This window comes from Aulonocara sp. 'chitande type north' Nkhata Bay, linkage group LG3 (genome assembly GCF_057382095.1).
Source record: "Aulonocara sp. 'chitande type north' Nkhata Bay isolate Kocher_YH1m ecotype deep benthic linkage group LG3, A_spYH_male_GT1.1, whole genome shotgun sequence".
NCBI lineage: Eukaryota > Metazoa > Chordata > Actinopteri > Cichliformes > Cichlidae > Aulonocara > Aulonocara sp. 'chitande type north' Nkhata Bay.
Genome location: NC_141346.1, coordinates 5,465,323 through 5,588,314, shown reverse-complemented (window position 1 = coordinate 5,588,314; position 122,992 = coordinate 5,465,323). Strand labels below are relative to the sequence as shown.

Here is a 122,992-nt window from a genome sequence, read left to right as displayed (position 1 = left end):
GAAGTCTGCAGTGTAGATGGTGAAGAGGAACGGAGCCAGAACCGTTCCCTGTGGGGCCCCCGTACTGCAGACGACCCTGTCCGACACACAGCCCTGAGTCCTCACATACTGTGGTCGGTCGGTGAGGTAGTCCAGGATCCAGGTAGTGAGGTGATGGTCCACTCCAGAGTTCACCAGCTAACAACACAAATGCCATATTAAACGCAGACTACTTTAGACCCGGAAGTAGGATTCGTCGCGTCATCACTGAACAACCGGATTGCAGTCTATTTCTCATAATGACGACTCCCCTCAAACAAATGACCATAATTTCCTAACAGTAGGGGCTAGAGCGGTCATTCTTACACCGTTTTGTTCAGAAGAGATGGGGGAATCTTCAAGTGTTGACAATTTATCATTAAAATATGAATTTTTAGAGATACATGACATGGATGACTTGTTGACTTAGAAGCCACGAATTCCCCAATATGCAAATTTGAATGCCTCAGACCACATATATGATTGGCTGGCTGGGAAGCCGTGCAGGCCCTGATTTGTGGATTTGAATTCCTCAGCCCTCAGATATGATTGGCTGGCTTAGAAGCCATGAAGGCCCCAATATGCAAATTTGAATGCCTCAGGACACATATATGATTGGCTGGGAAGCCGTGCAGGCCCTGATTTGAAAATTTGAATGTCTCAGTCCTCACAGAGGATTGGCTGCCTGGGGACCTGGCAGAAATATATAGAAATACTATGATTAAGCATAAATACTATATTTAGTAGAAATACTATGTTTTAGCACAAATACTATAAAAAGCAGAAATACTATAATTTAGCAGAAATACTATATTAAGCACAAATCCTATAAAAAGCAGAAATAGTATGATTAAGCATAAACACTACATTTAGTAGAAATACTATGTTTTAGCACAAATACTATAAAAAGCAGAAATACTATAATTTAGCAGAAATACTATATTAAGCACAAATCCTATAAAAAGCAGAAATAGTATGATTAAGCATAAATACTACATTTAGTAGAAATACTATGTTTTAGCACAAATAGTATAAAAAGCATAAATACTGTAATTTAGCAGAAATACTATATTAGGCACAAATTCTATGAAAAGCAGAAATAGTATGATTAAGCATAAATACTACATTTAGTAGAAATACTATGTTTTAGCACAAATCCTATAAAAAGCAGAAATACTGTACTATGATTTAGTAGAAAAACTATAAATAATCAGAAATACTATATTTTGCACAAATCTTATAAAATAGCAGAAATAGTATGATTTAGCACAATAGTAATAAGTTAAACAGAAAAATTGGAAAAGCAAAATGGACAGCTGAAAAAATGCTGAACATGCTGAGGGTCCCTCAAATATACTTGTTAAATGAAAAAATCAGCAAAAAAATGCACAGGGAGAGAGAAGTAAGTTTCTAGGTCAGCCTGGGAGCTGCTGAATTTGAATCCACCAATCAGAGAGCCTGTGTACTTTTTCCCGCCAAAACAGGTGCATCTATTTACACACGCAGCACAGAGAGGCACAGGATTATTGCAGCCTATTTCTCATAGTGACGACTCCCCTCAAACAAATGACCATAATTTCCTAACCGTAGGGGCTAGAACGGTCATTCTTACACCGTTTTGTTCAGAAGAGATGGGGGAATCTTCCAGTGTTGACAATTTATCATTAAAATGTGAATTATTAAAGATATTTGACTTCTAATGCACCATAACTGAGTAGAGCGAAGCAAAAACTGGCTTGACTTGCCCTCAAACAACGCTTTGTAACTCGAAATCTATTTGGAGTATCGATATCATTCTTTCACCGTAAGAGACAGCAGGCTTTGGTGAACAGTCATGGAAATTTTCAGGTCTCTGTGGAAATCCAACAAAAAGTTATGACGAGAGAAAAAAGTGGTTCATTTCCAGGGTTTGAAATCTGAAGAAATCTGAGCGACGGACGAATTTTCTACCCTCAAACAAGTCCAACTCATTTCAGAACGGTAATACGTGAGAAAGAAATTCTTGAATTGTGAGCGTCACGAGTGTCTGAAGATATACCGGGACAAGCCTCATGTCTTAACTTTGCTTCGTTGAGGAGATATGACGATTCGAATATGCCTCTCATTACAGAAATGCAGCGGTGATTTTGAACAAACTCTCCATTGACTTTATATGGAGAGTTTTCCGACATTGTGTTGGTCTGAGGAGATTTGCGAACGTTCTATGAATACCGCAACAATGATAGTGACATTTTCGGAAACCCAGCAAAAATACCTATGTTTTGATGTATAATTTGTGGAAGTTGAGTGAAGATTGAGCAAGTAGCAAGAAGTTGTTCGGACATGAAGAGAAGACTGCAAAACCTTCAGTGGCACACTGGAAGCCAAGTGCATAGCAACCATAACAACGCATGTATTTTGTGAAAAATCACAATTTTGCAACTGAAAACTTTAAGAGGCATAAAAGTAAAACGGTAAAAGATTTGAAAAAGCTGAATCATACCTGAATAGCCCAATAATTTGAGAACATTTTAAAGTTTGAATGGTTGTTCTACGTGAAAATATGAGGAAGTAGTTAAGTTTCAGAAACAAGCAAATTTTAGCAGAATTGCAGAAGTTTCCCATTCATTTCAATGGGACAAATTAAGCTTAATATTTTAAAAAGTATAATAGTGAAAAATACCAAAAGACATAGCAGGAATTAGCAGAAATAGCAGAATATTTTAAAATTTGAACGGTGAAAATCGGCTGAAAATTGTGGAAGTAGTTAAGTGCCAAAAAGTGTACGGGAGTCCCAAGAGGAACTCAAGAGTGTGGATGCTTAAAGCATCCACACAACAAAGCAGCACTCGAGCTATGCTACAAAGAAATATCAGGCTCACTGCTGCTGAGTCAGCGTTGAAGCTGCCTGCTCTGGATCAGCTCTAATGGCACTTTGTTTCAGAGTCAGCATGTGGCCTGTTGGTTCATATTCTACATCATTGAGTCGCTGTGATTGTAAAGTGCATATGATACAACTCTCACAGATACTGTGCAAACCAAGCGAGCTGTTCAATTCTAAAGCTTTATTTGTCTTCATTGGGGGACAGCACCTCCACCTCCTGCTGACTGTTACAGCCACGGAGCAGCTCCTTCATCCCCACAGTCACTCTGTGCAGTGCACACACACACATCGCTGCTCCCACCACACCAGTGCTCTCTACAGTCTCAGCTGACTGCAGAGACCCTGTAAATACAACATTTGCATAACGACTGAACGTCTTTCTGTGAAATAATGTGAATAATGTTGAGAGTGAAATCGCCGTCACTCCCAGACTGCACGTGAGACGTTATCATCTGTGCAGCAAAAGGATTTAAGCAGCTGCTTTTCTATTGTTCATGTCGACAGAATCATCAAATAAATCAAATGTAAACTCTGACGATCATGAGTGGGTTTGTTTTCTTTCTTTTTTTTACAGAGAGTAGTGAGAAACAAGTCTGAGCATGATTCTTTTTGTGCTCGTTCAGCCGTGACTCAGCAGCTAAAGCAGGGGTGTCCAACATACGGCCAGCGGGCCACATCAGGCCCTGATACACGTTCATATGTCAGTTATTATTAATGATTAATGTGGAGCTGAATCTTCAGCCCTGCTGGTCCCCATGCAGACAGAGGTGGGACCATGCAGCCAATCACATGCTAAGACAGACTGGGTCACACCATTATGCTAAAGAAGGACAGCAAGTTTAAAAAAATAGCCTCTGTTAAAAAGACTAAAGTTAGAGTTCAGAGTTGAATATTAGATTAAATAAAGTTAATACAAAGTGTCTTTGAAATACAGAGATGCAGAAATGTGAGCATGTAGCACACCCATATGGAAAAACATTAGAAAAACTTATAAAAGACTTGCATCAGATTTGGCCTACTTCATATCTATAAGGCACATTTCATTTATATAATTTTTCAAGGGATCTTATATCTGTTTTCACTCTTATATGCTTTTCATACAAGTTTCACACAAGACAGATACAAACTTTATGAGATTTATATAGATCTTTTCCATATGGGCAGAGCCACGGCTCAGAGTCTGACTGAGTATCAATGAGTCTCACAGGCTGAATGTGCGTTTAAAGCCATTTATAAATGTAATTACTGCATGTGGTCTGACATGTAAAGTCAGTGTGACACCCCTGCTCTAAATCATGGACTAAAGGAACCATTAACGCTCTAGCATAGCATCAGTTTATAGCATAGCAAGCATGCCCAGTGACGACACACGCTAGCCATGCTTTCATTGTGTGGATGCTTTAAGCATCCACACTATTGAGTTCCTCTTGGGACTTCCGTACACTTTTTGGCACTTAACTACTTCCACAATTTTCAGCCGATTTTCACCGTTCAAATTTTAAAATATTCTGCTATTTCTGCTAATTCCTGCTATGTCTTTTGGTATTTTTCACTATTATACTTTTTAAAATATTAAGCTTAATTTGTCCCATTGAAATGAATGGGAAACTTCTGCAATTCTGCTAAAATTTGCTTGTTTCTGAAACTTAACTACTTCCTCATATTTTCACGTAGAACAACCATTCAAACTTTAAAATGTTCTCAAATTATTGGGCTATTCAGGTACGATTCAGCTTTTTCAAATCTTTTACCGTTTTACTTTTATGCCTCTTAAAGTTTTCAGTTGCAAAATTGTGATTTTTCACAAAATACATGCGTTGTTATGGTTGCTATGCACTTGGCTTCCAGTGTGCCACTGAAGGTTTTGCAGTCTTCTCTTCATGTCCGAACAACTTCTTGCTACTTGCTCAATCTTCACTCAACTTCCACAAATTATACATCAAAACGTAGGTATTTTTGCTGGGTTTCCGAAAATGTCACTATCATTGTTGTGGGATTTATAGAATTTTGGCAAATCTCCTCAGACCAACACAAAGTCGCAAAACTCTCCATAGAAAGTCAATGGAGAGCTTGTTCAAAATCACCGCTTGATTTCTGTAATGAGAGGCATATTCGAATCGTCATATCTCCTCAACGAAGCAAAGTTAAGACATAAGGCTTGTCCCAGTATATCTTCAGACACTCTTGACGCTCACAATTCAAGAATTATTTTCTCACCTATTACCGTTCTGAAATGAGTTAGACTTGTTTGAGGGTAGGAAATTCGTCCTTCGCTCAGATTTCTTCAGATTTCAAACTCTGGAAATGAACCACTTTTTTCTCTCGTCATATCTTTTTAATGGATTTCCACAGAGACCTGAAAATTTCCATGATTGTTCACCAAAGCCTGCTGTCTCTTACGGTGAAAGAATGATATTGATACTCCAAATAGATTTAGAGTTAGAAAGCGTTGTTTGAGGGCAAGTCAAGGCAGTTTTTGCTTTGCTCTACTCAGTTATGGTGCATTAGAAGTCAATTATCTTTAATAATTCATATTTTAATGATAAATTGTCAACACTTTAAGATTCCCCCATCTCTTCTGAACAAAACGGTGTAAGAATGACCGTTCTAGCCCCTACGGTTAGGAAATTATGGTCATTTGTTTGAGGGGAGTCGTCATTATGAGAAATAGACTGCAAAAATCCTGTGTCTCTCTGTGCTGCATGCACCTGTTTTGGCGGGAAAAAGTGCACAGGCTCTCTGATTGGTGGATTCAAATTCAGCAGCTCCAAGGCTGCTTGACTGAGCTAGAAACTTACTTCTCTGTGTGTGTGTGTGTGTGTGTGTGTGTGTGTGTGTGTGTGTGTGTGTGTGTGTGTGTGTGAGTGTGTGTGTGTGAGAGAGAGAGAGAGAGAGAGAGAGAGAGAGAGAGAGAGAGGAAGACTTTTTATGGGATGATCTCATTGTAAGATTCAAATTCAATATATTTAGACTGGTTGACTGAATTGGATCTTGTGTGTGTCTCTCTCTGTGCATGTGTGTTTCCATATGTGCAAAAATCCTGTGTCTCTCTGTGCTGCATGCACCTGTTTTGGCGGGAAACTTACTTCTCTGTGTGTGTGTGTGTGTGTGTGTGTGTGTGTGTGTGTGTGTGTGTGTGTGTGTGTGTGTGTGTGTGAGAGAGAGAGAGAGAGAGAGAGAGAGAGAGAGAGAGAGAGAGAGAGAGAGAGAGCCTTTTTATGGGATGATCTCATTGTAAGATTCAAATTCAATATATTTAGACTGGTTGACTGAATTGGATCTTGTGTGTGTCTCTCTCTGTGCATGTGTGTTTCCATATGTGCAAAAATCCTGTGTCTCTCTGTGCTGCATGCACCTGTTTTGGCGGGAAAAAGTGCACAGGCTCTCTGATTGGTGGATTCAAATTCAGCAGCTCCAAGGCTGCTTGACTGAGCTAGAAACTTACTTCTCTGTGTGTGTGTGTGTGTGTGTGTGTGTGTGTGTGTGTGTGTGTGTGTGTGTGTGTGTGTGAGAGAGAGAGAGAGAGAGAGAGAGAGAGAGAGAGAGGAAGCCTTTTTATGGGATGATCTCATTGTAAGATTCAAATTCAATATATTTAGACTGGTTGACTGAATTGGATCTTGTGTGTGTCTCTCTCTGTGCATGTGTGTTTCCATATGTGTCCATATTTGTGATTGTGTGGCTGTTATATTTTTTTTTGCCAATTTTTTTCATTTAACAAGTATATTTGAGGGACCCTCAGCATGTTCAGCATTTTTTCAGCTGTCCATTTTGCTTTTCCAATTTTTCTGTTTAAGTTATTACTATTGTGCTAAATCATACTATTTCTGCTATTTTATAAGATTTGTGCTAAATATAGTATTTCTGTCAAATTATAGTATTTGTGCTAAAACATAGTATTGATTTAAAATTACAATATTCATAGTTCATCACAGTGTCTCTGGTAAATCACAGTATTTCTGCTCTGTTGTACTATTTTTCTAAATCATAGTGTTTCTGTAATGCTTAAGTATTTTTGGCTAAATATATTCTTTCTGTTATCTTATACTATTTCTCCTAAATTCTTGTATTTTTGAGAAGTTATCATGTTTCTGGTAAGTTACAATATTTCTGCTAAGTTCTGCTCTGCTATTGTATTTCTGCCAAGTATTATGTTTCCTCTAAGATATTGCAGTTCTGCTAAGTTATTCCATTTTAGCAAAGTTCCTTTGCTTCTGCAAAGTTTTTACAATTTCTGCAACTTTTCAGCTTTTTCAGCTAGTTTTTGCATACAGCTTCAGCTTTAAAGCATCCACACTGCATTTTCGCAGGAAATGCAAATCTTTCTAGTTAGCATTAATGTTAGCCATGCTAGTTGCCTGTTACTGACTGTGTTCATGTGCAACACGCTAGTTGCTGCAGTGATATTTGATGCTCCACAAACACTGATTTGATTGGCTAACATTGGTCTGTACTGTTAGTGGAGTAAATTCAGTCTGTTCGTGAACGTGTGCAGAGTCTTTTGACAACAGTGTCATTTAGTTTTGGTGATAGTGGATGAGAAACAGTTTCACTGTTTGCTAAAAGAGCTGCACCGTTTGGTGGGGGCAGATCACATGTGTACTTTAAACTTACTGCACTTCTGATTGGATCTTGTTTACTGACAGAGGTGTTTAGTTATCGTCCTGTTTTCATCATAAAAGTCAGTGAAACTACTGTGAGTCCTGCCTGTGAGTACAAACATGCTAAACAAGTACCTCCCTTAAAACATGACCCATGAAAACTGTCGATATAAGAGGAAAACTGCAGTGAATCAAGCACTGTGATTATCTTTAAAGACAAACCACAAAAACAAAACAGTTTCCACCCTTTACATGTAATCTCAGCATAATCACTTATCCTCACAGCCACAGTGAGTGTTTGTGTATTTAGCTGTAAGTGAAAAATGTCACATCACACATTAAATGAAAGCTGTTATATGAAAAAAAAAATCCCAAAGCAAAATAAAAACCAAATGAATGAAAACATCAAATAAGTTTCTGTTTAAACTCAGAGGCAGGAGTTTCAGGTCAGAGGTCAGTGTTTACAGCATCATCAAGATTAAACAGAGAAACAGAAATATGAGAGAAGACCCAAAATCAAAAATACCAGAAGAGACGTAGGTGGAGCAAACCGCCTCTCGCCAGCATTGAGTGGTGGAGCTGCAGGTGAGAAACAGGAGACAGGTGTGAGACATGATCTACTCCCTGCTTTCTACAAAGTCTCATCACCAATATCTTCATAAAAGAAAATGTCAGAGGAAGGTTTCCAGCACCATGTTGCATTTATGCCTTGAAGGATTAAGACAGTTCTGAAGTTAAAAGTGGGCCAACCCAGTGCTAACAAGGTGTACCTAACAACACGAGCAGTGAGTGTAGATTGTTGAGAACAATCTACACTCACTTATATTGTCATTATTACACTAATTGTCCTATAACTCCTAGTACCTCAGCCTCATGTGTGCAGACGTTTTATCCAAGGGCCTTCATACTGCTTTAAATTCTCTTTAATATTAATTTCTTTCTTGATCAAATTAAATAATCAAGGGGCTGTAACTGAAAGAACAATGCTCCAAGTGTCCTGCAGTGCACCCCCTACCCCCCTTAAGCAAGCAGTTTGGTGACAGGAAAAGAACCACGCGCAGCCATCTGAGAGGCCGGCTGAGGTGAGGGGACGTGGACAGGACAAAAGACACGCTGGGGAAGAGAGCCAGGGAATAATAATTACTAATGATTCAATGCAGAGAGGTGTCTAAACACAGAGTGAGTGACGAAGAAACATTCAGTGCATCATGGGAATCCCCCAGTACACTGTTAAAAAAAACATCCTAAAACAACAGTAATATTCCGGCAGCTGGGGCGCCAAAATACGACCGTGAAATAACAGAAAATAACTCCCGCATAAAAATACGGTTATTTCCAGTAATGAAAATACAATTAGTTGCGCTAATTTGACATGGGATCTCGCCTTTTTCAAGTGCCGCTAAACATTAAATCAGGAACATGTTAATGTGATTAAACAATGAAATCATCTATAAATAGGGGAAAAAACATCTTAAAAAAACGGTAATATTCCGGCTGCTGGGGCGCCAAAATGCGACCGTAAAATAACAGAAAATAACTGTCCCATAAAAATACGGTTATTTTCAGTAATGAAAATACAGTTTGTTGCGCTAATTTGACATGGGATTCTGCCTTTTCCAAGTGCTTTTAGACATTAAATTAGGAACATTTTTACGTGATCAAACTATGAAATTACCTATAAACAACAATCATAATACGTAAATGTACAGAAATATACAGTTAACAGTTGGTTTGAATAATAATTGATTGCATGCCCTGGGACAGACTGACAGAGGCGAGGCTGCCATATCGCACCATCGGCCCCTTTGGCCATCACTAGTAGGCGGTAGGTGAAGAGTCTTGACCACGGACACAACGACGGAGGGTGTCCGAGCCGGGTCGCGAACCAGCAATCTTCTGATCACAAGGCAAATTGCCAACTCTTGAGCCACGAACGGCCTAACCAGCAATGATAATAATACTTATGTGATGTAACACAAGCTTATAGGAATCATGTTATACACTTTCCCATAGCATTACATTTGAATTCAACAGTTCAATCTTTCAAATAACGGACAGATATTTGTGAGATCATGATACATTTGTGAATGTATTTTAACAATCTAAATATGCATATGTACAGACAGATACATTTAATACTCATGACAATTATGTTGTATTACATTACAGTGATTTAACGTTAATTTACATTCAAAATGTGAAGTCAAAGTCTATTTACGTAACTTTAATGATATTCTACAAGAACAGAACATTACTGTAAAATGCACAGTAAAGTACCTTCATATTAGGGTTTTTTCCTATGGTCGCAGCCATACCCGCGACCTTGTTGTTAGTTCACATTCATTGGCCGGTGCTTAGCATCATGTTATTTATATTTATTGCAATTCCTACCTCTACATTTCTTTTTCAAAATATGTAATTAGCACAGCGCGTCCGTGCAATGTTTTACATTGTGGCATGCAGAGAAAACTTAACAAGGAAGCTCACAGAGAGAGATTGAGCTTGTTATTTAACTCCAAGCTGGTAGGGGAGCTCTTCATTAAAACACTTGCCGGTGCTACTATGTGCCTCAAGGTTCAACAACAGAAATCACTCATGGTACAGCACTCTCTCTACGAAACAACAACTGTCAGTGACGCTGCACCACGGCGTAAACACAACATTCAAGATAACAGTTAAAAGTAACGTAACCATAAACAATAAAACAAGAACATCTAAACAGCACCACATGTCCCAAGGCATGCTTTTTTCAGTTGAGGCAGCTCTCTAAAGTAAAACCTTTTATTTCTTTTTGTGACTTGGAGAGAGTGTTGCATGCATTTGTGACCACTCGCCTTGATTATTGTAATGGACTTTATATTGGCATTGATCAGGCTTCACTATCACGCTTGCAAATGGTCCAGAATGCTGCTGCTCGCCTGTTGACAGGGACACGCAAACATGAGCACATTACCCCTGTTCTTGCCTCCTTACACTGGTTGCCTGTCCATTTTAGAATTCATTTTAAAATTTTATTGCTTGCTTTTAAAGTCTTAAATGGCCTGGCTCCTTCTTACCTGTCAGACCTTTTACACCAATACACTCCACAAAGGTCTCTCAGATCATCTGACCAGTCACTCCTTGCTGTCCCCATGTCGAGACTGAAACACCGAGGGGACCGAGCTTTCGCTGTTGTGGCGCCCAAACTATGGAACAAACTGCCCCTCCATATTAGGCTGGCCCCAACACTTGAAATGTTTAAATCACTTTTAAAAACACACTTTTTTTCAAAGGCTTTCTAGGAGTATTATCAGAGTCAGTTTGTAGTCAGTTTTTAGTCAGCTCATTCTTAATCTTTTTACTTTGTTAATCTTATACATTGTATATCTTATTGTTTATTCTACTCATGTTGATTTATTTTTATCTTCTTTTTCAATTATATATTTATTTTGTTTATTGATTTCATTGTATGCTTAATGTATGGTTTTTAACTGCTACCTCTGTTTTATTATTGGAAAGCACTTTGGTCAACTTTGTTGTTTTTAAAAGTGCTATATAAATAAAGTTGGATTGGATTGGATGATGGGAGACATTTCTGGACGTATTTTTATGATCTAAATATGCATATGTACAACAAAATATATTTAACAAACAAGTAAATTGTGTTTTATTACATTTACAGTGATGTTATGTTATTTTACATTTGACGTGTCAGATCACAGTCTACTTATGTAAATGTAATGATATTCTAGAAAAACAGTACGCAACTGTAAAATACACAGTAAAATAATTTGACATTGCTATTTTTTGGAACAGTGTAGCCTAGACTGCAGCGTAACCAAGGTAACTGTAGTTGTGATTTGGCGCTGTATAAGGATCAGAGAGAAAGGATTGTGGACGACTCTACAAACTCACCCTCTGGATCAATTATCAGCTGGATGATGATGATGGTGTCAGCGTTCTCAATGGGAGTCTTCGACTGGTGCATTTCTGTATCGATGGCCAGATACTCATATATTCCACTCTCAGTCACATTCTGCAGAGCCGAGGACAAATTTCCATTGTTCATCCTTCTATCCATCAGATGCATGCGGCTCCTTGAAGGTGGATACTTGTTGGCTTGATGAGACGTCTTGCTCTGGTACAAAAGCACTTCTACTGGCTTCACGTCAATTCTCCTCCACACCACAGCCGCGATGGGATAATCTTTATGAACTTGACACGGCAGAACGACATCCTGTCCACGCACAGCTCTGATGATTGCCAGGTCTGCAGGAGAGGAGACAAAACAGGACAGAGAGTGTTGGTATCACTGAGACTGGGAATCATTGTTTCAAGTACCTGACAAACAGTCCCACACACACACACACACACACACACGCACAAACAAGCATTTATGTTCTGTTGTGAATAAAATATTGGCTCATGTGATTTGAAAGTCTTTCAGTTTTCATCTGCTGGGCCTTGGATTGTAAACTGCAGAGTGGATTGATCACTGATCAGTGTTTGTGCGTCTAAAGGTTGATACATAAATAGTGCAGTCAGTGTTTGACTGTCCACAGAGTCTCCAGTTCAGGTAATTTAAATAGCAGATGGAATCTGAAGTGGATTACTCATCCGCCCGGCGATGCATCAAGTAGGGTCTAAAAGCTCCTTTTGCTGCTGAGTGATGTCTCCCAGGAAAAAAGTTATATGTAGACCTTGTTGTTCGAGAAGATAAAAGGAAAAAAAAAGTTTTTTTTAAAAAATTATAGTTATTATTATTATCATTTAAATCTTGTGTGACTGTTGTAGCAAGCACACTCATGGTCTGAATGCTTTGCTGTGCCAAACACAGGAGCCTTCAGCAGAGGAGACCTGCTCTACGCTCCTCTTGTGAAACTTTTTATTGTATTTTATGATTCACATCACTGTCACAGTGGGTAAAGGCCAAGTTAGTGAAAGACAGGAGGATGTCACATGATTAAATGTCAACAACTTGATTGGATCGCCAAGGGTGAGCAGGTATAAAAGTGAGGTGTAGAAGAGATTCGGGGTTCTTACATTTTGTCTTCTGACTTCCGGTGTTGCTGTCACTTGGTGTTTGCTCTCTTTGTGGTGGAGCATCACATTCTGTTCCTGTTACAACACACACAGTGGTAGTGAGGGCCAAATGAAACTTTCTGAAGCTCAAGTTGAAAAAGGGTTCATTACTCGAGGCTTTCCAACACCTTTTTGGTGACATCTGGTGGCCAAACTTATGAAAGGAGGATTGAATCTACAACTTCTTCATTATGACTGTACACTTAACAGAGCCGAGCTGACAGCTTCTGTTTAACGTTATGTTAAAGTTCTGTCACTGTACATTTCAGACCCGGGGGCAGAATTGCTGATGGCCTGGTTGTTATTTAGCAACAAGCAGAGCGTCCTCTTTTCCTCGCTGGCTCCATGACGACTCTCATTACCACACACACTGGTTCACTATCGCTCGCACAGAGACACCAAAGCTGAAGCAGAACTTGATGACTGATCACTAACTCTGTTCAGATGAACCAAGCCTCGGCACAGTGTTCCTGAAGCATTGCATGAATTATTTTGACACGTGCTCGAGCTTCAGTGGTGCTTTTGTGTAGCTTGCCTGCGTAGCCAATTCAGTAAAAAACTTATAGAAAAACGTCTTATTTCATAGTGTAATCTTGACGTGCTTCATCTGGAGCACACTCTCTGTGTATTCACTTGCTAATTATTGTCAGTAATCACTTATTGTGTCTTGAGGGTTTTGCTAGCTTGGCTCTTAGCCGACTCGCTAGCAGCATGGCCTCTTCACCTGTCCCTCCTGCACTGTCCTGCTCATTGTGTCAGATGTTTAGTTACTCCTCAGCCTTCTTAAGCAGTAATGACACTTGAAATAAATGTAGCCTGTTTGCAGCTCACTGAATTGGAGACTCGGCTTCACACCATTGAAAAACCTGCAGCTAGACAGCCGGGCAAACAGGGTGACTGTGTGATGGTGAGGAAGAAGCATAGTCATAAACAGATGCCTCAGAACACCACCAACCTGTTCATGTGTCTGACCATTCCCCCCCTCTGCGACACCCCCTGGGGATCAAACTCTGGTAATTGGCAATTCTTTTCTGAGACATGTAAATGGAGTCGTTCTTATATGCTGTTTTTCTGCTCTGAGCACATTTAAGTTAGAAGTCAATTGTCTTCCAGGGGCCAGAGCAGGTGCCATTGTGCGTGGAACTTTGCCGAAACAATGTTGGACTCGTCGTTTTCTCTGGTCCCCTCCCCAATCGTCCAGGAGTGACCCAAAAAGCCCTGCAATGTCTCCAGAATTATGTAGTGGATTGAGGTGAAACACGTGTAGTGTGGATGTCAAAGAAGAGGAGTCTGTTGAGAAATTCACCTCAGCTATCACAGATTATTTTTCTTAAATGTTTAACATGACATTATCACATTCCTTTAAAGTTTTCAAGTTGATTTTAAGTTTAAGTGTAAAGTTTGTCTTTAATTTCTCGAGAGTATGAAAGCTGGTTGAGATGACACTCAGCACAGGTGTAGAGCAGGTGGAGCAGAGGAAGAAAGTGTCACGTCGACTCTCAGGGATGATTTTTAATGATTTTTTTAATATGATCCAATCAGGCTGCTTGTATGTGTGCGCGCGCCCGTATGTTTGGTATGTGAACGCGCGTCCACGTTTGTGATCAGCGCAGGAGAAAAGACTTGTGCGGCGGACGAGAGGCGGGTGTCTCCACCGCGGCTCACAATCACGGCTCACTGTCCCGCGGTCCCGTGAAGCCTGAAGAGACGAATTAATTTAGCGCTGGGACTGGAACTAGTGTTCTAGTTTGTGTTTATCACGGACTCTTTAGGGCGCTGCACACTCGCTCTCTCAGCACATTCGCGCTCAGAAAGAAGCGCGAATCGTTAAAGCAGACTAACGTGGAAACAGGTGAAGAGACGAAGGTAAGCGATACGGTTCGTCACTGTGAAATCCAGCTTCATGGCTTTAACACTGAACAAATCCGGTCCGCGCAGGCTCAGAGACAGACTTCATCCTTTTACTTTAACCGTACATGAAAAATGAAGCTGAGACAGGAGCTCAGTGTCACAGCTGGAACAACATCAGCTGACATTAAAGAAAAGCAGACATTTGTTCCCTGATAGCAAAGATGGAGATGGAGAGCGTGAGGGAACTACAGAGAGGAGGACACAGGCTGCCCTGTGATTACACTCCACACAGTATCATTAACACTAATGAAAAGATAAAGTAATAAGTTACTGTAGCTCTCAGTTACAGCCTCATGTTTACTCCACATCCGTCTCTTTTCAGACATCAGCAGGAGGGAGGACGACCCCCCAGTGTGAGGACGACCCCCACCACATGAATGGGGGACAGGAGGCGCAGCTTCCAGCCCAGCCGGTAGGAAAGTCCTCCTCAACTTCTCTGTAACTATGGACTCTGCCTGTTGCCATGCGTGCAAGCGTTTCGGTCCACAGTGATGTCAGTCAGTGCTTTTTAAAGATGTGCAGGGTGTGAAATCTCCTGTTTGATTGTTAAATGTTCGTTCACTTTGTTTGTGCTCCAAATAAATTCACTTCATAGATGAAACAGTTCAATGTTGCCTCTGGTTTTGGTTCTGTGCCCCCATGAAAAAACACCCAGAGCCCACCCTGGTAAATCTGGCGTGGAAACGCCACTGCTGTCAAAATGTGTCTTCATGTATCAAATATATTATATAAAAATGCTCTTTCCACTCATGTTCATGTCCTTTTTCTGCACACTGAAATCTCAGGCAATGCTTAAACAAGAATATATCCAAAACCATAAAGATGAGAGCCTCAAATCACTGCTTTTACTTCTCGCGCTTGAATCAGGATCTGTCATTTAGCACAGAGACTTCAAACAATCAAGCGGTCCTTCCAAATCTGATATTCGAGCACACGGTAATAAAAACACTTGACATGTGGAAGATAATTAGCGCCGATGTCTGAATCTTCACAGAAATGCAAAAATAAACACGTAGAATAGAAAAGAAAACAGCAGATTTTTGGTCACATAAGAGAAGAAAACGCTGTTTTCATTTTCTTTCCAACATCAGAAGAGTCTAAATGATGCACGCGTGTAGAAACAGACACATATACCTGTGCATGAACACTGCTGTGCAGACAAAACACAGGATTTCCATCTTTCTCATGCAAACACTCACCTACAGAAGTTGTAAACAGGCAGAGAAGAATCAAAGCCAGCAAAGCTTTAGTGGACATGTTTGTGTTCTCAGCAGTGGAGGTGACGCTGCTCAGAGCTCCTTCTTGCTCTTGGGAGCAGGACACAGGGGTACAGACCTTTATACACTTGTGCATGTGTGTGTGTTGACAGCAGTCACATGCTCATGATGCATCTATCCATCACTGTCACACTCACTGTTTCCACCAGCGCATCCACCCAGCTGAGCAGCTGCGTACCTGTGTGTACATTCATACATGCAGCTGCTCAGAGTGACGTCAGGCTGCAGGTCAGTAACCATGGTTACAGGCGACGCTCTGAAACTTATGATCAAAGATGTCAGGTTATTGTTTCCATGCAGAATCAAGACTGAAGTCAAACAAATCCACTGTATGTCTAGATAGTGTGTTAGTGTCATTTCCATGGTAACACTGACTATAAAAACAAAGGCGATCCATCAGTCCAGATCAATAATGTGAGCTCATTTAAGCGCACATGTATGTATTCAGAGAGGTTGATGTACTCGGTCCACCGATGGCTACTGACATCTAGTGGACATTTGATGACATTACATCAACAGTTTGTGTGAAATGAATAAAATGCAGATGTACTCTAGAAATAAAATACTGCAGAACTAAATAGAACACATTAATTCACACAAGGGGAAGTCATGTGACTGTGATGACAGATCAGCGCCATCAGAACACTGACTGATCTGCAGTCTGTGGCATGAAACAGTCATTCATCACTTAGCTCTCTGTAACCTGATGGAGTCAGTGTGTAAAACAAGGTGATGCAAAGATCTGGATGGAGCAGAAGAAGAGCAGACGCAGAGTTTCAAAGGCGCCATCATGGCTCAATAATATCAAAATAATACAAATAATAACAAGTGGCAGGTTAGCCTTCTTAGACTGTGAGATTTCCATCAGTAATGGGGGACGTCTACAACCTGACGTGTACCGTAAACCTACGCATATGGATCAGTATTTAAGGTTTGACTCTCATCATCCACTGGAGCACAAACGGGGTGTCATCAGGATGCTACAACACAGAGAAGAAGAACAGCACATCATAAATCTGATTATGGAAATTTTGTGTGAAAACTCCAAGAAGTTTGAACTTTTCCATAGAAACGTTAGTAAATGAGGCCCACACAGGTGATGACTTCATGCCTGCTGATCGCTAATCTGGAAATAAAGAGGAAGAGTTAGACGGAGCCGTGTGTGCAGCAGGGAGATGAGCGCTGTCATGAAGTGTGACTGCTTCCAGCCTGCAGTCAAACTCCACCTTCAGGATGTTTCAACAGACCCACACCTGTTGACCATCGCACCATGAAGCTGCCTCCATTTAGAGCAGTCACGTACTCTGAGCGCCTTCTCGTCGGGTCTCCTTCGCCTCATCGTGTTTCCCATAAAGGAGGAGGAGGCCTCTTTGTTGTTCTGGTTCTCTCCTTACATTTAACCTTGCACCATCCTCAGCGTCCTTGTCTCCTCCCTCCTCGTGTCTCAGGTGAAGCTGCCACAGAAACTTGCCGAGCTTGTGGGATTCATCTGAGCAGAGCCTTGAACTCAGACTCTCCTGTCTTCTTGTCACACAAGCCTAGTTAAATAAAGTTTTTTTGTCCTCATGTGAACAAACTGAGTGTGTGTGTTGAAAGCAGCTGCTGTGTGTGTGTGTTTCACTTCTTGTTGCATACTAAAACACACACACTCTCTTTCAGTTCAGTTTAGTGTGTGCAGCCAAACATCACGGCAGACTGCCACAGAGTTCAGCTTCCTCATAGTTTCACACGTCATAAGCCTTCGCATCACTTCCTGTCCTCACAGGAAGCTAAACACAGACGGAGGAGACACTCTGTCTCTCACAGCAAGGAACGCAGCGTTTGTCAGAGCAACACATGCTCTTAAAAAAACAAAATCAGTGTTTCCAACTGTTTCTCAGTGTTTCACAATAAAAGCCTTGTTAGTACAAAACTGTCCAGCAGCTATTAGGAGGGCCTTTAATTTGAAATGGATGGAAGAGGAAGCAGAAAAGGTCAGCCAGCTTCAGCGGTCCGAGGTCAAAGGTCATGTGAATGAAGAAATGTTGTTCATACTTATTTATATACTTATAGGTTATTTTTTTCTGTCTGAACTGGCAGGAAGTCCTCTGTGAGAAGCAGGAAGTCCCACTTTTGTTGTTTTTGGTGACTTTCAGAAATCTTCCAGCCGCTATAAAGTAAAGTGATGCAGGTAACATCGCTGTGGCAGATGGAGGGCTCCGCTTTCAAATTAACATGACATCAAATATGAAAAGACATCTGTGTAAAGAAGGATGTAAAACATGGACAAAGATCTGCAGGCACCTACTGTTATGTGATTATTATTAAGAGGAGCTAATATGGGATAAAGGTCCTCTTTCCTTATAGTCCCTGTTAAAAATCTGTTGATAAAAATTAATAATCTTTTAAATGGTTGAATGTTTTCAATAAAATAAAAACTATGAATCAGTTAAACAGCTAAGAGAGGTGGGTGAAATAAAGGCTTTTAGTCTGAGGCAGCATGAAAGTGATTTATTAGAGAAAGTTTTAAATCATGATTAAAGCACTGATGGACGGGGAGCTTTGTGTGAGCACACCTGCAGGGACGAGGCTGCTGGCTGGAAGTTATTACTGAGGCTGGTCATAGAGATCAATCAGAGAGACGATCTGGATAAATATCAGCACTTATTCATTCAGTTTTATTAACATAGCATCAAATCACAGCAACAGTTGCCTTCATGCACTTTACATTGTAAAGACTCTACAATTACACTGTTACAGTTAAAGCTGCTGTATCTAATGATCTGTCTGAGTTGTTGCTTTTTTGTGATCAGCATGGAAACACGTCTATGGAGAGGAAATCCAGCTGCTGACGGTCACATCTGCATCATTTTAGCTACAGTGTATGTTTCAGTGTCAGAACTGAAGGTGGAGCTTTGTGTGCGTCAGGGTGAGGCTGCAGCAGCCGCCTCCAACCGAGTAAAGAGGTTCAGACTCAGCAGCTCTGATCATTCATTGGAGTCAGCACAGAGTGTGGAGACATCTAGTGGTGGTGGAGAGAAGTGCAATCAAAGCTCTGCTTGCGAATGTAGTTACTGTAAGATCACTGATGGAGCTCTGTGATTGGTGGATTGTCCAAACTGAACTCAGTGGTAACGTTTCCTCGTCCTCTGATGAACAATGGAAGGACGGATCAGCTGATCAGCAGTCAGGATGTCGTGACACGAGTACTGGATCCAAATTTGATGTTCTTTTCTCTGACCAATGAAATCTGACCTGGAATTTGGGAAAAGTCTTGGAAAGTTGTTTTCTTGCATTAAGGATTCTGCTCACAGACTGGGTGACCTTTGACCTTTAACCCCTGAGCTTTGTATTGAGCTACAAAGTTCATACCCTGCTTCTTTTTCCAGTTGAAAATATTGCAAAAGTTAATTTCCACAGCAGAGCCTGACACAGCGCTCCACACCTTCACCTTCATCACATTTGTGCTTCCTGAAGTCCAGCTGCTTCCTAAACTTCCAGACTTCTAACTCAAAGAGAGGAGATCACTCCACTGCACTGCAGACAGATTTCAGACCTTCATGAATTCCTTCTAAAGCCTGATGTGGCTTTGCTTCCTGCTACATGACACATTTATTCACACCTTATGAACCAATCAGGAGCCTCCTACCTGTTCCCACAGACGCCTCATTAATAAAAGGAAATCAGTGTTTCTATGAGCCGAGGAGCTGAACTCAGACTTTTCACTCATACCACGTCTTATTTCTTCCTTTTGTAACAAGTGTCACCTGGCAGTTTGTTGCTCTCTGCCAGGTGATTGGCTGAAGAGCTTCGAAAAGGTAGTAGGTGTGTGGGGTGAGGTCTGTGGAAAAAACCAGAGGCGATGAATTCACTCGAGTGCGAGTGGGTATATTGTGGTGTGACCACGAGTTTTAATAGAAGAATTGATCAAATCCTAGATCGACTGCAAATTGATCAGTATTGTAGGTATATTGACGGCTTGTTTTAGTTTTGTGATTTTGAATGGTTTAATAAAACTGATATTTTATTGGGTAACATTTCAATCGATAATGTTGTTTGTGTTTTTCAGCTGTCCTGTCTCTGCCTCTCAGTTTTCCGTTCTTTTGATTGATTTGTAACTTTGTGTTGGTTAGTCCGTCCAGCCGTAAGGGCGGTTGATGATTGAGTGAGTTGTGTAAGGGCGGACTAACCTCCCTTTTTGTTTTTTGCTTATTTGTTTGTGCCACTTCCCTTTATCTCCCAGATTGCAGGTCATGCATAGCGCTGATTCCCAGCTGTGCTGAGACTCAAATTGTTTGCAGTGCATACCCGCAGGTAAATCGATTGCAGTGTCTCTAAACAGGGTGTGACGGTTTGCAGTGTTGTGTTATTTTTCACCGTTTGTGTGGTAAGTGTCATGTGCAGCTGGGATATCAGCAGGATGTGTTGCAAGGCCTGTCTGGAAATAACTGGGAAATTGTATGTTTTACTAATGTAATAAATAAATGATCAATTTATTTCCTTGCCCCTCCTACCTCCTACCTTGTCCTCGGTTACACTTTATTGTATTTATTTATTTTACCTTCACACAGTTTATTCAGGTGTAACAGTGATTTTATTTCTTTATGTAGATATTTTATATTCTGTAACTGAAATTGTCCACGTTTGATCTTTACCTCAAAGTGACACATGGACTCTGTCTGTGTCCTCAGTTTCCCAGCATGCCTCAGCTGTGGAGCTGTATGAGGGAGAGTTGTTTGTCCTGCTGCCCTGTGAGTTTCCCACTTTTGAACTGGACAGCCCCACAGTGGTGTGGAGTCGCTCCGACCTCAGTCCTCCAACCGTCCACCAGCTTCAAGGAGACAAACTGAAAGATCCAAACCAGCGTTACAGCGGCCGAACATCCATGAAGACTGACGCTCTGGAAACTGGAGAGCTCAGCCTGAACCTGACCAACCTCCAACTGTCTGACAGCGCCACCTACACCTGCTCTGTCAGATCATTTAGACTGAGAATGGAGACTGAGAGATGTCCCACTGCAGGTCAAAGGTCAACATCAAACCAAAACTCTGCTGTAGACAATCACAAATTGAGAAATTGATCTATAATGTTGATGTAATGTTGGATCTAAGCTGGGTTTTCTGAGCTTTGGTTCCACAATGGGATGTTTAAAAACACTGGGAACACTCCAGTCTGAAGAAAAGCACTGAAAAGATTTACAACCCAAGGACCAATAGTGTCAAAGACTTTGCTACAAAGCTTTGAGGGGAGAATATCTGAGGGAACTGAAGACGGCTTCTTTTTATCTACCAGGGTCACCATATCATCAAATGTCACAGGTGTAAAAGTAGACCAGGAGTGAGATGCCAGAACAAGAAAGCTTTGGGGAGATTTGTCATTGATTGTTTTGATCTTATCAACAGAAAATCAGACTTTTGTTGCTGTCTGCTTTATAGGTGAGGCAGCTCGAGACACAACAGTCAAACAAAACTTTTCTGATATGAACTGTTAAATGGGTTCAAATATTGAGGGTGAGCACAAAAACAACAATTGGTCCAGAAGAGTTGGTCAAACAATGATTTAATGAATACACGCAGTGTGGGAGATGAACACTGTAAAACATTCAGCATCGATCTCGCCCCAAAATTACACATGCAACTGTCTTATAGCATCAGGGAATATTTTCTGACGCCTCCTCTTACGTCAAACAGATACAATACAGACGTAAGTTTCAAACCACAAATGTTCTGTTGACTTTTGACACATGGGAAAAGAACATTTTCTCCGTCTGTAGGCCAGGTGCATTCTGTTGACGTCTAACTTTTCGCTTATCTCCTGAAAACATGAAAAATTGTGTCTGCCACTCTTACCCAAAACATGAACTTAACTACTGTGTGTGTGTGTGTGTGTGTGTGTGTGTGTGTGTGTGTGTGTGTGTGTGTGTATCGACCTCACTCGAACTCTGACTTATGAAAAGAGAGGCCAATTCTCATGTGGATAATAACCGAACTGAAAGTATGTATGTAATAGGTTGACTGCACCTGTAATACAAGTTTTAACGTAAGGCCAACAGCTTCAATAAATGCTTTGATGAAATGATAATTAATGTAATGGTAATGATGATGGTTATGAAATCATCAGTAAAATATTTCCCTGATCTCCACACTCCCGCTTTTGACCTCTTGACCACAAGAGGTCACCATACGTTGCGCTGTGTCACTCCTCGACCCACTCAGCTGCCTCCATGTCCATCAATGGCATCATGGGCCCGGGTCACCGTTCCCAGGTCCACTGCCCTCGCTCTGACCCTCTCTACCCGTCCTCTGGCCGAGGGACTGAGACAACACCCTCTGAGACATGAGGCAAAAACAAACACCTTTCCCTACTACGCCTCCCTCACTTATTATGTTCCTCAATTGGTCTCTTAATTATTCAAACTTGGTTCAAGCTATCATGTTTGGGACTCTCTAATCAAAAGCGAGCCTGACTTATGGCCTTGGCTCCCTATTTCGTCTGCCTTCAACAACGGTGGGAGTGAAGCTCCCGTGGAATGTGCTCTCTGTCTCCTCTACTATCAGACAACAAGGTCCTGACTCTCTGAAAACAGCATTTCTTATAACTCAGCAGTATAATGCATCATAAACAATATCATTCATACACAATAAATCAGCAGTCTAATGTAATGCAAATCAGTTTAACAAATGTAATCGTTATCACCTTCTTCTAAGTCAGGAGAATAATGCAAACTAAGACTACATAATAATTTCACAATCATTAATCAGGGGTATAACGTGGCATAAGATAATATAATAATCTCACAGAACCTAGAAAAATCAGAGCAGCCATTTTCACCATTTCATTTAAGGAGAGCATGAGATCTCTGAGAGAGCCTGTGCACTTCCACTTTAGTTTTCTTCCATAGTCATTCAGCTTTGTGACACATTCTCCTTAAGTTTAAAATAGACGCGTTTATCCAACGGCGTGTCCTCAAGTGAATTTCAAAAAAGGCGCAGTTATGGTCTCTCAAACGGACATCCTCCTCAGACACGTTGCTAATGCTGAAGCCCAAAGTAAAGAGCCGTGTGAGGCATGGCCGACTGTGGAGGCTCAGTCTGTCTGTTCTTCTGCTCTTCATCCAACATGTCTGCAGCACTTTACAGGACGCTGCAGACTAGTTACCAAAGAACGAGTCAGGAACACATCAGGAACAAACTGAGACACAATCTGACTGAGACTAGAAGACAAGGAGGGACAGGGAGGTCATGTGACCACCACAGCTGATGGATCATGGTGTCTTTTGTTGTCCTCTCAGTTTACAAGGTGGAGGTGGATTCAGGGGTGGAGTCTGTCCTGCTGCCTTGTAAAGCCACACTTCAGCTGCTTAAAGACGTTAGAGTGGAGTGGAAGGACATGAAAGACAGGAAGGTCCACGTGTATGAGAACAGCTCTGACAAGAATAAAGAACAGGATGAAGTTTACAGAAATCGAACGAAGATGAATGAAGACCTGCTGACAACTGGAGACCTCAGTCTGAGCCTGAGAGAGAGAGAGACACAAACACCTACACCTGCACCATTAGCAGGGAGGGAAACATCCTGCTGAAGAAACAAGTGCTGCTTACTGTCAGAGGTCAGTGCTGTAGATACAGGTTAAAGGTCAAACTCATTGTGACGGTAGGATCATTATCTCCATCCATTTAATCCATAGATCCTGTTTGATGTCTGTTTGTAATAATGACAAACTGGAAACAGAACTTTACAATTGTTTCTTTAACCGCCATGGACCTGGCGTCCACATGTTTGGACATCACATTTTGGGACGTCTAGACCAAAATACAAAAATTTGCTCCACGAGGGCCTGATATCCACTAACGAGGACATTATACTGCTGCTGTTCTATCAAAAATTTAAACGAATGTCCTCTCATGTGGATCTCATTTTTCTCAGAGACAAAAATCGGGTAAAAAAAAATCTGGAAATTCTCTGTTTTTGCATTCTTCAGGTCCCAATCAGCCCAAATAGCAAAGAGAATTTAAAAATGCATGCCATGTAGGAGTTCGGGTCTTAGGAGGTTAAATATAATATTTATTGGAGCATTAAGACAGTTATTTGGAGCACCTTTGGCTGAATGATCATTTTTACATCCACGCAGCAGCTGACAGGAGAAACAATCCCATCAGACTGTGATCAGCTCAGCAGCTGCTTCTAATGTGCTGTGCTTTGTTACCTTCTGCTCTGCATCAGCTTTCTCCGCAACTGTGACACCTGCTGCTGTTTGTACACCTCATGCTGTGTTTGCTGTTCTCTCAGAGTGTCGGGTGGAGGTGGAGGAGGGGGCGGAGTCTGTCCGGCTGCACTTCAGAACCACAGCTCAGCTGCCTGAAGACACTCGGGTGGAGTGGTGGCACCGTCCTGAGAAGCCTGACAAACAGGAGCGGCATCACAGAGACCGAGTGAAAGAAAGACGAGCGTGTGAAAAGCGGACGGTTCAGCCTGACCCTTAAACGCCCCACAGAGAGCCAGATACAGCTGTGTGGCCTGGAGCCAGGAAACATCATCAGAGTCGTGCTGTTCACAGTTACAGGTGTTTGTTCACTGTCACTTGGTTCTCTCTGCTTTCACTTATTATTTTATGGTGTTTGTGTGAAGCTGCCTGCAGGGAGAGATCAGCACATCAGGAACAGAAGCAGCTCCGTTGACTCCTCTGATGGCTGAAGTTTGATCTGTGTGTTCTTTGGTTATTGATCAGTGATGTCAGAGTGGAGCCGGTGTGATGGTATCAATTATACTGGAAACGCTTCATTTTCTCCTACTGATCAGTTTGTGTCGTTACTCTGTACTCATGTCCTGTTTAAAGCTTTGTGAGTGTCAGGTGAGCAGTGAGCATGAGTGGGAGCCGTGGACGCTGCTGCAGGAAGGCTGCGTGTCATTTATTTGTGTGAGTTTAATCCAGTAAAGCTAATAAAGAGCTACTCAGACGTTGTTTGTGAGTCTTTCAGGTGATTCAGTTTTCACCTGCAGCTCAGCTGTTATTACGGCAACAGCATGACGATGATGAAAGGAGGATTAGACATCAGTCTGTAGTTAGCTAACACAGCTAACACACAAACTCCTGCAGCTTCCTCACCGGCTGGTACCAACGAGTCTCACCTGTGAGGTGGACCGTTACCTCCTCCTGGACCTCAGGGACACAGCAGGACTCCCCTCAGTTACTACATTCACTCATGAAAACGTCTTTAGCTGATTCTACATTAGAAAATGATTTTAAGAATAAATGCAGTCGTGAGTATGTGTTTAAACCAGCTGGTAGACAAACAGCTTTTTGCAGCTACAGTATAATTACCTGTGTGGGTCCAGTGACAGGACATCCTCACCTGGAGGTGCGTGACAGAAACCACAGCAGAGACCTCTGTGTTTAAGAAGTGGACGGTTGGATATTTTGTGGCTTCCTCTCACTGAATGTGCCAAAAACTAAAGACAGGATTATGGATTTTAGGAAGTCTTCTTATAAGTCATCACCTACAATTATTAAAGCTGCTGGTCTCCAGTTGAAAGTTGAATGTGTTGTGTCTTTCTGCATCGCTGCCTTGTTTGGCAACACGACTGAAGAACAGCTTTTGGATTGCCAGCAAACTCTCAGGGTGATGGCAAGACAGACTTTTAGCCATTTATACCAAACATGCTGAGGAAGGCTCGTGTTAATTTCTTTAACCATCTACTTCACAGTCAGTTTGACTGAAACCTTTACACGTGCCTGCACAGCACACCTAAATATAGGAGGTCATTAGCCAGACTGACGGCATGCTTAGGTGCAAACCCCGGAGTCAAACACATGTAATTAAATGTAAGTGTTCAGAATACTGCTCTTCTATTGCACCATGTTCATTCACTCATCAGCTGTTAAATCATGACTCTAATGGCTGAACTACCACTTCAGCATGCAGTCAGTCCTTCTAATGACCTCATTTCAGGACACCGACCCTCGAGTGCTGGAGTGACGAGTGGACACAGCAGAGTGAGACGTTCACGCTGAGGCTGTCAGCAGTCTAACACGGTGCACTACTTCCCTCTTGTGGCAAAGTTGCACAATTACACCTCCATTAAATATCTAAAAGCACCACTCTGTGTGGTGACTGAAAATCTTCTCATGAATGGATCTGTCTTTTGTTCAGAACTACAGCTCCCAGCATGCTTTTCTGCCCCTGTCATCTTAGTGTAACAGCTAACAATCCCAAAACTGACTGAATTTAAAGAGAAGCTGCTGAGATCCTGAAGCTGTTTCAGGCTGTGAGCGGCGCGTGAAGCAGGTTGAGGAGGAGCTCCCACAGGAACATCAAGTCTGCTGTGTTTGTAGTCCTGGTTCACGTCTGATCACCCGACCATCACTGGACACCTCATGTCTTCTTTGTGCACTGATTAGATCCGAGTTTCCTGATGTCTTCTTTAGATAAACCTGCTTGCTGCAGACCTCACATGGTGTCATGTTGGACTCTACACTGATTCTGTTCCTCTTCCTCTGAAGGATGTGTGCCATCCTTCTTAGAGTTGGAATGGGGAGCTTGATCCTTCAGGAAGGACCTGGAGTAGAGATGGTACTCCTCCTTGTTATGTTGTTGCAGCTTTCCACAGATCCTCTGAATTTCCAGGTCTCCATCTAACTGCTTATTAGCAGAGAGCATGAGAGAGACAATCTGAGGCAGGTTTAACAAATTTAATGCCAATTCAGGTCATACTGTGAGGAGTTCACAATATGTTGTACTTTTACACAGAAAACCTGAAAGACAAATGAGCAGCCTTAATTCAGGGATTTGGAGTCAGTAGCTTTATTTTGACAGGAAAAAAAAGCAGTGGAAGAAATATGAAAAACCACTTCCTGTTGGTATCCAGCGGCCAATAGAAACGCAGTTATTTCTTTGTGCTTTACTGTCTTATTGATCTGATCAACAACCAGTATAATCCCAGCATCAGACACATGATATCACGTCTGTGTGGGGAAATCTCATTGAATGGAAAAATCATGTTACTGGTTTAGGTGGACATGGACACCTGTACTCAACCAATCACATCCACAGGAGTACTGCCATCCAATCAGGTTCCAGTTCTCTCTCTTCTGCTGTGCGACATCAGCAGTTTGTTCAGTCACAGTTTTAATGCTGTTTCCATAGAAACAGAAGGACGCCGAAGGCGTGAGCTCACTTCTTCTGCGCAGAGCCTTTATGGAACAGGTAGATGGGCCGCTGGTTACCTGGAAACACAAGCAGACAGCTCAGATCACACACACCTGTGCAGTCTAACAGTCTTCAGGTAAACGTCTGCAGTTATTCACCTGGCCTGCTGCTGTTAACTAACAAGGCATCACCGAGGTGTGAGCGGCAGGTGTGCTCAGTGAAACTGCAGGATTTTACTGGGATATCAATCATTAGCAGTAATGCTAACATACAGTCTATGGATACAGCTAGGCTGGGTAGCATTAGCTGGCTCACATACTTCAGCATCTGTGTCACTGTATTTACAGGTGTGGTCATCCATCCACTCACACAGGCACAAGTGTCCGGCTAATGTTTAACTTTTCTTTTTTCTGGGTTAGTGTACGGCAAACATGTTTAATGGTTTATTGTTTAACAGCAAGATGATTAAACTTTGAACACAACTCAGTGTTCCAACAAGACAATGATCACAAACACATCAGACCTGGTTTTGGGAGGGATAAAGCAGGCTAAAATTAAACGCCTGGAACGGCATTCCCAAAGCTCAGACCAACTTTATGAAAATTTTTTGGAGAAGTCCATTCCCGGAAACTAACAAATTTAACTAACTCTACCGATCCTGCCAAGACGAGTGGTCAAATATGAGCCAGAATACACCGGAGCCCTGATGTATGTGCATGCTGTCACCTGCGTGTGTGATGAGTCTGTAGGAGCTGAAGCCCACGCTGTCCGTCAGGTAGGAGGTGAACTGTTCAGGCCTGAGCCTCAAACTCCTGCAGTGACTGAACGTTGTTTTCTGGAAAACCACAGAAATGAACTTTTTACTGGATACACGTGCTGCTGAATGTTCTTAGATGTATATACACAGAAGCACAGATATTTACAGACGCTCCCTGCATGCGTGTTTAGTGAACCAGTACCCATGAATAAATTCATTCTTCTGCCAAAATGCTCAAAGTGTTGCAAAAGAATACACAAGAACACTTTTACTAACAAAGTTAATGCAAAATATCAGATCATAGTTACTCCATAGTTACTCATACCCTTTGATCTTTTAGGAAACCATTACGACTCTAAAGGACCGGACTGTGATAGACACACAGTGTTGAGCACCGTCACTTCCTGTTGCTGTTATCTCTACATGTAAAATCTGATCTTTATACGTGTGAATACTTCCTGCTGTCATCGATCACACTGTGTCAGAAGGATGAGCAAAGGACAGATGCTGTTTCTCTCTCACACTGCATATGATTATATTCATGTTGCTAGGCGTTACCGAGGCTCTCTTGCTGTGGCAGTAGCTGCTCCATGGTTGTGGCTCCAGGATAAATATTCCACCTGGCGACAGGCTCTGATAGGCTCGTTTGAATAGTCTACCCACACCTGCGTCACCCGACTGCAGCTGCACCCACTTGGTTACGTTGAGACACATGATGACATCATAATGGCCCCGCCCAGGCCAAGCTTCACGGTCTGAGACGTAGTCACCCTGTGGGAGGAGTCACAGTGGTGAGCGGTGGCTGGACACCAGCGAGGGGTCTGATGGAGAGTGAGACTCACCTGGATGAAGGTGATGTTACTGGGGAACCTGGAGGAGGAAGAGGATGAAGGAGAGAGAAGGGGAGGAGCTGAGAGAGGGCCCCGACTCACCCTGAAGGACAGAGGGAAGGAGAGGAGGGAGAGAGCCTGTTGGAACTCCTTCATCAACTCCTCCTGCCCCTCCTCCCCTTCCTGTTCGGGAGGAGGCGGGGCTACCGTGTCTTTCCTCTTCCCTCTGTCCTCCACCACCAGGTCATGTGACAGGAAGTGTCTAATGTTCTGTATGGCAGCACGGACGAGCTGCTTGTCTAGCTCCACCCCCAAGATGTGGGTGGGGTTAAATCTTCGGGCAACAGCCAGTGTCATGTGACCAGTGCCGCAGCCTACGTCCAGAACCGTCTTGTCTCTGAACCAATCAGCTTCAAAGACCCGGAGCCTTGGGTCTTCCTCTGGCCCAACCCGCCCCTCCCACTTGTCTCCATAAAAACCTTGGTAGCCATAGCAACGGCTGTGGTTCCCGTACTGGTAGCGGTGTTTGTCCTTCTTCTTCTCTCTGGGGTTAGTGGAACCAGTCTGAGGTCCTCCACACCTGCAGGAGGTGGTACAGATGTCATGTGATAAAGACACCCAATCAGATCACAGTGATTACTCAGTTTAGATGACACACTCACCTGGCAGCTTTAGCCCCTCCCACTAACGGTGTCTGGAATTTGCTTGGCTGAGCTACAGTCGTTGTGACAATGGTGCTTCCAGCACCATCTGCCAACCTTGTCGAGGTGGTGCGTCGCCGCTTTCGTTGCCGCCCGTCACCCTGGCTCCCAGGCTTGTGGGGGGGGCCAGGTGGAGGGTGGGTGTGCCTCCTGGGCAGGATGGGGGACGGGGCCACGTCGTCTCGGCAGGTGATGGCAGTGTTGAGCTCACAGGGGAGAGGAGATGGAGGAACGCTGCCCCCTTTGTTCAACAACGGTACTGCAGGCGACAAAACAGACGTCCATGCACAGACTTCACTCAGGTGGACTCTGCAGGTAGAACAGCTGCAGCCAGGTACGAGCGAGTGTAAGGACACAGGCCCACCGGTTGTTTTCTCAGTTTATGTGTACACACATGTGTAAGTTCAGAGCCGTTGTTACGGTTCATGTCTGATTTAAAGCTACAGACTCAAATCAGACATTCACAGGAAGGAGTACAAAAACGATCAGTGCGCCATGCAGATCAATTATTACAGTTATACAGAGGAGCCTCGGACTGCGAGGGACTACAGACGGGGCACATAACCCGCAAAACGAGCAAAAAACTGAAAAAAAAAAGGTAACTATTAACCTGCTGCATCGCATTAAATATGAGAGCGCCTCCCTGATATCTTGATGAATATCTGAAAAACACCTGTAGATTTACTGTGTGAGCTGCTGCAGTTTCCTGCTCGTCCACCGGGTGTCAGTAAAGCTGCAGGTGTCTCACCTCTGAATCCACCTGTGTGGGGAAACAGCGGCGCTGCTGCCACCTCCTTGTCTCCTTCGCCGTCCCCTCCTCCTACTTTGTGGTGTCGGGTCCTGTGCTTCCTCTTGGACTTCAGTGGGGACAGCAGGACCCCTCGTCCATCCTCACCCCCCTTTCCCCCTCCCTTCAGGTTCAGAGGATCAGTGATGTCACGAGGCACCAGGATCTCTACGGGATCTTCGCCCCGTGACGGCAGGGGTGAGCACTTTGGCGTCTCCTGATTGGTTGTTCTGAAGAAAAGGGGAAGAGCATAAAGGTGGTGTCAGTGTTAAATCCTGCAGCAGTGACGTTATATTGATCTCTGAATGAATCCACCAATAACCTCCTCACCTGTTTACTTCCTCGTCCAACAGCGAGTTCAGGTTCAGCGGGTCAAAGATGTTCCCGCCCAACAGGAAGTGACTCGGTAACACAGACTCTGACAGACTGTCGCTGTTGGCGCGGCGTCGGCGCTTGGTCAGCCCCTTGAAGCCCACGCCCATGGAGTAACGCCTATTCCCGATTCGCTGAGTCGATGGAGGAGGAGGTGGCGCCGGAAGGGCCGGCTGGCTGTCATCAGGCGGCTGGAGGCCATTTTTAGCCCGGATGATGGGGAGGGGTTTAGCCAGCTGCGGCTGCTCTGATAGGCTGATGGCAGCGGGGAAGACGGGGCTGAGTCTGATGGGCGCCTCATGGGTGAGGACCGCCTCTTTGTCCACTGACATCATCTTCTGCCGTCTAGCCAATCACAATGACCTGCAAAAGAAGAAGGGGGTGGAGTCAGATTCAGCTACTTAAGATAAACCATGAGACATAAATGTATAATAATTACTGAATTATTGATCGTAACCTCATTAATGAAGCTCTATTAGAAGAGTGAATACAAACAGAAAAAACCCAGCTGAACCTGAACTCAGCACCAAAAGTTTTATTATCCGTTAATTGTGTTTTCATCCTCACTCAGGGTTTTATTTCTTTATCCGTTTCGTTTTTTGCTTTTCCCATTTTCAGATTCTTCTTTATTATTGAGGAAAAATTTTCATGTAAAGCTAAAAGAAAATTTAAAATGTACCCTTCTCAGATAGACTTCGCAGGGGAAACCCGACAACCATTGAGTTTAAAAACAGCAGCTGAGCAGATTATTGCAAAAACGTAAAAATCTAAATAAATTATGTTCTTGTGTAAAAGTGATGAATGTTATCAGTTACTATGAACACGCTGCACTGTAACAGAGAGTGTTTGATAGCTCAGCAAACTAACCACTCTGCTGCCCGCTTAGCTAACAGTGTTTGTCCCAGGTTTGCTCCTGTCAAACAAAGCGAACTTGTCTCTCTCCCTCCTAAAGTGGGATTCATTTTCATGGTTAAATCTGCGCTGTAGGCACATCGTAACATGACCTCCACCTCTAACTACACATCGACATCGACACAGCCTGGAACAACCGCGATTAGTCTGTTTGGGACCATCATTTCCCCCTGCACATTCCTGGATCAGCTGGAAGGGAGAAAGCCAAACTGCAGGGATAAACATTCACACATGTGTGAATGCTGGCAGCACCGCCCGTCAAACACCATCTGCAAACAGACCTTAAGCTCATTCTGCATTAACCTGAGCTCCACTCCTGAGGATCCACGGGATCAGATATTTACCCTGAAACAACGGAGGGACATCTAAACTCAAAAAGGGTTTCTAAAAAACTCATTTTAAAATGATCCTCAGTGCCAGAATAACACATAGAAGGAGCCCAAACTTCATCCCTAAAAGGACTTTAAGTATAAGCGCCATAAGGAAGAGCATCTTTCAATGAAAGCAGTTTTGAGGGAAATCTGAGCTGAAACTGGGATGAAGGACCCTCAGCACCGACTTAAGCTTGAACTTTCTTTTATAACCTGCCTCCATCACACAGCCAATCAGACATCCCTGCCACCTCTGCTTTGCATCCTGATGGTTTCCAGAAATTTGTATGTAACCTGACAACTTTAGTTTTCTTTGGGCTGGCATCCTCCCAATCAGACTGTGATGTGTGCTAACATTAAAAGACTGAGCACCACACAGGAATCTCGGATCTGTATGACGATAAAAACTCATCGAGCAGCTTCTATTTCCCCTGAGGCTGTAATCAGTGAACAATATTGATCAATGAATGACTTGTGAAATATGTATACAATCCCACACACTGAGGGGACGAGTTCACGCCCCCTCTGAGGGAAACAAACGTTAAATTCAAACGTCTCTTGCTGAAACCTTATTAGATGGGTGTGTGTTAATGCCCCTCAACAGGCTTCCGGAGGGCAGCCAAACAGGGACAAAGTTGTCATATTATGGAGGGCGCTGAACAAGGCTTTAGTGATAAATGAGCAGAATAAGTAAACTTCAGAGGGGTGAACGAGATAAAAACTGCATCTCAAACGTAACTGTGACCTCCTGAAGGAAGTTCAACATCCTGATGTTTCAAAGTAAAAGCACCTACATGAGTTCTTTCTGGTTAGTGCGTCAAAGTGTCACTTTTATTTGTGACTCTTACTTTGAAGAATAATCGAAATAAAAATTCTTACAAATATCGTTAAAGCAACATTGATTTATTCTGATTACTTCAAAGTTCTTCACTCAAACAAATCAGGCAAACGTCGTCGATCAATAATCAATCACTGACTGATCGATTGTACTCACAGTGTCCTGCAGAGATCACCGTCCGCCGTCCAGACTTCACCCTCCGAGTCTTAGAAATATCCGGTTTATGTTTTTGTCAGCGCGTGTGCGTGCGTGCGCCCCCAAAATCCCGAGGAAACCCCGTCCTAGCCCCGCCCCCGTCGCTCACTCCGCCAATCCCTGCGAGCCCTCATGAATAATTCAATTGCACTACAAGAAACAAACACAGTTAGCTTCTGCAGCTAGCCGCCTAGCACGGAGCAAAAACACACGCCCCTCAAAGATAAACAAGTCCCGAAACACCACCGGAAACCCGCTGTGTGCATGAACACAAGCCCGCACCCAGCTCCCCGTGCATGTGCCGGTCAGTGTGCGTGTGCTCTGTAACGGCCCGTGACTTCAACTATAACAGTAGACTTCTGCTACGACTAGCTACTAACTGCTAGCTGCCTTCATCGTGCTCAGATACTCGAGCTCGCGCTCTTATACGCGACGGCAGGGACCTCGTGCTCGACAGCAAAAGTGTCCAATCGCGTGCGAAGTTGAGCCCCAGCCTTCACGGGATCTGCGATGTTGATTGGGCGCTATTCGGGGAGGGCGGGCGAATGGAGCGAGGAGAGAGGTGTCCTGAGCAGTGCCTGACTAGAAAGGCGAGCACAGCGGAAAACAAACGGCGTAACGGTGAAAATTAACGGTTCACCGGGCGGTGTCCGGCAGCTGCATGTGTTAACACAGATAGTTAATGAGTCTAATAAAGTTTCAGTAAGAGACGTTTGAATTGAACGCTTGTTTCCCTCAGAGGGAGCGTGAACTCGTCCCCTTAGTATATGGGATTTTATACCCTCAGTTTTGCTCTGAAGGAAATATAAACTCCCTATATCCGATCATATCCTCCAGGATGACAGATAAATCCAAATAAATCATTTAGGTGAATAGTGGGAAAGTTTCAGGATCAGTAGAGATGTAACGTTTGTTGGCCAATCAGAGCAGAAGAGATCCTGAGAGGTGAAACGAGATCAGTGGTGGCTCACATGTTTCCTCCCACATACGTGTGGTTTTCATCATGTTATCACTGAGTTCAAACACCAGAAACAGTACTCTGCAAGAGCAGGTTGTCAGGTGTTATCATGCTGCAGATCCATCAGAGGTTCTGTGCTTTTAAACTTTTAACTTTAAGTGCTTTTAAAGTTTCTCATCTCAGAGCTGAAGCTGATGTTCTGTGATGTTTGAGACTTCTCCTAATTTGCAGTCAATTTTTTTTCTGTCATGACCATTTGTCTTTTTGATTGCGATTTTTTTTTTATTCTTTTAAGTTTTATTTCCTTCTTCTCTTGATTGCTGAATGAATCTGCCCTGCTTCAGCATGGGGATAGGAGCAGAACAATAACACCACACAACATCTTTCACGGATTAATTTTGGATGCACAGTTTGATTTATTGAGTAAATGAAGTACATCTTTAATGCTGGGTCTCAGTTTTTCTTCACTATAAAGTAAAGCTGGTGTAGTAAATCACAGGAGCAGTATGCGATTTGATTGTTTGTCTTTAACTCTGTGTGTTGCAGACCAAAAGCGACGGCTTTATTGGTCAGAAAATTGAAACCTGTTGAAAATAAATTGAAAAGTTCAGATCCATGCCCCCGTTCCCGGTCATGTTATCTAAACCGACCGAGTGGGCCACATTGGCCTGTTTGGCCGGTCAGTTCTGGCCCATGTGCCATATGTTTGACACCTCTGCCTTTGTGAGGTGAACCATCATGGAGGCCACACTCCCTGAGGCTTCATATTTGCAGGTTTGTCTTTAACAGCGGAAGATTTTTATGGTGCTTCATGTTTCCCTGTTTCAGAAAGAGAAGCTGCCTGCACGTGATTGAGTTTACATTCATCTGTTTTATCCAGATTAAGAGAGCGCAACAGACCCACTCATCCACTCATAAACATTTCACAGCACTGTGAGTCTGCAGCTGCACCACCTCACATTTTAGATTTTAGATTCAAGGACATGAAAAAGTTAAGATGTAATACATGTTCCACTAAGGCCAGAGTTTACTACAGTTTAGACAGACTGATAAGTACTTTTACTTTGAGTACAGTTTTGAGGTACTTTTACTATTGATGCTTTACATGAAAATTTAAATATATATGCTTGAATATTTCCATTTTATGTCTAAAAAAAAAAGAGAAATCTACTTTAAAAAAATCTTTTTAAGAAGCTTTATTCTCACTGCTGGTTTCCTTTCCTCAGTTTGTGTTTCCTTGTCTACTTCTGCCCACTGACGCTGTGCCAGACTCCATAATGAAGGAGGTCGAGCTCCTAAAATGCACCAGGAGGACCAAAGAGAGGAGGTACAGAAGAAAGGCAGCCACTGCAGGTAAATAACTACTAATTACTTTAGAAGTATGATTGAATAAAACTACTTTATGAGAATAAACATTTAAACTAAAAACGTTTTAAATCACAAGGATGAAGCTTCAAATAGCTGAACTCCTGGGATCAATAACTCATTGAAAAATTGATCACAACACCTAATCACATCAGAAAAGGTTAAAAAAACCCAAACAAGCAGATTTTAATTGAAACCATCAGAAAAACATAAAATGTGTCATCAGCAGGGGTCAAAGTTCATGTGCAGTGATGCAGAGGAGGGATAAATAATAATTTGTAAATATCAATAATCTCTTTTGTGAGATACTTTAGTTTAAGGCTGTGATCAGCTGAAATGCTGCTGCTCTGTGTGGGTTAAACTGAGATCAAAGCAGGTGCTACCTGACCTCCCATACGGGCCTTATTATAACTGTCAGTATAAAGCTAGTGTAAAGGTGTCATCTGTGAATGCTGAGTGAAAATGAGACTCACCATCATCACTGTAAAATTTAAATGCTGTCCTTCATGTGACCATGAACAGCACAGCTGCTCAGCACTGTGTGCACACCTCTTTCAATTCAGCACAATAACCTGAATCCAAGAATGAACTGATTAGAGTTTAAAGGTCAAAGGTCACTGCGGCCTATCATTTCTTAAGGACACATCATCACATGAAGAGCAGCTCCGTGGTTGCGGAGCTGCTCTTCACGCACTAATAAAGCTGTTATTGGACGCGTGTAGAAAAAAGGAGGATGGGAGCAGAGGCACAGCTGCTACAGATTACTCATTACTTTTAAAAAAGTAATCATTAGACTCGTCCTGTTAGCCCACAGCCGGTCACATGAAGAAATGTTAGGCTGTACTGACACAAACCCGGGTCAGCAGGTGACTAAAGAGAGGAAGGAAATAAAAATCAAAGACTCACCCTCAATGTTCCCTCTAATTTTTCATGTGTCTGAACACACAAACTCCCTGAGCGTCCCTTGGACCACTGTGAGCGACAGCAGACGTGTGCACTGTGGTCACGCCAGCATCAAATCCATCCATGTTACATGTTTTATTAAAATAATCAAATTACAGCATTTACATTTATGTTAGACTATCTTTAATTAACTGCTTTAGCCCACTTACAATGTTCATGACCTGTGTAGTATGTTAACACTATTGGAAGTAAAAATAACCTGGACTCCAATTTTGAAAACACAACTTTATTTATTTATTCATTTATTTTTTGCTCTGACTTGTATTATGAGTCTGTGGTCTGGGAGAGAGTCCTGTAACTCTCTGTCTGCAAAATACAGTAAATAATGACCAATTCTGGGCAATTAATTATATAGTTACGTCTTAAAAAAACAGTTACTAAGTTTTGCAAACAACAAAGTTTTTTGCAGCTGTTTACCTAAAAATGCAGAGTGCTTTCCAGCGTTTTCCTTATAAAACAGTGTTTTACAGTTTCTTCCGCAGTAAAAATAATCAATAGGAAAAAAACAAACATTGCATACCGGTATATTTTTATCATAACTCTGGTTTTACGTGGCCTATCAACACAATTTAAAAACTGGTATAAACTACACAATTTTGCCGTCAGTTGTTCTGTCTGTCCTGCTCACATCTCCAATGGTTGTACACGTTGTCATTAACATGGCTTCACTCCACATCAGCAACGTCGCTTTGCTAGCTAAAACACGCTGTCATAGCCTGTCAACGACGTTGATTAGCTGCGTATATACGAATGTGAATAGCGTGATTGGCTGGACTATGGGATAAGGTGGCATCGTTCTAATCCCATACGGGAGCAGCCAGTCACTGACTAACACTGCAAAACAGAATCGTTAAAATTTTAATTTTAATTTCAATTCAGGTTAGAATTTTTTTGTGCACAACACAGATTTCCTGTGTGCAGAGACCGTGCCAGCAGTGCGCAATTGCGCATGCACGCAACTTACAGGGAACATTGCTCACCCTCAACCTTTTCCTGTTTCTTCCTCCTTTATGAATCAACTGCACCTAAACTTCCAAAAAGGACGTCACAGTGTTTGAATTAAAGAAATAACTTTTAAAAATGCACGAATCAAGAGTGACACCATCTAAGAGAGTTGAGCCAAAAGAGCTGAATCTGAGAAACGAGCTGGACCTCCTTCACTAGCTGCTGGAGAACACCTGAGATCAGCTTTCACTCAGGTCAAACAATGTAGTGCTCAACAAATCTACCAGTTAAAAAATAAATATAGTTCTAAAAAACCTAACCATGTAAATAAAATACACTTTACATAAAAAACATTTACATAATCAGCTGATGTTAGATAAACGTGTGGTTTCAATAAATATTCTGCAGAAATTAAAACAACAACATAAAGATCAAGAAAACGAAGTTGTCTGCAGTTATAAAACACTAGGGTGAACTAAAACTCCGTAACTGTGTGATTCTGATGGCTTTCAGTGTGAAACTGAAACTGCTTCAGACACATGTGCTCTAACTCCACCCTCACAAACACCCGTCCACAGTCACAGGCCGACCCTCCGCCTACATGTTCCTGTTTCTTTCAAATTCCAACACGAGTAATAAAAGGAAACTTTTCACACATGATCTGTTTTACACGACCTGCATAAAACAACAGCATTAAAACATGGAGTGAAGTGACATGAACATTTTGTAGTCCGCCTTCTGCAGATTGTAGTTTCTATTGTGTTACCAGTGTGACGCTGTAATGGAGTCTGAGTGTAGGTGCAGTTGGACCCTCAGTGCACGGCTTATCTCTTGTTCTAAGTCCTTATTGGTCCTCCTTCACACCTGTCCTTCACCTCGTACCATTTTCCACCAAGAACAAGGAAAAGTGGTTCGGAAAAGCAGATAAGAGTTCATTTTTTTGGACTCTTCAAACATAAAGCAGATTTATTTAGGAAACATCTTGTTGTCTGTTAGTGTTCATCATGTTCCTAATAATATGTCAACATCTGTAACAGGCATGAATGATCCTTAGAGATAGCAGTGTCTTCAGAGGAAGCTCTGAGTGAGAATTATGGTTTAAACACAGCCCCAACAAAGATGGCGCTGAAAGGGCTCATAAAGCTCTGTGAGACTTTTATTGGTCAGACTCTAAATGAAAGTGCTTTAGGTATCACCAGATAGTACCCAGAGTTGACTATATTGGGACAGCAGGGACATTGGTTAGACAGTCTGAATAAATGAGATGTTACTAATGTTGTTTCCCACAGGTGAGAGGAGAGAGGAAAGGAAGAGAGGAAGTCTTATTCTGAAAGTCTTGACTGTACTTTGTGGTTTGGTGACAGAGCAGGCCTAGAGCTGGTTCATACGGTGGCCCTGAGAGGCCAAACGGACTGCAACTTCAGAAAACACTTGCAAAAAGAAAAATGCTGCAAAAAGGAAAACGCTGCAAAAAGAAAGACGCTGCAAAAAGAAAAGCGCTGCAAAAAGAAAAGCGCTGCAAAAGCACACAAAGCACAACGGAAATAGGAAAAAAGACAACGGAAATGTTCCTGGGGAGACTCTCCTCCACTTCTTTGAAGCGTTTCCCAGTCCTAGCGCACTGGTAAATGTGTTGTAATCTCATGATTCTAATAATACTACAGATATCTGGAATATACATTCAAAGGTAATTCTAACAAAGATAATGTTTAATGTAGCCTTAGAAATGAAGCTTTCCGTTGTCTTTTTTCCTATTTCCGTTGTGCTTTGTGTGCTTTTGCAGCGCTTTTCTTTTTGCAGCGTTTTTCTTTTTGTAGTGTTTTTCTTTTTGCAGCATTTTTCTTGAAGTTGCAGTGCAGCGTTTTTCTTTTTGCAGCGTTTTCCTTTTTGCAGCATTTTTCTTTTTGCAAATGTTTTCTGAAGTTGCAGTCCGTTTGGCCTCTCAGGGCCACCGTAGGGTTCAGCCTCTCAGAGCCTGATGATGTTTCAAACTCCTCCTGGAATTACAGAGATGTCGCCAGATCACTTCTGCAGTTCTCCATCCATCCACCAGGTGTCCCCAGTGTACCAGCAGTCCTGTGTGCGTTTGTATGAGTGTGTGTCTGCTGCTTGTGTGTGCCTGGTCACTGATGACATCATGTGGTCCCTGCTCTGCGATTGGCTGCTGTATGTGTTCGAGCTCACAGAGCTTCAGAACGTGTGAGAGTCACAGAGCTGCTGCTGCTGATGAAGATGAAGGTGTGGGTGCTGCTCCTCGTCCTGTCCTCAGTCCTCTGTGTCTCTGCTGATTGTGAGTCTCTGATTCACTCATGAACTCTTGTATTTTAGCCCTTTTATGCATGGTGAACTGATTTACTGATGTGAGACTGGTTAAGTATTCTCACAGTAGTTTATCTTTGGCAGCACAGAACAGATCGGACACCAGTAACCACACGTGTGGCACTGCTTTAGTTACTAACAGCATGAAAGCTGGGGTGGGTTGTAAAGGGGCTTGCTGTGTTTGTCTGATGTTACCCAAGTTGCCAGATGGTCTGTGTGTGATGTGTCCAGCGCTGGGCAGCCTGAGTAAAGAGCAAGACTTAAAAATCTGAAATAAATAAATAAAAGCTGTGCGACAGGAAGTTACAAACTTTGGTCAAATATGTAACATGTTCTCATGACACATTGTAAAAAGCCAAACAGCGTCACTTTTCAGCAACATTTAAACATATATGTTTGTTGTAGACTCATAAATCAAAGGCAATGATATTCAGCACTGAAGGGTGTCAGCAAAATACCAAGGTGTGCTGGTTTAAATGAAACAATTGTGCTTCTGGTTGAAGTTTGATGAACTGTCCTGCATGAAAGGATTTAAGCTCTGATAGGTGACTGGCTCCTATGAACCTGATGGACACTGACTCCACCCTCTGTTTCTCTCCTCCTAACACCATGAAGCTCTGCATGGGGACAACTGGATCAGCGGCTGTTCAGATACTGATGGCGAGGCTGTGATGATACTTGATGATGAGGCGGTCTGGTACGCCGACTTTAACAAACAGACAGGAATCTATCCTCTGCCCCCCTTTGTAGATCCCATTACCTTCCCAGGTCAATATGAACAAGCTGTGGCTGATCAACAGGTCTGCAGGCAAAACCTGAAGACGATTCGTCAGGCTATGAAGGACGTCCCCAAAGAACTGGGTAAACACGAATCACCAGTCCACATGTAAAGAGCAGAAACATTCAGAGAGTGGAGTTCAATGAAACATGCTGAAACATGAAGCATCAGTTTTATGCCAGATAAATGAAGATTTCAGAGGCTGATAGATTAGATCATTAAAGACACTTTAGGTAAACTGCAGTCAACATCAGACTTTTGATTTGTTGATTGTTTGAATTTCAGGATCAAATTCAACCATTTTAAGCTAGCAGTCATGATTGGCTTCATCATGTTCTCATACGTTTTGTTGTCATCATACCGACAGTGGACAACATACAGTAATGGTCTTAATTCTTTAAAAGCAGAGAAGCTTCAATATTCACCAGATTTACAGCTTTCAAATAAAATCACACAAAGATGATCTGAGCAGAAACATTTTCATCACATCTTTGGCAAACTAACAAACGCTGTGACCTTTATTGTCACTAAATTCCAAGTTTGTATTCATATCAGTACTTCTCTTTATTCAGTGTCCAGAATCTACCAGCACAAATCTGCAAATATTTTTCAGAAATGTTTAAATATCAGGAAACACTATCCAGCACCTGATCTCATCAAGATCATGCACACACACGGTGCTGCAGTCAGTGTTTAATAAATCTACTCAGGAAACAACAGGTTTTATCCTCAGTGACAACAACATCCATGAAGACCAGAACATCTGAACTCTAAGAGGTGAAACACACATACAGAACTTCAGCTCCATGTTACGAGCTGCTGAATCAACGACACAACAATAGAGACTAAAAACCTCAGACACACAGGAGTGAAACAGGAAACGCAGAGACCAAACTTCCTCTTTATCACATGACTCTGGGGATCTTCAAACATTCAGTTCTCTGTTTGTTTAAGTGAAAACACATCTAACTTTAGCAGACGCTCAGGTCCTCCCAGTGTTTCTGTGCTTTCTCTTCGTGTTTTTAGCTCATAACAGCAATCGAACACTGCTCAAAGTCTTTAATCCTATGAGTTAAATTCATTTTAGAGAAAAAAACAACAACAACAGAGTCGGTGCAGGTCCTGTACATACTGACTCTTTGCTGCAATGCTGTTGCATATTCAGTGCAGTGGTGTAACCTGTACATGTTTGTGCACAGATCCTCCTTCGAGCATGATCATCTACACAGTACTAAATTTGGAGCTCAGAGTCCAAAACACTCTGATCTGTCACGTGACTGGTTTCTATCCTGCTCCTGTCAACATCACCTGGACCAAGAACGAGCAGAAGGTGACAGAAGGAGCGAGCACCAGTGTTCCCTTCCCCAACAAAGATGGTTCCTTCAAACAGACGTCCAGACTGGACTTCATCCCAAAGCAGGGAGACGTCTACAGCTGCACCGTGGAACATGTGGCCCTGATGCAACCAATGACCAAATTCTACGGTGAGAAAATTCTAATCAGTTTGTTTTACATTGTACAGTTTGACAAAAACAGTAATCTCAAGTTGCTTTATATTCTAAGGTAAATCAACAATATCAGAGAGAAAACCTTTAACAAAAACGAAAGTTTTAAGACTGATCTTAATCTACTAGTACTACTATTTGATATTCTACTTTTAAATACTCTAGGAACAACAAGTAGGCCTGCAGAGCGAGAGCAAAGTGCTCTAATAGGGTGATATGGTACTACAAGGTCATTAAGATAAGATGGGGCCTGATTATTTAAGACCTTGTATGTGAGGAGCAGGACTTTGAATTCTGGATTTAACAGGAAGTCAATGAAGGGAAGCCAAAACAGGAGAAATATGCTCTCTCTTTCTAGTCCCTGTCACGACTCTTGCTGCAGCATCTTGGATTAGCTGAAGGCTTTTCAGTGAGTTTTTAGGACATGCTGATAATAATGAATTACAGTCGTCCAGCCTGGAAGTAATAAATGCATGAACTAGTTTTTCAGCGTCACTCTGAGACAGGATATTTCTAATTTTAGAGATGTTGCTCAAATGGAAGAAAGCAGTCTTACATATTTGTTTAATATGTGCGTTGAAGGACATGTCCTGGTCAAAAATGACTCCAAGGTTCCTCACAGTGTTACTGGTGATGCCATACAGAGTAAGAATCTGCTTAGATACCATATTTCTAAGATTTTCAGGGCCGAGTACAATAACCTCAGTTTTATCTGAATTAAGAAGCAGAAAGTTAGCGGCCATCCAGGTCTTTATGTCTTTAAGATATTCCTGTTGTCTTGTCTTCTTTCACAGATAAATATAACTGAGCATCAGCTGCATAGTAACGAAAATGATGCAGTGTTTTCTAACAATATTGCCTGAAATAAAAAGTATAGTTTCCAGCACTGAAACCTGTGGGACTCCATGACTGTTTTCAGATGTGAAGGTTCACATTACTCTCTGTGTTTCTGTCTGCAGCTGTGGAGAACTCTGATCTCATTCTTGGACCTGCCATGTTTTGTGGAGTGGGTCTGACTGTCGGTGTCCTCGGTGTGGCAGCAGGAATCTTCTTACTCATCAGAGGAACCGAGTGACAATGAATGGCCGGGGCTGACGTTTGAATAAATCTGAGCAGTTTGTAATCTGATTACACAGATCCTGAAGTTTTACCTCTGCCAGCAGAGAGCATCTTCAGATTAACTGCTGCTCTTTATTGAATTTGTTTTACATCCCGATATTTTATATGCTTTATTACATATTAAACATCAGAGAACAGTGATGTGAACCAGAAGGCTTTTCTTTTCATTAAAGATTTATTGACAAAGATTTGAGTTCATCTCAGTTCCTTTCATTTTGTTATTGTCACGGGTCTGGGTCCGTTGGACCCAGTATGTGGAGTTTCATGTTTTTGTTATTCCATGTTTGAGGTTATTATGTTTTGGTTTTAGTTTGCATCAGGGATTGTTTTCTTGTTCTCTTGTTGTGTTTATGATGATGATTATGATGTTTATTATTTGAGTTTCATGTTTAAGGATTTGTTCTCGGTTGTATCTCACGTTTAGTTTAGTTCAGGTTCCATGTGTCACTCTGTCTGTCTCTCAGTGTCAGGTCTGCGTCTTGGTGTGGTGTTCTCACTTCCTGTTTTATTGTGAAGGTCTGGGTCTCATGTGAGTGTGTTCAGTTTTACCTAGGGATGGGTATCGAAAACCGGTTCTTGTTGAGAACCGGTTCCCACTGTTTCAATTCCTTGGAATTGTTTGCCATTTTTGCAAACGATTCCCTTATCGATTCCAGTCGCCCCGAATGACGTCACCACGTTGCGGAGCGTCATTTACCTGGCAGGAAACATGGCGGCTCAAACGCTAAAAAGATTGGTTATACTTTACAAGAACGGATGACAACAGGGCAACTTGCAATACTTGCAAAGTAGATACTTCATTTAAGGGAGGAAACACTACGAATATGCAAAAGCATTTGCTCACAAAACACGCGATGACCTTAAATGAATGTCGTGTTTTTAATTCCGCTCCGGACTCGTGAATCTCAACCCAGCAGCAGCGGTAACGTTTGCACGTCCTCTCCCGTTAATGCGGCAGGTAAATAATCAACTAACAGTGCATATTATGTTAGCGCGATCTGCCTTATCTGCCATTACTGCGCGTTTAGATGGCCATGATGAGAGAGACAGAGTCTGGCTGGCGCTCGCTGGCAGTTCTCGCTGCAGTCTACCGGTAGCGTCTCCTTTCAGGCCAGGATAGACTAATGTTACCGAGCAGTGACTAAGTTTGTGGTAAAAGGCTTGCACCCATTTGCCACAGCAGATGCCCCCGATTTTCGGTAAGTGAATGTGTTTAATTGTAGGCAAGGACATTACTGGATATTCTTGTGTAATTGCTACAGAATAATTTATGTTATACTTTGTTATTGCTACAGAAGAATATTTATTTTATTATTTTACATTTACAATTTTTTTCCCCGGGGTCCCCGTGACACCCCATTGAAGAGCCATAGGCTGGATCTCTTAAGATCTCACTGCTGGGTTTGTAAGGCCATGTTACTCCTAAATTTCTATCTTGTTCAAAGAGAAGATATAAAACAAAGTTCTAAGCTAATCGACCTTAGTGTTCTCCTTTTTTAAAAAGAATCGATAAGAGAATCGATAAAGAATTGAATCGTTAAACAGAATCGAAAATGGAATCGGAATCGTGAAAATCTTATCAATACCCATCCCTAGTTTTACCTCTGTCTCGTCTTGTTGATCATTCCCAGCTGTGTCCACCACCTGTGTGTAATTCCCCTGTGTTTCTCTGGGTGTATTTAAGTCATGTCCTCCGTTATTGTAGTTGCTGGTCCGTCTGTGTATTCCACCCTGCCTCATCTGCGTTTCTACCATGTCTCACCCGTGTGTTCTCCCTGCTGTCCGCCGTTAGTCTCTTCTGGTCGTTCTCGTTAAGGTTTGTGCTCTGTAGTTTAGTTGATCCCAGTATAGTTTAGTTCTAGCTCCATTTGCCGTTTGTATTTACTTTCATGTTCAATAAACCACCTTTACACCTTCACAACTGCCTGCATTTGGATCCTCCTTCATTTCCTCCACACGGCTCACCTCACTCGCCGTGACAGTACGGACCAGCCAGATATGGATCCAGCGACATTCACCCCACCCACGGAGCTTCGGGACCTCATCACGGACTCCGCTTCAAAAATAATCAACCTGTGGCTAGAGCATGAGGGAGAAGCATTTCTCCACGTTCTGGAAGCCAGACTGCAACAGCTGCTCACGGATTATCCCTGGCTATTGGACTCACTACACCCACTCGTGCAAGACTTCATCCTTCACGAACTTCACCTACACCCACCAGCCGCTACCGCTTCCCAACCCAGCCGGACGCCGGAGGTTTTGCCCGGCTCGCCGGAGGTTTTGCCCGACCCGCCGGAGGTTTTGCCCGGCCCGCCGGAGGTTTTGCCCGGGAGGAAGCGACGATCGCGCCGTCGGCGCGTCGCCCCACAGCCGGAGATTAGGACTTCGGAACTGCCGGCTGTGGTGAGTGGAAAAGACGCTCCGTCTGTTTCACCAGTTCATATGACTGTTTATACCGGGGCTGTGTTCGTTGAGTCAGCTGCTCAGCTGGTAGCTCGGTTAGCTGCCCAGCAGTCGCTAACTCAGTCAGCCGCTCAATCATCACCTCCATTACAGTCACAGTCAGACCCAGTAGACACCATGTTACAGTCCATAGCCCAGTCAATAGCTCAGTTGGCAAGAGATTCATCAGCCTTATTATCAGTTCAGCCAGCCACTCCACCACCTGTTACTACTTCGCTACCTGTAGCTCAGTTGCCACCAGTCCAGCAGCCTGTCCACTCATTTACCCAGCCTTTATCCTCACAGCCTCATTACAAGCAGGGAACACACTCCACACAAACTTTTGCTGGTTCATTTAAGCTGGCCATCTCAGAGACAGTTGCTCCCTCTAGGGCCTCCCCAGAGGCTGGGTGTCAGTCACCAGCCAACTCTGGACCCCTAGAGGTCAAGACGCCAGCACCAGCAGCCTCACCGGAGAACTCACCAGAACAGTCTCGGCTCTCAGCACCCCCTGAGAGTTCAAGTGAGTTCACCCGTCCGCCTCAGTCCTCTGCTGAGTGTATTGGGGAACACTTTCAGCCCTCTGAGGACTGTATCCCACTGTTGCTGCCTGAGTCTAGCCACTGTGCTGCTCAGTCCCAGCCAGTGTCCACACTGGCAGAGGTCTCCGTACCTGCTGCTTCAGAGACTGGTTCCACTGGAGGGCCTGAGGAGCCCGTCCAGTCTCAAGTCATGTTAGCTGGGGGTTCAGGTGAACCCAGCCAGCGTCCTGCCTTGTCGGCTGGAGGGCCTGAGGAGCCCGTCCAGTCTCACGTCATGTTAGCTGGGGGTTCAGGTGAACCCAGCCAGCCTCAAGTGTCGTCTGCTGGGGGTTTAGGAGAACCCAGCCAGCCTCAAGTGTCGTCTGCTGGGGGTTTAGGAGAACCCAGCCAGCCTCAAGTGTCGTCTGCTGGGGGGCCCGAGGAGCCCGTCCAGCCGCAAGCCACGTCCGCTAGAGGGCCCGAGGAGCCCGTCCAGCCGCAAGCCACGTCCGCTGGAGGGCCCGAGGAGCCCGTCCAGCCTCAAGCCACGTCCGCTGGAGGGCCCGAGGAGCCCGTCCAGCCTCAAGCCACGTCCGCTGGAGGGCCCGAGGAGCCCGTCCAGCCGCAAGCCACGTCCGCTGGAGGGCCCGAGGAGCCCGTCCAGCCTCAAGCCACGTCCGCTGGAGGGCCCGAGGAGCCCACCCAACACCACGCCTCGTTAGCTGAGGGTCCTGGGGGACCCAGCCAGCACATCCTCACAGTGGTTCAGCCGTCACCTGTTGAATCGTCCCCCGCGACTTTTACATCATCACCTGCAGCATTCACGCCACCGCCTGCTGCATTCACGCCACCGCCTACAGCATTCACATCATCGCCATTCGCAGCACCGCCTGCAGCGTCGCTGCCGTCAGGTTCCGCAGCCGTCCCGCTGCCGTCAGGTTCCGCAGCCGTCCCGCTGCCGTCATCCACGCCTGGTCCGGCCTCAGCTCCGCCCACGCCGCCGTCTGGTCCAGCCTCCGCTTCAGCCTCAGCTTCGTCTGGTCCAGCCTCCGCTTCAGCCTCAGCTTCGTCTGGTCCAGCCTCCGCTTCAGTCTCGTCTGGTCCAGCCTCCGCTTCAGTCTCATCTAGTCCAGCCTCCGCTTCAGCCTCGGCTTCGTCTGGTCCAGCCTCCGCGCCTTCATCCACGCCTGGTCCAGCCTCCGTGCCTTCATCCACGCCTGGTCCAGCCTCCGTGCCTTCATCCACGCCTGGTCCAGCCTCGGCTCCGCCTTCGTCTGGTCCCGCCTCATATGGTCCTGCGGTTGCCACACCGCCGTCGGAGCCAGCTCGACCCGTTCCGCCTCGCCTCTGCGGCCGTTTTCCGGGCCTCTAAGATGGCATCATGGCCTTCGGGGACGGCCTCCGGAAAAAGTTCGTCGCCGCCGCTGGCACCGCGGCCGTCCTCCGGACCTGTTCAGTGGCCACCACTACCTTCCAAGAGGTCAGCCTCCAGAACTGTTTGCCCATCGCCGCCGTTGCCGTGTGCACGGTCGGTCCCCGGAACTGTTTGCCCGTCGCCGCCGTTGCTGTGCGCATGGTCGGCCCCCTGACTGTGTTATGGACTGGTGTACAGTCGTGTTTTGGTTCTGGACTCTCGTGCTCCTGGTTTTTTGTGTTTCAGGCCCTCCTTCCTGGGCCCCCTCCGCCCGCCTTGGCTTGGTGCTTGTGCTGGAACAGAAGGCAGTTTGGTCTGTCTGAGCTCAGATGAAGGAAATACTGAAAAGCCCTGTTTTTGAATTCTCACTGAGAGCTCAGAATAAGTTTTCTGCCTTCAAACTACACTTTATTTAACTGTGATCAATAATTATTGATTTATTTATTGATTTATAAATCCACCTTGTTAAAAAAGCCAAAAACAGATTCTGAGTGATTCATTTAAATACAAAATGAAACATTCGGGCTGACTGAAGATACATTTGAGCTCTGCTGGTGCTGGTGGATGTTTGAGTGCAGAGTTCATTTCACGTGTAAGTTACTGGTTGGGGAGTCTGGTGGAAGGTAATCCATTCGCCTTCTTTCTTTCTTTCAGACCAGTTTTATAAGATGTTCCTTAAAGGTGTGATATGTAGAGAGCTCCTTTATTGTCATTGGTGAACTAGTCCAGTGTTATTGGGGTCTAACAACCCAAGGTTGGATCATGTGCAATGGTGGAGATGAGAAAACAGTCACTTAGAGATGAGTCAAATAAAAACCTGCATTTTGAGCTCCAGTAGATTTTTCTTCTTTATCAGCTGATCGGCAGATTAAACTGAATACAACAAGGCATAAGCTGATGCTTCACAAGTTACCCGACCAATTTTCAACCACTAGACTCTATAAAGCTAGCGCTGAAGGTCAAATTCAGTGAGAGAATTTACTCAGCATCATTACATCAAATATAAATATCTGCTGCCCTTCATGTAGCATCACACTGACCATGAACACCACAGCTGCTCTGTACCAGTCCAACATAGCTGATCACTGTAAACTTTACCAAATCACAGCAATTAAACCAACTATCTGATTAAAACTCTCAGTAATCACAATAATTTGAAATAGTTTCACACATTTAGGAGTTTCTGATTTATAACTAACAACATCTATCCATTCTCTTCAGCTTATCCAATTAGCATCGCAGAGTAGCTAGAGCCTATTTAAAGGCAGGGCACATCCTGAACTGTCAAAACAATATAACAAAATATTGTTTTTGGTTTTTTGCAGAATTTGATAAAAACCTAATGTAGGAATGTTTAGCTTATTTTAGAGTTTAGGAATGTGTTAGATAGGACATAGAATTGTGAGACACTGACACTGCCCTGGATATAAATAAAGGCCTGACTGTGTCATGAACTTAGGAGTAGATTGTTTGAGACCCTCCCCCAGTTGAACTGTAAAAGTAAGACAAAGAGGAGTTAATGCTGAGTGGAAATTCCCCAGAGGATACCTGGGTGGGGGTCTCAACATTTGTAACTGGATAACTGTGGTCTGGAAGGGAGATGGACTTTTATGACCGGCAGGGAGTCACGTGCACTCACACATACACACAGGTACGCGCATACACTCAGTCACTCACGTGCACTCACATAGGCATACGGATACGCGCACACATGTGCTCGTGCATACACACAGACACAGAGTTTGCAGCACACCATGGGGGTTTGATGATGGGGTCGCTTCTATAAAGCTGGCTGTAACTAACAAAGGGGTGAAGATTTTGCAGATGGACATCGGCCTCGTCTTCCCTTCTAGAAGTGCATGCTTAAATGAAGATGAATAAAGATGAATAAAGGTTTTGTGAAATAACTACTGAGTTCCGGTGCCGTCTCTGGAAGCTTCGAGGAATAAAAGAACCGGGGTGAAACTGATTTCACAACACTAATAAAATATTTGAGCAATTTCTTCCTGGTAACAGCTGATGCTGTGGTCACGTGACCCTGCACTCTGATTTTTACAGCAGCTCTCAGTCAGACTGTGTCAGAGCTTGCCAGGAGAACTCAGGAACATGGCTTCAATGTTTTTATGCTTCACGCTTCTCTTCATCAACATCTGCACAGCAGGTAAGATCAATACACTAATCAAACACATGATCAGTCACAGTTACAGAGTGTTCGCTGATTAAAGGAAAGTGAAGGATGAGATGTGATTTTTATTGTGGTTGATGCACAGCAGCATTTTTGTTTGTAACCATCACCTGTGATGATCCCCGTTTGCCTCTCAGGGCTGAAGTTCACTGTTTCAGCTATCATTAAGCTTTACAGCATCACAGCTGGATTAATGAATTCATCCATCAGTCTACTTATTAAACTGCTGAATAAAACAAATAATTTCAGAAAGACCATTTTGCTGCTTCATTTTACTTTGCTCGTATTAAATCAATTATAAAAGTAACGGTTAGACTCAGTCATGCATGCCATGTATTTAACATTTAAGCCTTTATTTATCTCACTGAGATTAAAATCTCATTTGTAAGAGAGGCCTGGAATCATGGTGGCAAAAGTAAAAACATATACAACACATAACAACAATTTAAAACACATACAATATTCTATACAAACAGGTGAAACTTTAACAATAGCACATCATTAAGAGTGACAATTGAAACCAGTCACACTGACTAAAAGAGTTATTCTCTTGTTCCTTTAAAACTGACTTAAACTCCTGCAGGGTAACCATTTCTCACAATTTCAGCTCCTTCTGCAGATTATTCCAGGAAACAAGGGCATCCTACAATTAGGAAAAAGACATTTTTCCCTAATTCTACTCTTATTTTCAGGACAATTAATTGTATGATTTTCAAGAACAAAGGCTGTATTGGTTGTGGTTCTTACCCATATACACATGCACAGATAAGAGGGAACCAGCCCAAGGAGAGATTTATAGATAAAAAAAAACAACCAATGTGAAAGTCTGCAGATATACAGAAGTGGACATTTATCAGCAGCATACAGAGAAAAGTGATGTAGTCAAGTTCCACAACCATTAATAAAATGTCAAACACAATTGTAAACAGTCTCCAACCTCTTCAAGTACTAAGCAGGTGCATTTGTAAAAGCAGAATCCAATAAAGGGAAAAAAGTTACAGAAATCAAGTTTTTCCTCACTTATAGAAAGAACGAAAAAAGAATGCCCAAAAAAGAAACAAGCCCTTGAACGTGAGTTTTAAATGACAAATTCTGATCTATAATGATACTTAGATACTTATTAGATGTAACCATTTTAATTTCAGTCCCTTGAATGGTTTTAATCTTATGAAACATAGCTAACAGTCTTTGCACTTTGAAAACAACATGAGCTTGTATTTGTCTGCATTTAACTCAAACTTCCATCCATCCATCCATCTTCATCCGCTTTATCCGAGGCCGGGTCGCGGGGGCAGCAGCCTAAGCAAAGAGGCCCAGGCCTCCCTCTCCCCAGCCACCTCCTCCAGCTTGTCCGGGGGAATACCAAGGCGTTCCCAGGCCAGCCGAGAGATATAATCTCTCCAGCGTGTCCTGGGTCTGCCCCGGGGCACCATAAAAAATGCTGGGTTAAAAATGACCAAATCTGTAACCCCACACTGGGTCAAATGTGGAGCTTCATTTCCTCAGCCTCATTTCAAATAATAACTTCAAAAAGATAATATTAAGCATTTTTAAGTAGAAATAACTTTCTTCATCCCAAGCTAGCTGGTGTTATCTGTTAAAATACCTTTAATGAGTAGGTAAAGTTCTAAAATAAACCAATAAATTGCATTATCAAAAATAACCCTATGATTTTCAAACTGTTATAATTCACTTTTTACTTACCATATTTTATATCATAGTAGTGGAGAAGTGGTCCAGTGATATGTGATCAAGTCACAGGCAGTTTGTGAAGACTTCTGAGGCTTATCTTCAACCCCAACAATTGGGTAAAATGTTGACCCAATATTTTATCAAAGCTGCCGAACCTATGACCCAACAGAATTAGTCAAGCTGTGGAGGGAATTGAAGAACCCAGCACATCACCAACCTAACTCCTGAGTCATGACTTTTGAACCAAGATTTGGTCACAATAACCCAACTTATGAACCTACGGCTTTTACCCAGAAGTGGAGTTATGAAAATAACCCAGCATTTTTTAGGGTGTATGGAGAGAAAAATGGAAGTGAACAACATCAAAGGCAGCTTAAGGAAATTAAAGAGTTTCTATTAATGAAGTATCTAAACAATAGATAATTGTGTTATCTGCACAAAGATGGAATATAGCATTTGTTAAATTTTCAAAAAGGTTATTTTTGTAGAGAGAAAAAACAAGCAATGGTCCTAATATGGAACACTGAGTGCATGTAGTTTATACAATGAGAGGGGAAGTAAAAATAAAGACAAGGCACTAGAACAAATGACTCATGAAATAAAGTGAGAAGTGGTTAACATCTCTTCTTCTTAACTGTACTTACACAAACAGTGAGACTGCACAGTTCTCTGTTTTTTAACTGTACATCTGATTTTTAACTGTACATCCTACACGAATGAAGGTAAATGTCAGTTTATATGCAGAAGATCTGTGTCCTTATTCTACATATTCCTATTCAGGGTCTCACTACAAACACTATTTAATATCCAGTCACACAGAGACTTTTCTGCAACATTGCATTTACACATTAGACCATCACGCGTTACTAACTAACCAAAATACATTGTTTTGAAATGTTGCTGCAACACACAGGTATGTATTAAAGACATAAACACGTGGATGTGTTGTCCTTTATTCAGACAAACTGAGGTCGTCATATTTGGACCTCACAAAAACTTCTGAAACATGGTGTCTAACGAAATACTGGACAGGGTTTTTCTCCAGTAACACTTCGAGGACTCTTGACATTTTTATATATCCTTCAATGCACACATTAATATTTATGTAACCCATACTGGTTTCTCCAAATTTTAAATGCTTCTCCTTGCATACATATTTGAATAATCAGGCCCACTATTGAGAATATTATTAGCACTTTCCTTTTTGCTAAAGTAAAAATTCGGGCTGGACCCTAGTGACCCTGAATCCTCCCTTAGTTACTGTATACTGCAATAGAACTTAGGCTACTGGGGGATTCCCATTTCTTTCACTTGTGCATTAAACTATCTCCTGTAGTTTGTGTTTTGTCTCATCTGTCTTGGTTCTCCTTTTTTGTTCTTCTTTACCATAACCAGCCATGGCAGTGCTTCTTCCTGATCCTGGTTCTGTTGGTTGTTTCTCTCTCTTCCACTGTTTCCAACTTTGCACATCTTAAGATTGCTGGGGTTACCTCTCTAATATTATAGGATCTTGGTGTTTTTGTGAATCATTTTTATGTATATGAAATTGAATTGATACCATGTTGGTAAGGTTAATGATCTAACTAAGGTGAAGATATGATGATGATATCATTTCAACAACCTGCTCTTAAAGGTTTCCCAGACTACTACAGGAGAGTGATTCTCTAATCTTTGTTTTTCAGATGGATATGAGTGTTACTCTTCAACTCGCTGCCTGTTTAACTCCACTGAGCTGCAGGACATCGAGTTCATCAGATCTTACTATTACAACAAGATAGAGCATGTCAGGTTCAGCAGCGATGTAGGGAGGTTTGTTGGATACACTGAGTTTGGTATAAAGGAGGCAGAATACTGGAACAAAGATCAGGCAATACTCGCTCAAATGAGAGCTCAGAAGGAGACGTACTGCCAACACAACATTGACCTCTGGTACGCAAATGTTCTTTCTAAATCAGGTGAGTCTGTATTTCTGTGACATCATCAGATTGTCATATAAACCTCATCACATGATGCCATCATTGACAACACAACTCCTGACTGAACTCTCTGTACATAGTTTAAAGTTAACACTGCTGAAGGTTTAATCAAAGTCAAAGTCAAAGTCAACTTTATTTGTCGATTCTGCCACATGTACAGGACATACGGAGAATAGAAATTGCGTTACTCTTCACTCCCTAGATAAATAGCAAATGGACATTTAAATATATTTAAATATAGAAGTGATTAAAAAATGCAAGTAAAATAATTAAAAAGTAAAAATTTAAATAAATACAATTTACATATAACAAGAAAGCTATATAATATACAATATAATGGGTAAGTGACATTGGGTGTAAACCAGGCAGAGTAGTGCAAATAGGCAAATAGTGCAAATGGAGATTTGGTAATGTACGGTAAGAGAAAGTGTAACAACAAAGTCTTATGAGGTAATGGCAGTCCAATGCTCCACAAAGTGACTGGTAACTGGTGCAGGCCAGTGAGTGAGTCAGAGAGTGTGTGTGTTTGTGTGTGTGTGACAGAGTTCAGTGAGACCGTGGAGGAGAGAGGGGAGAGGGGGCAGAATCGGGAGGGAGTTAAGCTTCCTGACAGCCTGATGGATGAAGCTGTCCTTCAGCCTGCTGGTCCTGGCCTGGAGACTCCGCAGTCTCCTCCCCGACGGCAGCAGCTTGAAGAAGCTTTGCATTGGGTGTGTGGGATCAGCCGCTATGCAAAGGGCTTTTTTAGTGAGACGGGTGCTGTAAATGTCCTGGAGGGAGGGGAGAGAGACACCAATGATCCTCTCTGCAGCTCTCACTATGCGTTGGAGGGTTCTATGACAGGACGCATTGCAGGCTCCAAACCACACAGTGATGCAGCTCGACAGGATGCTCTCGATGGTGCCTCTGTAGAAAGTGTACATGATGGGGGCTGGTGCTCCTGCTCTTCTTAGTTTGCGGAGAAAGAAGAGACGCTGCTGTGATTTCTTGGCCAGTGCTGTGGTGTTGTACGTCCAGGAGAGATCCTCTGTGATGTGCACACCCAAGAACTTGGTGCTGCTCACTCTCTCCACAGACGCTCCGTCAATGGTCAGAGGAGCATGTTGGGTGTGCATTCTCCTGAAGTCCACAACAATCTCCTTCGTCTTCTCCACGTTCAGAGAGAGATTGTTGTCAGCACACCACGTGGCCAGGCGTCTCACCTCACTTCTGTAGTCGGTCTCATCCCTGTTGCTAATGAGACCCACCACCGTTGTGTCGTCCGCAAACTTGATGAAGAGGTTGGAGCTGTATGATGGGGTGCAGTCATGGGTCAGCAGAGTGAAGAGGAGGGGGCTCAGCACACATCCCTGCGGGGCCCCCGTGTTTAAAATGATGGTGCTGGATGTATTACTGCCAACCCGTACTGCTTGAGGTCTTCCGGTGAGGAAATCCAACAGCCAGTTGCACAGTGAGGTGTTGAGCCCCAGCTGGACCAGTTTTTGAATGAGCTGTTGGGGGATTATGGTGTTGAATGCTGAACTGAAATCTATGAACAGCATTCGAACATATGAGTCATTTTTGTCCAGGTGTGTGAGTGCCGAGTGGAGTGCAGTGGAGATGGCATCATCGGTTGAGCGGTTGGGCCGATAGGCAAACTGGAAGGGATCCAGGGAGGGGGGCAGGACAGTCTTGATGTGTTGCATGACTAGTCGTTCAAAGCACTTCATCAGGATGGGAGTAAGTGCAACAGGACGGTAGTCATTAAAGCAGGAGGGAGATGACTTTTTTGGAACCGGAATGATTGTGGTGGCTTTAAAACATGTGGGGACGACAGCCTGGATGAGTGATATGTTGAAGATGTCTGTGAAGACATCAGTGAGTTCCACTGCACAGTCTCTCAGTGCACGACCAGGAATGTTGTCAGGACCCGGAGCTTTACGTGCATTGATCCTGCTGAGGGATCTCCTCACGCTGTCCGGTGACAGAGTCATCACCTGGTCACCAGGAGGGGGTGGGGTCTTCTGTGCAGTGGTGCTGTTTTGGACTTCAAAGCGAGCAAAGAAAGTGTTCAGCTCGTTCAGCAGGGGGATAGTGCTATCACAGGTCTGTGGTGGGGGCTTGTAATCTGTGATGGTCTGAATGCCCCGCCACAGGCTCCGTGAGTCTCTGCTGTCTTTGAAGTGATGAGATATTTTCCTGGAGTACTGTCTCTTAGCCTCTCTGATGCCACGGGAAAGGTTGGCCCTAGCTGTCCTCAGGCTTGCCTCGTCTCCAACTCTGAAGGCAACATTCCGAGCTTTCAGCAGCCTGTAGACCTCTCCTGTCATCCATGGTTTTTGATTGGCCCGGACAGTTATGGTTTTCGTGACTGTTACATCCTCAATACACTTGTTGATGTAGGCAGTAACAGTCTCTGCGTACTCCTGGAGGTCAGTGGTGTTGTTATAGGTGGCAGCCTGCTTAAACATGTTCCAGTCTGTAGTATTGAAGCAGTCCTGTAGAGCCTCTGAAGACCCCTCTGGCCACACTTGTATCCGCTTACGAACCGGTTTGGTCACTTTAACGAGCGGTCTGTAAGCAGGCATTAGCATGACAGTGATATGGTCTGAGGCGCCGAGGTGGGGGAGGGGAAAAGCTTTGTAAGCTCCTCTCTGGGTGGTGTAAACAAAGTCCAGTGTGTTATTTCCCCTTGTTGGAAAGTCTATGTGTTGTTGTATTTTTGGAAACACGCACTTTAAGTCTGCATGATTGAAATCCCCAGCCAGGATGAGAAAAGCATCAGGATGGGCTGTCTGCTGCTCACTGATGTGCTGGTACAGTTCATTCAGTGCCTCATTCCTGTTGTTGACATTGGAGGAGGGAGGGATGTACACAGCGCACAGGAGTATGGCTGTATATTCCCTCGGTAGATAGAATGGCCGGCACTTAATAACCATTAACTCCAGCACTGGTGAGCAGTGTTTGCAGACCGCAACAGCATCGCGACACCAGGCATCATTGATGTAAACACAAAGTCCTCCCCCGCGGGTCTTACCTCCCGCGACGATGACTCTGTCAGCACGGTAGCATGTTAGCTGGTCGAGCTGAATGGCGCGGTCCGGGACACTGTCGCTGAGCCATGTTTCCGTGAACACAAAAGCACAGCAGTCCTTTACATTCCTTTGAGATGAACGTAGCAGTCGGATGTCGTCCAGTTTATTTTCTAGCGAGCGTACGTTGGCCAGAACGATAGAGGGGATGGCGGGTTTGTGTGGGCTAGCCGCTAGCCTAGCTCGGATGCCACCGCGCTTACCCCTCTTCTGCTTCCTCTCACACCGCTTGAGGCGCATCCATTGTGGGCGAAGTGCGGGAGTGGGGGTCGGTGATTGAGTAGGCCTTCGGAGCAGACCCAGATCTTTCAGCTTCTCGGTGTCCACAGAGTTTAACTTAAAAAGTTTGTTTCTGCCGATGTCGAGAAGAAGTGTTCGGGCATATCCTCGCTTGCACACAGATAGACGCGACAAAGACTTACAAAAACACTGCAACTTACAGGACGAAAAACACGAAAAAGTAGTTTGTTCGGGAGAGAGAGAAGCCGCTGCGTGTGCACGCGCCGCCATGTTGGATCATCATTTTAATCTGATACATTCAGTTAAAAGTACATAATCTCTGTAGTTCTGTAGCCATTTCAGGCTTGTTATATTTATAAAGTCACTTCAGCTTTATTGTGTTGCAGTTTTAACTTTGAATGAAATAAAAACATTCCTCCTCCTCCTGATGTTCCAGTGAAACCATCAGTCAGACTTCACTCCACGATGGCTCCTGGTTGTCACCATCCTGCCATGTTGGTCTGCAGCGTCTATGACTTCTACCCCAAACAGATCAAAGTGAGCTGGTTGAGAAATGGACAGGAAACAACCTCTGATATCACTTCCACTGAAGAGTTTGCAAATGGTGATTGGCTCTACCAGGTCCACTCCCACTTGGAGTACATGCCCAGGTGAGTCCAGGTCAAACCTGGGACCAGGACTCTTTGTTTGCCTGGACAGTCTGACCACGTGTGCCCTCTCCTGGATAACTCCACTGTCAGCACCAAACTCCTTCAATGGTGATGTTTGAAGGGTCTGATCCTTCAGCTCAGGCTGTTAACTCTGATCTTTGTCCAAGTTTTCTTCTGTGGCTCCAGCTCACTGACTTTAGTTTGAATAACCACAACATCCCATATTCGCAGCTCAGCCTGTGAAAGCTGTTCCCTCTTCTTCTGCTAAAACTGAACCCATCCGAGGTTCCAGTTTCTGCAGAGCTGAGTGTTTCAGCAGGAACTGTCTGAAAATTGAGATCGAAAACAGGAAGTCCCCAAGATTGTGTTTAATATTGTTGAAAGTTTAAAACAGGATGATTGCTGATTCAGTTATGTGAACATTTCCATAACTTCTTTTTTCCACACCTTTATGAGTAGGGATGGGTATCGTTTAGGTTTTATCCGATACCGGTGCCAAACCGGTACTTTTGAAACGGTGCCGGTGCTTAAACGGTGCTCGAACCGGTGCTTAAAGAATGGAGAACACAAAATTGGTCCAAAAACCTCTCATGTTTAGCTGTTTTTTTTTTGTAAAAAGATAACAATGTTAGCCTTTTCTGCAGCTAGAGGGCACATATGGTATCACTCTTGGCTGGAAGCAGTGCTTAAACAATGGAAAAAACACAAACATCGTCCAAAAACCTCTCATGTTTAACTGTTTTCCACTTTTTCTTTTGTCATTTTAGCCTTTTTGGCCAGGGTGAAGGGAGCATCTGCCATCAAACAAGAAGACAGCCGCATGTAGCTATGATGATGTTTGCTAGTTCACCTTACATGCATTAATGTAATAACGTGGTTAGCCTACTCAACGTAAATTACACACGGCCAACATTAAGCTACTCGCGCAGAGAAGAACGGCTGCTGCTGCATCATCATCCGTCATCATTTCTGCTACACTGGCAGGGCTAGGGGCCAGGACTCTCCTCTTCGGGTTTTTGGGGGATGTTGCTAACTCCGGGACCGATAACAGGCAACCCACCCGCAGTAGATGTGCTCGGTGTGAGGTCTCACAGCAAGCTATCAAATACGGCGCATTTTTCGGCTTTTAAAAAAACGCTATGCGTCGCCAGGTGTTTCATCAGATTTGAGGTGTTACCTCCTTTGCACAGTATCAGCTTAAAGCACTTGTTGCAGGCTGCTGAGTTTGCATATTTTGCTGTGTACAGCCAGACTTTTGACCGCTTTGCCTTGGGCATTGTTGAAATCTCCCAATTCTTTTAATCTTTGGGCTGAAGGAAGGACAATACTTGGTGTATAAATGCTCAGTCAACAATCATTTATTTCCATACAATTCAACACTTATGAGCATTAGAACCATCATGATGGGGAGACCTGCCTGCAGAGGGTCACAGCAAGTCTCAAAATGGTGACGGGTTGCTCAGCTTTTTATAGCCTCTAGTGGCCCCCACCTAGTCGCAAAAGCCTAAACATTACATTCTTTCTCTCTAAGTTATGACCTTGGCTCCCTGTCTTTCTGCTCTTCTAAAAAGGTGGGGGTCTGTCTCTTCTATTATCTGCACAAGGTCCTCTGCACACAACATTCTCTTCATGATTCAGCAGTATGACATGTCAAGAAACAGTGTAACACATTCAACAGTGTCGAGTAATACAGGTCAATCCAATAGATCTAATGATTTTCACACTCTTTCAAGTCAGAAGTATAATGCAAACTAAAACTACATACTGATCACACACTCTATATTATGGGTATAATATGATCTACAGCAGTATCGTACTTCAACTACTTTGATTACATATATAAGGTAACATATGATAACAGAATAATATCACAGCATTTTTAATCTGTAGCTCTGCTCTAAAAGAACGTGCGTACCTGGACCCGCCTACTATTCTCAGAAACGTAAAATGATTGGCTAGAATTCAAAGTGTATGACATCTCAGGAAAAAAAAGCACCGAAATGTGCGCTGCTTTTCGGTCTGGTTGCTACCGTTTATGTCAGAACCAGTGCCATCATGGCACCGGATACCGGTACCCATCCCTATTTGTGAGTCATGTCCATGATATAAAATGTGTTACAGGTGATCAGGTAACCATCAGCTGATCACACAAATCAGATAAATCAGATAAATATCAGTGATGTTGGTTTGTGTTTGTGTTGAAGGTCTGGAGAGAAGATCTCCTGTATGGTGGAGCACGCCAGCCTGGATGAACCACTGATTATTAACTGGGGTAAATACCTGTCTGTATCGACACACCTGTACACTGCCTGTGTGTCCGTTCACCTGTGTGACTCTCACCTGTGTGTCTTCAGTCCCGCCGATGCCTGAAACAGAGAGACTGATCATAGTTGGAGCCATAGGACTGATCCTGGGTCTGATCTTGTTTGTGGCTGGAGTCATCTACAGGAGGAAGAGTGGAGGTCAGACCAGCACTCACTGAAACACCAGTTTAAACCAGACTAAAACCAGTTTATCCCAGGCGAAAACCAGGTTAGATCAGACTAAAATTAATTAACACCAGACTATAGTTGCAACAAAGAAAAGAGAAGCTAATGGAGCTCCTGAAGGGCTTCAGTTAGTCCAAAGTAAGGATAACTTGGACTGATTGGATCAGTTGGATTGCTGGGTTTAAGTTTTAGGCAAAAAAACATTAGAACTGTGACGTGTCAGTTCAGCCTGAGCCATCACCTTTGACCTTTGACCCTCGTTCTCTGTGTTGCAGATACATCTTTGGCTCACAGGTTCGGTGAGAAACAGGCAGAGGACTGGAACAAAGATCCTGCAGCTCTGAGCTTGTGGAGACCTCAGAAGGAGATGTTCTTCAAACCCGACTCTGAGCTCTGCTTCACAAATGTTCTGCCTAAGTCAGGTGACTCACTGTTTGCTGCTGATGGTTTCATCTTTATGTAAAACTAGTGTCGTCTGCAGTTCTGCTCCTTTCACAGTAAAACCGGGTGTCTCACACACAGTCCACTGGAAAAAAATATTCATAATTCAACTTCATCAGTGAGACATTAAAACTGTGTGAGGGTACCAGGTGTTTCTAGATCTGAGTGAGATTTGGTCTCATGGAGAACAACGTGTTCGGGTGTACATGTGGAGGTTTTATAAAAGCACTTTTAGAGAAGACGTCTCAGCTTCTTCTTCATGTGTTCAGCTGCCAACAGCTGGCAGTTTATTATGTGTCAAAGTTTCCCTTCTGTGTTCAGACTGTTTTTATTTTTTATGTTCCAGTGATGCCATTGGCCAGGCTTCACTCCATGACGCCCCCTGGTGGTCGTCATCCTGCCTTGGCGCTCTGCAGAGTCTACGACTTCTTCCCCAATCAGTCCAAAACCAGGTGTTGCTCCAGGCTGCTTTGATTTATCCTCATGATTCATTTGAATAGATCATAAAAGATTTCTAGTCTTTGTGCCGGCACATCTGCTGCTACACACCAGCAGACTGTGGGGACCAGTTTGGAGCTGTTGGTTAAAGCAATACAGGTCCTGTTCTCATGATGAGCCGTCTCCTTGTTTTCTCTCTCTGTGCCCCAGGACTGATGCTGGTTCCCAGTAGTGGATCCTGATTGTAGACCTGGAGCTGGTTCTGCTTCTGTCTGATAGCTGGAAGCAAAAGCAGCAGCAGCTGGCAGCTCTGTGTTTGATCCAGGCTGTTTGAGTCAGGCTGAAACTGGACTGTGGTGGATCTACTGGAGCCTCAGTGGTGGAGTCATCATGTAGTGTGCAGAGTGTTCTCAGAGTCTTTACAGCTGTCTGACAGGAGGAACTGCTCAGGTGAGCTTCCTCCAGGATGGACCTGGTCTGTGCAGGCCGGAGGACAGCGAGGTGTGTGCTGGGAAACTGAGTGTCTGATTGCTTTGTTTGGATGTAAGGCTGGAGGGGGCGGAGCTCTGTGGGTGTTTGTGTGTGTGACTTTCCAGTGTCATCACACACACACACACACACACACACACACACACACACACACACACACAGATGGATGCAAAGATGAAACCACACTCTGAGCTGTCAGCTGTTTGTTGTATTTTCACTTCCTGATCCTTTCCTCAATAAAGCAGATTCCACAGTCATGTGATCGCTGTCTTCTTTCAAACACTGTAAAAGACGTGGGAAAGTAGTTTTCACTCTTCGTTGTGTGTCTGTGTTTAGTTAAGCTGCTCAAAAAGAGGCACAATGTGTATCCTCTTGACGGTGTTGCTCCTGGATCATCAAACTGATGCCGGTCCAAGTGACCAACCACATTGTGGTGATATTACAGTTTTGCAGCGTGTAAACACCATCACACAACACATCAAACTCTAACCCCAAAACCGTACTACAGCTCTGTAACCATAATAACGATCACATCCTAACCCCCAACCCTGACTATAAATCCCCCTTTTCCTGAGTGGACATCAGCAAGTTTTTTTCTTAATTGTAAATTAACTATTTTTTTAGTCATGATTAGTTACTTGCAATGCTGAACATAGACCAGCTTTAAGTAATTATGATGATCCAAAAAAAACCCAGTGTGGTACTTATGCTACATAGTCTTTGTGAAAGGTTAAAAATGTAGTTTTAAGACATAAATATGGATTAAAATAATAGTTAAAAAGTCAAGAGATATAAAAATGGTGCATAAGTTCTGGGGATTACAGTTCAGTTCATGTTTTAACGCAAGTTAAAAAAATGGACACCACAGTAATATTTTTTGTTCAGATTCAGTTTTTATCTAATTACTCTTGAAGTTTTATCAAACTGGATTCCCTAAAGATGCCACAATGCTCTCAGGAAGAAGCCTTATAGGGAAGCCTGCAGAATAAATCCTGTAGTTGACGCTTTAAACAAAGTATGATCCGTGCCTCTTTATTTTATTACCCAGGTGGAGTAATTGTCCTCAAAATGACTCCTATGTAAAACAGTAACAATGATAAGATTGTTGTAAACATGTTAAAGTAAAGCATAACTTTGGAAACTGATTAGAAGTAATCAAAGTTGGTAGCTACCCTTGTTGGTAGCAGGTAAAGTGAGCTTCAAGTACAGTAGCTTTGCTAATGATGCACAAATGGTATTTGGTTTTTTTTTTCTTTTTTTTTTTTTTTCTTTTTTAAATGACATCAGAAACAGCAGCATGCGACATCACGTGATGGCGGAGCTTCAGTTCATCCTTTGTCATCTTTTTTTTTTTTTTTTTTTTTTTTAATAGGACAGGGGGAATGAATGAAAGAGGGGGAGAGAAAGAAAGAAAACCAAAGGGGAGAAGAGACAGTGAGAAGGGGGGGGGGGAAGAGAGAAAAAAAAAAACAAACAACAAAAAAAACTCCTGGGTCACCTGTATGGAGAAAACAAACAAAAAAACAAACAGAGGAGACAGCAAACAACAAAGAGCAACATAATAATAGAAAAAAAAAGCACCATCACAATAAACTAGCTAGTCATAGATATCAATAGTTACTAAATAATAGACGATATTGTTCAGCACGCAAGATAGACAGCGCACAGTGTGCTTTGAGGCAGCAGCCAAGAAAGCTTTAGTCCGCGTCTGTGAATACCCATGTGTACACCTGTGTGCATACCTGTGTGGATCAGCATGCTTGCATTCCAAAGGTTTCTCCATGTAATGATCTGCTAGGGAGTGTGGGGAGCCACAGCCCTGTCCTTTATGGTATCAAGCGGGTATGGAGGAGATCAAAACTCCAGACATCCAGAGGCCCCCAGAACACAAGAGACCAAGGAAGACCCACAGAGGGGCAGCCGCGCCACTGTCCCAGTAAGAGCTAAGGAGAGTCCCAGATGAGGGCTCATTCAGCAGCCGCGGAGCAGAAGCCAGGGGGAGTTGCAGTGATGCGCCCGTGGGCTCCGCCGGCAGCCAGCTGTGCCTGAGTGACCGAGCCCCAGGCTGAGAGGCCGGGGGCACCTCACCTCCGAAATGGCCCGAGCGAGCCCCAATAAGCGGCCGCCAAGGAGTGAGCCGGTGTGTACCCGGACGCCCACCCCCAGATACAAAGAACCACCAACGCACCGACACCTGAGGGAGTCCGCCACCGGCAGGAGAAGTGGTGGTGGGTGGAGATAGGCCTCCAAACCTTGGAAGGCCCGAGATGTCCCCAGAGAGGTGGCGTCTGATACCCAACCTGACATATAAATACAAACATACAGGCACACACAGACACAAACATCCATTCCCACCCTCATGCTCTCATATGCACTTCACACTCAACCGACGTGGAGACAAATATAAAGAGACACTGTATACGCGATCACACTCCCCAAGCGTACTCTACAAACCGGGTCTAGGTACCCCTGCCCCTGGAGGGGGGAACTGCACCCAGACCCAGGTGGTGTTACCCTTTTCCCTGCGGTGGTATTTGTAACAGTGAGGTTAATCAGGCTCATATATCTTTTCAATTTATGTTTTTTATGTGTGTTTTGAGGTGAGACGCAATTAAAATTACCAATGTACACATTGTTTAATATATTTATTTACTTTATATGAACAGTTATTTACAAGTTACTTGATATGAGTTCGAGTTTATTGTATTCAGTGATAAAAGTGATATGTTTAAAGTAACCTGAGCAAATACTGGTTTACCATAATCAGTGTGAGCAAATGTTCAGATTAGAGTGATTACTTTAGTTCTCATGTAATCTAATAAGAACTACTTTTGTCTTATTAACAAACAATAATAAATATTCAAAACAGAATGAACTGTTCATTTGTTTCTATTTTTAATATTGCAGTTTTTAAAATTTAACTCCATACAACATTTGTCAAAAACAAACAAACAACTAAAACATTTTCTTGTTTATGTTTAAGTTTAACTTTTTAAAGAAAACATTTTCTTAAATGCAAAAATATATAAATAATCTCAAGTCAAAGGCCAAAGTCAAGTAAAAATACAGTGGGGCAAAAAAGTATTTAGTCAGCCACCGATTGTGCAAGTTCCCCCACTTAAAATGATGACAGAGGTCAGTAATTTGCACCAGAGGTACACTTCAACTGTGAGAGACAGAATGTGAAAAAAAATCCATGAATTCACATGGTAGGATTTGTAAAGAATTTATTCGTAAATCAGGGTGGAAAATAAGTATTTGGTCACCTTAAACATGGAAAATCTCTGGCTCTCACAGACCTGTAACGTCTTCTGTAAGACGCTTTTCTGTCCCCCACTCGTTACCTGTATGAATGGCACCTGTTTGAACTCATCATCTGTATAAATGACACCTGTCCACAGCCTCAAACAGTCAGACTCCAAACTCCGCCATGGCCAAGACCAAAGAGCTTTCAAAGGACACCAGGAAAAGTATTGTAGACCTGCACCACACTGGGAAGAGTGAATCTACAATAGGCAAGCAGCTTGGTGTGAAAAAATCAACTGTGGGAGCAATCATCAGAAAATGGAAGACATACAAGACCACTGATAATCTCCCTCGATCTGGGGCTCCACGCAAGATCTCATCTCGTGGGGTCAAAATGATCATGAGAACGGTGAGCAAAGATCCCAGAACCACACGGGGGGACCTGGTGAATGACCTGCAGAGAGCTGGGACCAAAGTAACAAAGGTCACCATCAGTAACACACTACAACGGCAGGGAATCAAATCCCGCAGTGCCAGACGTGTTCCGCTGCTGAAGCCAGTGCATGTCCAGGCCCGTCTGAAGTTTGCCAGAGAGCACATGGATGATACAGCAGAGGATTGGGAGAATGTCATGTGGTCAGATGAAACCAAAGTAGAACTTTTTGGTATAAACTCAACTCGTCGTGTTTGGAGGACGAAGAATACTGAGTTGCATCCCAAGAACACCATACCTACTGTGAAGCATGGGGGTGGAAACATCATGCTATGGGGCTGTTTTTCTGCCAAGGGGACAGGACGACTGATCCGTGTTAAGGACAGAATGAATGGGGCCATGTATCGTGAGATTTTGAGCCAAAACCTCCTTCCATCAGTGAGAACTTTGAAGATGAAACGAGGCTGGGTCTTCCAACATGACAATGATCCAAAACACACCGCCCGGGCAACAAAGGAGTGGCTCCGTAAGAAGCATTTGAAAGTCCTGGAGTGGCCTAGCCAGTCTCCAGACCTCAACCCCATAGAAAATCTGTGGCGGGAGTTGAAAGTCCGTGTTGCTCGGCGACAGCCCCAAAACATCACTGCTCTCGAGAAGATCTGCATGGAGGAATGGGCCAAAGTGCCAGCTACTGTGTGTGCAAACCTGGTAAAGACCTATAGTAAACGTTTGACCTCTGTTATTGCCAACAAAGGTTATGTTACAAAGTATTGAGTTGTATTTTTGTTATTGACCAAATACTTATTTTCCACCCTGATTTACCAATAAATTCTTTACAAATCCTACCATGTGAATTCATGGATTTTTTTTTTCACATTCTGTCTCTCACAGTTGAAGTGTACCTCTGGTGCAAATTACTGACCTCTGTCATCATTTTAGGTGGGGGAACTTGCACAATCGGTGGCTGACTAAATACTTTTTTGCCCCACTATAAACACAATCACCCCAACAAACAAGGAAATACTTTTTAGAAATTAGAATAAAACTTCCTGTTCCTGCTGGCTGGACAGTCCACAGTGAGGTGCTTTGTGTCTTTTTTCCATGAACAAGTCATAAGCCATACATACACTGTGTCTTTGTGTCAGAGGGAAATTTGTATCTTAATATTGAAATGCTGAGTACAAAGAGAGAGTGTGTTAGTACAGATGGTTATTTACTGCACAGCTGTCTGCATGAACACCAGAGAAGAACCAGATGTAAGTTTCAAACCTGCAGGCTCATTTCATGTTTGTGTACAGAGGTGCTGTGTGGACCACATTTGAACTGTTGCTTTTTTCTTCTTGGACAATTTTAAACAGATGATCATTTATTAAGAACAATCATATATTTCTTACAGCAGTGTGTGACAAACTAGATATCTGTGTTTAATATAAAGTGCTGCGTGTCCATCAAACACTGAAGAGCTGCTGGATTCATTGTTTCCTCCAAATGACAGAAAAGTCATTTTCATGTGACAGAGCGACGATGCAGTGGAGTCTGTTTCTGCTTCTGCTGATGGGTGAGTGATCATTTTACCAGGGCTCCTGATTGTTTCCACCTGAAATCCTTTAGTTTGATCAGGACTCATTAAACAAATGAACTCTTACTGAGACAATCAAGGATTGACCTGTAAACTGGACAGTTTGATGGGAACATGAGTTTCCTGCTTGTATCAGCAGATATTCAACAGTATTTCTTCTGTTTCAGGTCAGTGTGTCTTCATCACATGTCACCTGTATGAGTACCACTTTATTAAAGAAGAGATGAGCTGGGATGAAGCACGGGCATACTGCAGAGAGAAGTACACAGACCTGGCCAAAGTGTTTGACCTGACAGACATGAGAAGACTTCAAGACTCTGCACAGAATCAAACAGAAGCCTGGATTGGACTGTACAGCGAGCCAGGAGACAACAGGAGGTGGCACTGGTCTCTGCCGGGGGAGGAATACACTGAAAATAAGACCTGTTGGGGAGATAAAGAGCCAAATGACAAAGCATACCCTGAGAACTGTGTGAAGACAGTAGACAAGTGGGCAGATGTTCAATGTACTCGCACATTGCAGTTCATCTGCTATGACGGTGAGAATATGTGGACAGTAATATGATAATACAATATTTAATAATGTTATAATCTAGTTTATAATCTGAGTTATATCACATGTTCCTGAAAGAGGCAGTTTTAAGAATGAGACAAATTAGCTGATAAAGATGTTCAGAGACAGCTGGAGGTGGTCAGATGGGAGTAACTTCTCTTTAAGATACTGGGACATGGACTCATTTAATGATGGACTAAACAACAGGACATGTGCTACGACTCTGTTAGAGAGATCAGGAAGATGGAGCTCTGCTGGATGTGACCAAAGAAAGCCTTTCTTCTGCTATGATGGTGAGTTTACACAGATTTATCTCAGCTGTTTGTCCAACAGATGAACTGCTGGAGTCTCTGAGAGGATTTAGGTCAGTGTGTTTCTTCAGCCACTTATTTCTGCAGGTGAAGATGTTTAGCTGATGGTTGGAACAGAGATTTCTCTGTAGAGCGACTGATTCATCTGAAGAATCACCGAAATGTTTTTTCTTTGTTCTTTGTCTAAAACTGGACCTACCATACCGTATCATAGTCCTGGGTCTTTGTCCGGGTTTTGTGTTTATTATGGTTTTATGACTTGTTCTTTTGGATTTCGGGGATTTGCATATTCTAGCTTTGTATAAGTTCTTTAAATTGCTTTTGAGATTCCAGTATTTACATTTTTAGTACTATATTTCTTGTTTTTCATGTTTGTTCCCACCATTTCCAGTCGGTCCAATAACCTACCCAATGATTCTTTCAGTCCCTTTCTGTTCTCTTTGTGTTCTGTCTCTGTGGCTGTTTACGCTTTTAGTCCCATCCCTGTGTTTTCTGCCTGTGCTGACTTCAGTTTTGCTTCCTTTATCCACGGGGCCTGCCATCTTGCTTTGTATATCTGTTTTACCTTGGATCTTTCAAGTTTCCTAGTTTTTCCTTTGTTTGTTTAGTATTTTGTTTGACATATTTTGTTCCAACAAATAAAGCTGTTTCTTTCGAAGCTGCCACAGAGTGCACAATGGCATTCAGCTTTAACTCATTTTCATGTTTTCTGTGATTTTATGGCAGATAAGCTGATTCTGATCAGGGAAAACCAAACCTGGGAGGAAGCCTTGAATTACTGCAGACAGAAACACAATGACCTGGTTACAATCAGCAACCCTGAGGAGCAGCGATGGGTCCAGGAAAGAGCCAAAAACGCCTCGACTCCTTTCGTGTGGCTGGGACTGCAGTACAGCTGTGCTGCACGTTTGTGGCTTTGGGTCACTGATTATGTAGTGTGCTATGAGAGGTGGGCTTCAGGGGGAAGGACTGAAGCCTGTGGCATGTCTGCAGCCATGACCACAGGAGGGCAGCACGAGTGGGTCAGTCAGAGGAGAAATGAGACATTTAATTTTATTTGTATAAAACACTAAAGTTTAAACCTAAAGTCACTTCTTAGCTGCACATGTAGATTTTCTGGGGTGAACTCTGTGTTTCTGCTCAGTGTTTACAGTCTCTGGGTTTGAAAATGACCAACAGATTTTTACCTGCAGCTTAGACATTTGCAGAGAGCAGTCTGTGTTTCATGTCCTCTCCTTTACCAGAGTCAGGAGCATCTTGGTTTCTTCCTTCATTGTTGCTGGATTGGTTCATTATTAAACTGTAGCAGGATGTTTGTTGTATTTAGTTCAGATAAGGTGAAGGTTTTAATGTTTCTGCTTCATGTGCTGTAAATCTTTGTATCACACCATTGTATCCTCAGCTTGAATTACAAAGCCTGTCACTAAAAGCAGGTAAAACCATGTTTGTGTCATGACTCCATATGAGCTCTATAATCTGATCATGTGTTCATGAAGACAAATAAACCTTCATTTAACCAAGTCTGTCACTGTTACAGCTTTCACATTAGCTAATACAAACAGCGCCTCTTAATGATAAGACCAGTTAAGAGCAAAGTCAACATGATGCATTTTTACAGCTGGTTCCAAGCCAGTAAAAGCAAATGTACATCCAACACATGCAACACCACAACTACCTGGATTTACAGGTACAAACCACATACATCATAGTATGTTATATTAACTGCAGCTAATGCTTTCCATGTGGCATTACATAGTTAATGTAATGATGAAATGTATCTTCTGTGTTGAGCACAGGGGGCGTGTCCAAATGAAGCCTGTGTTGAGGCCCAAAGAGACCCATAGACCAAAGACAAATGAGGCCTTGTTTCTTTGAAATGATGTCACCTGTATGTGGGCTCCTGGGCTAAAACAAAAGTGAGCAGCTACTCAGTGGATGTGGAGCAGAAACGTCTCCAGCTTCTCATAGACAGTTTGTAAAACATGAACATCCACAAAGACTGTTGAGGAGTTTATCAGAAATACTCAACAACAAGAACAGTGGTAGATGCATGATATTGTGGAAAATTTAAAGCAATTGTTGAACATGAATTGTTTTAGGCATTATGATTTTATACTGCCTAATATGCATGCATGAAATATACATTTTTTCATATCCTGAACACAATGATAATGAGCATGGTTTATGTGCATGGTGGGTGTTAAAGCAAACTTTTTTTTCTCGCTCTGTGTCTCTCTTTCTCTGTAATTCTTATTACTGGGTCCAGCAATCAGAATCAGTGTATTGAAGGCTGGTTAGCCTCTCTGAGACAACATCATGCTCAGCACTGGAAAAATCGTCTCCAGGAACTAAAAGACAATGACTGCTTTTCTGGATGTTTTTTGGACAAGCAGCTCATATTGTTTACGTGTCTGAATGGCATTGGGTTATGTGACCATGCTTATATTCTTTTAATCAGTCATTGTGTGTGTGCATGTGTGTTGATTTTGGCATCACTGTTTGTTGAATAGGCATGAAGCCAAATCAAAACTCTCAAAAAGCCATCAATGGCTCCATTTATACAGATTCCAAAAGGCTTCAGTTTGTTATAGGAGTCAACATGCTGCATGGAATTTGGTCCAGGACTTACATACGTGTGTTGCATTAGGTGATTTTTGCTTCGTTGCTGAAGCTCGTAAGGGTCAAAATATTTCAGAAAATTTTGGATGAGATTATGGTCGTGACAGACGGCGAGCCAACCACTTTGCGGAAATTCACCACAAAAAAGATACACACATCAGTCTGCAGCACTGACAATCATCTGCACTTCTTTACATTCCTCTGTTAGTCACTGCTGGATGAAGCTTTCCTCTCCTCTCCACCTCACAGTAACATGGCCCAGTCAGAGTGTCTCTGCACTGCTGCTTCAACCTCAATAGATCACCAGGACACAGCTCCTCCTCTCTCAGCACACACACCATCCTGTTTACCATGACCTCCACCTGCAGAGAGAAGAAGGAAGAGCAGAGGATATAAACAAGTGTTTAAGTTCATGAAAAGGTTTTTCACTACTAGTCTTAGTTTGGACTTTCATTCATTAGAATAACCTCGGTCTGTCCACTCTGAGCTCTTTAGGAAACCCCCAAACAATCCCAACAATCCAGATGTAATGGTTCCTGCTATTCACTGAAGGAATTCCGTCCAAACAACTGGTCTAACTAAATTCTTCCTCACCTACACATTGTGTTCGTCACTGCTTTAAACTTGGAAATGAATGCAGTCATTGGTCTGCATGCTGCTTTTTTCAGAGAGCTGATTGGCTGTTGACAGTGTTTGATCAGAGCATGTGAGCCGTTACTATAAAGTGACCATAGAGGTAGGAAGGTCAGGCAGAAACAGGAAGTGTTTGTGTCCAATCCTGAAGCTTGTCACCATTTTCCTCTCACAGCTTCACTGAGAAGCTGCAGCTTTACAGGAAACACTGGATCTTTGTTTCATGCTGACTGTTTAGTACAATACTGCAGAAGCACCACAAACTCAATTCAACACTCTACTGACCACAGCACCTCCAGTCTGCAGTCTGGACTCTCCTTAAGCTCACACAGCTGCTTCACATCTGGTTCCTGCAGGTTGTAGTTTCCACTCATGTCCAGCTCTCTCAGATGGGAAGAGTTGGACTTCAGCGCTGCTACCAGATAACCACAGCTGATCTCTGACAAACCACAGTCCTTCAATCTGTATAAAGAATGAAAGATGTACGCTTATTAGACAAAGTGCGTTCTTGGAATGATTCAATGTTTCATAATCTGTTTAGAGCTGAAGAACGTTCAGCTTAGAAAGAAGCTTAGAAGCTTAGAAAATGGAAATTGCAAACAGCTGAAGCCAACAGGAAGCAGCTTCAAATAAATCATGAGAAAAAACTCGTAATTTTTCACATTCAAGTTGTGCATTTATCATAAAAAGACTTAAAAACAAGTAGTGTTTTTTATTCAAGGAATCACATGGCTTCGCTTTTAAAAGTTGTAAAGTTGGCTGAGAGTCCTCCGGAAGCACATCATGGCAGACAGGGAGAGGCTTTACAGAGTAGTCAAGACACCACAGAAGACCATTGGCTGTTCTCTTTCCTCCCTGTTGGACATCTATTCCTCCCACTTCCTCAGCAGAGCTACAAACATCATCTAGGAAAGCTCCCAACCTGGTTCTGACCTGTTCAACCTGGCTACAGATGCATGAGCACATAGACAGATTCAAAAATAGTTTCTTCCCAAAAGCCACAACCACTCTGAACTCTCACATGCACTCCATTAACAGACTACACAACACCACCACCACGGTGCAATACCTAATTTTATTCTATTATTTATTCTATTCTAAATTGTTGTGTGCCATGACTTTTGACCTGCTTAAGAAAGTAAACTGCGGAATATTCATTGTTGTGTCTGATACTTAGAACTGTGAGGAAGAACAGTACCCAGTTAACCCTTTAAGACCTACCATAGAACCAAGTCCGCCAGAGCTTACTTTATATTTTTACATGCTGTAGTGCCATTTTTGGGAGCATTTCAAGTTGCTATACATCAATACAACTGTTATAGCCCATATTTTAATAATATGTATGCATTAAGTCCATAGTAACTACATTAATTGCAAAAAAGTGCAATAAACTACAAAATAATTGAAAATCGTTTTTGGTGTTTTTACATATATTTCTACTTGGAGAAATTTAAGAGGCTTATCCCTCAAAACTTTAAATACAAAAAAGTTGCAAAAAATAGTTTACAACAACAGGAAATTTTTTTTGAGTGTCTTCATAGTTTTATTTTTAAGATACACCATTTTTATATACTGCAGGAAAAACGAAAAACAATCCTATGATGCTAATTTGCAAAGAAAACAGCAAATAAACTATTTCCAGCAGTGCAATTCGAGTTCTAAGCATCCCAGATACTATTCAGAAAAGCATAAAGTCAAACATGACTTCTAAAAACACCAGTATATGCTCTTGAGGCCTACAAGTAAAAAACTACATTTTCCGCGAAAATGACGTCACTTCCGGTTTTGGGCAGGAAATGGTGGACATGCGATCGTTCGCGCTTGTTTTTGTTCCTGCAAGCACTTTATATGCAATTTTTGCAAAGCTTTATGTGGAAGGAAACCGTGACTTAGGACAAGCTGATGGCATAAGATGTAAGTACAACTCCTCCGGTTTCATATGCAAAAAAAAATGATTGCGCTAGCTTGTGCGGTTGCAGTGCTACTGGGATTTAAAAATAGTTACACAAAAAAGAGCGTGCCCACTCGGTAGCCCAGTTGGGACCTTGTAGAGGTCCGCGGGCCATACATTGAGTATCACTGCTTGGAATGTGAACATGCTTCTGCTACAGTCAATGGACTAACCCAAAGAAGTAGAAAGCAGAAAAGAAGATCCTCATTGTGAATCAATATAATGTCAGCCTTATGTCTGCAGTCAGCAAAACTTTTATGTCATATTCATCTCAGAACAACTAAAACATGGTGACTGACCTCAGAGTTCCAAGTCCACATTCTAGACTCTCCAGAAAACCACACAGCTTCTTCACTCCTGAATCCTGCATGCTGTTGTTACTCAGGTCCAGCTCTCTCAGATAGGAGGGGTTGGACTTCAGCGATGCTGCCAGATAATCACAGCTGATCTCTGACAAACCACAGCGCCACAATCTGTATAAAGAATTAAAGATACCCATTTATTAGACAAGTGTGCTTGAAATCGTTCAGTGTTTCATAATCTGTTCAGAGCTGAGAAGGTTCAGAATGTAGAAGTTTAGAAAATGGAAACTCCAAAGAGCTGAAGCCAACATGAAGCCGGTTCAAACGGGAAACTGCAGAATTTTCAGACTAACTACATGCCCTGATGCAGTGAGTTTTATTTTGGAGATCTTAATCTCTGTTCTGTGACTAAGTCCTTGAATCATTTCTTCCAGTTTGTTCAACATGACAAACTAAGTATTGGATGTGTTGTGGCTCCGTTAGTGGAGCTTTTAAATGTGATGGCCCCTCTGGATCTATCAGATCACAGTACTGAAGAGAGCTCAAACTGAGCACACGGGAAAAATGAGGATTACTTTGAAAACAGGAACAGTTTTCCCCAGTGACTAGTAAAGCACTCAAACATGTTCTCAGTCAGAAGAAGCTTTCTTGTTATGAGGGAGATAAGAAAAAGACTGAGACATATAAACTTGTTCAAAGAGAGATAAAGTAAGCAGAGGAGGAGCTTATTAAAGGACACTCGAGGCTGGTTTGGAAAGGAGTGAAGTCCATGATGGGGATGCAGAACAAGGACAAAAGATGAATGTGATGGTGGCAGATGTGTGGTGAGTGTGAGAGGGGAACCAGACGCTGGCTTGGATGTGAGCGAGCTTTATTTACACTCTGGTGGCACAAACAGAAATACAGCAAGTAAAACAAAACCTAAAGGTGACCTAAACTCGGAATGACTAACAAAGCGAACCTGAACGGAAGACTCCGGTAGAAAGTGCAGGGAAGAAACACAGACGGACTAGTGACAAACATGAGAGAACACACACTAAAAATACACTGATGGGAACGAGGAAATGACACACAGGAGGGAGGCACAGCTGATTCTGATTGACAAGACGAGACAGAGGAAACGCAAACTGAACACCTTGACATAAGACACAGACTTTCACAATAAAACAGGAAACTCAAAACATACGTGAAGACGCAATCTCAGAGACGCTGACTTTACACAGAGACCTGACTACACTAGAAAGGATACACAGGCAAGGAAGACACAGAACAGAGGGAGCACAGAATTTACACTCAGAAACCAAATAACAAAACCTAAAAATCTGAACTCAGGAAGTACCACAAAACTAGGGAGCTAGAAAAACTAGGAAAGAAACCAAAACACAATAGTCACAATCCATGATGAAATCAAAAGTAAAAGTACAAAAAACAAAAACACTGGGTCACCGACCCAGGACCATAACACCTAGGAATTTCAAAGAAAGAAAAAAGAAGGCTGTAGGTTGGGAAAATGATCTCTGTCCACTTTTGTCCACTCATTCATTCATATAAGCTATCTAATGCAGCTTTGTTCTTCATAGTTTGGTTTATGAAAGTCATTCTAACCCTGAATATCAGAGTGTTACTCCTTTCCTTTACCCATGATTCATGCTGGCAGTGTTGGAGATTTGGATGTCGGACTGTGTTTTGTATGATGTGTGTATGTTTTATGTTGGACTGCTGTTTGTAAAGCAAATGGCCATTTGGTTTTTATTTCAGTGTCAGTGCCATTCCACCAAATATTAAGGTGGAATGGAGAGTAGTAGAGTTTTACAGCTAATTATCCAGTGGAAAAATTTTCTTCTTCTTTTAAGGGTTGTAATGTGAACATTTTTCTGCTACAGTCAATGGACTAAACCAGAGAAGTCTTTACCATGAAGATCCTCAGTGTGAATCAGTATAATATCAGCCTTATGTCTGCAGTTCAGTGTCAGCACAACTTTCACATCATATTCATCTTACCACAACTAAAACATGGAGACTGACCTCAGAGTTTCAAGTCCACATCCTGGACTCTCCAGAAAACTACAAAGCTGTTCCACTCCTGAATCTTGCAGGCTGTTGTTACTCAGGTCCAGCTCTCTCAGATGGGAGGGGTTGGACTTCAGTGCTGCTGCCAGATAATCACAGCTGATATTTGACAAACCACAACTCCCCAATCTGTATAAAGAATGAAGGCTGTAAGTTAATTAGAAAAAGTGATTAGAATCATTCAGTGTTTCATAATTCAGTTTATTCAATCGTATTTATTAAGTGCCACATCACAAAAACAGTCAGCTTAAAACACTTTATATTGTAAGGTAGACCCTAAAATAATACATAAACAGAAAAACAGTCGTATGACTATTCTTATTGTACTATTCTTAGTTAGTGTATTGTCTGTCTTGTCTTAATGTTGGTTTAAAATGGAGCACTGTAACAAAAAATAATTTCCCCCAGGGATCAATAAAGTATTCTGATTCTGATTCTGATTCTGATGACCCCCTATGAGCAAGTACTTTGATGCCAGCAAGAAGGAAAAACTCCCTTTTAACAGCTAGAAATCTCCAGCAGAACCAGGCTCAGGGAGGGGCGGCCATCTACCGTGACCAGCTGGTGTAAAAGAAGGAAGACAGGACAAAATACATGTGGTTGAAGAGAGCCACAGAAATAATAACAAGTGTGATTCCCTGCAGAGAGGTCTATTAACAAATTGTGAGAGAGAAAGGTGACTGAAGACGAAACAGCGCATCATGGGAATCTCCCAGCAGCCCACACCTAGTGCAGCATAACTAAGGGAAGATTAAGGGTCACCTAATCCAACCCTAATTTAAATGCTTTTGCAAAATGCCTAATCTTAAAAGTAGATATAATGTCCGTCTCCTGTATCAAACTGGAAGCTGATTCAATAGATGAGAGCTCTGAAAACTGGAGGCTCTGCCTCCCATTCTACTTTTACTCTAGGAAAAATAAGTAATAATAAGTGATTTGTTTATGCTATGATTCAGCACAGGAGGGAGGGGGTGAGTAGCTAAAATGTGCTGTGAGCATGTTAGCAGAGAAAGCAGCTATTGTCTTGATGTGTGCACAGGGTTTTTTCTTCCAGTTCAGGGCAGAAATGTTTTTGTTAAAAAACTGGCTGTTGGTATTTTCCCCACAATTTTAATTATAAGGTAGATATATTTCTACTAATGGAATTAGTTTGCTAACAGCAACAGGGATGAGTCAGTGAGTCAGTTGGGCTTGTCAATCATGATTCATGAGTCAGTAAAGTGATTCTCGAGCAGTGAACGATTCGTTCATGATTTGTGCATCACTATGTCACTCTGAGACAGGATATTTTGAATTTCAGAGATATTGTGCAAATGGAAGAAAGCAGTCTTACATATGTGTTTAATATGTGCATTGAAGGACATATCCTGTATAAAGATGACTCCAAGGTTCCTCACAATGTTACTAGAACACTTAGAACACAGCCCTGAGGCACTCCAGTGCTGAGTGAGATGGAGACTTGTTTTCCCACCTTCACTGATTGGGGTCTGTCTGTGAGGAAGTTGAGGATCCACTGACACAGTGATGAGCTGAGTCCTAGATCCGTCAACTTGGTGAAAAGCTTAGAGGGAATTATTGTGTTGAATGCTGAACTGTAGTCCACGAACAGCATCCTAACATATTTCCCTCTTCCAGTGTCCAGGTGACTCAGGGATGTGTGGAGCAGGTGAGATATGGCATCGTCTGTGGAACGATTAGTCCGGTAAGCAAACTGAAGTGAGTCGATGGTAGCAGGAAGTGAAGAAGTGATGTGATCTCTCATCAGTCTTTCAAAACACTTCATTACAATTGAAGTCAGTGCTACTGGACGGTAGTCATTGTGGCAAGCGGGCTGTTGTTTCTTTGGAACAATAATGGACTGTTTGAAGCACGTGGGAACCACAGCTTGGGCCAGGGACAGGTTGAAGATCTCCGTGAACACCGGTGCTAGCTGGTCAGTGCAGGCTCTCAGGACCCGGCCAGGGATTGAATCAGGTCCTGCTGCCTTCCTGGTGTTCACCCTCCTGAAGGTGTTCCTCATGGCATGCTCTGTGATGACGAATGCATTTTCTTCACTGGTGTACTCCGAGCGCGTGCAGCTGTTTGTAGTTTTAATTGCTGCCGCGTCAAAGCGAGCATAAAACGTGTTCAGCTCATCAGCCAGTGAGGCGTCAGCATTCATCATTGAAGAAGCTGGTCGTTTATAGTCCGTTATTGTCCGCAGTCCTTTCCACAGGCTCCTAGAGTCACACTGACATAGCTGTGACTCTAGTTTTTCCCCGTAGCTCCGCTTTGCTGACTGCACTGCGCACGTTGTAAGACTCAGCCTTGTATAGGTCCATATTACTGGAGACGAGCCCTTCATTGTAGGCAGCGGTGCGTGATCTCAGAGCGTCGCGGATGTTTTTATCCACCCACGGCTTCTGGTTGGGAAAAGTTCTGATGATAGATCTTTCTGGTGGTTTCCCGATGAATCCCATAACCGCTTCTGTAAACATGTTGATGTCATCAGAGCTGCGCCGAAACATGTCCCAGTCTGCGTCATCCAGTGCGTCCTGCAGCGCGGACACTGATTGGTCCGTCCAGCGAGCGACCTCCCTCATGATTGGTGGTTGCTGCTTTAACCTTTGTTTGTAAGCAGGCATGAGGAAGATGGCGGCATGGTCAGATTTTCCAAATGCCGGCAGGGGCTGAGCCTTGTAACAGTTCTTGAATGGGGTGCAGTGGTCTAATGTCCTAGTGCTCCGGGTGAGGCAGTTGATGTGCTGGTGAAGGTTGTGAAATGTCCGTTTGAGATTTAATCTGTTAAAATCTCCCATAACAATGAGTGTGGCATCTTGTTGAAGTGTTTGTTGATGTGAGAACCTCATGCAGCTCACATAAGGAAGTGTCTGAGTCCGCGTGAGGCGGAATGTAAACAGTGCAGGCAATGACCGCAGTGAATTCCCGAGGGAGATAGAAAGGGCGACATTTAACGATCAAAAGTTCCAGATTGGCGAGCAAGAGCATGTGTGTGGGGAGATGTTTGTGCTGTCGCACCATCTGTTGTTCACCATCAAACACACTCCACCACCTCTTTTCTTCCCCAACTCCATTGTCCTGTCCACGTGGTAAACCGAAAAGAACCCCGCCGGCTGCACGGCGTGGTCTGGTATTGCTGGGTTCAGCCAAGTCTCGGTGAAGCAGAGGAGGTTGCAGTCCCGAATGTCTCTCTGGAACTTAATTCTGGCTCTGAGGTCATCAAGCTTGTTCTCGATGGATTGAACATTGGCTAGCAGGATACTGGGCATGGGTGCGCGGTGTGCGCGAGCCCGTAGCCTGTTCCTGATGCCAGCTCGTTTCCCTCGAGGCCGTCGCTTAGGGTTGCGTCCTTTGTTCTCTCTCAGGATCTCCATGGTGAAATGTTTGTGTATTGTAGACCAATAGAAACCAGGGTGTCTCTACTGTAGCGAATTTGTGTGTTTTGCATGATGCCCATGCAAAATTATGGCAGATATAGGAAAAAGTGACGAAAAAAGAAAAAAAGTGAAAAAGTTGGGGCAGAGCATCCAGTACGGCAGCCGACCTCACCTGCGCCATCTTAAAGGACTTTAATCAGCAAGATAATCCTGTTGTTTAAAGTCAACCATATTTGGATATCTAAAGTCAGAATATGATCCAGTCACATCTATATCAACACATATTAAAACATGGTTGAGTTTATGCTGCATGAGATTATTGCTGATCCTCAGAATTCCCCTGGCTCAGCTCCACACAGATTTCCAGTTTCTTTACGGTAAATGCAACATGTACAGCTGGTCCTGAGAAACATTAGCAGCATGACAGCTGAGTCTCAGCTTCTTCTCATTCTTCATCATTAATCACACTTTGTTTTCATTTATTTCCTCCTCACATTTACTTTTGAACACTATTACAGTTCAGTCACAGATTCACTCAAACACATGAAACAGCTGATAAGAATGTAGTCTGGGCACAGTGTGACTTTGAACAATCTTCACACCAACTTCGCAATCAGGGTTTTTGTTCGCTCATCTCCAGACTTCGTCTTTCCCTTCACTTTCCTTCTTGGACCTGTTTGACTCACAGCAGTATTTCCCATTGATTCAGAGACCCCAAATTTTCATGTCATCTTTAACCTGGATGTTAATTTCAGCAGTACTGAGATCAGGGCCAACCCACACTCCCTCTGTGCTGCTAATTTGGCCCTGATGGAATATATCTGAGGTATTACTGCTGTCAGTGATCTCTCTGTCCACAGTCTGTGTCACATCTGGAGACCCCTCATTACATAAGTTGATCCATAATTCAGTCTATAATATAGGAATTTAAATCATGTTTACTACTTTTTTCCTATCTTAAGGGAAGGCAAGGCAAGGTGACGCAAATTTTTTTTGTATAGCACACTTTCAGCACAAAGCAATTCAAGGTGCTTTACATGATTAAAATAAAACATAAAAGATAAAACAAAACACTATAAAAGTAAAATACAAGAAAACATTTACAAGAAAGCATTCGCAAATAGAGAGCCATAATAGGATCAGTTACTCATAAGCAAGTCTAAATAAGTAAGTTTTAATTTTAGACTTAAAAGAGTTCAGTGTCTCTGCAGCTTTGCATTCTCCTGATAGTGTATTCCAGATGTGAGGAGCATAGAAACTAAAAGCTGCATCTCCATGTTTAGTTCTGGTTCTAGGGACGGTTGATAGAGGAGATCTAGAGGACCTAACTGATCTGGATGGTTTGTACCATGATAGCAGAATCCTAATGCACTCTGGTGCTAACCCATTCAAGGATTTATAAACTAATAAAAGCACTATAAAGTCTATTCTCTGAGCTACAGGGAGCCAGTGTAGTGACTGTAAAACTAGAGTAATGTGCTCTATTTTCTTGGTTCTAGTGAGAACACGAGCAGCAGCGTTCTGAATCAGCTGCAGTTGTCTAATTGATTTTTTGGGTAAAACTGTGTTACAGTAATCAAGGCAGCTAGAGATAAATGCATGCATGAGTTTTTCTAGGTCTCCTTGTGTCATAAGTCCTTTAGTCCTAGAAATGTTCCTCAGGTGATAGAAGGCTGACTTTGTTATAACTTTTATGTGGCCCTGGAGGTTCAGGTCTGAGTCCATTATTACACCTAAATTTCTGGCCTGGTCGGTAGTTTCTAGTTGGACCAGTTTGAGCTGATTACTGATATTTAATCGATCTTTTTTGGGTCCAAAGATAAGTACTTCAGTTTTGTTATTGTTCAGTTGAAGGAAATTATGAGACATCCAGTAATTAATTTGCTCAATGCATTTATTAAGAGTTTGGATAGGTTCAACATGACCTGGTGACATTGAGATATAAAGTTAAGTATCGTCTACATAATTGTGCATAATATTATTGGTGGTTATAATCTGGCTTAACGGGAGCATGTAAATGCTAAATAAGAGGGGCCCTAGGATGGAACCCTGGGGGACCCCGCATGTGATTTCTATATTTTGTGATGAAAATTGGCTAATTGACACATAGACGTTCCTGTTCTTAAGGTAGGACTTGAACCAGTCGAGTGCTGTACCAGAGAGTCTGGCCCAGCTCTCTAGATGTTCCAGTAATACAGTATGTGGAAGGAAACCGTGACCTAGGACAAGCTGATGGCTTAAGATGCAAGTACAACTCCTCCGGTTTCATATGCAAAAAAAATGATTGCGCTAGCTTACGTGGTTGCAGTGATACCGGGATTTAAAAATAGTTACGCAAAATGGAGCGTGCCTGCTCCGACCGGCTTTAAAGGGTTAATGGGGATATGTAATTGGTGTGGTGTTATGTAAACAATTGAACATGTATTTATTAACTGCAGAAGGTATGGTAACCACCGGAGAATGATATGGGTGTGGGGGGGGGGGGAGTCACGTTTGAAAAGGTGGTTGACTGGCTAAGTAACACCAGACGGTGGCAGTAATGCATCTTCGATGGATGCAAGCTGCTGTTAAACTGGAGGAAGAAGAAGAAGCAGCACTACTGGGACTGCTGCTCAGAAATGAACATGCAGTGTCCTCCTCTTCTGCCTTGCTTTTGAACTTTGTTTGCTAAACCTGTTTGCAGTTTTGGATTTTGTTTGTTAAACTCGGTATACTGTTGAACTTGGTTTTAGTAGAGCTTTGTGATGCCGGTCTGCCCAAGTTAACCCTTAGCTTTTAATCTTGACTTTTTTTTTCCTTTTGTTAATTGTTTGCCCAATGGTCTGCTGAACAACCCTGTCGGGTTTCTGTTTAAAGTTTGGAATAAAACCTTTAACTTTACTCAGTTTTCCTGTGGGTCTTGTGTATGTTACTCTCCTCCTGTCGCCTAGCAGAGGGGGTCGTAACAATTCGGTGAATAACATACCAGCTAGAGGTAGTGGACTGTGATCACACAATTACCCTGAGACATGCTGAACCATCTGCTTAAGGTTAACCTGCTGATGTTGAACAACCTTGGAATCCAATGATAACTTTATTTATTTCACAGAGCAGTGGTGGCAGCTTCCTCAACACACTGAGGTGGATAGAAGGAAACCCAACTCCCGGACAAATTTTGATTGCACATTAATTAGCTCCTTATCTCCAATTTATAATGATCAACACAAAGTTCAGCAGAGACAAGTCCCAGTTTAACATTACTATTGCCCAGCATGCCATGCAGCAGTGTGAGTTTGCAAATGTGCAATGATTCCTGCTCCAATCTCTTTCACTTTCACAGATTGCTGTGTGTCGTGACCTTTGACCTGCTAAAGAAAGTCCACTGTGGATTATTCATTGTTGTGTCTGATACCTAGAACTGTGAGGAAGAATGGTACACAGTTAGTCAGGGTCCCCTCATTTTGAATTAGGAAAGCTCTGCAGGCCGGTTGGCGCCCTGTGGAGGGCCACGGCCACGCATTGAGTATAAGTGCTTGAAATGTGAACATTTTTCTGCTATAGTCAATGGACTAACTCAGAAAAGAAGAAAACCAACTTTACCATGAAGCTCCTCAGTGTAGATCAGTATAATATCAGTCTTATGTCTGCAGTTTAGTGTAAGCACAACTTTCACATAATATTCATCTCACCACAACTAAAACATGGAGACTGACCTCAGAGTTTCAAGTCCACATCCTGGACTCTCCAGAAAACCACACAGCTGCTTCACTCTTGAATCTAGCAGCTTGTTGTTCAACCTCAGGTCCAGCTCTCTCAGATGGGAGGGGTTGGACTTTAGTGCTGCTGCCAGATAATCACAGCTGATCTCTGATAGACCACAGCTCACCAATCTGTATAAATAATTAAAGTTTTAAGTTTATTAGACAAAGTCTGTGCTTGAAGTCATTCAGTGTTTCATAATCAGTCCAGAGCTGAAGAACGTTCAAAATGTTATAGTTTAGAAAATGGAAACTCCAAACAACCAACAGGAAGCAGCTTGAAAATAACACAAGAGAAAATAATTTTTCATATTAAACTTGTACATTTCTAACAGGAGTATTTTAAAGACAGTGTCACTGATGATCAACTTCTCTTCACTACAAGTTTGAGTAATAGATGCATGATAGACTGGACCATGTACGCATGCTTTCCAGCAAACTTTTATTATTACAGTTGCTGCTACATACAAATGGCTGCAGCTTTGCAGCTCGCAAACGCACAGTAAAAGCAACAACAACAACACTCAGGACTCAGTATAGCCTTTAAATACTGATGTGGGGTGATTGCTTATACCGCTTAGGTATACTGGCTCATTTGACAAATTTCTGCTTGCAAAGACACTTTGAAACTCTAATCAGCATGTTTCCTGTCATACTAGAAGGGATCAAACTCTAGAGCAGGGGTCCCCAATCCCAGTCCACGAGGGCCGGTGTCCCTGCAGGTTTTAGATCTCACCCTGGGTCATCACACCTGAATCACATGATTAGTTCATTACCAGGCCTCTGGAGAATTTCAAGACATGTTGAGAAGGTAATTTATCCATTTAAATCAGCTGTGATGGATCAAGGACACCTAAAACCTGCAGGCCCTCGTGGACTGGGATTGGGGACCCCTGCTCTAGACCTTTGTTCATTTGGTCAGTGAAGGATGCTTTTCCACCTGAAGAAAGACCAGCACCTTATTCAAGGCAGGGACATTAGCACTTCCATGGGAGAGCAACACTGCACAAACAGACACAGCACAGCCACTGAAGTACAAGGACAAAGAGAAAGGCGAGGGAGAAGACTCTGGTGGTGTGGATGGACCCTTTAGGGGCTCCAAGACTGAGGAAGAAACCTCCATGCTAAGGATGCTGCAGTGATCTGGGGAACTCGGTCCATTCTGAGGCTGCATCATGACTTACAGATTTCAGCCAAATGAACATCTCGTGATCCAACAGTGCACAAGCTGTGAGCAATCAGCTGTTTAATCATATACACAGATTCTTTCATCAGCTGTAATGTGAATGTACTGATTGTCAAACATCTCCCTATCACCACTCCACTGTCAGCCTTTAAATAAACCCTGCTCAAGTCTGTGACTTCTTTTTGAAGTCGAAAGGAAAAACTGTTGTTCAGTCATTTGGAAAGACTTTAAGCACTCAAAATTCTTCACATATGTCTTCAGACATTTCCCGAACAATTATGAACTAAAGAATTCAATCAAAGATATGAAATATAAATAAAGATAAGAGCTGCAATTAGTGAAATCACCTTAGAGTTTCCAGTCGACAGTTTGGATTCTCCAGTCCAGCACACAGAAGCTTCACTGCTGAATCCTGCAGGGTGTTTCCGCTCATGTCCAGGTTTGTTAGATGGGAGGGGCTGGACAGAGATGGGGCGATAACTTCACAGTGAGTTTCTGAGAATTCCGAACTAGTCTGTCTTTGATTATAGAAAATAAAATGTGTTATTATAAAAGAAGAAAATCTGCATCATAAACACAGTATGAATGTATGAAGACAAAAAGAGTGACATCATAATCTGATGAACATCTACTCTTCGCGTCTGTGCTTCAGCTTCTTACTGTGTTTGACAAGACACAATGATTCATTCTCTCGCAGACCTGCAGACTTTTAATAACTATCTTTGTTTAGTTTTAATCTGCAGATAAGGAGGGAAGATGGCGTCACATTAAGGGTTCCATAATGTCCAGTCTGTCAGTGAGATCTGATCTAGACTATTATCCAGATTTATAAAATAAGTCTCCATGAGCACTTGTTTATCCACATTGTTCTCAGATGTAATAATTAAGTTTGCCTATGTAATATCATATCATATTTATTTGTATGGCACATTTAAAGACCAAAGTATACAAATGAGGCAGGGGAAATGTAAACGGAACACACTGACATAAGACGGAGACCTTCAAAGTAAAAATGGAAACACATACACGTAATGACACAGACTCAGAGACCTACTACACTAAGGGGATACACCAAACAGAGGGAACACAACTAAACCCTGGGAAACCCAAAACAACAGTCATAAAAAACTATCAAAAGTGAAAGTACAGAGGTAAGTGACGGGAAAAGTTAAGCGACCCATGTTGTAGGTGACGTCAGACGCCGGAGATTTGGCAAAAAAAAAAAAAGAGAATGGTAGCGTAGAATTATTTAAGCTTCAGTATTGCCAAATAAACTATACATATAACTAACAACATCTTTCCTAGGGCTGTGCGATATGACCAAAATCTCATATCCCGATATAAGACATTTATCGTCCTGACAACGATATAAATCATAAAAATGTAACATTTTCTGTAAATTCTGTGTATCTCGGGTAACTCACCTTGCGTGAAGTGTTTCCAGCTGAGTGTCCTTTACCTGGAGTCGAGTGTTTTCTCCGATGCATGAAACTATACATTTTTAGACATAAGTTGTAACGGCCACCATTTTCTTTCAAAGTTTGAGTCTAAGGTTTATTTTTTAGCACCTGACGGCTCTTTTTTGCTTCTCATCCATAAACACTGCATACTCTTTCCCGTGATTCAGTTTATTTTGAAAAGTCTCAACAGGATCTTGAGCTTTATTGTGAAAGGTTTACGTGGAAAACAAACAAGCGGACAGCGGAGCCATGTGATGGTTTTACCATCATTGCTGCTAACGACAACACGTAAAAACAGGTGCTTGTCCGTCCATAGTGTGGTTATATAAAATATAAGAGAAAGAGAGAACTTTAAAAAATTAATATAGCCACTACAGTGACCATCAAAATGATGAAAAAAATATTGCTGTAAACAGTTTATTTTACGACACCATGAAACAAACGATAGCGTGATAGGAAACGATAGACGTTTTTATATCGTCATCCGGTATATTTCGTTATATCGCACAGCCCTAATCTGTCCTATCATCTCTAACACCCTGCGGGACAACGGGGAGAGTGTAGACCAGGGGTAGGCAACCTTTCTGATGGCGAGTGCCATTTAAAATTTCCTCAGAGGTCAGTGTGCCATATGATTGCATTAGCAATAAATTTAATAACGCTCTATATTAACATTTACACACTATATAGAACCACTTTATAGAATCATATTTGTTCGCAGATGTTGGCAGCTCTCAGCGAATAGTTATCAGCTATTTTGAAACAAAAAAAGACACTTTTTATCCATAACAGAAAATGGACTGTACAACAAAAAATACAAATGCTATTTATGGTCTACTCACAAGAATGATACGAAAAATAAACTAAGCCAATATGGCATGTCTGTTAATACAGAGACACACATGTTAATATGATCTCTGGTCTCCCACTCAGACACACAGGTCTCCGAGTGTCCAGCATTCAGACGGCTACCTGAGGACACTCATGTGAGAGAAAATCTGTTCACACAGATATGTAGAGCCAAGTACTGTCAATAAGGCCTCTGCAATGTTCTGAACACAGTTAAACTTGTCAGGTAGTGATGTCCAGCAATTGAAAATGCAAGCTCCATGAACACGCACAGCTGTGGATTCCAGCTGCTCCGATGTTGCAACTGGCAACACTGGCATTAACTCAGCACATTAATGCGAGACAAATCTAGCTGCTCATTAAAGATTTCTGGTTTGATCAGAAAATAAAACATTGGTCCATACACCTGAAAGTCCCAAAAATGCATTGTGTTGTCTCGAGTCTACGGATGTATCCGTGTATTTCCGTGGTGCTGATGCTGTGCTGAGCAGAAAGCTCCTGAAGCTTTTGAAGTGTCAGAATGTGGAAAGCTAATAACGTCCCTCTTACCAGTAGGCTAAGTTATTTTTAGCCAATTACAAGTTGAATTTGGTAGTTGGGGTTGTTAGCTAAGATACCGTCATTAAGAAGCGGCACAACTAATGTGTCTATGCGAGCTGATTTGTGATGTGCACCGCTGGTGTGGCCATTTATTTTTTGATGCACCTTCTCAGATTAATTCACTGCATGTCGTGCCCAGGGCTGGACTGGGACAAAAAAACAGCCCGGGCATTTTGACTAAAGACCGGCCCACCAGATATTAAAGCCATAAAGCCTTTGAATGAAAACAAATGCTGTTGTGACAGTGATGTACAGTCTTGTTGGTATATGTATGATTTCTATACATTTTACATCAGATAAAAACTTTGGTTGTAAGCTTCCAGACATTTTAAATGAAAATAAGAAAGTATTTCTTTGTGCCCCCCTTTCCCTGTTAATGCCCCACCTGGCCCCCCTGGCAAAACTTAGCTAGACCCCCCCCTGCACAGTTACCAGCTGTCAGCTACTTAAAAAATGTTCTTGGTGTTATTTGTCTCTCAGAAACAGTTCATAACTTCCCTTCAACTCATTCATGTCACCTAAGAGGTAAACCTGTTTCTCCATCACCTGTTCAGCTCTGATGATTCAGTAAGGACATCTCCTGGTTTCATCTTCATGTTTCCCTCTCACCAGATATACAAACTGACATCATGACCAGCACTTTTTACAGCTGTGGCTCCAGCAAACATCAGCTGATACTAGAAATTAATATTAAATAAATTCTAACAACAGCTGATCAAGCTTAAAACTTGCTGCTGTTGTTTAGTGCGACATCTGCTGGTTTCCTCTTTCTGGCTCGAAGTAGGCGATAAACAAACAAGAGAGAAAAGCCAATCAGCTGATCATTGATCAGTTTCATGATTAAAGCAACAGGGGAAAGAATGAGAGAAGAAGAGGCAGCTGTGCAGCAAAGACGCAGAATAACTCCACCTTTGTGTCTTTTTCATTCTAGCTGAAGTCCGGGACAAACTGTGTCCCCTCTCAGCTCAACACAAAACACATAATAATTTCTCTGAATTCGGGAGGATTCCGTCTTATTACGGGACGGTTGGCAACTCTACTAGCTAACCTTATGAATTAAATAAAGTTCAACATCAGTAACATAAAAGCACCCACCCAGCTGCATAGAAACTCCATCATGCTAGCTAGCACGCGAGTTATTGTAACTGACTGTAAAAAGTCAGCACAACGAAAATAAACGACACCTAAATGTAGTTTATATCTGACCCAGATAGACTGCAGGTCATAACTTGTTACCTGAAGTTCAGTTCACCTGACGCTCGGACCGGCGGCTGCCTCGGGTCTCTCCTCATCCTGCCTCCTATCTCCCTCATCCACCTGCTGGGCTCCACCACTTGTTAATTTTACTGAATCTGTGGAAGCTCCGCGATGCCACCACCAAGCAACTGAGTTATTTTTACACAACGGCCAAATAAATCATCGGGCCACCGAGCAAATGCCCAGTATGCCCGATGGCCAGTCCAGCTATGGCCGTGCCATCAGTTAACCCTGATGTCACGGCCAACTGTGGCATGCGTACCTAGGGTTACCGGCCCCTGGTCTAAAAGGTAACTTTGAAACAAAATCCTGATATTGGTTGAATTTCCCATCTCATCAGTAAACCCGGCTTCATCCATTGTGTTAAAGTAGCTTCTCAAAAAGAATGTGTAAGCTCATAATGCTGAAGCACCACCAGATTCACAGATGACCAATTCAATGTGAATATTAAAATGGCAAATGCATTGTCGGTCATACATTTCAATAGTAGAAGCCTGTATAAAAATTTTTCTAAAATTACAGAATGCTTAAGTAAGTTAAAAAAGTTTAACATAATTGCAATATCAGAAACATGGCTCGATAATGAGAAAGTTAGTGAAATGGGACTGGAAGGATACGAATTATTTACAATGAACAGGGTGAATAAAAAAGGAGGCGGTGTTGCTTTATATGTAGATAAAGTTTTGAAATGTAGTCTGATTGAATGCATGTCAAGCACCATAGATAACATATTGGAATGTGTCACTATTGAAATTCATGTTGAAAAAGCTAACAATATAATTATAAGTTGCATCTATAGGACACCAGGTTCATGCCTTGAGATATTCAATGAAAAACTTGCTGCTATGTTTAGCAACCTAAATGATAAAAAAGTGCAAATAATTTGTGGTGATTTTAATATAGATTTGCTAAACCCAAATGGACATCAGAAAACAACAGATTTCATAGATACAATGTATAGTAACTCCCTTTTCCCTGTAATTATAAAACCAAGTAGAATAACAATTGATACAGCTACATTGATAGATAATATATTCACAAATAAAATTGACCATGAAATAGTAGGTGGACTTCTTATAACTGATATAAGCGATCATCTTCCTGTTTTTGCAATTTTTCAAAATTATTTTGGGATTAAAACTAAACAAAAGAATCAAACATTTGATATGATACGACATAGAACAACAAGAGCCATTACTGCCCTCCAGGTGGACTTAAAGGAACACAATTGGAATGAGGTTTTTGCAAATGAAGATTCAAATAGTGCGTATGATGCATTCTTATCAACTGTAATTTCACTATATGAAAAACATTGTCCTTTAATGAAAATCACTAGAAAGCATCACAGATCAAATAAGCCATGGATCACAAAGGGGATAGAAGATGCATGTAAAAAGAAAAATAATCTATATAAGAGATTCATAAAACAGAGGACAAAAGATGCTGAAATAAAGTACAAGTTATATAAAAATAGATTAGTAAATATTATAAGAACAAGTAAGAAAGAATATTACCACAAATTATTGGAGCAAAGTAGAAGTAACACACAAGAAACATGGAGGATATTAAACAGTATAATCAAAAAGGGCTCAAAAAATAAGAATTATCCAGATTATTTTAAAAAAGATAAAGATATTGTGCTTGATAAAACTAAAGACATTGCAAATGAATTTAATGATTTCTTTGTAAATGTTGGCTTTAATTTAGCAAAAGAAATTCCAGAGTCAAGAAATAATAACGACCTAAATAAACATATTACTCAGAATGTGTCCTCCATGTTTATTGGTGCTGTAACTCATAGAGAAATAATTAACATTGTGAAGACATTTAAAAATAAAAAGTCCACTGACTGTTTTGGTATTGACATGATATTAGTTAAAAGTATTATAGAATATATAGTGCAACCTTTCGCATACATTTGTAATCTGTCCTTTCAAACTGGTGTGTTTCCCTCACAAATGAAAATAGCAAAAGTTATTCCAATCCATAAAAACGGAGAGAGATGTCAGTTTACCAATTATAGGCCAATATCACTACTCCCACAGTTCTCAAAAATTTTAGAAAAGTTATTTGTTAATAGACTTGATAAATATATTGAGAAGCATAATCTCCTAAGTGATAACCAATATGGCTTTAGAGTGAAAAGGTCCACTTCAATGGCAGTGATGGAACTTGTTGAAGGGATATCTAATGCTATAGATAATAAGGAATATACTGTTGGTGTTTTTATAGACTTAAAAAAGGCGTTTGATACAATTGATCATTCTATATTAATGAATAAACTAGAGAGATATGGCATAAGAGGGATAGCATACAAGTGGATGAAAAGTTACCTGGATGAAAGATATCAATATGTCGAATTCAATAATGTAAAATCTAAGCAGTTGAAGGTAACTTGTGGTGTTCCTCAGGGCTCTGTGCTGGGCCCTAAATTATTTATATTATATATAAATGATATATGTAGTGTTTCCAAACTGTTAAAATGTGTATTGTTTGCTGATGATACCACTCTGTACTGCTCAGGTAAAAACTTAGAACAGCTTCTGACTACAGCGGAAAAGGAGTTAAATATATTAAAAAACTGGTTTGATGTAAATAAGTTATCATTAAATATAAAGAAAACAAAATTGATTATTTTTGGCACTAGACCAATGAAAAATGTATCTAAAATAAGGGTTAATGGAATTGAAATTGAAAGAGTGTACGAAAATAAATTTCTTGGAGTGATAATTGATGATAAGCTGAGCTGGAAGTCTCATATAAACCATGTGAAAACAAAAATGTCAAAAACCATTGCTATTCTCTATAAAACAAAGCATGTCCTGAACAAAAAAACATTATACACACTTTATTGTACTCTGTTGCTTCCATATATGACTTACTGTCTGGAGATATGGGGTAATGCATATAAAACGAACACTCTTCCTATTTTCAAGTTACAAAAAAGAGCTATAAGAATTATAAACCAATCAAACTATATAGAACCAACTAACATTTTGTTTATTAATCTGAATACCCTGAAATTTTATGATTTAGTTGAATATAAAATGGCACAGATAATGTATAAAGCACAAAATAACTTGCTTTGCCCCAGTACTCAGAAGCTGTTCAAAGTCAGAGAGAGTCAATATGACTTAAGGGGAACAGATTTCTTTAAAAAAAACAAGATAAGGACAAATATAAAGCAGAGATGTGTTTCTGTTAGAGGAGTTAACCTGTGGAATAGTTATGACAGTGATTTAAAAAGGTGTAGTTCATTTTCCTTGTTTAAAAATATGTTTAAAAATAGAGTATTAGAAAAATATATAAATCAAGAATGAAAAGAGCAAAAAGGAGAAAGAAAAAAAAAAAAAAAAACAACCTCTTGATTCTTTTGCTTTGATGTAGTTACTTGTCTAAGGTGGAAAGTTTTTTTTTTTCTTTGTTTTTTTTTTTTGTTTGTTTGTTTGTTTGTTTGGTTTTTGCTTTGTTTTATTATTTTCTTCAAGCCCTGTGTACAGGAGCTGCATACAAAAAGATATTTTGTGAAAAGGGTTGGCGTAATAAGCAAATGCTTCAGCCAATACCTTTTGATTAGCCTTGTCTCATGCTTTCTTTCTTTATGGTAGATTTTTGTTCTGTTTTCACTGTTTGTTTGTTTGTTTTTTCACTGTTTTCACTGAGATTTGAATTTGAATGCTAATCAATAAATCAAATCAAAAAAATTTTTTTAAAACTGACCAATTCAGAGCCTTATCTATAAATGCAGATTTTATTTTTGCTCTGTTATCAAAGTTTAACTCAAGCTGCTTTTTTGCTTCAACATAAGCTTCTGTGGACTCATGTGCATGCACCTTCTCACTAAAATCCTCAGTGGACTGTGGTAAATGGTTCTAAATAATAAAGCCCTGGAATCCAGACTCTGCTGATCCTGAACAGAAGTGAAAATTAGCATTTTTGCATCGACCATAACCAACTAAGTTCTTAAAGCCAATGCTGCTTTAAACTGAACTTCTTCCAGTTTGGGCGCATATGTTTCTTGCAATGCGTCCAACTTTGTCTTCAAAGTGATTCTTTCCACCTCAGCTTCAATTAGCACCATTAAAGCTGCTTGGGAGATTTTACTGGCTTAGACTATAGGCTTTACTAATATTACTGGGTGAACTTTGTGCATCCTCTTTCAGCCAATTCTGTGACGATCCAATCATCCAAGTCCAACCATCCAGTCTTCCAAGATCCCCCAACTTCCAAGGTGACATCCAATTCAAATGATTTTTTTTAAATTAAATGTCATGGCCTTTTAAGTTCCAAAAAAGAAAATGGTCCAAGGAAAGGTTGTGGGTGGAAATGGATGGATTGTTTCAGAACTCACTTCTGAATTAAATCTTTGAAAAATATATGGTGTTTATTTTTTATCTTAAACATAAACAAAAATTAACCTAATCTGATTCCAAAACCTCAAAAAGTGATAAAAAAAAAACACCCAAAAACATTCTAAACCTTCCTATTGCCCCCTTGACATTTGACAAACAAATAATAGTAATAAAAACCCCCAAACAAACAAACAAACAAAAAAATTCCACCACACCTCACAGCGTGCTCTGTAGGTGTGGTCCTTAATAAGTGGGATTGTCCAAATTTAACCAAACTAATCACAACTTTTCCAAAAGTAAATTTGATTAAAGATTTACATAGTTTTAAAGAAAAAACTTACTATGTTACTTTTGGTAATATAATATACAGTTGCACTGAATTTAATTTATTGATTTCCATGAACACCACCGTTTGCTCAGTGTTGTCCTGATGGAGGTTTCATTAACAGCATCCAGTATGATCCAGGCTTTAGCTTCTTAGAAATTACCCTGGGTCTCTTTGTGACCTCTCAGACTGTTTAACAGATCAAACACAAAGACATGAGAATCAGAGACCGAGCAGCTCTGTTCTTTAAAGACAAACATGGAACCCGCTCAGTACAGACTTTCCCCACAGATATACTGTTAACTCGGTGAGTTTAGTTCTCTGACCTCGTTGGTGTAGGTTCACCGCACTCTGCTCTGTTCTCCTCTTCCTCCATCATGATCCTCTTGTGGATGTCAGTCTAAAAGGTAAACCACAAACAATCGGTGACGTCACATTGATGCAAATCTCAGTCCCACATCAGCTCTGCTGAATAATCTATGTTCCTATGACATCAGGAATCAAACGCTGTCATGAACACACCTCCATGTTTCTGTCATGTTTCCCTGACAGACTGAATTCAAACAGTTTGAGGAAAAAAGGATGAACTGAAAGCAGGCTGTCACTTTATTGGATATTAGGAGAACATATTTAATCATAAAATCATTAAATCATAAAGGCAGCTAGAGCTAAACAGCAGAATGAGATAACAGTCTTTATACACCATATCTACTATTTTATGTACTTTGCTGTTATATGTATGTATATGCAATACTATTGCATTGTATGACACACTTTTCTGATTTTTATTTGCTTAACATTTTGAAACCCATGTATCACTTTCATACCACTTCAATTATGTGCTACTTTGTGGTGGTTGACAGGAAATCTCAACAAAATCATTTAAGTTTGTGGTTGCAAGGAGACAAAATGTGTAAAGGTTCAAAGGGGTATGAATACTTTTGTCAAGGCACTGTGTATTCAATCTGTCACGGTCCCTGTGTCTGCCCGGTCAGCCCTGTGAGGCTGCATGTGTTTTTGATTTGGTTTCTCTCTCTCCTCCCTGCTCGCAACACTCTACCTAGGTGGAGCTCATCGCAGGCTCCCACTTTTGGTCGTGGCACCTGCAAGTAATAACTCATCTGTGAGTCATCATCCTGTCTGTAATCTTCTCTGGACTATTGTGTAACACGCGTCAGTGTAATCCTGGCCTTTGCAATATTTTGAGTTCTCTTTATGCTTTTCTCAGTATTAAAAACCTTGTCCTTGTATATAGACTCCCAGGCCCTTAGACAGTTTCCCAGAATCTGTAGAGTTTAGCAGCTTAAGTGTATAACACACTAGCAGTTGTGAAAATAAAGAACTGTTTCTTGTGATTTGCAGTCTGCGCTTGAGTCTGCCCTGCTCCGCCTAGACAAAAATAATTTCAGTACAGTGGTGCACAGTTCTTTCTTCCACCTTTTTAATTCATTCTAATAAAAACATTAGTACAATGTTTATGTAATTTTTCCTCTCTTTCCTCTATTGCTCTTTTTTGTTGACAGAATTTTTCTTCTACATTTTTTTGTCAAAGTGCTCAAAAATCTATATTTTCTTTTAATAGCCTCCCCCTTGTGTCTTTAAGAGCTCTGCAGGTGTGATATTAATTACAGTGACAGTAAAGGAGGTAAAGGCGATAAAAACAATGCAGCTGAGCTGTGATGTCATCATGTACGCTGTGTCTCTGTGGACTCTGTGTGAACTATTGATGGAACTCACAGAGTACAAACTATAAGTACACAAACACGAACGTAGCTCAGAACGGCTGACAAACTCGGCCTCTTTGGTCCAGCTGTGAGTCCGTTACCGTGAACTATGGAGCGGCAGATTTGTGCTGGAACTCAGCTGCACACAGCTGATGTTAGCCAGGAAAACATTACACACTGACTTTAAAGAGAGAGAGACCGGAAATAAAAAAGACACACAGTTTGTTGTGTGAAGAAATCAAACATGAGCTGAACAAACAGTAAAGTTCCTAAACACAAACTGTTAAAGGAGGAAACAAAGCAAACTTACAGTTTCTTTTCACAGAGACACGCAAACAACAAGATCCACTCCACACCTGGACACCAAACATGAACATTCAGGTGAGCTGCTTCCTGGAAGGAGGTGGGACTACACCTGAAGCAAGACAGGTGGGAGAGGCTGAGCAGAGCAGCACTCAGCTTCATTTCAAAAAACATCCTTAAAGTTGGTGAACAACAGATTTTTATGTCTGAAAGCTTCCCTCCCATCTCTTTTCCATTTCTATTCTTTTAATTTTTTTGATTTTGTTCAAAATTGTGCTTTTCCGTACATTTGTTCAAGTTCAATATTAAATATATTCATTGTTTCTCTCCCATCATTGAGTAGACGTAGCTTCAAATATGAGACTCATAAACTGAAATGAGAACTAAAATCAAGAAAATGAGAAAAGGGCTCATCTTCTTGTGTATAGAATGAAAACAGAACAAAGTCACCAAGCTCCAAACACTTGATCAATTTATTGCATTCAGGGACCTTCTGGCCTCCTGAGAGCTTTCTCTCTCCCTTTTTTCATTTTAACTGAGCCTTAAACACAAAGGTGCCAGGGCAGAGCTGTGTGATGGTGAAAGTGGGGTCCTTCACGAGACATTAGAGGGAAAAAGCTAAGAAATACACTGTGACAGGAGTGTCAGAGCTGATTACTGCTTTCTTTGAACCCTGGCTGCAGCTTTTCAGCCAACAGGCAAACAGGACTCAGGGTTCAGCTGCTGATACTGCAGTGACGTGGAGGTGGAGAGATTCCACCGTAGTGATGTGAAAAAAAATCCATCCACTTCTTCAGCGATGTAGAAGAGATGAGAAAACACAAGGAAACCAAGACACATCAGGAAACACACAGCAACATGAGACAGCTCACCAATAGGTAGAGGACTAAATACAGAGAGGATATGAGGGGGTGGGAAACAGGAGGGGAACACAGCTGGAACTAATCAGACGTAATCAGACATGGAGGAACCAAAACTAAATGCTCTGAACACAGGACAAGGGAAAACAGGACACATGAGACACACTAAGACATGGACTGAGGACAAGGAAACATGGGAGCAAGACAATGACTGGGAAACAGATGAATACAAATATAGACAGAACCTTAAAATTCTTCGGAGACATGACAGAGTACACATGGAATGTTGACTAAGGAGAGAACCATGAATAATACTAAATCACAGAATATATATTAAACCAGAAACCACAAACTCTGGGTCATAGATCCAGGACCATGACACAAAGGGCCTTACTAAAACTTCATAACAGCTCAAGCAGCCGTTGGCCAGTTTGATCTGTACTGTGTGCTGGTAAGTTTAGGTCTGTTCAGTCAGCATGTGCTCCTTACAAGTGCTGCATAAGAAGCTTCATGCTCTTGCTCATTTCACAAATTGCTAATGCTTGATTCATCAGCTCAATGGCAGGATTTCAAAAAATAAGAGTTGGTGCTGTACAAATAAAACTGAATTAAATTGAAAATTTAATTGGATTAAATTAAAAACATGAGGACATACATGTAACCTTTAAATCTAAGCTCTCTTCTTCCTCTCCCTGTCTTTCTTATCTTTCTCCATCTCTGAGTGAAGTTAGCTCTCTTTGTTTTTTCTCTCCTATCAAATACAGGACATTTGAGACAAACTGCACACAAACATTTTGTGTGTCTGTTGGTGTCTTTTGAGCTCATAGTAACGCTACATTTCAAATCACCTGATACTTAAAAAACATAAGTTCCTTTATGCTTGCTCCTCTTTAGCATCTCTGGTTAAAGGCTGAAGTACCGCTCCACAACTTATGGACACCTGTGCTGGAACTGACTTTCAAGTGTTTCTGTTTAGGATCAGAAACACGGATCTGTTTGATGTGTGAAGGCTTGCAGGGACATGAAATAACCACCCACCCTTAAATGTGTCAAACTAAACTTAACAAGCCTTTCTGAAAATGTAAGAAAGTACAGATATTTGTTTAAACATGTAGGGAGTAAAAGTAAAAAACTGTGAGAAACAAACATAGCTGACAGTAAAGATGAGTGGAGCTCATTCTCTAACTAACCACTGTGTTGGATACGGCAGTAAAATAATTTGTACCTGACTTTTAACAGGAGACTGGGATTGTTTCCAGTCCAAACATTCACTATATCTACAAACATTCATGAAAATACTGATCGGTGGAGGGGACATGTAATTAAAGACCTAAAAATGATGCGTGTGTAACTGACTAACACTGTTTCAGAGAGAATTCTTTAATATTTAATCTGTAAAGACATGGGGCAATTTAATCTGCATGTATATGAAACATCAGTCCAAACTGTCCCACAGCACAACTTTATTGTGCTGTGGGACATGAAGTGTCCCCACTCTTGGTTTCATAAAGCGTGGACACAAAGATGTGGCCAGCTTACAGGAAGAAAGCAGTGTGGAAATCACTTGATGTCAGGTTGCTGTTTATGCTGACAGCTTTTCATTGAACTGATGCTCTCACTGCTGTTCTGCTTTGTTAAGAAAACTGTGAGTCACTTGTATATATTTCGTCCTTTTCCCCGTACCAGCTCAAAGGCACTTTAGGATCTATTTCTTCATGTCCCCTAATTTTAGTTCTGACATGTTTTGGAATATAACAAATCAGAGTGAGCTGTGATGAAACTCCGACTCTGCCTGCTTGGTCCGTCTTCTCTTTTGGTTTTGTGTAGCAGGCAGAGTGTGACAGTCAGACACTAACAGGACACATTTCTGTTCCACTCAGCTAAAAAGGGCCTGCTAACATCGCCTCTCTTCAAATGTAATGGTTTTGGTTTCACTTCACAGATTCTTTTCTTTATCACAAGCATAAGAAAAAACAGAGGTCATCTATAATCTGTGTCATGATACAGAAACAAGCAGTATCCTGTTATGACTCATAATCAGTTTCTCCAACTTATAAAACAAGATTTATGGAAAGTAAAAACATTTCATCTTGACAAGTGAAAATAGTCTGACGGTTTTACTGGATCATGATCTTGTACAGATTTGTGTCTGTGTATAAACAGATCTTTGGTATCTTGTAATGTAAATTTTTTGACCCTCATCAGTCTGACTTCAGGCAAGATGATTCAGATTAAAGTTCACTTGTTAACATGAAACCTTGTTGTATCTGCTTGTGTGAGCAGACAACTAATACATCAAACACAGCCACACCCAGACTGGTGACTTTGTTTGGAATAAAAATATTTATACTGTAAACAGTGAGTTTCTCTGTTTACAGACTAAAGAGCCAGCCAGTCTTTCTATCTTTACCTGCGTTGTAAAGACTGAGAGCAGAGATGAAACCAACAATTCAACCAATGAGCAGGATCCACACCTGAACTTCATTTAAATGTGGTGACAGGGTGTGGTTATTTGCACAGCTGCAGGGGAGTGGTGGAGCAGCTGCTAGATGCCATGTAATTTTGTCCCTCATATTTCGCAGTGACATGCTGTTTAAAAACAGGCACCGTTGAAATGGGTAGAGTGATCAAAAATCAGGCAGCTGCTCTTTCAAGTTTGCATTCATTTTGTTTAAAGACAAGGCAGGGTATGTTGTATACCATTCTGGAGAATATAAGCAGAATGAGGTGTTGTGGAGGCAGTATTCACTTTCTTTGGGTGCCAGCTCATGTAGGAATCAGTGGAAATGAAAAGGTGAATAGGTTGGCTAAAGGAGCACTGACTAAAAATAAGACTGAGATGGAAATTAAAAGCAGCAAATCTGAAGCAAAAGGTATTGTTTGGGGGCAGGTTGTTAAGGAGTTATCAGGGCGATCGTGGCTCAAGAGTTGGGAGTTTGCCTTGTAATCGGAAGGTTGCAGTTTCGAGCCCCGGCTCGGTTGTTGTGTTCTTGGGCAAGACGCTTCACCCTTTGCCTATTGGTGGTGGTCAGAGGGCCCGGTGGCGCCTCTGTCAGTGCACCTCAGGGTGGCTGTGGCTACAATGTAGCTTGCCATCACCAGTGTGTGAATGGGTGGATGACTGAATGTATAAAGTCATCCTTTGGGGTCCTTAGGGACTAGTAAAGTGCTATACAAATACAGGAGGAGTTTGTGGAGTGTGCCAGGAGGAGGAGGAGACGGTAGAGCATCTAATACTGCCATGCAAGAGTTATGATGTGGAGAGGAGTACTGCAGAGTAGGGCACAGGTGAGGGAACTGGTGGGGTTTGAAGGATATGAAAGAGTGTAGGTTTTTTGTTTGTTTGTTTTTGTTTGGTGATACAGATTGTAAGCTCGCTTTCTGACCCATACTCTGGAACAGTAGGAGGCTGTAATGCTCTTTTATGTTGGTTGTCAACAGCTGTTAAACAAATAGAAGAAAAAGAAAAAAACAGGCACAATTATTACAGGATTTTGCAAATGCAGTACTTGTGATACAGAACTTATTCAGATGTCAAACTGTCAGATTTTAAAGAAACTGCTGCAGCCTCCTGGACCGTAGCTGTCTCCTTGTCTCTCCTAGGATTTTTAACATTTTTTAAAATTTAACACTGCTGTCATATTTTTTCACCAAACATTTCTTATTTATTTAATTTTGCAACAAATTCCATACTATTTTTCTCTTCTGTGATACTGAAAGACTGTATGTTACTAAAAATCGTGCAAACTAAGGAATCGTCGAGCTCCTTCTCCCTGTTCACCGGCAGAAAATAGAGAAACTTTGCAAGTTCCATGTTTGTTCTGTTATTTATGTTGTTAGTTAAAATTAACAAATATGAATACATTGCCCAAGTGTGTTGTTATAGTAATAACTTCACTTCTCCTCATTTTCATGCAGTTTGACATTTAGCCAAGATAGACGAGCTGATTTTCATTCATTCATTAAATCTCACAACTTACTGTATATTGTGACTGTATATCTGTGTCTGAGTAAATCTTTGTGTGTGTGTGTGTGTGTGTGTGTGTGTGTGTGTGTGTGTGTGTGTGTGTGTGTATCCAACTCCCGAGTGTCCTTTCAGGCAGTTAGGCAAAAGTCAACAATCCCGTAGTTGACGCAGGTGACCTTGAGGAAGTAGAAGGATAGGGCAGAGAGTCAAACCAGTCTTGTAATCTGGGGTAATTGTTCCAGCTTCATCCTTGGAGCTTCCATCTGGTGAGGGAAGGCCACGTGAAGATAGTGATTTTTTTTAGGTTATGTTTACGCCGAAGAAATGCATTCCCTTCTGCAGTTGCTCTAATGTCCATCACTGGTCCCAACTCTAGATCTCCGGGTGCAGAGCCGTGAGCTTCTCAATTATTTTATCCATATTGTGCTCAATAAACAAAGTCTGACTGCTCGTGGCTCTAGCCACTGTCAATCATGCCGGCCAGCCTTGTGAGATTTGGACTTATGTTGCCAGACAATAAACACTTTAGTATAAAATATGTGAAAAACACAATAGATTATATTACAAACATGAATAATGACATTGCTGAAGAGTTTTCATGTCTTGTTGCACAAGATCAGGTCAAAATGTTCCCATAGAGATTCATATCTCTATCACTATCAAATACACAAAGAAGCAACACTAACCCACAAGCTGTGAGGGGATGCACTCTACTGTATCTTTGTTCGTAAATCCCATCAAAATGGGAACTTTTTCCTAACAAACCTTCTTCCTAATATTCCTTCCCAAAAGCAAAGCTTTAAAGTGGAACCAACATCTTTCTTGAAGATGTTGTTTTGTGAATGAAATGAGTGAAATTATGTAAAGGTCATTGGTAGTGTTGTGGTTAAATTAAAGTCATTTTCCACTAAGTGTGCAGACTTTCTGTACATGTAGGAGAATAAGCAGGGAACAGGTGTGCTGATGGACTGGAAACAGGGTGAACACACTGGGGCCACCTACAGGGCAGGTGGGGAACAGCAAGGATCTGAAATCATACGAGATGTTACTAAGCAATGACTTTAAGAAGACATCCGAGTTGAAATGAGTTTTCGTAGTGATGGCCCGCTTGCTTCAGAAGCATCGTGTTGAAGCTTGATTCGTTTGGTCAGAGTCTTGTGATCAGTGATGTCATTTTCAGCTTCATTTAGAACCTAATTGCTTCGGTATCTGATTCAATGGTTTATAGCAGGGGTAGGCAACCTTTCTGATGGCGAGTGCCATTTAAAATTTCCTCAGAAGTCAGTGTGCCATATGATTGCATTACCAATAAACTTAATAACACTCTATATGAATAGTTACACTGTAGCATCCTCAAGGATTGACGTACGCACGATGTAGTTATAGAAGAGGGTTTATTCTGGTCTTGGCAACCCGTGAGAACTGCTCACAGACAAAACAATAAAACAAAAACATCACATCAAAATGCGCTCTTGTACGTAGTGTCAATCAATCAAAAATCCTTAATTACAGAAAATAAAACACACAAACCTCGTGAGCTGACATCCAGGAGGTGCTAAATAGTCCTTTAGGGCCTTATTGCCTTATTCTCCATCTTCTTTCTCACTTATTTCTACTCTTTGAATGATATTTTCTCCATGTGTGGAGCTAACTGTGAGCTGCAGCATGCAGACACCATGTGCGCTAGCAAAAAAGGAGACTGGGAGGCAATGTTCCCTCTAAGCTGCGCACGTGCGCAATTGCGCACTGCTGGCAGGGTCTCTGCGCACAGAAAATCTGTGTTGCGCACATAAAAAACTAACCTGAATTGAAATTTAAAATTAATACTTTAACAATTCAGGATTTTAAAATTAATTGGACGATATGAAGACCAGTTACTCTTTAGGGAGACAAAGCTGGGATCAGGTTCAGCAGGCGTCCCACTGATCCTGTGAGAAGAAAAATGTGTTGTTCATTTGCAGCCACAGAAGCTGTTGAAGACTTTGAATACTTTTTGTGCTGGAGGTGTGGTCCATTCCTATAGTGAGGTCAGACATGAGAGGAGTGTGCAGTCAGATGGAAAGCTGGCTGGCATGTGTGCCGAACCAGAGAATTTGATACAACTGGTAAGTGGCCTGTATTTATATAGCGCTTTACTAGTCCCTAAGGACCCCAAAGCGCTTTACACATCCACTCATTCACCCATTCACACACACATTCACACACATATCCACACACTGGTGATGGCAGCTACATTGTAGCCACAGCTGGGACGCACTGACAGAGGCGAGGCTGCCGGACACTGGCGCCACCGGGCCCTCTGACCACCACCAGTAGGCAACGGGTGAAGTGTCTTGCACAAAGACACAACGACCGAGACTGTCCAAGCCAGGGAGCGAATAGGCAACCTTCCGATTACAAGGCGAACTCCCAACTCTTGAGCCATGATCGTCCACAACTGCACAATAAATTAAAACTGCTACACAATTATAAGAATAGTGTGTCAGTTCACTGTCCTTTAGGCCTTCCTTCATACCAAAAGAGAAACTGGTTTGCAGTGTGAGCTTTTGCAGAAGGAAATCCCAAACTAGTGTTGGCAGTGTAAATCAGTGTTTAAATCAGACACCAAACTAACATCAAAGAGTTGATGTTAGTAACATTTCACCTCTCTGCAGCAGATTCTTGCTGGGCTTTTTAATTTCATTTAATGGCTTCATCTTTAGATGCATCACTCTTTAAAGACACACAGCTGGGTGGAGGTCCATGTTGGTTCCTGTGAATAATGATGTGAGTGCTGAGCTGTGACATGGAGAAGAGTCATGGACAGTTAGAGATGGTCATCTCACCTCTGAGCTTTGGTCTGGCTCTCATGTTCCCCACACAGAGTGCTTTTAGAGGGAGGGGCTCCCTCCTCTCTGTCCTCACACTGATCCATGCTGCTGAATCCACATCAGCTCACACACACTTTCTACCTTCACCTGCAGAGGAAACACAAATCATTCATGTGCACATCAACTGAAATCCTCCTTTCCATCACTGTGCTGTCCAAATATCAGCTGCTTCTTTCCTGCTTCATCTCAGTGTCAGCTGAATGCAGTCAGACAGCAGTGTGAGGCAGAGGAAGCCGCTCTACTTCAGCTGCTCTACTTCTACTATCAGTCCACTAGATGGAGCCGTGAAGCAAACATGATGCATTCACTGATACACACTGATTCACTGGCTGTATCCCAATTCAGGGTCTGCAGCCTTGAAGGCTGCATTTTAAGGGCGAATACGTCACAGCAACGCGACAAAGGCTGTCCCAATTCAAAGGCTGCTCGAAATGCGGCCCTCTAATGCGTCTTTCATTTCCCTGAATTTTAAGGATGTGGCGGTGTAGACTTCATGGACCCAACATATCCCAGACTTCATAGCGTGGCGGTGGGTGTGGATAATTTTGCCGAAAAAAAAACACGGCTGAAGTGGGGCGGCTGAAGAGTAAACTTTGAAAGTAAGTACTGAATATTATGGTTCTTATTTATGTGCAAATGTTTAATAATGAAGAACATTAAAACATTACTGTTGGACACATGTCGGCAAAGTTATGTGAAATTAGCGATTTTTGTACTTTCAGCGTTTACTTGGTTTTACAGCCTTTACTTTAACTACTTTTCCATCATGTGTGCTGTCCAAATATCAGCTGCTTCTTTCCTGCTTCATCTCACTGTCAGCTGTATGCAGTCAGACAGCAGTGTCCCTGACACACAGATTCACTGTGACTGGAAGCTTCGGTCATGTTGACAGTGTGAGTTCAGGTTTTGATCTCAGAGCTTATATTGAGCCATAATGGCTCCTTTAAACTCTCCTGTGTCTGCTGTGTCGCATGCTCACCTCTTCTCCACTGTCTTAATATGCTGCTCTCTTCAGCTCCTCTCTCAAACTCAAACTTGATAACGCCATCAGATATTTAACACGTTGTTAAAATTTTTATTGTATACATTGACTCAATTATCTGAACACATTAGCAAATATCAGACTGGAGAAAAGCAAAATAAATCATTTGATGCGATTGAAGGTCAAAGGTCACTGCTGGATACCAACACTGTTGCTGCAGATACAGGCTGATGTTTAATGTTCATCGTTTGCCTTCTGCTGCTGTTGTTTCTGCTGGACTCTGAGCTCTTAATGACACCAGTCTGCACAGTGACAACACTTCTCTTTATACATGTATTTTTTTCTTTTTTCCAATAATTCTCTCCGTTTAAACTCATTTCTTTATTTGTTGACTTATTTGATTGACTGATTAAAAAAAAAAGGAAAAAAAGTAAACTAGTTACCATGAGTAGATTTCTGGTTAATGATGTGCCTTCCTGCAGTCTCTAGTTTTGCATTTCAACAGTTTGCTATTTAACCCTTTAAGACCTACCATAGAACCAAGTCCGCCAGAGCTTATATTATATTTTTACATGCTGTGGAGCCATTTTTTGGAGCATTTCAATTTGCTATACATCAATACAACCATTATAGCCCAAATTTTAATAATATTAATAGCATTAAGTGCATAGTAATGCTGCGAGATCGATCAACTTTAGACCAGACAATCAAACTACGGAGGCTCCGGAAAAGTGCAATCAAACGATGAGTTTGTCTTCTGACCAAAATACATGTTGTGGATACTTATAAAGCAGTGGGGTACACGCCCCCCCATGGCGTCAATGACAGATTAGAATAGGTTCCAGACATTAGTCACAGTTACTCGTACATCTTGTACATCTTTTAATAGCTATAAGCAGACATAGAACTTCTCTTTTCTATAACCCCTTCCATACAAGGTAATAATCTTAAGCCCTCAGGGTCTCTGAGGCTAATTATTGACTCTGATCATCTGTTACCAAGTAGAATAAAATGCAACAGGTTTGCAACAAGAAGCTGGAAACATTGGGGCCTCTGCTCAGGCCTATTCCTAGATTAATATGTGTATCGTAAGTGTGCATGCAATTAACCTGCTATGTTCTCATCTCCCCTCAGCATGTATCATCTGGACACTCTCACCAGTGAAGCTTAAAACCTTCTAGAATGGAACATCAACTCTTAACCAAGCACATTTATGCATTGTGTATACAATGAACTCAACCTATAGAAATAGAAAGGTCAATGTGATGACAGACATATTCAATGCAATATAAACCCTGTAGGAAATATTACTGATAAATGATACTGTGAAACATGTTATTAATACATTCTTCATAAGGCAGATTATATGGTAGCAATAAAAGAATCTCTGAATCCCAACAATAGTAATTACATAAATTGCAAAAAAGTGCAATAAACTACAAAAAAATTGAAAATCGTTTTTGATTTTTTAACATATATTTCTAGTTAGAGAAATTTAAGAGGCTTATCCCTCAAAAGTGTAAATACAAAAATGTTGCACAAACTAGTTTCCCACCAAAGGAAATTTATTTTAAGTGTCTTCATAGTTTTATTTTTGAGATACACCAATTTTCATATACTGCAGGAAAAACGAAAAAATATATTATAGTGCAAATTTGCAAAATAACAGCATATGCATCAAAATAAACTATTTCCAGCAGTGCAATATGAGTCCTCAGCATCCCAGAAACGACACAGAAAGTCATGAAGTCAAACATAACTTTTAAAAACACCAGTATAGGCTCATAATGGTAAAAAACTACATTTCCGCAAAATAACGTCACTTCCGGTTCCGGGCAGGTCATGCGGTCATGTGATAGTTCGCGCTGATGGACGTAGGAAGTGTTACAAACAGCTGATCTGATCGGCAAAGCGTGTTTCTGGAATATTATGTTTTTGTTGCTGCAAGTGCTTTTTATGCAGCTTTTGCAAAGCTATATGTGGAAGGAAACTGTGACCTAGGACAAGCTGATGTCATCAGATGTAAGTACAACTCCTCCGGTTTCATATGCAAAAAAAATTATTGCGCTAGCTTACGTGGTTGCAGAGCTACCGGGATTTTAAAATAGTTACGCAAAATGGAGCGTGTCCGCTCCGACCGGCTTTAAAGGGTTAAACCAGCTGCTGCTGTTTTGGATTATACCTCATCCTTACAGTCACCCCTCAGGATCCCTGTCCCTGTATACTGCTAACAAATTTCTCAGTCATGTATTTTAAGAGAATAAAAGAAAGAAGGTTTAAACGGAAGGAACAAAATTTAGGTAAATACAAAATCAAAAGACAAAACCCCCCCAAAACAAAAAAATGGAGATGGCTCAATGTGAAAGCATCACTTCCTGTATGGGGATAGCCAACTGTTTACATGTCACATGTATAATTAAACAATAATTTACAGTCTCTTGATTTTTTTTTACCCATCTGACCATCAACTAATTCTGTGCTAACAATACGCATGGAGAAACACACAACAGAAGCTCTTTCCAGTAACACTTTCATGTGTCACTGTCAGCTTGTTTTGAACGGGATTTTCAGAAAAGTGTCGAGTGACTTTTTTTTGTAGAAGTTAGACAATAACAACCATTTTTTTGAGTCATTTAAGATTTAATTTTATCTGCATTGTCACTTAAATTTATTTCCTGAATTAGAACTTTAACAGATAATTTTAAAAAACAAACAAACAAAATAATCAGTTTAATCCAAGAGGAAACTGAGAGCCTTTTGTTTAAGTTTTCTTGTCCTTTACAGCTAAACAGCAGATTGAAATAAAAGCGTTCAGTACAAAAATGACTCATCTGATAGTGGGACTCTCAACCATTTGACCTTAGAACTGAAGAAGCTTCTCGGATGAGAGGTGAAACGTCTTCAAGCAACTTAAAGGAGTCCAGACACTTTTCTTTGCAAGCTCCTTTGACTACATCATAATAAATGCTGCTTTTCTCATTGGGATTCTAACCAGGTCCATAATAAATGGATTTGCTGAGCTCAGCATTTTCTGCTTTGATGAAAGATAAACATGAAGCTGGATTTCTTGTTGAAAATGCAAAGGAGCTGGTTGTGAACTAAGCTTCAGAGAAACACTACATACTGATATCCAATGTGAAGCTTTGAGTGGAAAAAGACATGAAAAGGGTTCTCTTTTGGAAAGAGCCATTTAAAGATGCAATACTCAAACAGAAGTTTGAACCTGTACTATTAGAGCCATAAAGGGAATTTCGACAATATAGACTTTAAATCCAAATGGAATATTTATTTAAGCAATGTTGCAGGAACAAAGAAAACCGCTTAATCAGATGATCTCAATTATACAGTCAGATTAATTAAAAAAAATTCCATAAACTTCCTAATCTACCCTATGGTGATTACAATTTCATCTACTGGTCTGTGGATGGTTGAGAGAGTAGGGAGAGAGTCAAGTCCTGGCCAGTAATGCATTCTTCTCCCAGTCTTGCTAGCGCAAACCCACATATGGAAGCAGTTACTCAGTTGAAAGTAATCCAAGTCTTCTCGGCTTCAAATCAACTCCACACAAGTGAGCAGAGAAAAACAACAATTACATTTCCAAATTTTAACTCCACAGTGATTTGGTTAAAATATAGATTCTCAAATATTATCTCTTATCACTGCACCAAACTACAAGAAATAAAAACTAAATATTCTCAGACAACATTTTTTACATCCTCTTCACAGGCTTGCACCACTCTGATTTCTCTTGAGAAAGTTGATAATGAGTTTCCACTTCTCTTGACACCAGACCAGTACAGGCTTTTCTATTTGATTCAGAATCAACACTAAGTCTAAAGAGCACGCTCTTTTCATCACACAGATTACATTATTTGATTACATTTAAAAAAAAAAAAAAAAAGACTATTTTAACATCATTTGCAAAATCATATGTAAATATACTCATCTGTAGACCTTTGTATTACATTTACCATAATAAGACTGGGCGTTATTCTTTATTTACTATTCATAAACGGGGATAAGCTGAAGATTTCACTCCTACTGAAACAAAAAAACATCAATTTAACCACAGCAGCTTAGACTGAAATCTATTTAGGAACATCTTTCCATAAACCAACATGATTGTACTGTTATTGAACAATCCGGTCACAGAAATGATGTAGTAGAGTTGCTGTGCTAAATTTAGGTGTACCTCTGAAACTCCCAAATGTCTTCTCAAAAACTGTGTTCTTATCTTCTCTGTTCAGACCTTCCTTCCTGTCCTGCTTCCAAAAATGACTCAAATAACCACAGCATGAGCGACACTGTAAATTCCATGTTTTGAGTGAAAAAAGAAAGAAAAAAAACATCTGGACCCTGGAATAATGGTAGCTTCCATTTTTTAAGGACTGAAGAGGAAGAAGTTTCCAAGGAATCGTTTAGAACAGTTTAAAAGAACTTTTTAAGAACTGATTGAATCCATGAATCTGAAAACGTGTTACTGAGTAAAAGAGACTGATATGTACAGATTGAACAACAGTCTGTTCAACAGTCAGACTGTTTCTCTAACAGGAGGATGCTCTTTACACTCAAACCTGCACAGAGTCACTGACGAACCAGACCAGACTGTAAACCCAGGATAAAGAGTTTCAGTGAATGTGGTGTTGAAGGTGTGGAGGTGGATCAGAGTGTCAGAGGAGACTCTGTAGAAGGACAGAGTGCCAGCAGGACAGTCCACATACACTGCTACTCTGTTAGAGTCAGAGGAGGAGGAGGAGGAGGAGGAGATGGAGATGGATGTTTTTATGTTATTGTGCCAGACACAAAGAGGAATATAATTGGAGCACCACAAACTCCAGGACTGATCATTCCATCCAAACACACAGTCAGGACTCTCTCCTTTCCTTCTGGTTCTTCTATAACTCACAGACATGCGAACATTTCCTCTCCACTCAACCTCCCAGTAACAGCAACCAGTCAGACCATTTCTGCAAAGCAGCTGAGGGCAAATATCAAATCTGTCTGGATGATCAGGATACGACTGAACCTCCTCCACATATGTCACCTGGCTGTTGTTGTCAGATAGTTGGAGGTTTGTGTGAACTGTGTTTGTGTCGATTGTGAGTTGACAGGAATCTGATGGAGAGAACAAACACAATCCAGCTGCAGTTATTGATCCATCATCTGTTCATTGATTGACACTTTGATGATGACTCCTGACATCAGAGATGTGAATAAGTGATGTGACAGTTTGAAGATGGTTGAATGTGTGCTGCTTTGTTTTCATGAATCACATTAAAAACACACTTACACTTCCTCAGACCTGGTGTCAACCATCGTTCTCCAGCAGGCTCCACCCTGAAAGGAGGAGGGGGGGTCAGAGCAGCACAGTGTCTTCAGCATGCACACATGGACATTACATCGCTCTCATATTTATCAGTGTCTACATACTGTTAGACACTGATAAAGAAACAGTCCAACATTTTCAGAAATACACTTCAATCCATACGTGGATCAAACTGCTGATGATTTGGTCTGATCCTGGATCTGTCAGTACACCACTGTATTGAATGAAATATGACTGACTCAAACTGTGAACTCATGTCTTTTCAATACAAATCCCCTGTACTTCCTGGATACCTGTTTGTTCCAGTGGTATGGAGTCTGGAGGAGCATGAGCATAAGTGGCTGAAGAGGAGCGAGAGTGTGGACTATTTTCCTGCGTTCCTTTCCCTGGAGACACCTTGTATATATGTTGCATTGTTGGATTGTAAATAAACTTGTGAACTCTCTTTTCCTAAAATCTGAGTCTGCACCAGAGTCCTTTCTGTCAGCATTGACAGATTTAATTTATGCCCTTTTCTTTTTTAACTTGTGATGCGTTTATATCCCATGAGTTACAGGGCTTCTAAACCCCTTTTCATCATTTAAAGCTATTGTTTATTATTGTCACATGGGGGTGTTGTGAGGCTGTCTTTCGTTTATGATGAAGATACGACTAGTACCCAGGAAGCATAATTTTTTCCTTGCCTGTGAGATCTCCCCTCTAATGTCAACCATATGGAAAAGATATATATAAATCCTATAAAGTTTTTATCTGTCTTGTATGAAACTTGTATGAAAAGCATACAGGAGTGAAAGCACATATAAGATCCCTTGAAAAATTATATAATGAAACTTGTATGTTTTATATACTTACTAAAAAAATATATGAAAGTAATGAGAAAGTGGCCACTTTCATGAGTAAATCATATATGTTTTTACTATTTCTTTTCCATATGGGCAGTCAAGTGTGTGTCGAAGTGCAACAGGAAAATATCTTTGTATGCAGTGCTGGAAACCAATTAATGACCAAATTCTTTTTACATATCAATCGTACTAATCATCAGCTCATGGTTTACCAGACAGCAAATTTTTTATAAAGTCATAAAAAGAATCACTCTGAGGCTAACAAACATATCAATGGGTGCAGGAAGCTGAGGATAAGGAATTTTTCGTAGCAAGTAATCCAAATTATGCCACAGTATATAAATGACTGACCTCGTGCTGAGAACGGATCGCTTCAGGTATTCTTCTGACTGAAGTTTGGCCTGTTTTCAGCATCTGTTCCTGCTATTAAATTGCATTTGTCTCTGACCATCAAAGACCCTCAAGTTCAGATTTATTGAGGCAAAAAAAGTTTGCGTTTATTCTCCAGCTTGTCTTTGCTGTGTTTACATCGTTAGATGCCAGCTAGCCCAACTTGAGTAACCCTATAAACATTCCTGAAGTAAGAAAAATTAGGTTTTCTTACTTCATTTATGTCAGAAGTGATAGAGCTGTACATTTTAAGTTTTGAGAAACAAACAGGAAGTGAGTGAAGGACACAGTAAATGTTCCAGTGAAAAGGCTTTCAGTTTTCACTGGAAATGTTTCCAGCTCTTCCTCCTCTATTAGACATTCTCCCCATACCTAAGAGTGTCCAGTCTCCAGCTTGGATCCTTTAGTCCAGCCAACAGCAGCTTCATTCCTGAGTGTCCTGGATGATTGTAGCTCAGGTCCAGCTCTCTCAGATGGGAGGGGTTGGAGCTCAGCGCTGAAGTTAGAGAAGTACAGCCTTCCTCTGTGATCAGACAGCCTGACAGCCTACAGAAATGTGCCATTAATACGTTACATTAATACATTAATTTATAAATAAATCAACTATTAATATAATAACCGATATGTAAAAAAACAAAAAAGATGCATTCTTAGATCCCAAACCTATGCCAGTGCATCTCAGGGTGGGGGGGCTTGTGAACAGCTCCTGGGTTGGCTGGGTCAGGAAAACTACAAGATTAAACCTGTGGATTGAGCTGCTGTGGACCCAGCTGCTCTGGATCCAGCTCAGGCACGTGCAGAGGGGAGCACCCGCCCCTTTCCTGATGGGTGCCCAAAGTGTCCTTTTGTTGAGGCAACTTTTTTTTTATTTGTGCCTCAACTGTCAGTCTTTTACCCAAGGTAATCTGCCATTTTTGAAGGGTTTAGGTCAAAGAACAAAGACCATGACAATAACTAACTAGACAGCTCTTTCTCTTTATATTTATCCTCATCGTATCTTCGTTGACCAAGTATATTGAGATTGATTCTGGACTTTTTGAAATTATTAAATATTGGTCTTAGTCTCTGTGTATATTATTCTCTTCTGCATCTGAAATCTGTTATGGTTCTTAATTTTTGCTCTGTTATGTTAGTTGCTTTGCATCTCTCTGTCTCTCTCTTTATACTGTCTCTCTCTCTGTCCCTTTCTTTCTGTCTCTCTTTTCCGCCCTCTCCCACACCTCACCTATATCTCTGTGTTTGTTTACCTTTTCAGTATGTTTAGTAGTGTCTCTTAAGTTTAGGTCTCTGCCTGGGTCTCTGTCCATTTTATTGTGATAGTCACTTGTCCTGTGTACATCGTGTTCAGTTTTGCTTCTCCTGTCTTAGTCAGATTTAGGTTATTTATCTTTCCTGGTGTGTTCCATCTTCCTGATTTCAATGATTTTAGCGCTCTGTCTCCTTCTGTCTGTTTTCACAATCTCCATCATGCTATGTCTCCTGTATTATATTCTCCCTCTTCAACTCAGAATCATGGCAAAACATGCAATAGACACGCAGGTTCACCATGTCCATTTCACGCTTTGCCTCTTAAAAACATGAAATGAAAGTTTAATTATCCATTCATCCCTCCATCCATCCATCTTCATCCGTTTTATACGGAGCCGGGTCGCGGGGGCAGTAGCCTAAGCAGAGAAGCCCAGACCTCCCTCTCCCCAGCCACCTCCTCCAGCTTATCCGGAGGAACACCAAGGCGTTCCCAGGCCAGCCGAGAGATATAATCTCTCCAGCGTGTCCTGGGTCTGCCCCGGGCCTCCTCCCGGTGGGACATGCCCGGAACACCTCACCCAGGAGGCGCTCAGGAGGCATCCTAGTCAGATGCCCGAACCACCTCAGCTGGCTCCTTTCGATGTGGAGGAGCAGCGGCTCTACTCTGAGCCCCTCCCGGATGGCCGAACTTCTCACCCTATCTCTAAGGGAGAGGCCAGCCACCCTTCGGAGGAAGCTCATTTCCGCCGCTTATATCCGCGATCTCGTTCTTTCGGTCACTACCCACAGCTCGTGGCCATAGGTGAGGGTAGAGACGTAGATCGACATAAATTACGTAAATTAAGAGCGTCGCTTCTACACTCAGGTCCCTCTTCACCATGACGGACCGGTGCAGCGTCCGCATTACTGCAGCTGCAGCCCCAATCCGTCTGTCGATCTCCAGCTCCCTTCTCCCATCACTCGCGAACAAGACCCTGAGATACTTGAACTCCTCCACTTGGAGCAGGAACTCATTCCTGACCCGGAGTGGGCACTCCACCTTTTTCCAGCTGAGAACCATGGCCTCAGATTTGGAGGTGCTGATCCTCATTCCCGCTGCTTCACACTCGGCTGCGAACCGTTCCAATGCGAGCTGGAGGCCTTCACCTGATGAAGCCAACAGAACCACATCATCCGCAAAAAGCAGAGATGAGATTCTGAGGCCACCAAAGTGAAAGCCCTCCACCACTTGGCTGCGCCTAGAAATCCTGTCCATAAAAATTATGAACAGAATTGGTGACAAAGGGCAGCCCTGGCAGAGTCCATCACCCACCGGGAATGAGTCCGACTCATTGCCGGCTATGTGAACCAAGCTCTTGCAACGGTTGTATAGGGATCGAATGGCCCATAGCAATGGGCCAGACACCCCATACTACCGCAGCACCTCCCACAGGACACCCCGAGGGACACTGTCAAATGCCTTCTGCGAGTCCACAAAACACATGTAGACTGGTTGGGCAAACTCCCATGCACCCTCAAGTATCCTCGAGCGGATAAAGAGTTGGTCCAGTGTTCCACAACCAGGACGAAAGCCGCATTGTTCCTCCTGTATCCGAGGTTCGACTAGCGGACGAACTCTCCTTTCCAGCAACCTGGCATAGACTTTCCCAGGGAGGCTGAGGAGTGTGATCCCCCTGTAGTTGGAACACACCCTCCAGTCCCCCTTCTTAGAGCTGGGGACCAACACCCCGGTCTGCCAGTCCACAGGTACTGCCACTGATCTCCACGCAACATTGTAGAGGCGTGTCAACCAGGACAGCCCTACAACGTCCAGAGCCTTCAGGAACTCAGGGCGGACCTCATCAACACCAGGGGCTCTGCCACCAAGGAGTTGTTTAACTACCTCAGTGACCTCGCCTCCGGAAATTGGCGGGTCATTCCCCTCATCCACAGACTCTGCTTCCTCCTCGGAAGACGTGTCAGTGCGATTAAGGAGGTCCTCGAAGTATTCCTTCCACCGCCTGACAATTTTCTCAGTCGAAGTCAGCAGCGCTCCGCCAGCACTATACACAGTGCAGGTAGAGCACTGCTTTCCCCTCCTGAGATGCCTGACGGTTTGCCAGAATCTCTTCGAGGCAGTCCGGAAGTCTTTTTCCATGGCCCCTCCTAACTCCTCCCACACCCGAGTTTTTGCTTCAGCCACTGCCCGAGTCGCATTACGCTTGGCCTGTCGATAGCTGTCGGCTGCCTCTGGAGTCCCACAGGCTAACCAAGCCCAATAGGACTCCTTCTTCAGCCTGGTGGCTCCCTTCACCTCTGGTGTCAACCATTTGGTTCAGGGATTACCACCACGGCAGGCATCAACCACCTTGCAGCCACAGCTCAATGCAGCAGCTTCAGCAATGGAGACGCTGAACATGGTCCATTCGGACTCATTGTCCCCAGTCTCCCTCGGAATGCTGTTGAAGCTCTGCCGGAGGTGTGCGTTGAAGATCTCACGGACTGGGGCCTCTGCTAGACGTTCCCAGCACACCCTTACTACGCGTTTAGGTGCGCCAGGTCTGTCCAGCGTCCTCCCCAGCCACCTGATCCAACTCACCACCAGGTGGTGATCAGTTGACAGCTCAGCCCCTCTCTTTACCCGAGTGTCCAGAACATATGGTCGCAGGTCTGGTGATACGATTACAAAATCGATCATCGACCTGTGGCCTAGAGCGTCCTGGTGCCACGTGCACTTATGGACACTCTTATGTTCGAACAACGTGTTTGTTATGGCTAACTGTGATTTGCACAGAAGTCCAATAACAAAACACCGCTCGGGTTCAGATCAGGGAGGCAGTTTCTCCCAATCACGCCCCTCCAGATCTCACTGTCATTACCCACATGAGCATTGAAGTCTCCTAGCAGGACAACAGAGTCTCCAGGTGGCGCACCTTCCAGCACCCCACCCAGGGACTCTAAGAAGGCTGGGTACTCTGAACTGCCACTCGGCGCATAACCGCAGATGACAGTCAGGACCCGTTCCCCGACCATAAGGCGCAGGGAACAAACCCTCTCACCCACCGGGAAAAACCCCAACGTACCGGCAGCAAGCCGAGGGGATATTAAAATACCCAACCCAGTCCGCCGCCTCTCACCAGGGGCAACTCCAGACTGAGACAGAGTCCAGCCCCTCTCCAGGAGACTGGTTCCAGAGCCCAAGCCATGCGTATAGGTGAGCCCGACTATATCTAGCCAGTACCTCTCAACCTCACGCACTAACTCAGGCTCCTTCCCCACCAGAGAGGTGACATTCCATGTCCCAATTGCCAGTCTTGGCAGCTGGGGATCAGTCCGCCAGGGCCTCCTCTCCTGTCCGTCGCCCGACACACAATGCAGCCGACCCCTATGGCGCCTCCTGCGGGTGGTGGCCACCAGACGCTCGCCCTCGGGCACCCTCCCCAGGCCTGGCTCCAGGGCGGGGCCCCGGTAACCCTATCCCGGGCAGGGTAAACTGTTCCCTCGATGTTACCTTCATAAGGGTTTAATTACACGAATATAATTGATTTAATAATTTTTGGAAAAGTTTGGATCCTGACCTGAGAGCTTCCAGTGTACAGTGTGGACTCTTTAGTCCATCAGACAGAAGCTTAACGCCTGAATCCCGCAGGTTGTTGTTACTCAGGTCCACCATTCTCATTGAACTGAGAACTGAGGACAGCGTTTCACAGCTTCTCTCCAAAAGGTTACAGCCAGACAGTCTGAAAAACAAAGGTATTTAGGATCAAATGAAACCAATTTAAGTGTTCAACCCAAACAAGAAAGATAAAAAGTTTAATATGCACCTAATTAGGGATGGGTATCGAAAACCGGTTCTATTTGAGAACCGGTTCCCACTGTTTCAATTCCTTGGAATTGTTTGCCATTTTTGCAAACGATTCCCTTATCGATTCCAGTCGCCCTGAATGACGTCACTACGTTGCGGAGCGTAATTTACCTGGCAGGAAACACTACGAATATGCAAAAGCATTTGCTCACAAAACACGTGATAACCTTAAATGAATGTCGTATTTTTAATTCCGCTCCGGACTCGTGAATCTCAACCCAGCAGCAGCGGTAACGTTTGCACGTCCTCTCCCGTTAATGCGGCAGGTAAATAATCAACTAACAGTGCATATTATGTTAGCGCGATCTGCCTTATCTGCCATTACTGCCATTACTGTGCGTTTAGGTGACCATGATGAGAGACACAGACAGAGTCTGGCTGGCGCTCGCTGGCAGTTCTTGCTGCAGTCTACCGGTAGCGTCTCCTTTCAAGCCAGGATAGACTAATGTTACCGAGCAGTGACTAAGCTTATGGTAAAAGGCTTGCACCCATTTGCCACAGCAGATGCCCCCGATCGGTAAGTGAATGTGTTTAATTGTAGGCAGGGACATTACTGGATATTCTTGTGTAATTGCTACAGAATAATTTATGTTATACTTTGTTATTGCTACAGAAGAATATTTATTTTATTATTTTACATTTACAATTTTTTTCCCCGGGGTCCCTGTGACACCACATTGAAGAGCCGTAGGCTGGATCTCTTAAGATCTCACTGCTGGGTTTGTAAGGCCATGTTACTCCTAAATTTCTATCTTGTTCAAAGAGAAGATATAAAACAAAGTTCTAAGCTAATCGACCTTAGTGTTCTCCTTTTTTAAAAAAGAATCGATAAGAGAATCGATAAAGAATCGAATCATTAAACAGAATCGAAAATGGAATCGGAATTGTGAAAATCTTATCAATACCCATCCCTACACCTAATGCATAACAAAATAACTTAAAATACATATATATTACATTTCCTCATTAAAACACAGATATACCACATTATTTAAATGGAAACCAGTAAGGACTTGTTAGATTTAGCGATTCTAGTCTAGCACTCTGTCAGTGCGTCCCAGGGTGGCTGTGGCTACAATGTAGCTTGCCATCACCAGTGTGCGAATATGTGCGTGAATGGGTGGATGACTGGATGTGTAAAGCGCTTTGGGGTCCTTAGGGACTAGTAAAGCGCTGTATAAATACAGGCGATTTACCATTTACCAATTTAGTTCAGTACCTGCAGGTACAGTCATATAGTACTGCTGATCACTTTCCTAATTTTAAAATCCGTGAGTATTGTTCCTTGATACAGTTCAAAATAATCTTTTTTTTTTTTTATAATAACATACCGAACAATGCTATAGACAATCAGCTCATCTTTTATTTAAAATAAGCTGTTTAAGTATGGTTAAGGAAAGCCCTCAGTTCTTGTAAAATCCACTTTCCATGACTTATGGTTTAGAGGTTAGTAAAAACTGTAACCATACTAAAAGAAATCTGCCTTATTATTGGAAAGCTAATTTCTTCAGAAACAATTATATATATTTTAGAACATGATTTAAAAAATCCAGCCTCGGATAAAGCGCATGAAGATGGACGGATGGATGGATTTAAAAAATATGACAGGAGGGAGTGAAAACAAACACAAATATTGCACCAGGGCATTTGTTTGGGAAACAGTACGATAATATTTTGCTTAGTGTAGGATATAATTGCAGCCTGCAAACACTCCTTTCAATGTGAGAGAAACTAAAATGTTATGAATTAATTGTAAAACATTTGCTCTAAAATACCAAAAAAGCAATGAGTAAAATGTAATTCAGTGGGAACTCCAATTATGGAAGCCTTCAAGGAAGACATAATTTTTATTACTTTGCTGTAATTTTCTGATACCTAGCAGCCCACTTTTGAACACACTTGGAAAACCTTCAAAACTTAAATGACCAATAAGGTGAAGTCCAAGTTTTCCTTTAACTTGGATTTCATGATGATTGCCATATCAGAGATGTAAAAGAAAAAGAGAAAAAAAAACTAACAGTAAGTTACAAACCAACTGACAGCCAGAAAAAAAATGAATATAAGAAATCTGTGTTAGAAACCTGAGGCTGGTAAACCTAAGTCCTATGTCCTATGTTCTTAATTTGGTAAAATGGATACGCTGACTGCTTGGTAATAAAAGCTGAATAATTATACAGGGTGGGCCATTGGTGTATATGGATACACCGTAATAAAATGGGAATGGTTGGTGATATTAAAGTTCTGTTTGTGGCAGATCAGTATATGTGAGGGGGCAAACTCCTCAAGATAGTTTGTGACCATGGTGGCCATTTAGAAGTCGGCCATCTTGGACACAACTTTTGTTTTTTCAATAGGAAGAGGGCCATGTGACACATCAAAACTTATTGGTAATGTCACAAGAAAAACAACCATTCCCATTTTATTACAGTGTATCCATATAAATGGCCCACCCTGTAGAGAGCGTAAACTGGTTAGGGTGGTAAGGCATAATACTTCTGCAATAAGAACACTGATTATGACATTTTTCAAACATCCGAGACAAACTGAATTGAAGAGAACACCGGATAAGTCTACATGCTTTTGATATGAAAAAAAATTGGTAAGGATTTTTTTTTCATGTTTGAAAAGTTATTGATTATCATAAGGTGGGCAATATTGGTCATTTGATAAGGGTCACACTAAAATGTTCTAGAAATTGTGACAATTTCTGCAGCTATGAAATAACTAAAAGAAAGTATCATATACTTGATGAGTGCTGCCAATGTTTTGAGGGGCCTATAGAAATTACATTGTGTCGGTTTTAAATATTGTGTACCTGATTATCTTTTTTTTAATAAACAATTTTAAAAAAGAAAAATGGACTTATGTGTTATGTCTTATACACACAAGCTGTGGGCTAGACTTCCGGGTGAGCGTATGCTGGCGTGTCTGTCTGCCGCTGCTCTCCATGTGTGTGTTCTCCCTGTTTAGCTCCATTTTAATTTTTCGCTAAAGTTTCAGTAAAAAGGACTAGATGTTACAGTCCCTAATAATGCATTGCTTTCAATGAAGGAAGGCTGTTAAAAGGAAAGGCAGCCCAGAAACTTTCCCAGTAGCACACATCGTTATGTGCCTAAACTTTCAGTCTAATCTGCCATTTTTTCTTCCTTGGTTAGGTTTAAGGATTAGAGATCTGATCTAGATTATCATATTAAAATTAGTATTTAATTTTACTGTTTTAGCCTTAGAGCATGGCTTTTTTATTTGACCCTGGAAAAACTGAATCTTATCGTTTTTCCTGTGATTGACTCTCCTGGGGACCTGACTTACCAGCCTAACGCGAGCCCTTGCTGCCCTCTGCATGTACTACTGTTTGGCCTGTCACCGCTGTCAGGGTCTTGTGTGTGGATGAGAAGAAGAGGACCCAAACGCAGGACTCACGGTGCAGGATAATGGTGTTTATCGGAAAGGACGACACAACGAGAGCAGGAGATGAATGGCTGGCTGGCTGACTGGACTGGACTGGACTGGACTGGACTGGACTCAACTCAACTCAACTCAACTGGACTGACTGACTGACTGAACTGAACTGAAAACAAACAACATCAATGACAAGACAGTGAGCGAGTGGAAACTGAGGACTTAAATGCACTGATGAGGATGATAATGAGAGACCGGTGAGTACACAGCTGAACTTAATCAAACTAACATCACACAGGAAAGGAACTGGCACAACAAGGCAGGAAATGTGAACGAACATGAACAAACTGAAAATACAACCCAGGAACCCTGACAACCGCATTCAAGTATCTGTCTTCTAAAGCTGTCGACGGTGTGCACAGTGCCAGGTAGGTAATCACAGCTACTTTTCTGGCACTGGACTGTAAATCGTGCCCCAGTGGCATGCTGGCTAACGCAGTTTAACTTGGCTTTGTGATCAAATGGAGAAACTATGATTCCCCTTTTAATGTATAGATATGTGCATATTTGCATGTACACATATATTTTTACAAAGATATATGGATGTCTCACAATGTTTTCTATAACGTTTTCATCTTATCTATTTTAATTCTTTTTATTTGTTTATATTATCCCTCTGTTCAGCACTTTGGCCGTCACTTGATGTCCTTTAAATGTGCTATATAAATAAAGTTGACTTGACTTGACTACTTACAGAGCTTTGTTGGAAGCTTTGACCACTGGCAACAACTTCAGAAGAGCCTCCTCTGAAGGAGAGTATTTCTTCAGGTCAAACACATCCAGATCTTTTTCTGATGACAGTAAGATGAAGACCAGAGCTGACCACTGAGCAGGAGAAAGTTCATCGGAGAGACTTCCTGATCTCAGGGACTGTTGGATTTCATCCACTAGAGAACAATCATTCAGTTCATTCAGACAGTGGAACAGATTGATGCTTTTCTCTGCAGACAGATTCTCACTGAGCTTCTCCTTGATGTAGTCAACTGTTTTCTGATTGGTCTGTGAGCTACTTCTTGCCAGTGTAAGCAGACCTTGTAGGAGAGTCTGATTGGTCTGCAGTGAAAGACCAAGGAGGAAGCGCAGGAACAAGTCCAGGTGTCCATTTGTACTCTGTAAGGCCTTGTCAACAGCACTCTGGTAGAAGTGTTTCTCTGCAGATTCTCTTGTTTCAGACTTCTGGGAGGTTGTTTGTTGTTCTTCCAGCAGATTGAGTCCAGAATCAATGAAAGTCAGATGGACATGAAGAGCAGCCAGAAACTCCTGAACACTCAGATGGATGAAGCAGAACACCTTGTCCCGGTACAGTCCTCTCTCTTCTTTAAAGATCTGTGTGAACACTCCTGAGTACACTGAGGCTGCTCTGATATCGATGCCACACTCTGTCAGGTCTGATTCATAGAAGATCAGGTTTCCTTTCTGCAGCTGATCAAAGGCCAGTTTTCCCAGAGACTCAATCATCTTCCTGCTCTCTGGACTCCAGTGTGGATCTGTCTCAGCTCCTCCATCATACTTGGCCTTCTTCACTTTGGCCTGAACCACCAGGAAGTGGATGTACATCTCAGTCAGGGTCTTGGGCAGCTGTCCTCCCTCTCTGGTTTCCAGCACATCCTCCAGAACTGTAGCAGTGATCCAGCAGAAGACTGGGATGTGGCACATGATGTAGAGGCTTTGTGATGTCTTGATGTGGGAGATGATCCTGCTGGCCTGCCTCTTATTTCTGAATTTCTTCTTGAAGTACTCCTCCTTCTGTGGATCAGTGAACCCTCTGACCTCTGTCACCATGTCAACAGAGTAAGGAGGGATCTGATTGGCTGCTGCAGGTCGTGTGGTTATCCAGAGGTGAGCAGAGGGAAGCAGGTTCCCTATAATGAGATTTATCAGCAGCTCATCCACTGAGGTGGACTTTCTAGGGTCAGTTAGGATTGTAGTTTTGTGGAAGTCCAGCGGAAGTCGACACTCATCCAGACCATCAAAGATGAACACAACCTGGAAGTCTTCAAAGCTGCAGATTCCTGCTTCTTTGGTTTCAGGAAAGAAGTGATGAACAAGTTCCACCAAACTGAACCTTTGGTCTTTCAGCACATTCAGCTCTCTGAAAGTGAATGGAAATATGAACTGGATGTCCTGGTTGGCTTTGTCTTCAGCCCAGTCCAGGGTGTATTTCTGTGTTAAGACTGTTTTCCCAATGCCAGCCACTCCCTTTGTCAGCACTGTTCTGATTGGTTTATTTCTTTCAGGTGAGGCTTTAAAGATGTCTTCTTGTCTGATTGTTGTTTCTGGTTTGTCTGGTGTCCTGTTTGCTGTTTCAATCTGTCTGACCTCATGCACATCATTGACCTCTGCAGTCCCTCCCTCTGTGATGTAGAGCTCTGTGTAGATCTGATTCAGAAGGGTTGGATTTCCTGCTTTAGCAATCCCCTCAAACACACACTGGAACTTCTTCTTCAGGTTTGACTTAAGTTCATGCTCACTCCAATGGCAGTTCCTAATGGAAGTTCCTAAACAAAAAACAAACAAACCAAAAAAATCAGTGATAGAGTCAGTTGAAGGTATGACGTTTCAATTTCATGAAACGTTAGTACAATGTTTCCCAACATTTTTTAGCTATGGTACATATTTCACTTTAGAAAAATCCCACAGCACACCACCAAACCAAAATATCACACATTAATAATTTTTTCCTGCACACCAGGTATAGCGGAATTGTTCCCAGTATATCTTTTTTTTAATCTTTCTTCTGACCACTACTCATGCTAGGGCCTTCATCTGGGTCAGAACTTTCTCAGGGACCGGTTAACTACTTTTCAGATATTTATCTGTTGCAATTATACTCTGCGTTGTCTCAGCATGACCATGTAATTTCTTCTTCGACTTCTTTTTACTGTCAGTTGACAACACCTTTAATTAGAGTATAACACACTTGATCACTTCTCACACCACACCTATGTGCTGTGGCACAGTGGTTGGAAAACACTGCATTAGTAAATGCCCAATTTATCAATGTGCTTATATCTTTAGAAGAGTAATTCCTAAAGTGTAGGCTGGGGCTCCATAGTGGGCCCCACTAAATGTTTTTGAACTACAACTGTTACTGTATTTTCACGACCATAAGGCGCACTTAAAAGTCTTAGATTTTCTTCAAAAAGTATGGCGCGCCCTATAGCGCAGTGCGCCCTGTGTGTTGTAATGAGGACGTAGTAGAGAACACCATGAGAACGCTAAAGGGTGAAGTGTGGACGTTGACTTTATCGCACATACCTGTATAAAAGAACAGGTATGTGCGTTATGCAGGACATCATTGTTTTAACAACCCTGAAAATGGCAAAGAGACACGCTTACGAAGCACAGTTTAAACTGAAGGCCATCAGCTACGCGGAGGAACATGGAAATCGAACAGCGGCGAGAGAATTTACGATTAACGAATCGATGGTTCGCAAATGGAGGAAGCTAGAAAACAAGCTCCGGCAGGTCAAGAAAACGCAGCTGAGTTTCCGCGGACATAAGGCGAGGTGGCCCGAGTTGGAGGAAAGACTCGAGCGGTGGATCATCGAGCAAAGAACGAGCGGGAGAAGCGTTTCGACGGTCACCATTCGGCTAAAAGCAGTTTCACTTTCACTTTTTATGAAACGGTGCCATTTTTCCATCCGGACCAGGACTACGGTAGCGCAGCAACTTCCAGCGGATTATAATGAAAAGCTGGCCATCTTCCGCTCCTACTGCAGCAAACACATTGGCGACAAAAACATCCAGCCCAGCCACATCACAAACATGGACGAGGTCCCGCTCACTTTTGACATCCCAGTGAGTCACACTGTGGAGAAGAAGGGGACCAGCACGGTAGCGATACGCACAACGGGGCACGAAAAATCTTCTTTTACTGTTGTGCTTGGCTGCCATGCTAATGGATAGAAACTGCCGCCTATGGTGATTTTTAAGCGAAAGACTTTGCCTAAAGAGAAGTTTCCAACAGGAATCATCATTAAGGCAAATGAAAAGGGTTGGATGGATGAGGAAATGATGAAAGAGTGGCTGAGGGAGGTGTATGTAAGGAGACCAGGTGGTTTTTTCCACGCATCACTATCGCTCTTAATCTGTGACTCTATGCGTGCCCATCTCACAGCCGATGTGAAAAAACTAGTGAAACAAATGAACTGTGAGCTTGCTGTCATTCCGGGAGGCCTGACAAAGGAACTCCAACCGCTGGACATCGGTGTGAACCACCCGTTCAAAGTAAGGCTGCGAGCGGCCTGGGAGCGATGGATGACCGATGGAGACCACAGTTTCACCAAGAGTGGAAGGCAGCGCTGGGCGAGTTACGCCACAATTTGCCAATGGATTGTAGATGCTTGGGCTAACATGTCTGCTGGCACTGTTGTTCGAGCTTTTGCAAAAGCCGGCATCATTTCCGAGGAGCCGCACGGCATGGAAAGTGACTCTGACGGTGAAGAAAGTGAACCTGGAATGTTTGATGGAGATTTAGTGCAGCTGTTCAATTCAGACACAGAGGATGAGGACTTCGATGGGTTTGATTGATGATAAAAATGTGAGTACCAAACTTTGTTTTGCTCCTGCTTTATTTTTAAATACGCACACTTGTATGCTCCCTATAATCCAGTGCGCCTTATGTGTGTGTTAAATACAGTAATGGCACACATAACTGAGACTGCGCCTTTTAGTACAGTGCGTCTTATGGTCGTGAAAATACGATAGTTCTATATACTAAATGTATATATCTAAATGTTTTTAGATGTATATATATATATATATATATATATAAAGTGAGTTCAAACAATATTACTCTTGTCTAAATATACTGCTCTTGTATTTAACCTGTCCTAGCGGGAGGTGGGTCACACATTGGCTTAACACTTTGCAGAGTGCTGGGTTGCATTAGCAATTCATAGTCAATATCCTGTGTGGTTTATCATTTTTCTAAATGCAATTCCGAAGAAATACATCATTTTCTATTGTATTTTTATAATGGTGAAGATTTAAGATTGGGTAGTGCCGCTGGATTTTCTAGTTTTTAAGTTGGCCGTAGTTATCTTGACTTTGGAAATGCCTGCTTTTTTGGAAATATCCCCTTACTGGTCTTTAGATTGGCTGCCAGCTTCTCCTGCTTCATTCTCCTTAAGAAGTGCAGTGTGATCTTCACAAATGCCTCTTTGGTGCTCCTCCTCTGCTCTTCATCCTCATCTTCCAAAACATCCGCACAACCCCCTTGACATTGCAAGTATTCTGAGTTATCTGAGCTTAGAACCTTTTGTATCCTCTCCAGTTCGTTTCTCACAAAAGTGATGATGTTGTCCTGCAGGACCTTGAACAGAACAGAACACCATGTGAATGTCACAGTCACCCAATAATACTGACTCAATGGCTGGTGAAAGACAAGACAGGAAAACAGGGAGATCAAGAATGACAAACACAAAAAAAATAAAACGGGAAATGGAAGATGCACACAGTAAAGAGATATCTATCTCTCACTCTCTATCTACAGATATCTGTCTCTTTAGAGATAGACAGATAGACAGATCACCTGATCCATCCTTAAGTATTAGCTTTATCAAAAAGGAATGTTTGGAGCCTAATGCTAGACACTAGACCTAACGCTGGACAATTAGAATACAGCAAACAGTTTATGGGTAAAATGCAGCTGCTGAGGTCAAGATTGGTCAAATTAGTAAATGGTACATATAATAAGACATACTGTCAAATTGT

General features: G+C 42.2%; 7 protein-coding genes, 1 long non-coding RNA gene and 1 pseudogene across 17 annotated transcripts in view; 5 read left to right on the top strand and 4 right to left on the bottom strand.

The window, feature by feature from the left end:
• Positions 1–7,746: 7,746 nt before the first annotated feature.
• Positions 7,747–12,685, bottom strand: LOC147333641 (uncharacterized). The gene is made up of 3 exons (XM_086287280.1): positions 12,505–12,685; positions 11,377–11,730; positions 7,747–8,061 (listed from the first exon to the last, which is right to left on the bottom strand). Exons 1-3 carry the CDS (start codon positions 12,683–12,685, stop codon positions 7,961–7,963), a joined length of 636 nt encoding a protein of 211 aa, XP_086143406.1. The 3' UTR covers positions 7,747–7,960.
• Positions 12,686–14,176: 1,491 nt separating this feature from the next.
• Positions 14,177–20,528, top strand: LOC147333640 (uncharacterized). The gene is made up of 3 exons (XR_015128389.1): positions 14,177–14,409; positions 14,777–14,866; positions 20,402–20,528. It is a non-coding gene; the product is annotated as an uncharacterized LOC147333640 (long non-coding RNA).
• Positions 20,529–22,778: 2,250 nt separating this feature from the next.
• LOC147333639 (uncharacterized) lies at positions 22,779–25,198 on the top strand (annotated as a pseudogene). Its single transcript, XR_015128354.1, has 3 exons — positions 22,779–22,878; positions 23,002–23,318; positions 23,999–25,198. The product of XR_015128354.1 is annotated as an uncharacterized LOC147333639 (transcript).
• Positions 25,199–26,495: 1,297 nt separating this feature from the next.
• LOC147333638 (7SK snRNA methylphosphate capping enzyme-like) lies at positions 26,496–33,161 on the bottom strand. Its single transcript, XM_086268294.1, has 8 exons — positions 32,581–33,161; positions 30,262–30,666; positions 29,893–30,161; positions 29,106–29,403; positions 28,456–29,023; positions 28,172–28,384; positions 27,583–27,691; positions 26,496–26,933 (listed from the first exon to the last, which is right to left on the bottom strand). Exons 2-8 carry the CDS (start codon positions 30,636–30,638, stop codon positions 26,881–26,883), a joined length of 1,887 nt encoding a protein of 628 aa, XP_086124420.1. The 5' UTR covers positions 30,639–30,666; positions 32,581–33,161; the 3' UTR covers positions 26,496–26,880.
• Positions 33,162–39,014: 5,853 nt separating this feature from the next.
• LOC147333637 (HLA class II histocompatibility antigen, DP alpha 1 chain-like) lies at positions 39,015–42,760 on the top strand. Its single transcript, XM_086268288.1, has 4 exons — positions 39,015–39,140; positions 39,785–40,030; positions 41,147–41,431; positions 42,412–42,760. The coding sequence occupies exons 1-4, from the start codon at positions 39,077–39,079 to the stop codon at positions 42,525–42,527; spliced, it is 711 nt and encodes a 236-aa protein (XP_086124414.1). The 5' UTR covers positions 39,015–39,076; the 3' UTR covers positions 42,528–42,760.
• Positions 42,761–49,041: 6,281 nt separating this feature from the next.
• Positions 49,042–60,874, top strand: LOC147333636 (H-2 class II histocompatibility antigen, E-S beta chain-like). The gene is made up of 8 exons (XM_086268283.1): positions 49,042–49,109; positions 52,508–52,780; positions 56,549–56,762; positions 58,967–59,034; positions 59,117–59,224; positions 59,527–59,673; positions 60,039–60,144; positions 60,341–60,874. The coding sequence occupies exons 1-8, from the start codon at positions 49,055–49,057 to the stop codon at positions 60,360–60,362; spliced, it is 993 nt and encodes a 330-aa protein (XP_086124409.1). The 5' UTR covers positions 49,042–49,054; the 3' UTR covers positions 60,363–60,874.
• Positions 60,875–65,822: 4,948 nt separating this feature from the next.
• Positions 65,823–68,241, top strand: LOC147333635 (putative C-type lectin domain family 20 member A). The gene is made up of 4 exons (XM_086285817.1): positions 65,823–65,856; positions 66,045–66,227; positions 66,547–66,723; positions 67,468–68,241. Exons 1-4 carry the CDS (start codon positions 65,823–65,825, stop codon positions 67,812–67,814), a joined length of 741 nt encoding a protein of 246 aa, XP_086141943.1. The 3' UTR covers positions 67,815–68,241.
• Positions 68,242–69,593: 1,352 nt separating this feature from the next.
• LOC147333634 (ribonuclease inhibitor-like) lies at positions 69,594–93,542 on the bottom strand. Its single transcript, XM_086286395.1, has 8 exons — positions 93,494–93,542; positions 91,786–91,859; positions 82,964–83,074; positions 81,386–81,562; positions 74,272–74,445; positions 72,244–72,417; positions 70,279–70,455; positions 69,594–69,722 (listed from the first exon to the last, which is right to left on the bottom strand). Exons 2-8 carry the CDS (start codon positions 91,836–91,838, stop codon positions 69,707–69,709), a joined length of 882 nt encoding a protein of 293 aa, XP_086142521.1. The 5' UTR covers positions 91,839–91,859; positions 93,494–93,542; the 3' UTR covers positions 69,594–69,706.
• Positions 93,543–105,320: 11,778 nt separating this feature from the next.
• The window catches only part of LOC147333631 (stonustoxin subunit beta-like), a 77,709-nt gene continuing 60,037 nt past the window's right edge, over positions 105,321–122,992 (bottom strand). Inside the window, exons 10-15 of one of the 9 annotated variants that reach the window (XM_086286300.1) lie at positions 117,842–117,854; positions 115,897–115,902; positions 113,529–113,690; positions 109,096–109,269; positions 107,456–107,502; positions 105,323–107,280 (exon numbers count right to left, since the gene is read on the bottom strand). In XM_086286300.1, the coding sequence (XP_086142426.1) occupies positions 106,697–107,280; positions 107,456–107,502; positions 109,096–109,269; positions 113,529–113,690; positions 115,897–115,902; positions 117,842–117,854 (986 nt within the window). In that variant the 3' untranslated portion in view covers positions 105,323–106,696. Of the gene's footprint in view, positions 107,281–107,455; positions 107,503–109,095; positions 109,270–109,386; positions 109,601–113,528; positions 113,691–115,896; positions 115,903–117,841; positions 117,855–117,968; positions 119,773–122,362; positions 122,592–122,992 lie in introns of those variants that run through there. The other 8 variants (XM_086286299.1, XM_086286312.1, XM_086286295.1 and 5 more) reach the window with 8 other exon arrangements.

Excerpts from the sequence above, each read along its gene's own strand:
- LOC147333641 (XM_086287280.1), bottom strand. The coding sequence starts at position 12,685 with ATGTCACCAAAAAGGTGTTGGAAAGCCTCGAGTAATGAACCCTTTTTC. Across the intron at positions 11,731-12,504 it reads CGGAAGTCAGAAGACAAAAT|ACCTGGCAATCATCAGAGCT; the intron begins GTAAGAACCCCG and ends CCTCTCCTGCAG. Across the intron at positions 8,062-11,376 it reads GCTGATAATTGATCCAGAGG|CTCCACCACTCAATGCTGGC; the intron begins GTGAGTTTGTAG and ends TCTCACCTGCAG.
- LOC147333638 (XM_086268294.1), bottom strand. The coding sequence starts at position 30,638 with ATGATGTCAGTGGACAAAGAGGCGGTCCTCACCCATGAGGCGCCCATC. Across the intron at positions 29,404-29,892 it reads CCACACAGGTGGATTCAGAG|TACCGTTGTTGAACAAAGGG; the intron begins GTGAGACACCTG and ends TGTCGCCTGCAG. Across the intron at positions 29,024-29,105 it reads GGAGGGGCTAAAGCTGCCAG|GTGTGGAGGACCTCAGACTG; the intron begins GTGAGTGTGTCA and ends CACCTCCTGCAG.
- LOC147333637 (XM_086268288.1), top strand. The coding sequence starts at position 39,077 with ATGAAGATGAAGGTGTGGGTGCTGCTCCTCGTCCTGTCCTCAGTCCTC. Across the intron at positions 39,141-39,784 it reads CCTCTGTGTCTCTGCTGATT|CTCTGCATGGGGACAACTGG; the intron begins GTGAGTCTCTGA and ends AACACCATGAAG. Across the intron at positions 41,432-42,411 it reads ACCAATGACCAAATTCTACG|CTGTGGAGAACTCTGATCTC; the intron begins GTGAGAAAATTC and ends TTCTGTCTGCAG.
- LOC147333636 (XM_086268283.1), top strand. The coding sequence starts at position 49,055 with ATGGCTTCAATGTTTTTATGCTTCACGCTTCTCTTCATCAACATCTGC. Across the intron at positions 52,781-56,548 it reads AAATGTTCTTTCTAAATCAG|TGAAACCATCAGTCAGACTT; the intron begins GTGAGTCTGTAT and ends CTGATGTTCCAG. Across the intron at positions 59,225-59,526 it reads CTACAGGAGGAAGAGTGGAG|ATACATCTTTGGCTCACAGG; the intron begins GTCAGACCAGCA and ends TCTGTGTTGCAG.
- LOC147333635 (XM_086285817.1), top strand. The coding sequence starts at position 65,823 with ATGCAGTGGAGTCTGTTTCTGCTTCTGCTGATGG. Across the intron at positions 66,228-66,546 it reads AACAGAAGCCTGGATTGGAC|TGTTCAGAGACAGCTGGAGG; the intron begins TGTACAGCGAGC and ends AGCTGATAAAGA. Across the intron at positions 66,724-67,467 it reads GCCTTTCTTCTGCTATGATG|ATAAGCTGATTCTGATCAGG; the intron begins GTGAGTTTACAC and ends ATTTTATGGCAG.
- LOC147333634 (XM_086286395.1), bottom strand. The coding sequence starts at position 91,838 with ATGATGGAGGAAGAGGAGAACAGAGCAGAGTGCGGTGAACCTACACCA. Across the intron at positions 83,075-91,785 it reads GGTGAACCTACACCAACGAG|CCCCTCCCATCTAACAAACC; the intron begins GTCAGAGAACTA and ends ATCTCTGTCCAG. Across the intron at positions 72,418-74,271 it reads TGTGGACTTGAAACTCTGAG|ATTGTGGCGCTGTGGTTTGT; the intron begins GTCAGTCTCCAT and ends TTCTTTATACAG.